The 144,179-nt window shown below is 39.3% G+C and overlaps 2 protein-coding genes and 1 long non-coding RNA gene across 3 annotated transcripts; 2 read left to right on the top strand and 1 right to left on the bottom strand.

Moving 5' to 3' along the window:
- Positions 1-53,450: 53,450 nt before the first annotated feature.
- LOC134373293 (uncharacterized) lies at positions 53,451-57,723 on the bottom strand. The gene is made up of 3 exons (XR_010022957.1): positions 57,351-57,723; positions 54,800-54,883; positions 53,451-53,560 (listed from the first exon to the last, which is right to left on the bottom strand). It is a non-coding gene; the product is annotated as an uncharacterized LOC134373293 (long non-coding RNA).
- A 109-nt stretch (positions 57,724-57,832) lies between these two features.
- Positions 57,833-69,071, top strand: LOC134373891 (thyroid receptor-interacting protein 11-like). Its single transcript, XM_063091937.1, has 3 exons — positions 57,833-58,376; positions 61,907-61,965; positions 68,770-69,071. Exons 1-3 carry the CDS (start codon positions 58,238-58,240, stop codon positions 68,950-68,952), a joined length of 381 nt encoding a protein of 126 aa, XP_062948007.1. The 5' UTR covers positions 57,833-58,237; the 3' UTR covers positions 68,953-69,071.
- Positions 69,072-71,302: 2,231 nt separating this feature from the next.
- LOC134372808 (thyroid receptor-interacting protein 11-like) lies at positions 71,303-105,090 on the top strand. The gene is made up of 11 exons (XM_063090173.1): positions 71,303-71,577; positions 73,520-73,588; positions 78,423-78,616; positions 81,958-82,121; positions 83,211-83,314; positions 87,552-87,651; positions 99,608-99,689; positions 100,590-100,704; positions 101,137-101,253; positions 102,414-102,558; positions 104,882-105,090. Exons 1-11 carry the CDS (start codon positions 71,473-71,475, stop codon positions 105,088-105,090), a joined length of 1,404 nt encoding a protein of 467 aa, XP_062946243.1. The 5' UTR covers positions 71,303-71,472.
- Positions 105,091-144,179: the final 39,089 nt, after the last annotated feature.

Genomic DNA, 144,179 nt, shown 5'->3' with positions numbered 1-144,179 from the left:
TCTGTTCTAGGTCTCTCTTCTTGGCTTGTGAACATCCATCTTCTCCCTATGTCTCTTCATATAGTCTTCCCTCTGTGCGCATCTCTCTGTGTCCAAGTTTCCTTTTTTAATAAATTCACCAATCATACTGGATTAGATCGCACCCTAATCACCTCATCTTAACTTGATTAACTCTGTGAAGACCGAATCTCCATTGTCCCATTCTTACGTGCTAGAGGTTAGGGCTTCAACACATTTGTGGGCGTGAGCGGGCACAATTTAACATTGGACAGTCTTTCTGTATAATTGGAAGCACCCATATGAAGGGTTATATAAACCACACAGAGATGCTGTTAAAAAAAAATCCCATAATGCTGAAAATTAGCTCACTGTTGAGATCAACAACTCCTTCACCTCCAACCCCCAAACTACAAAAAAAAAGTTAATAAATAAAGTACTCCATCCCCCAAATGCCTAATTATACTCTAAAGCAGCCCAACCCTGCCTGCTGAACTTCCTCACTCCTGATGGCTCAATGACCTTTTCTTTCTTACTCCTACTTTATTGGTTCTAATTTCTCTAAATCAGGCCTATGAACTTAAACAGGAGGGCTTGATTATTATTAGGTAAACCCAACCAATGAGCAATGCTTTCCTAATAGTGGTCAGTAAATCAGGCACAAATTGCACTGTGCAGCCCATGAAGCCAGAAAGAAAGCAGGCCCACCCCAAGGATTCCAGTTCCGCAGGGTTCCCACAGAGAACAGCTGGCATATCACATCTGGGCCAAGAGGCAAGGGCCAAGCTGAGAGGTGAGCCAAGGTCCAATGGTCAGAGAAATACACCGATAAATGATAGGAGTAGAATTGTCTGGTCAATTAGGAGTATATGTAGTTCCAACAGGTAACATCAAGCAGTTTTGCAATCTGTAGTACCTGCTCACACTGCCATCAGCAGCATCTGAGAGTCCTAGTTTGAGCTATGAATCGAGATACAGGTTCCCCTCAGCATTTCAGTGTGTAAACCAGGGGTCCACACATAGGGTCAGAGAAACTTGCAATGGGTCAATCGACTCCATATGTATCTATTTTCTGACCAACCTGCTATTCCCTACTACAAGAAGGATGGATAGACAGAAGAGAGTTAGTTGGATGTGCTAATGGGAAAGCACAAGCTAAGAAAACAATAAATGGATACAAAGTGGACTCTGCAGCTGGCCAGCCTGTAGGACCTGGCTAATGGGCTTAAGGGCCAGAAAGGCTGATCTGGGGTCACCTGGATGCTGTACACAAATACTGGTACCTTTGGATGCCACCTTCTGGGGAAGTCCTACAGAGCCAAATATTTCTCAGGAGTCCTTCTACTTCATCAGTCCTCAGTCATTTAGCAGCAGGCTACAAGTGCATGTGTTTGGAAATATCACAGCCCCACAGGGAAAATGCTAGGGAAATACTAACAGTGCTCTTGAATCTCTGTGGCAACCAGCATATCAGCACACACGGGGGAATATGTGTCTTTCAGATCTATTACAATATCAAATACAAGATAAAAAGCAAGACCAAACCCACTAGTCTGTCCTTGCTGAACCCTCAAAGACCACTCATACGACACCAAAAATGCTAGAATTTCCTAAAAAGCAGGGCAGCAAGAGAACACACTTAATAGCATATTGCTTAATGGTATAAAGAGTAATAACAGAAGAAAACACTGACTGTGGTCTAACACTCTTCACGTATGCCACCCTTTACCCTCCAAAATGGCATTTGGAATTGAGCAGAGCTAGTTTTACCATTATCAAGCCACCTTTGTCTGGCTACTGCCAAGCTACAACTAAGGTCTCAAATCCTTTTCACAGTGCCAATTGTCTAGCTCTTAATCCTGTTCGTGACGCCAATTGTAAAGCTAGGCGACCACACCAGTTGTCAGGCTCTTATACTAACTGCTGGTAATCCCACTCCGACTGGGCCGATGGTTGAGCTAGGGCTGGGTCTGGAGCTCCCAGACCCCTTAAGCCCATTCACAGACTGGGTCACAAACCCTTCACACACCAGGCTGGGTCACCAGACCCCTCCATGCCAGGCAGGGTCACCAGACCCCTTCACGCAGGTCTATAAGCTAGGCAACCAGCCACACGGTCCTTGGAAGCTGCAGGTCTGGAAACACATGGCCGCACAGGGTGGGCGCCCAAGGCAGTAAACACCAGCCAAAGCAGTACTGCTTTGCAGGTGCACCTACTCCGCCCACACATACAAGGTTACCGAATGACCCTGAACCAGCTCCAAGGAGAGGGGAGCTTGATCAATTATTCCATTTTCCCAACAACCTTCATTTGACAAAAAGGCTGCTTCCTGATCAAAATAAATCATAAAATAGAATTACAGATTTCATAAAATTGAGAAATTTCAATTATTAAAGAAATGTTAGATTGCTAATTTATTTTTTCTGATTTATTTTTAAAATCAAAATGAGAGATTGAATAAAGGAATGTGAGCATGCACCTGACCACAGAGTTTTCTTGTATATGGGCCATAATAAGAATACTTTGAAATTTCACAAGCTCTTTCCAGAAATTCAGGGTGTTTACCTTAGATTGGACCAAGACCTATGAATACAAGTCCAATTTTAAAAAAGAGAGACTTTTGACCTTTTAGAGGGGTGATAAAAGTCTGCCTTGCTGTATGTTCCAGATGCCTTCAACAGAGACAACTTACGCTGATGAGAGATGATTTTCAGGCAGCATTCATTTAAAAACTGTCTGGCTTTCAAAAATCTGCATTTCTATTTTGAGACTAGGAAAAGTGCTTTTATCAAAATTTTCAAGTGTTTCAATGTGAGTTCAAGTTCAGGTGAAGAATTAGTTTGAGGGAGCAGATAAGTTTCAGCTGTATGTGTACTGGTTCTTACAACCTGTTAAGAAAGAATTACAGGCAGACAGAGATACAGAGTCATCTACAAGATACATCTGCAATATCAGAGTCATCTACAAAACGTGCATGGGTATTACATGGGTATCCAGAGCTGGCCTAAAAGGGACTCTCCCGGTTGGCTTGCACTGTAGAAATATCCATAGCTTTGGGCTCTATTGCAGTCCTCTCATTAGAATTATTTACTGCTGCAGTCAGCAAGGCTTGTATTACCAGAAGCACAATTCAATCACTGAATACAAATGAGCAGCCTTCTGTCCAAGGGCCAGAGGGGAAGCCCTCTTCCCCATTTATAGAGGAGCAGAGTCACAGACAGGGCTGAAGTTTTGACGTTCAGTTTTGATGTATGTTCCACAATTCAGGAAAATGGATTGACCTAACCATCCTTGTCACATTCTGGTGACCATCAATGCCAAACATATCTGGCAACAACAGCTGTCATAATGATCAGACACCCCACTATTAAAGAAAAAAAAAGTTCATCTTGTTGTGCATGGGTCAACCCAAGACCATTCCAGCTATTATTTCCTCATTATTGTCTATGTCTAAGATTAACTTTGTAGCTAAACAAAACCAGCAGGGCAATTACATTTCAAAAGTCTCTTAAAATCTAAACTCCATAGTAACCCTACACATCCTGCTACTGACCTCCCGAGGAGGAAACTGGCATCCTCTGCTTGTGGAGGAAGCGCAGGAGGCCCTGGGTCACACGCTGACATTGCATTCTGTTTGTGTGCAAAATGGTCCCCTTTTTCATTATTTTGTTATTGACACCAGTAAGAAGTGATTTCATTGACCTCAAAGTGAAGTCACCAGAACTGCCTTTTTAAGAGAAAAAGATTACTTAAAATACGTTGAAATTATGGTCAGTTAAGAGATGCCTGGCATATTGTTGATTGCCAGCAACTCTTTTCTCAGCCTGTGGCCTAACGTCCTGTTAAAAGTTTCATCAAGATGTTTGCCAGAATGTTCCATGTGTTTGAAATATTTATCTTCAGAGAGTTTTTTAAAACTCCTCTGTGAAAGTCAAATAAAAATACAGAGACAAGTCTCTAAGAAAAATGCTGTATTTCGGAAAACAGGATTGCGCTCTAGGGCATATGCCCAGACAGGGTGGTCTCTGGTATGTCCAGAGAGCCAAGAAGGGGTTGGGAGTTTTATTAGAGAGAAAAATGCTATGTATTATTTTGAAAGAAATCTCACTGGCACGAGTGACGTTTTGGGGAGTTGGCAGGCTGTGATTCATGAGTGATGGCGGTAGATCAAACTAGTCTTAGAGTCCTGGCAGGTCGTGTCAGCAGCTATGAGGTCAAGCTAGTCTTCCAGTTACAGCAGGCTGCTTCAACAACTGGGCTTGTAGAAACTTCTCAGAGCAGGTGCTATGTGCCTGTGGGAAAAATAGGATAATTTACTCAGGCTCCCTCAGCTCAGGTCTCCTTGGGGGTCAAGCAGCACATTCTTAATTCTTTGTAAACAAGTTGTGTGTGGGTTGAGTTAGTGCACATGTGCACCCATGTATCTTTTTAGTTAATTGTGTGTTCTTCAGTTTGTGAAGCACAAGCTGGCTGGCAGAGCTTGCCTCTAAAAGTAGAGCATGTTTGCTCTGCTGGCAGGTGCTCAGTTTTTCTTTGGAGTTTGCCCCTAGCAGTTGAGTTTCTGAGTTTCTCTTTGGACTGCCTAGGTATTAGACTTGTGAGAGCTGAGTAAAGATTATTCCTACTTCGACCAAGGCTCCAAAGACCTTTGTGCTGGTTACCCAGCTCATAGGCCTGTGTGTGAAGGGTTTGTGAACGGGCTTGAGGGGTCTGTGAGCTCCACACCCAGCCCTAGCTCTACAGTGCCCCACTGCTTTTTCCCTCTGGCCCCTCGACTGGGTATGACAAGAATGACCCAATTTTTATAACCAACTTTCATCCCCTTATCTCCTCAGCCTGAAGAAAATGGAATTAAAGGGATTGTCCTTAAAATGAGATCTAATATTCTATGTACCTCTTTTTTTAAGGCCACAAACATTAGCATTATGTTCAGAGGGCTGACTTTTACTCCTACATCTGACAACAACTTTTTAAGAGTGTTAGGTAAGCTACTCTCTTCATATATGAAATCAGATCACAAAAAAGGTAGAAAAACTGCCCCAGACATCCATAAAAAGAAGGTATTTGTGACTACTCCTTTTTTAGAATGAATAAATTAAGTCAGTGCAAATAGGTACAGAGTTTCTTTTCAGGATGATGAAAATGTTTTAAAATTGTGTGTTCACAATTCTGTGAATATGCTAAAAACCACTGGATTGTACACTTTAAAAGAATTGGATGGTATGTGAATTACATCTCATAAAACTGTAATATTAACAAAAATAAGTCACAGTGATGGTTTAATTAATATAATTATTTTTGAGAGTTAAGCAATACTAACAAACCACTTTCATAACAGTGCTACAGTAAAAAATATTCCATAATATTACTAGTTTGGGAAGGAAATATTTGAAAGGATAATAAACAGCTGTTTGACTACCTCAGCAATAATCTTCTAAAAATGTTCCACTGAATCCACTAAAATAAAAAAATATTTTTCAATAAATACAGAAATAACCTGGGGGACAGGGGAAGAAGACACAACAATTACAATTCCTCGAAGTTGATACGACAAGCGAACAGAAAAGAGATGGTTGGGAGGGAGGGGGGAGAGGCAGGAGGGAGGGGGGTTTTGGTAATGGGCCACAATAATCAACCACATTGTATATTGACAAAATAAAATAAAATTAAAAAAAAAATAATAAAATGTTCTGTTTGTACATGATTAGGTAACACTATGTTATTATTGTTGTGATTTTATTTAACCAAATTTACATGCTTATTATGTAGATAATCTCAGTGGGAAAAAGAGCCTTTGTGTTAACCAGGTCAGACTCTGTCCATGAGACCCGGGAGGGTGAAAGAGCATCAGTGCCTCCTGGGGGGAAAGCGGTCACTGCACATTGTGTATCTCACTGCTCCACCAGCACTGAGACTTGAAACATGATCTTGAACTGCTGCACTGAATCCATTATGTGGCAGGTGAGACAGTAAACTTGCCCACCCCTTTAAAAAAGGCATAAAAAAATCCTAAAAGGTTACCATATCTTTGACCATGTCGCTCCACTTGTAACCATAGCAAAAATGTTTTTACAGTATCACTTTCTAGTAATAGACGTTAGAAAACGACCTAGGTAGGAATGTATTTATAGATATGTATTTGGGAAAATTATGAAAAATCCACTTTATGGTGTATTAGGAAGCTATTATTATTTTTTCATTATGTTAAAAGAAAAAAGATATAATCCCAAACTTTGAAAAGATATAATGTGATGCTTTTAAAGATATGCCCACAAATTCTTTGATATTCTTTGATTTCTTCCTTTTAAGAAATGGAGCTTAATTCCTTTCCTCTTGAGTGTTGGTGGAACTTTGTGACTTTCTTCTATTGAACAGCACATGACAGAAATGATGAAATGTCAGTTCTAAGACTGACTCCCATCACTCACTCTGCAGGTAACCAGCTGCCAAAGAGAAGCCACCTGCCGTGTTGTGAGGACACTCAGGCAGCTTACAGAGAGGCCCGCGTGGTGAGGACTCGAGGCCAGCCAGCCCCCTCGGGAGTGAGCTTGGACACAGGTGTCTGAGGCTGCTGACAGCCAAGCGAGCCATCCTGGAAGTGGCTCCTTCCCGGCTGTGCCTTGAGATGCCGACAGCCCTGGCCACCAGCCGCCGGCAACCTCAGGAGACAGCCTGAGTCAGAACCACCCAGTTAAACCACTCTGGGATTCTTGATCCAGAGAAACTGAAATCCTCGTCTGTTGCTTTAGACCACTAAATTTAGAATAATCTCTTACACAGCAGTAGATAACTAATACCTTTAGTAGAGAAAAGAGCTACAGGAAAATATTCCAAAATGCTAACTGAGGTTAACTAGGAAGATAACAAAGCATTTCTCCTCCTTTTGACTCTCTTTTCAATTCATCTATAATTAAAGGTGTTAATTACAACCTGCTTGAAAAATACTTTAGTTCCTTTATTACACAAACAGTGATTTAACTTTTTCTCAAACCCTTAGTGTCTGAAGGATATTAACATTGTCCTTGTTAAGAGATCCATACAAAGTGGGGGAGGGGAGTGGCTCTTTTCCTTTAAGACCTGGTTGCTCAAAACACAAGCAGCGGTGCATATGCTGTTAGGTACTGCTCCTTTTTAAAGATGCTACTGGGTCAGCAATAGCAAGGCAATTACTGAATGTTCTCCCGGCCATTTTGAAGTTTATCCTATTGCATTCATATTCTGTTTCCCAGCAGTTTTTGACAAATGCTACTCATTTGTAAGAAGGCCATTTACAAATAGCAGCTTTGTAATATTGGGTACTTACTGTCCCTGTACTTGTTTCCTCATGTGAAAAATGGTGCTAATCATACCTTTTTCTTAGAGTAGTTATGAGAATTAAATAAAATACAACGTGCAAACCATCTCATACAGGGCCTGACCCATAAGGGCTTTGCAGAGTTAGTTATTATTACTGTAAACATTAACACAACTATAAACTATAGGCACATCTGAGCAGTTAGTTTGATGGGTAAGCTGTGGGCTAAGGAATCATAGCTAGTTCTGTAATGACAGGCCCAACCAAGCATGTTCACTGAGTTAGCAGATACCACAGTCTTTATCTCAATTCCTGTTTAATAAAAGATTGTTCTGCTGGCTTGCTTCTAGAGTAAATTGTCATTGCTGGAAAATGGTTGCATGAACCCAAAGTTTGTGCCATTTCCATTTGCTTTGATAGGATTTTTTTTTAAATCCACAAATTATGGATGTTTATTTTGTTCCTATCTAAAATCCATCTCTGAACTCAGGAGGGTGTGTGATTTGAGCCCTTCTAAAAGCCAAGAAGCACGATCGATCAGGCACCCATTGTGCAGTCAAGAAGTAATTGGATGAATACTGCTGATGATTAACCTGAGCTTACAGGCCACATGAGCTAATTATTCTTAAGCAGCAATTTGCATTCAATCACAGTGTGAATCATTTCACTCCAAAGGTGGTATGTGCTAATAATAGGGCTTTTATCCCAATTCATCTTTCAGAGCAAAGGACCTTTTCAGTTTTTAATTCAAGACATAAAAAATGTGAAAGTGTGTGAACCCGGCTAAAGCCAGGAGCACATATTTTCAAGGAATCAGCTGATGCTCTTCTTACTCATGGGATCATACCTCTTTGGCTACACAGAGTGGACTAACCATAATCTGCACGGTGTTACCAGGAGGATGGGCTGCAGTTTCCACTAGGGCATAACTAAGAAAGACATTCCACATACAAAGCAGCATTGGAAGCTCACCAATACCTTTGAAGAGCTGTGCCTTCTGCTCCCAGACAACTGGTGATCTGAGCCCAGGGGAAGTTCAGTTTTGACACTCCCCAATAAATGATAATGAAAATAAATCTAAACTTCTAAACAAAAGTAAACATTAATTTTGGAAGTATAAGCAAATGAGCTGCTCATTAACAGACAGTACTAACACCACCAGAGTTAAGCAATTCAACTCATTGACTAGACTTAGCTCTAAGCAAAACAGAGGACAAGACAACATACTAGAAAGAAAAATTGCTTAATGGGTCAGGCAACTCAGGTTCTAGTCCTGTTTCTATCATTTACTAGCTGCATGGGTAGCCTATTCCCTTACCAACTCTGCTAGAAATTGGTTAAATGGGACCAAATTTGTGACCATTTCCATTTGTCTTGATAGAAATTCTTTTTTTAGTCCTCTAATTTTGGAGGCTTATTTGTTCCTTAGTATGGTGTGACTGTAGCTTTTGATTTCCTTCTATGTAAAATGAAGAGGTGGATTAGTTCAGTGATACAGTTAAGAATATCAGTCAGAATTTCCTGAAAATATTGTCAAATTCTCAAGTCAGACTTTATTTTGGATAACATGATCTAGCACTTCTGGGACTGTGGTCAGGGCACTTGTTTCTGAAAACTCTCTCCAGGTGATTCTGTTACACATTAAGGAAGAAAAATAGGATGAGCTCTGAGATGTTCTTTTTTTATTATCTTACATTATCAATATACAATGCAGTTGATTTTTGTATCCCTTTACCAATTCCTCCTTTGCACCCTTCTTCTCCCCCCCATTGCCATCAACATCATAGCTGTTCACTTGTTTTAACAAGTTCAAGGAATTGTGATTGCTGTCTTCTTCCCCCTCCTCCTACCCCCCATTTATTTGTTTGTATATTTATTTTTAGCTCCCACAAATAAACGAGAACATGCAGTATTTCTCTTTCTGTGCCTGTTATTTCACTTAACATAATTATCTCTAAGTCCATCCTTGTTGCTGTGAATGGTTGTATTTCATTCTTTTTTATAGCAGAGTAGAATTCCATTGTGTAGATACACCACATTTTCCTTATCCATTCATCCTATGATGGACCTTTGGGCTGGTTCCAACTCTTGGCTATTGTACCTATGTACTACAATAAACATGGGAGTGAAGGTATCCCTATGACTTGATGATTTCCATTCCTCTAGGTATATACCCAGCAGTGGAATAGCTGGGTCATATGGTAGATCTACCTGTAATTGTTTGAGGAACCTCCACACCATTTTCCATAAAGGCTGCACCATTTTGCAGTCCCACCAACAGTGAAGGAGGGTTTTCTCTACAACCTCGTTGGCATTTATCATTCCTAGTCTTTTGGATATCAGCCATTCTCACTGGAGTGAGATGGTTTCTCAAAGTGGTTTTGACTTGCATTTCCCAAATGCTGAGTGATGTTGAGCATTTTTTTCACGTGTCTGCTGGCCATTCATATATCTTCCTTTGAGAAATGCCTATTCAGCTCCTTTGCCCATTTTTTAATTGGGTTACTTGCTTTTTTACGATTAAGTTGTTTGAGTTCCTTGTATATCCTGGATATTAATCCTTTGTCAGATATATATTTTGCAAATATGGTTTTTGTCTTTGATTTTATTGATGTTGTGTATCACATTTATTGATTTGCATATATTGAACCAACCTTGCATCTCTGGAATGAATCCCACTTGATCATGGTGTATAATCTTATGTATGTGTTATTATATTCTATTAGCTAGTATTTTATTGAGGATTTTTGCATCTATATTCATCAAGGATATTGGCCTGCAGGGTTTTTTTTTTTGTTGTTGTATCTTTGTCTGATTTTGGTATCAGGGTGGTATTGTCTCAGAGAATGACTTTGGGAGAATGGCCTCTTTTTCAGTTTTTTGGAACAGTTTGTAGAGAATTGGTATTAATTCTTCTTCGAAGGTTTGGTAGAATTCTACAGTTAAGCTATCCAGTCCTGAGATTTTCTTTGTTGGGACCCTTCTGATAACAGCTTCAATCTCTTTGTTATTGGTCTGTTCAGGTTTTCTATGTCTTCTTGGCTCAGTCTTGGTATTTTGTGTGTGTACAGAAATTTACCCATTTCCTCCAGATTTTCAAATTTGTTGGCATATAGTTGTTCATAGTAGTCTCTAATGATGTCTTGTATTTCTGAGGTATTGGTTGTAATATCACCTTTTTCATTTCTAATTTTTGTTATTTGGGTCTTCTCTCTTCTTTTTTTAGTTAGCCTTGCCTTGGTTTGTCAATTTTATTTATCTTTTCAAAAAACCATCTTTCTGATTCATTGATCTTTTGTATCATTTTTTGGGTTTCAATTTCATTAAGTTCTGCTCTGATGTTAATTATTTCTTTCCATCTGCTAACTTTGGGTTTGGATTGTTCTTGTTTTTCTAGATCTTTAAGGTGAAGTGTTAGGTTGTTTTCTTGCCATCTTTCCATTCTTCAGAAGTAAGCATTTAATGCAATAAATTTCCCCCTTGGTACTACTTTTGTATATCCCACAGGGTTTAGTATGATGTATCACTATTTTCATTAGTCTCAAGAAATTTTTTGATTTCCTGTTTAATTTCTTCTTGGACCAAAATGTCATTAAGTAGAATGCTGTTTAATTTCCATGTGTTTGTATAGTTTCCAGAGTTTCATTTGGTATTGATTTCTAATTTTAATCCATTGTGGTCTGAAAAAATACATGGAATAATTCCAATTTTTTGATTTTGTTGAGACTTGATTTGTGACCTAACATCCTGGAGAATGTTCCATGTGCTGATGAGAAGAATGAATATTCTGAGGTTGTTGGATGAAATGTTCTGTAGATATCTGCTAAGTCCAATTGATCTAAAGTGTTGTTTATATCTTGTGTTTCTCTGTTGATTCTTTGCCTAGATGATCTTTCCAATGTTGAGAGTGAGGTTTTCAGGTCCCCTGCTATTATGGTATTAGAGTCTATCTCTTTCTTTAGGCCTAATAAGTGTTTGCTTTATAAATCTGGCTGTTCTGATGTTGGGTGCATATATATTTAAGATTGTTATGTCTTCTTGTTGGATAGATTCTTTTATCATTACATAGAGCCTTCTTTATCTCTTTTTATGGTTTTTGGTTTAAAGTCTATCTTATCTGATATAAGAATAGCTACATCAGCTTGTTTTTCATTTCTGTTTGCATGGTATATCTTTTTCCATCCTTTCAGTCTTGGTCTATGTGTATCTTTACCTGTGAGGTGAGTCTCTTGAAAGCAGCATATTGTTGGATCCATCTTTTTAACCCAATCAGTCAGTCTGTATCTTTTGAAAATGGAATTTAATTCTTTTACATTAAGAGTTATCATTCACAGATGTTGATTTACTCCTGGCATTTTACTGATTTTGTTTGTATGTTTTAAATATCTTTTGTTTCTTTCTGATTTACTTTTTGTCTTCTGTGTTTGTTGGTTTCTTGAAATGGTAGATATACTTTTTTTTCTTTTTATTGTTAATATTTTATATTACTGCTGGGATTTGTTATTTCTTGAGTATTCATGGTGGTGTTGGTTGTTTTTCAGGTATCAGACTCAGTAGTCCCTTGAAAATTTCTTGTAAGGCTGATCATGTGGTAGTGAACTCCCACAGTTTTTGTTTGTCTGAAAAATATACTATTTGTCCTTCATTTGGAAGGATAGCCTTGCTGGGTAAAGTATTCTTGGCTGGCAGTTTTTGTCTCTTCTGGCTTTTAGGGTTTCCAATGAAAAGTCTGATGTTAGTCTGATAGGGGCTCCCTTATAGGTGACTTGATGCTTCTATCTTGGCAGCTTTTAAGATTCTCTCTTTGTCTTTGAGTTTTGTCAATTTGACTATAGCATGTCTTAGAGAGGACCTTTTTGGGTTGAATATATTTGGGGATCTTTGAGCCTCCTGAATCTGAAAATCTGTGTCTTTCCCTATACCTGGGAAGTTTTCTGCTATTATTTTATGGAACATGTTTTCAAAGCTGTTTCCTTTTTCCTCCCATGCTGGAATACCCATCATTCGGATATTTGAGTGCTTAAGGTTGTCTGTTATCTCTCTTAGACTTTCTTCAATTATTTAAATTCTTTCCTTTTTTCTTTTTTTTTTGGTCTGCCTGTGTTAATTCAAACAGCTCACCTTCAAGGTCAGAAATTCTCTCGTTTGCTTGTTCTAGCTGCTGGTTAAACTCTCTGTAGTGTTTTTTATTTCATTGAATGAATCCTTCAGCTCTATAAGCTCTGCTACAATCTTTTTCAAGGCATTGATTTCTTTGTACATTTCCTCTTTCAGGTCCTCTATACTTTTTCTCATTTTGTTGTGTTGTCTAACTCAGTCTTCTTACATCTCATTTAGTTTCCTTAGAATTGTTGCTTGAAATTCCTTGTCAGTCATTTCAAGGACTTCCTGTTCTATAGGATTTAGAACTAAAGAGTTATTATTTTCCTTTGGTTTTTCTTATTTCTGGTATCTCTCCATTGGCATTTAGCTACTGTGGCAGAGGATTTCACAGTCCACTCGTTCCACCCTGGTGTCTGGCCTGGATCCCACAGGGGCTGCCAATTCAGCACTGCTGCCTTGAGGCCTGGGGGTTGGTGGGTCAGCCTCTTGGGGACTTGCCTCGGTTGGGTTCCATAGCACAGCAGCAGTGGTTGCCCTGCCAGTTTGGTGCTGCTGCCTCCCTCGGGGCTGGTGGGTTGGGAGGTCAGGCCAATTGGGGGTGTTGGGGACTTGCCTGGGCTGGGCCTAATGGCACAGCAGCAGCAGAAGCTGTCCTGCCAGTTCAGCACTGCTGCCTCTAGGGATGTTCTGATGGTAGATTTTATGTGTCAACTTGACTGGCCACAGGGTGCCCAGATTAAACACTGTTTGTGGATATGTCCGTGAGGGTGTGCCCTACAAAGATCAGCATTTGACTCTGTGGACTGAGTCAAAAAGGTCTACTCTCATCCAGTGCAAGGCAGGCACCATCCAATCGACTGAGGCTCGAGTAGAACAAAAGGCAGAGGAAGAAAGAATTCACCCCTTTTTTCTTGCCTCACTGCTGAAGCTGGGACATCTCATGTCATCTCTGGCCCTTGGACTGGGACTTATACCATTGGTTCCCCTGGTTCTTAGGCCTTCGGACTAAGACTGAATTACACCCCAGGTTTCCTGGGTCTCCAACTTGCGGATGGCAGATCATGGGACTTCTTAGCCTCTTAATCATGTGAGCCAATTCCTCACAATAAATCTTTTACATATACCTCAATGACTTCTTCCAAGGTTGGTCCTGGAGTTCATATCAGGATGAACTTCACCAGTCATAGAGAAGGCAGCTTTCTCACAGCAGGGTCAGGGAGGTGTCTGGCAATACCCTGAAAATAAGTCTCAATGAAAACAAATTTGTGTCATGGACTAGTTCTTTTTTTGGGTGTAGGTGTGCATGCACAGAGATGCTAGGCGAAACTGCTTCATTTCGCAACATCATTCTGATGCTCAGCTACTGGTCAGTTATAAAATATAATGTCATAGTCCACTGCAGTTAGGGACCTAGACCCAGATGATGAAGAAATGTGAACAATCACTGTGCATCTGAACATTACTGGAGCTATTTCTTTTTGTCAGTGGTACAGCCCTCTGAGTTATCCCTATTTAACAGGCAAAGAAAGGGGTGAGGAAATAATTGTGCCATTTAACCAAGGTAAATAGCTAAAAACAAAGAACAGGGACATGAAAGGCTGAACTATGCTCTCCTTGTCAATGCAAAAGATCTGCATAGGGGAAGAAAAGTGAATGACTGACCAACAAAGCCTGGGGCACTCACAGTTCACTTTTAAGACATCAGTCTTACTCATTTTCATTTAAAATACATTTTAATGAATTTCATTCTGTTGAATTAATATTAACTAAGCACTTACCCATAAGGAAGAGACCTGAGCCTCACAAGTAATCAAACTTGGGGAGGCTATTACATTTGAAAATTACCACAGCATTCATTCAGGAACACAGAAAGGCATATGACATTGAAACCCTATAAAAGGGTCCTAACCAGGGTGGACCCTGTGGGTGTGTGAGGTGATTGGTCACACAGGGCACTGCACTTGGAAGGTCCCACTCTGGGTTTAATGCTCCAGTGTCACTATCTTGAAATTCTTAACAGTTTTTTTAGCATGAGGTGCTGCATTTTCATTTTGTACTGGTCCCCACAAGTTATGTAACCAGTCCTACTTATAGCAATTGCTCAAAGAAATAAAATGCTGAAGATATATTCCCCTAGGTGAGATTTCAACAGAGTACACAAGTTTTGTTTCCGGGAGAGGGGCTGATCTTGTCACTCTAGCAGGTTACAGGGCTAGGGTGAGTGCTCAGTCAGCCTAGGAACCCAGAGCTGAGAGGGAAGGTGACTTCCTGAGACATGAAGAACCAGCCACTGGCTTTAGAACGTGACACTGGCTGCTGCTAGAGGGGAACCTGCAACTGTTCCTACCCCAGATGGCACTGGGCAAAGAACCACAGCACAGTCAGACAGGGACAATCATCTTCTTGGCCAGACTAACTCCACTTAGTAGCAGCAGCAAGCTTGCCTCTGTCCATCCCTCTCTATCAAGCCCCTACAGCCCCAGGGTGCCGACCACAGGTGGTTCGTGAAGGGGAGAGGAGAACAGAGACAGACGAGGATGCTGGAAGCCCCACCTCAGAGCCAGGATTCTGGAAAAGTCTCATCTCATTCTTACAGGGAGTTGATTGATGGATATTAGAAAACTGGCTCCCGAGAGAACCCAGGCCTCGAGAGGAAGGTTGGAGGGCAGAAGCATTGCAGCAAGAAAGAGCAAGAATGAGAAAGTCACACGCTCCGGGGACAGTGGGGCAGGAGGACTGGGCAATCCCAGAAAGAAGCCACGAAAGAGCACAGCCCTGGGAGGTGCCGCACCTCATGGCCTACCGTCTCAGCGGGCTCGGACGCAGGAGCTGTGGGCCCAACACAACGCCCTGTGACTGCTATTGAAAGTGTCCTTGAGTGGCCCAAAGGAGCAGCCCATTTCTGTACAGTTGAGCAAGAGGCCACTGCATCGTTTTCTGAGGTTCCTCAGTAGGGTTGCCAGATAAAATAAGGACACCAAGTCAAATTTTAATTTTACATAAGAAATGAATTTTTATAGTATAAGTGTGTCCCATGCAATATTTAGGACTCATCTCTACTAAAAAAATGATTTGTTATTTATCTGAAATTCAAATTTAACTGGGCATCCTTATTTTTAATTTAACTGGGCACCCTCTTACTCAGCTTCTGTATTGTCACTTGCTATATCTGGCGGCTTCTCAGGAGAAGGACCCCAGCTTGGCCCTCGACTCTAACCTCCTACTGGCCTATCACATTCTTCAAATCAGAGAACAGACGAGCTCTGGTGTAGCAGGATGTCGACAAGCCTCTTGGATTCCGGCAGGTGAGAAATACATACACATCCTCCCTCACCTCAGTAATTTTTACTCCCACAGTGTCCAGCACACCCCCCCACTCTGAACTGCTACCTGCCCTCCTTGCTTCTCTCCCACGGAGGACTGAAACCACCTGCCATGGCTGGGGCCGTCCCGAGTTACAGCAAGCCACCAGCTACTGCATTCATCGTCCTTTTATTCATTTCTTCAACAGCAGGAGTGGAGACAGGTACAGACAAGACAGACATGATCCCAGCTCACACAGAGCATAAAATGTAGTTGGGGGAGAAGTCAAATGAATAAATAAAACAAGATATTTTCTAAAAGGGTGAGTGGTGCAGAAAATAAAGCTGCAGGATGCAATACAGTGATGGGGAGAGGCAGGGTTGGCTAAGAGAAGGGGCCACTTTAAACCCTGGTGTTCAGGAGGACATCCTCAGCATGTGGCAAGGAGAAGCCTAATTATAAGAATCAAATATATGAACAGATCTGAGGCAGAGAGGACCATAGTGTAAAGACGCTGGAGCAGGGGCAATCTTAGTTATGTCCCAGGGAAGAAAGAACAGTGTGGCTGGAGGAGGGAGAGAAGGGAGCCGAGTTATGGACATAGGAAGAGGCCAGATAAAATGGGGTTTTGGGCACCCAGGACATGCTAAACGACTATCTTCCTGTACTTGAAAAGACCATGTCCCAGAGAATCCTTTCCCTACTCCTTTTGCAAGAGACCAAATAAGTCACAACGATAAAGTGCTGAGCACATTGCTCCGTAGGAAAGTGAAGCAGCAGGTGATATCGAGGTGGTGATCGGCACCCCAGCTGCTGTGATCCCAGCTCACTCTCACAGCACCTGCTTCCTGCCAGGCATGATCCCAGCCACTTAACAGGTACAACCTCACTAATTCTTTCAACAGCCCTAAGAGATTTACGTTGGTTTCCCATTTTAGAGATGCAAGCACTGAGTCTACAAGAGGTTAAATACAAACCAAGACCACACAGCCCTCCAAATAGCAGAATCCAAGCTAACCCATGCAGGTGTGTAACTACAAAGCTATGCAATGACCTTTCTGTCCAGCCACACGCTTTGAACCCACTCCTACAGATCCCTCTCCCTCCCCCATTATTAACTATCAAGTCCACCTCCCTACATGGGGCCTCTGGCCACATACTAGCAATCACTGGGTTCCCTTCCCCACCCCAGCCCTGGCCTTCGTGTCTTTTCAGATACAAGTGCCTTAAAGCATCCAAAGAGTTGTTGGAGATAAAACAATGATTTTCAAACTGCTTTCCCTAACCCTTTCAGTACCCAAAATGAATCAAAAATTTAATACAATTCATGATGTAATTCTCAGAAGATGTAGTTCTTCCTTAGCATTCACCACCTACTAAGTGTACCATTTATCTATGAATTAGTTTGCCTTGATGAGGGACCTTAACTCCCTCACCACTGTGGATCCCCACCAGAGTGTGCTTCTTAGAGATTGACAGAAGAAATACCTGTGGTCTATCTCTTGAACACTCACCATTCATAAAAAGGGAATCACAGCACCTGTCTTGTCCATTTGACCAGATAATCAAGATTGTAGAAGCTGGATGGCTTTGTAGACTCTAAAACTTTGTAAAAAAAACAATCAAGTGATATCAGATAAGTCATGCAAAACTATTACCCAATGGCAAATACCTCCCTGATTTAAAGCCATGATCCAGAGGTAAAAACCAGAAGAACATTGATTCACAGCTGTGGTTTCCAGTCCATTGTTAAAACAGGTGCTTTAAGAATCAAGCAGAAGCATGTGAGCAATTGTGAGCAGCTGGGTAAATGGATTATTTGCTTAAAACCGATATATTAAGGACCCTGTACAATGTTTTAAAAACAAACAAAAAATGTTCTTCTTATGTGATGACTTGTTTGCCTAGTCCGGAAGCATCTGGTTGTAAGGAGTAGAAAGAGGAACACGTTGGGAAGATATGGAGGAATTTTGCAGACCCAGCCCCAGGAAGCGCAAATAGGCTTCGTGAGATACGCAAGGTCATCGGACCGAGATCTCCATCTACTTTTCCTTGGGGCCACTTGGCCTTTCTTGTCCATCTGTTTCCTTAACTTACAGTGCTCCCTTCCTCTTCTTTGTCTCCTAACTGACTCCTCTTTTGGATATCAGCTGCCTTTCAGAGCAATTGTCCATGATGCCCAGGAAGACACCACGCCCCTGTCATATGTTCTCATGGTGCCCTATGCTCTGCCTTCTTACATGTATGTTTCCATGATTGTTCATGTTTGTCTCCCCCACTAGACTAGCCTTGATGGGGGATCTCTGCTCCCTCAGTGCTCACCGCTGCAGTCCCAACCTGAGGACCCTTCCTGGAGATTGATGGAAGAAATACCTGTCAACTCCTGAAGGCTCAGCATCCTCCATATGAGGCGCTACCTTACCAGGTGCTTAGGGTGGGGAATAAAGCAGATCAGCTCCCAGTGGGGATACACACATGTCATAGGTGGGGATGCAGGAGCCTCGTGCTAAGACAGGAGTCCTTGTTCTCATCACAATAGTCCCATTTGCTTGGTGCCTTTGCATCCTAAAGTTTGGCAGCTGCAGTCTGACAGAAAGGATAGTTAGTTCTTGGAACCAGCACATGTGGGTTCGTGTCCTTGTTCTGCCACTTCCTGGCTCAGTGATGACATCCAAGTCTCTTGAATGCTCTGAGCCCTCATTGTCACTTAAATATAATAATACAAGCTGCTCTTGGTATACATTACATCTAATCTTACAAAAACTCTGATGGGTGTTATGGTGCCCCCATTTGGAAGATTAACAAACTCAGTCTCTAATAGGTGAAGTAACATGCTGAGGGTCACATATGTTAAAGGTCAATGAGCCAAGTTTCAAGTTAGGATCAGCATTCCTCCAGAGTCCAACCTCTTTCTAGGAAATTCCTTCTCCTTTATAAAGCCTCCACTGCCCTGTTCTCTGATAAACATCAGCACACATGGGGTGGAGGAGAAACAGCAGTAAATGAAGCTGGAGCCCTCTGGGGCCAGGCCCTGTGAAGCCCCTCCCCAGGTAGGGGCCTGCATGTGGCCCTCCTGACACGCAGAGAGTCTGTGCTTTCTTACTTCAGACTCCCGGGCCTTTATGCATGTTCATCTGCAAGGTACACGAACACCCTTGTGCACACACAGCCGGGCTGGAGGACAGCCGCAGGACCCGGTGCAATTGAGACAGCAGTCAGTACCTCTAACGTGCCAGCCTGCGTTGTGGCACCTGTGCCCGACCCATAAATTGCTCTGCCTCTAGTCCCACTTCATTTAGAATTCATTCTGTCTCTCTTTCCAGGAAAGATGAACCAATAGCTGCCCTTGAGAGCTGTTTCCTCCAGCGTCATTCCTTCCATCCACCCGGCTCCTCTTTCTTTGGGGATTTGAGCGATGTAGTGTTAGTACTATCAGTTTCGGTCAGTCCTTCCAGGGGAGTCTATAGGGACTGGGGAGGCAGCTAAGCCAAGAGCCCTTAACCGTTTGTGCACTGTGCAAGCCAGAGAGGGGAAGGGGAATAAGGACATAGAGAGTAAAGGTTTAAAAAGAAAAAATTCTAGTACAGAATCTACAGAAAGTAGACAAGACTGAGAATGGACAGCAACTTGGAGTATCCAACCAACTTAGAGAAGACCCTGCACCATTGCTGGGTCCAGTGGGCAGCTGCCCAAACACAAAAAGCCAATGCACCCAGCAAATCATCTGCCAGTCAAGGAGGGAATCTATCCCTGTGCACCTCTATGTAGCTCACTTTGGCAATTTCATTGTGGATAGTCCTCAGAGGAAATCTAGGCCCATTTGAATTGTAGAAAAAATTCCTACTCCATGGGATACCAGGCAGGGGGTGGGGAAGGTGGACTGGAGTTTTCTGAGAGTTGAGGGAAGTGAGTGGCATTTGACAAGCATGTTCTCACCATAACCCTGAGAGGTAAATACAATGATCCCCATTTTTCAAATGAGTAACCTGGGGCTCTTGGAGTTGCAGCAATGTGGCAAAGGCCATGCAATTCAGATGTGTAGAAGCTAGGATTAGAAGATAAATGAGGCCAGTGGTTCTCAAGGGGGCAATTTTGCCCCCTGCCCCGGCTTTGGCAATTTCTGGAGACATTTTTGCTGTCATGGCTGGGGTGCCACTATTTGTGTCCAGTGGACAGAGGCCAGAGATGCTGTTAAATATACTACAACACACAGGAAAACCCCCATGACAAAGAGTTATTCCGTGCCACATTCACATGTAAATAGTGTAGTGGTTGAGAGAGTCTGGGTTAGACTGATCCTGAGCCTGTGAGGCTGTGAGGATTGGGGAGGTAAGCAAGGGGAGAGTACAAATTACTGTTAAAATTCCATGTGATGTCAAAGCCTCTACAAAAAAACTCTTGGAGGTGATAAATGTCTTCAGCACAGTAGCAGGATACAAAATCAACACACAAAAATCAGTAGCATTTCTATTCTCCAATAGTGAACATGCAGAAAGAGAAATCAAGAAAGCCTGCCCATTTACAATAGCCACCAAAAAAATAAAATACTTAGGAATTGAGTTAACCAAGGAGGTGAAAAATCTCTATAATGAGAACTACAAACCACTGCTGAGAGAAATTAGAGAGGATACAAGAAGATGGAAAGATATCCCATGCTCTCGGATTGGAAGAATCAACATAGTGAAAATGTCCATACTACCCAAAGTGATATACAAATTTAATGCAATCCCCATCAAAATTCTAATTACATTTTTCTCAGAAATGGAAAGAACTATCCAGACATTTATATGGAATAACAAAAGACCACGCATAGCTAAAGCAATGCTGAGCAAAAAAAATAAAGCTGGAGGCATAACACTACCTGACTTTAAACTATACTACAAAGCTATAATAACCAAAACAGTATGGTACTGGCATAAAAACAGACACACTGATCAATGGAATACAATAGAGAATCCAGAAATCAACCCACACACCTACAACTATCTGATCTTTGACAAAGGCACCAAGCCTATACACTGGGGAAGAGACTGCCTCTTTAGCAAATGGTGCTGGAAGAACTGGATATCAATATGCAGGAGAATGAAACTAGACCCACACCTTTCACCATACACTAAAGTCAACTCAAAATGGATTAAAGAATTAAATATAAACCCTGAAACAATAAAACTTCTTAAAGAAAACAAGGGAGAGACACTTCAGGAAATAGGACTGGACAGAGACGTCATGAATACGACCCCAAAAGCACAGGCAACCAAAGGAAAAATAAACAAATGGGATTATATCAAACTAAAAAGCTTCTGCACAGCAAAAGAAACAATTAACAGAATTAAAAGACAACCAAGAGAGCAAGAGAAAATATTTGCAAAATATACATCTGACAAAGGATTAATATCCAGAATATACAAGGAACTCAAACAACTTTACAAGAAGAAAACAAGCAACCCAATTAAAAAATGGGCAAAAGAGCTAAATAGGTATTTCTCTAAGGAAGATGTACAAATGGCCAACAGACATATGAAAAAATGCTCAACATCACTCAGCATCCGGGAAATGCAAATAAAAACTACACTGAGATACCATCTCACCCCAGTGAGGATGGCTAAAATCCAAAAGACTCTAAACGATAAATGCTGGCAAGGTTGCAGAGAAAAAGGAACTCTCATACATTGTTGGTGGGACTGCAAAATGGTGCAGCCTCTATGGAAAATGGTATGGAGGTTCCTCAAACAATTGCAGATCTACCATATGACCCAGCCATCCCACTGTTGGGAATATACCCAGAGGAATGGAAATCATCAAGTCGAAGGTATACCTGTTCCCCAATGTTCATCGCAGCATTCTTTACAATAGCCAAGAGGTGGAACCAGCCCAAATGTCCATCATCAGATGAGTGGATACGGAAAATGTGGTATATCTACACAATGGAATACTACTCAGCTATAAAAACAAATGAAATACTGCCATTTGCAACAACATGGATGGACCTTGAGAGAATTATATTAAGTGAAACAAGTCAGGCACAGAAAGAGAAATACCACATGTTCTCACTTATTGGTGGGAGCTAAAAATAAATAAATAAATTCACACACACACACACACACACACACACACACACACACACACATACACACACACAAAAACCGGGGGGGGGGCATATCAACTATAATTCCTTGAAGTTGATACGACAAGCAAACAGAAAGGACATTGTTGGGAGGGAGGGGGGAGAGGGAGGAGGGAGGGAGGTTTCGGTAATGGGCCACAATAATCAACCACATTGTATATCGACAAAATAAAATTAAGAAAAAAAATATAATAACATCTCTATCAAAAAAAAAAAAAATTCCATGTGATGTCTCATAATTTCCAGGCGTGATCAGGGTCTTGGTGCCTACCGAACTGAATGGGGCGTAGGGAGAAGAAAATTTCCAAGCTTTTACAAATGATTCTGATCATTTGGTTAGCCTAGTAGAATCCATGCAGCCACATCCCCAGACATGGCACTGAGATTTCATGAACCAGATTTTCTAAACATGTAGGAAGCATTTTTTAAAATGGTGACTGAAAAAGAAAAGCTCTCTGCAAAGAAAACGCAACATAGTTCAGGTGTGGCAAGGTACACCCAGAACTCTCCAGAAAACATCTAGGCCTCATCAGACCCAGGGACTAGAGGAGCCTGATATTTGCCCAAGTCTTATTCCTGAGCAGGGCACCCCCCGACGTGGGTCTTAGCTACCAGGAGATTTCCTTCTACTCTTGTAGAAAAATGGCAACTTAAAGACCACGGAGAGAAAAATCACCTGGAAACAGATTAGGGCTGGAGATAAGGTCTCCTCAGAGACCTGTCTGGACATGAAAGGGCCTATGTAGTGAGGAGGCAAAGTGGGAAACATAGATCCTAAACCGGATGTGATCTAGTCGTCTCCCCGCCTCAACCCCACCAAGCACCCGGGAAAGTCAAAACTTGGCCCCTGACAACTGGGGCCCTTCCTGCTTGTATTCCATGCAGCTTACCTTAGACCCTGCCATCTGCAGTCCCCCATCCCTGCCTCTGCAGCTCTGACTATGCTATGCCTTCTCTCTGGAAGGTTCCTGGAAGCCACCCCACCCCCAGTTCCTGGCACTGGGCGTTCATTTATTGAAATTCCTACAGCACCAAGCTTTTCCCTAGGCTGTCATGCTAGGTCCAGCTCCCTGCCGGGAGCTTCTGTTGCTCAAGTGCAGAGCATTTCTGCCAGACATTTTGCCACCAGCACTAGTGAACAGCAGAGCTTTTCAGAAAGATGAGAGAATGAAGAAAAGATGGTTGTGAGTTATGGTAAGAGGTGACAGATACCAAATGCTAACTGGATGATTCCTCTAAGTTAAGTCAAGAAGCCTGGGAGTCACAAAACTTAGGTTACCTCACACTTCTGTTATGTTGTGACCTTATTATGCCTGTGACGTAACCTCTCTAGACCTCAGTTTCCTTACCTGTAAAATGGGGGGGATGAAAATACCTGTCTGGTAGGATTATTGTGAGGATCAATAGGATATTGCATGCAAAGCATTTAATTAGCACCTGGGCTAGAGAAAACACTCCATTAAAAAATAAACAAACAAACGAATAAATAAAAGGGCCTCCTTTTTAGGCGAAGATGACATCATGGCCAGTAGCAGGCATTTTACTTTAATTGGACAGTCATGATCAGAGAATTAAACTGAAATATCCAGAACTGTATGGCCCCATGTCCTTTGCAACCAATAGGAAAAGGGTCTGAAACAGGGTTTGGCATGCTGTCTGCAGCCATATAATAAAGTGGTAATAATTGGCCATACGTGTGGCTTAGTTCCTTGCCCTCAATTCCTTAGAAAATCACTAACCAGATAAGGCCAGGTAAACACAAGGTAGACTCCCCCTAGCTCCAGATGCATGGCAGCCACTTCACATTGACTTTGTGTGGCCTCATGCTCCTCTTTCAAGCTGGTGCTGTGCTCCCTCAGGGGGAGGTTTCTGAACCGAGCCTGGAGCCTGGCTACAATATGCCTTCAGTAACCAACCGCACATGGAAGCAAAGAGAAGGTCCCATGCATTTTCTAGCAACTGCAAGCCAAATGGTTGCAACAACTGGTGCAGGTGAGAAGGGCTGCATGCCACAAGAATTGGCATAATCTTCTGTCCAGGGAGAAACAAAACTTTGTGTTTTAAAAAGAGATTACTCTTTTCGCAGGCACTACCAATATCCCCTGAAGGAAGTGATCTCCATCTCTATGGTTGAAGGAATGATTTGATGCAAAACTGCACAGTGCTTGTCATCTGCAGCAGGAAAGCTTCTGCTGGAGTAATGCTGCCCCTTTGCTTCTCCTCTGTCTCTCCCTCCCTCTTTCCTCTCCTCCCAGCCACCTCCCCATACCTTTCTCCAGTCTCCACTGCTGGCATCGCTCCAGGGAAGCCAGGAGCTGTAACCAGGCCTGCTGTGAGATGGTATCAGTGGCCCCTGGTGACTGGCACTTTGACTAAAAGCCTCCTGTCCCTCCTGCACTGTGATTGAGTTTCCTTCTCCTGGCCAGGACCTCCCTCCTTCAAAAAACAGCATCAGGACCAACTGGCCACCCTCAGGCAGCACCTGCTAACGTGAACCAACCTTCTGGTTCAAATTAGGAAATCTCTCCTGGCTGGGTAGACAGCTCTGTTAGCTCTGGGCAGGCTGGGAGCCTTAGCCAGAGGGACCTGTAGGCGATCACATATTCTTGGTCCCTGGAGACTGGGGTTGAAAGGCCCGGGAAAGGAGAAGTTTCAGATGATGCTGACACCTCCATCCATGGAGTCTGACTGTGCTAAAGAAGATCTTGGATGCTGGGGATCTGAATGAAGGCAGGAAGCTGGGCAAACACCAAGCGGTTTTCCTACCCTCAAAGAATGACTAGCAGGATGGCGGAGACCAGGACTGTCAGAAATGTTGGGGCACAAAATGTAGTTTCCTGATTTAAAAAAGAAAAAGATCTCCAGTGTAAGTGAGGACCACCACCCCCGCCCCCACTCCCAAGGCTGACAGTCAGCTGCCAAAGGAACCTTGAGAGAGAGAGAGAGAGCGTGAGCGAGAGAGAGAGGGAGAGAGAGAGAGAGAGAGACGGAGAGAGGGAGAGAGAGAGAGGAGAGAGAGAGAGGAGAGAGAGAGGGAGAGAGAGAGGAGAGAGGAGAGAGAGAGAGAGAGAGGGAACGAGAGAGAGAGAGAGAGAGGGAGAGAGAGGGAGAGAGGGAGAGAGGGAGAGAGCGAGCTGTGCTGGGACAGAACCGAAGCCTCCCGCTTGCAGCCTTTACACAGAAGTCCAGAAAAACTTCAATTTTTTTTTTTTGGTGGCTGGCCAGTATGGGGATCCAAACCCTGGACCTTGGTGTTACAACACAACTCTCTAACTCACCGAGCTAACCAGCCAGCCCTAAACTGTATCTTCTGATGTAAGTGCGTTTAGTACCATTTCTAAGTCCACATATTCCTTATGCCAATCGGCTCCTCAGTCAGCCAACATGGTCACCTTAACAAGGTGACACAGCAGAGCTACAGCACTGCTGTGAGCGACTTCAGCAGGATTCTGCTTCACCAAAGCAGCTCAGATACAATCAGACCTAATTTCAACAGAAAACGTGGCCATTTCATAGACCCAGGTCTTCATTTTACTTCCAAACAATAGTAAACATAGAACTTCCACCTCCAAGGGGAAAAGGCGGGCTGACATTTATGGAGCTGGATGGTACTGAGTACCTGGTCTTTCCCGTGAGTCACCTCAGACAATCCACACATTGCCCACAGGGTGCTTCTCTCTCCCTGTTTACCCAAAAGCCTGAACTTTTGGAAATCCTGGACTTTGCCGGCAGTCTCCCTTCCTCACTACCACACTCAGCAATCACCAAGCCCTGTCACTTGGACCTCCAAATAGTTCTGGATTTTATTCCACCCTGGCTCAGCCATCTAACTTCTACTGATATTTCAAAACAAAGGAGAATTACTGCCAAAATAGAGTCAAACTCTATTTCCTCTCTGCTCCCTCTTTTTGATCTTGTTTCCCTGTTATTCCTATAGTCATACACTATACTTTTCTAAAAAAGTATCTGTCTCTCTAATTGACTGTCAACAGCTTGCAGACCCAACCTATGTCTCATGCCCCAGAGCCTAGCCCTGTGTCCAGCACAGGTGGAATGAATGAGGAAAATATGATTCAAAGAAGTTAACACTTATGTGCACCCAGGATGACCTGCTACAAAGCCACCATGTCATGTCCAGTGTGAGGCCCAGCACAATTCCTGACCTCCCCTTTCCATTGGCTACTGGAGGGAGTTTGTGATTCTGCTGTTCATGTGATATACAAATGTCCTCCAGGGCAGCAAATTTCAACCTCAAGCACGTATTCCCCTAGAAGCTATATAATGTATGGATGGTTCAATTTTATTATACAACTGGTGCTGCAATTCAGCAACTTTATAGATTAGGAATGTTTCCATAGATTATCCTAGAAAGGTAATCATCTTTGTTTCTGAGTTCCAAATGATTAATTCATAGAATTTTAGATCCCAAAATAGTCTCCATGCTTGACATATATTAGCTTATCTACTTTTCATAACAATCCTATGGAGTGGTAAGTATTATTATCATTCCCATTTTAGAGGTGAGAAAATTTTAGAGGTGAAGAAAAAGATTTGAGAAAAAGTCTAATGTAATTCCCTTATTTGGGGATGAGAAAAGCAGGCTCTCCTTTACACTCCATTTACACATAATTCTAACAGATTATATTGTTTCCCCAGTCAAAGCACACAAAAAACAATAAACTCTAAAGAGTCAGGCAAGCTATTATACATTAGCCAACAGCCTAATATATCAGGAGAAGAGCCAAAAAAAAGAATCTATATAATAGCAGGCTAATAATGCACAGTAACCCGGGGACATTCGTGGAAGGGCAAAGACCCTAAAACTTTAATGACTTGGAAATAATCACTATGTTTCAACACAAGCCATTGAGTGATGTCTATTAAAATGACTTTGCATTACCAAGAAAATATTAAATTATGTTATGTTCTATTTAAGAAGGCAGGAATTTACAAAACACATTTAAGGAACATTTCCACCAATAAAGTTTATATCAGAAAGGGTTTTTGCTTTTAGGAGAGTAAATTGGGTTACTAAGTGATGTTCTTAAGTAGAATAGATATCTCAGCAATGTCATATGAAAAAACAAAAACAAACAAAAGTGTTAGTGTATAGATGAGTCTAGGCAACTAGAATTATTGACTATAAAGAAAGTGAAAGAAGTGTTCTTTGGCCTACTGTATTTGGTGAGGTCTAGACCAGGCTAACCTAACTCACCTCCAGCAGTGTCTGTATTTCCTGCTCAGCCTGACACACAAAGCAACCAAGGTTGTCAAACGCAAATTTAAGTTAGTAACATGTGTGTCTGGGGACACCCATGGACCTGGCTGCAAAGCCCTGAGGCTAGGGCAGAGATGTCACCCTTAGAAACAACTTTTCTCCCTACAGGACAATAGTACCTCTGACCTTCTCAGATCAAATCCAGGTTTGATGAATAGAAAGATCAAGAGAGGGAAATATTATAAACATTAGCTTCTTGGGCACTGTTTTCAGAGAGAAAAAGCAGAAACTTGGTTTTCAAAATTCATTCTTTCTGTGATTTTGGAAATGTTCTGAACTAACCAAAGAATGGCAAGCAATTCCTTAGGACACAGAAAGTATAGAAAAATATAAAAGATCAGTATGTGAAATAAACTAAAAAACAACTCACCTGTTAAAACGAGTACCTGGGGAGGAGTTGCACTGATCTACAGCAGAGCACCAACAAAATAAATTCAAACCAACAATTATTATTTGGTCATTTAGTTAGGATTGGCCCCTTGCTAAATTCCATGGGAAAAAGTCACAAAGTCCTCCAAAATACAGCCAGTTCATGCTTTGCATAGTACTGTGTTAAATGAAACTTGTGCTTATTGGAACTGTGCAAAGTGACAACATTATCCTGATATGCACAGGGTTCAGATATCTTGATGCCTGCAAAAGCAAGGACTGCTTGTATTTAATAAAGCATAAGGCCTTATTTAATTCATCATTGTATTAAAATAATAAAATAGTAATAAATAAGTAAGTTTTATCCTAGAAATGCAAGAAAGGCTTAACTTTAGGAACTTTATCAGTGGAACTGTATACATTAACATGATTCAATTTATTAGCATAATAAAGGACAAAAATCATATGATCATCTTAAACTGGTGGAAAAGCATTTGATAAGGTGTAATACCTACTTCTGATTTAAGTATCTTTTAAAACAACTTATGCTTTGAAAACTAGAGACAGAAGAAACTCTTTAAACCTGATTAGGGCATCAACCTATTATTGCAAAATAATTAAACATGTGAACTCTGAATCATTTCTGGATTCAAAATTCTAATAGATGTAAGGTCATGGTCAAGTTTCTTAACCTTTCTGTATTTAGTAAGGTAAAATTTACAGACAGTAAGATTCACCAGTTTTATGTGTATATTTCACCAAGTTTTGACAAATGTGCACAGCTGAGTAACCACAACCACAATCATGAGATAGAATATGTTGATTACCACTAAAACGTTTCATTATGGCCTTTTGCAATTAATCCGCTACTCCCTTTCTTGACTCTTAAAAACTACTAATCTGTTTTCTGTCTCTGTAACTTTGCTTTTGCTAGAATTTCACGTGCAAGAAATTATACGATATATGTTCCTTTGTGTCCATATTCTTTTACTCAGCATAGTGCTTTTGAGATTCATTCTTGTTATTATACATATCGGTGTTTCCTCCTTCCTTCTTATTGATGAGGAGTATTTCATTTAAGGTAAAGCTGCAATATATTCATCTATTCACCCATTATTTGTTTTAGCTATAATGGAAACAGCTGCTATGAACATTTGAGTACAAGTCTTTGTGTAAATAAATGTTTTCATTTATAATGGGTACATAAACTGTTGTCCAAAGTATGTGTACCATTTTGCATTCCCATCAGTCACGTATGAGAATTCCAGTTGCTACACATCCTCATCAACGTTGCTGTAGTCATTTTAATTTCAATCATTCTAATGAATGTGCAATGATATTTCATTATGGTTTGGTTTTGCATTTACGCTTATTGACTGACTATACATGTTTTCTGGTGAAGTGTATATTTAAAACTCTTGTCCATTTTTAAATCAGGTAGTTTGTCTTATTATTATTGAGTGATAAATGTTCTTTATATATTTGAGATACAATTTGTTTGTCAGATATCTGTTTTTCATGCATTGTCTCCCAGTCTGTTGCTTGCCTTTTTGTTTTCTTGACAGTGTTTATTTAGAAAAAAAGTTTTTAATATTTATCAAGTAAAATTTTTTCTTTTTTCTTTTATGGTTCTATGCTTTTTTGTACAAACTATAAAATCTTTGCCTGAGCCAAGGTCACATACAGTCTATTATGTGATTGACTCAGGCTTCTAATTTCTAAAGTGGGAAAAATATCTACTAATAGCTGGGAGGAGATGCCTAGTTCCTGATATTGATGCACTTTTTCTGCAAGTGCTTTAAAGAATTTATGCACACACAAAAACCCCAATCAGCCAACTAAATAAAAACCTTGGAAAAATACACTTTTTACTAGTTTGGTCTCATTCATATACCTATTTGAGACTCTAATAAAACCACTGATGACATTTTTCAAACATACAACAAAATACCAGGATTCATATCCAAATCAAATCAATCTCATTAAGAAAAAAAAGATGGATGTATAAAAAGAGAACACTGTACTAATAGTTATTATGTGTGAGTGTGTGACCCCAGACTCCCTTCAGAAGTTTTGTGATTGAAGCTCACTCATCCTAAGCTGGATGAACATGAGTGGTCTAGAACCAAAGCAGATGGAAGTCTTGCTCTGCAGCTTTCCCACAGTCCTATTCAAGCAGTGTGAACTTGAAAGGAGACACAGACACACATCACACACACACACACACACACACACACACACGCATCAGGGAACAAGAGGAGTGTGGGAAAGACAGAAAGTTACTCACCTTCTGAGATCTTATCAGGCTCTGCCCTGTGGCCTGGGGAGTTGTAGGAGAGGGTTCAATGGAGAAGCTGTGGCCTCATAACTCTGACTGCTACAACGTCCAGACAGGGGAAGGACCTTGTGCAATGTATGCCATGTCACATATTCCCTCTAAACATTCCATTCCTTCCCAAAGTGTCCCAATATGTGTTTTTGAACTTGAGACAGAGTTTAATATTTTTGGCCACTCCCTGTGCAACAATAAAAAGAGGGTAAAAATTAAGTACTACTCATCCACTCTGTTTCCTTTGTCAAGTGGCCAACAGCCATGAGTAGCCTGGACAGAAATGAATTAGTACAAAACTTGGAATTCTCCCACATTCAAAGCTTAATCATTATCCTAGAGTTCTTGTTATGCATATAAGAAAAAAAGGGAGACAAAAAGCACAGATCAAATCTAAGATATGCAGCAAGTTAAAGAAAACATTTGTTTTCCCTTAAATCCTAGAATGATAGTCTTTAAGGCTTACACTGGATATAAATGGATGATCTATTGGAAACATTTCCCTTTTTACCATCTTCTGCCCTGTACTTCCACAGGTCCATTTTATGATAACAGATACATGGATGTGAAATACTGCAAACAAATATGACAAGGTGATACAAGAGAGTAAAACTGAACAGGATACCCACCTGGAAGTGACAGTCATGTTCTTTGATAATATTGCACTGGTCTTGACACTTAACAGTGTTCCCCCACCTTCTCCAAGGTGTGCGAATGGTACAATCATACACGGAGAGGAAAAGACTCATCTACCATTCGTTATGAACTAAGAGAAATGTGAAATGTTAACCAAGAAGACCTTAGGGAAGTTATTTAATTTCTTGGGCTGCATTATCTGATGTCAACTTGTCTAAAACTAGGAACTGTGTTTCTCACATTCTCCTCCTCTGTGGCCGAAGTATGATTCTAGTTTAGAACTGGCCAAAGGAGGAATACAATTGTGTTTTGGAAGAAAGAAACAAAACAGGCACCATTACTGTCAGAGGTTGTAGAGATCAGACATAGCAACAGAAGGACACAGAGATGCCCGATGGCTCCCAGCTGATAATTGCTTTCTTCTACTCTTACCTACTCTTATCTTTCTTCTACTCTTATCTTATCAGCTGCAGCTTCTGAAATTAATAGTTCCAGGGTATCCATCAGGCACTTGGATACAGACTCACAGAGGTGGCAAGTCGTCTTACTGTATAACCCATTATAAGAATACCATGTGCTTTTGGAAATTTCACTATGGGAAGAAGTTTGTCAGATTTCTTGAAATGTAGATGACTCTAAAAACATTCTAATATACCAAACATTTAAGGAAGAAATTATACCAGTACTTCATAATCCCTTCCAGAAAATAGGAGCAGAAGGAACACTTCTTAACTTATTCTATGAAGCCAGAATTACATTATTATCAAAACTAGATAAAGGCCATACAAGAAAGGAAAACTATAGAACAATATCCCACATGAACATAGATTCAAAATCCTCAACAAAATATCCGCAAATAGAATCCAACAATGTATAAAACAAATTATACACTATGACCAAATGGGATTTATTTCAAGTATTCAAAGATGGTTCAACATTGAAAACCTAATTATTGTAACCCATCATATCAACAGGCAAAAGAATAAAAAATTATAAGATTATATCAATAGATGCAAAGAATTTGACATATCCAACACCCAGCCATAATAAAAACTTAGCAAATTAGAATAAAGAGAAATTTTCTCAACTCAGTAAGGAACATCTACAAAAAACCTATAGCTAACATCATATTTAGTAGAGAGAAATAGATACACTTCCTCTAAAATTGGGAGTGAGGCCAGAATCTCCCCTCTCACCACTTCCATTTAGCATCATACAGAAAGTCTTAGCTAGTACAATAAGACAGGAAAAGGAAATTAAAACTGCACATTGTGACGGAAGAAATGCAACTTTATTCACAGATAATGTGATTGTCAGTTTAGAAAATCTCAAATAATTAAGAAGAAGAAAACAACAAAAACTCCTAGAACTAATAAGAAAATATAGAAAGGTCACAGGATTGAAGGCTAATAAAAAAAAAGTAGAATGCATTTAATGAATAATTGGTATGTAAAATTTTTAAAAAATACCATTTAAAATAGCACCCACAATTTTTAAAATTAAAAAAATATATACTTAGTTAAAAGTAGGACCCAGGAATACCAAGATACTTGAATGCTCAGATCCTCCCCTGCTGAGAGCAGAGCTGGTTCCTCTGTCAGTTCTGTAAATGAATGGATTCAAACCTAATAGACCAAATAAAGGGTGGCAAGTCTTAGAGGCTATAATGATGGGGACTTTTCTTTGAGAGAAGGAAAGAAGACTATTAGTAGAGGAAGCTTTGGAGCTTTCATGTATCCATCCAGTGATACTCAGGGTTGCCTCTTTAGCAATGTGTATTGAGATTTACATGAGATTTGGAAAGCTGACCTTGTGCGACTGAGAAATCGATCAGAACTGGGATACATAAACCCACATAATATCTGCTCAGCCAAGTGGCTAAATTACTTCAATAATATTCATCTATCTCTCTGTCTCTACCTCTGTTTCTATCTCTATCTCTATTTATATCTCTGTCTCTATATATGTATCTATTTATTTTTGTACATTTATTACATTTGATTTAGCCATTTTTCTCTTGATGGATTTCTGAGTTATTTTGTGTTTGGGAGAATTGTAAATACAATTGCTAAGAGCAAAAAAAAAAAAAATGATTTCAACAAATCAGAGTAGACTGGAGATTACAGTTCTACTTTAACTCCTATAAATAGGCTCAAATTCCAATAATAGCTTTCCATAATTGTGATTCAGAGCCTACTCAGGGTCTTATTATACAGCTTAGGAACTTGATCATTTTCAATTGACTTACTAGTATCCAGTAAATAAAAAAGATAATTTCTTCTTTGCATTTTTCTTCAACTATTTGTTCAAAAGAAATAAAATTAGCACATGAGAGTATATATAAATATACTTTAAAAATGATTTTCTGATGAGGTACAATGACCATAGTGGTAGATATCACCTCTTGATTCCTGTGAGTGCTATTTTATGGGGTCAATATTGTCCAATAAGGTCAATAGACAATCAATTTGTTCCACTATAGTATATTTCCTGAAACATTTTTCCTGACCTTTTGCTCACCCTCTCATCCCTTCTTAAATGCATAGTTGAATCTTTTCTATTATGCTACTTTGTCTTTTTATCTAGTGCCATTCTTTTATTTGCATATTTCTGAAGACTGTAATTATAGATTATTTTCTTCAAACTGCTCATCTTAAAACCAGAAATTTGTGCCCATATCAAAATTGGACTTGGTGTTTTGAGTTTGCTTTTCATCATACGGACATGGTGTTCTTATTAAATGCCATTCTTTATTTTTCCTCATCAGTCTTATCAGTCTCATTGACTATTAATTTATTCTTCTCAGATTCCAAAGTACTAGACAGATACATAGGAAATTCACATAAACAAATTAGCTTTCTTCTTTACTATAGTACATCTTGATATAGGCCAGTAAGAATGTTCTCCCAATGCCTTCTTGTTTTGATTTGAGTCCACAACACGTGGGAGATTAAAAAAAAGTTGTGTGGCATTTATGTAACTTTTGTTGTCAGCTCAGATGACTGTACCTGGTAGATGTTAGAAAATATTTACTCTTTGAGCATCAATAACAAGGAAGTTGAAGGTTTATTGCAACATTTAAGAAGTATTCTAAGACTACCTGATGCAGATAAAGGATTGGGGAGGCCTAAATGAAGTTATTTATTTTTATAAGCTGTCAGCTTTGGTAATTAATAAAATAAGTTTTTCAGAATATGAGTTAATTTGTATTTTAAAGCATGTTTTCAATTTATAGTCATTTATGTTTCCAATAAAATTTATCAGTAACACAAAGACAGAAACATTCAGGAAGAACATGTACCAATTATTGGAGTGAATCACTGTGTAGTATATGCATGTATTGAAGCAACACACTGTACCCCATGAAAAAAATGTACAAGTAAATGTTAAAATAAAATTTAGAATAAATAAATAAATAAATAAAATAATCTAAAATAGATTGAAGAGATTATTGGAGTCTGGTCAAGGACCTTAAACTTTCTGAGCCTCTGACTCTTAAATGTAAAATTGATATATGGATTAAAATAAATTATTAGTTTTCAAAAAGCTATCTATCATTCTATCAATCAATCTGATCTCTCTTTATATATGCTTTATCTGGCATAGAGTTGAGGCTCTCAATAAATGTAACTATTTGTCATTTAACCAAGAGATAGTTGATTTAGAGGTGGAGCAAAGGATTCGCATAGAAAAACAGACTCACAAGTCATTAAAGTCCTGGTTTACTAAATATGTGAGCAAGAAAAACCTTTAAAACCTCTTTCTCTGCTCAGATATTCCTTCACTCTCATTTCTCCAATTAACTCCTAATTTTTCCATCACATCTTAGGGTCAGAATCATCTCTTCTTTTGATAAGTGTTCCTTAACCACTCCATTTTCAGACAATTGTTCCTTTCTTGATGTTAATTTACGCTTATTTCTTTGTGCTTTTTTATCAGTTTGCATACATAGCACGTTATGGTGAAAAAAAATCTACCTTCTGTGCTAGAAGATAAACCACCTAAACAGCATGTACTTCCTTTTTTCATTAATTAATTCATTCATTCACTTTGATATTTCAATTAAATGGTATTTATTTACAGCTCCTTGGCTTTTTTGGGGGGGGGAGTGGCTGGCTGACATGGGGATCTGAACGCTTGACCTTGATGTTATCAACACTGTGCTCTAACCAACTGAGTAACCAGCTAGCCCTTGGCTTCAGATAGTTTTCTTAGTGTTGGAAATGGAACATAAATCAGACAAGGACACTGACCTCATGAACTTATACAGTAGTGCATTAGAAATATTCAATTGCATAAGGAAGTAGTGATGTCTGAGCTGAGTCTTGGACGATAAATAGGTGTTTGCCTACCTGAGAGAAAAGAAATAGTACTCAAAGAAAGAGCAGCAGGAACAAAAGCACCATGGGATAGAACATCCAGCCTCTCATTTTTGTATCCCTAAAATCATGCACAATGCCTACAATATTGAAGGAGGGGACAAAGGGTACAAAAGTAATTTCTGGCAATGGATATACCCTCAGTATGAATCTGGCCCTCACATCACAGGCAGGAGAGGAGACAATCAGCTTTGTTTCTCATGAATATTCATAATAAATAAGGAAAGAAAGAAAAGTTTCACTCACTCCCATATCCCTTCTATCTGATTTTCCCCATCTCTTGTAGATAACCAGCTTTATTGCTTTCTGATTTATCCTTCCTGTGTTTCATATATGTATGTTTTCTTGTTTCCTCTTCCTCTTCAAATATATGCTCTTTTGTTCTTCAGATAGAATTTATTTAAAAACCCAATAAAATGGAGAAAAAAAGCAAAAAAAAAAAAAAAAGTAACCAATGTAATGAATGAATGAAGGCAAGAATAATTGCTGTAAAAACGCATATCAGAGTGCACAAATTTTGATAAGACCTCAATAAATTAAATAAATTCTACATATCAATTAAAACTAAAGTGAGTCAAGAAACAGCAATTTTTCATTTGGGTATTAAAATTTCCAGCTGGTGAGCTCACAGATGATCCTAGACACTGTTGTAAGGATAGTGACTGTGCTTTCCATTCATCTCAGTCTCTTGGGAGGCATAAACTCTCCTTGCCCTAATGTCTCACTCTAATGGAATTTCCACCCATGAGTTAATAGAACAGGTAAGGAAATGCTAATGTAAAAATATGGGAAATTTTAGATTCTATGGTCCCCAAGATGTTCTCAGCAGTTGACCGGCATAGAATGTCTTTTATTTTTCTCAAGTCCATGTGGTGTCTTTCAACTATTACTGAAGTCGATGTCTTGTGATTTTATACTTTACCACATCCCAAACCCAAACTCCCCCAAACATCTCCCACATCCTTTTTCCACTGTTCACTCCATATTTTCTACCCTCCAAATTTGAATATGCCTTCTAAAGCTATCATAGCAATATTTTAACTATATAAGACTCTATATAATATATTCTATAACATTATATATATGTATATATGTATATATATGCATGTGTGTTTGTGTGTGTGTGTGTGTATAGTATAACTATATGTAATACAGATGGGGTGCTTGTACATTAGGATTTTGGGGAGTGAAACCTTCACAGTTCAGTCCTAAGCAGTTTCAGCCTCATTGGTTGGGTCCAAATCTGCCTATTCCTTACCTCATTCTATTTGTTTATCATGAAGTCCTTGCCACCCATTTATTAGCATACCATATTTGACTCATATTAATAAATATTCTTGAAAATGGAAGGGATTATTCTGAGAATAGTGGTTAAAAATGTGAGCTCATGCTTTTGAATACTGATCCCTTCACTTTGTGAGTGACCACAGGTAAGTTTTATTATCTATAGAGTAGAAACATAGCAGACCCTACCTTATTGGATACTTAAGATTAAATGCAATATTAGATGGAGAGCTATTTCTGGAGAACTTGTTCTAATGCCTCGTGATCACCCTTAAGCTTCCCTAACAACTACCATATAGTGAATGACATCCTCCCTTTCCTTGGAAGAAAATAAATATGACTATAACCATTTGTGACTTTTAACCATTGTTCTTAAGTTATTACAAGATTTTTTTTTTCCTCCGAAAGATGCCATTTCACAAATTGTAACTAATAGCCCCTAGAGCTGTTTTGGAATGCAGTTTGTTTGTTTTGTGTTGTTTTGTTTTGTTTTACTGTAGGAGGGAGATATTTAAATTGAAAATAGCTCACATCCTACACTAATCTTCCTGGGAGTATTATATTTAGTGTGGTTGGATATGTTGAACTGCCTACACCTATGATTCTGGCAAGGGCCAGGGGAACAGAAATATTTTCCCGAACCTATAACACAGGCTTGTTTTTTATTTCACCAAAGAAACCCTTTAAAGGCCCCAAGCTACTAAATGAAAATGCATTCTGGTCTGTTACAGAAACATGTTTTAGGTAAGATGATAATGGCGATGAGGAGGAGGAGGAAGAATAGGAGGATGATAAACGTAACTTCTTGTCCCTTTAATGTCTAAAGAAAAAAAACCGTGGAGTACCTATGAAAAGAAACACCTCAAGACAGATGCATTATTTTTGTATTTAGGGCTATTACCCTCTTACAACATGTACCATTGTTACCCTGTTAGAGGTCACTGAAACCCATTTGCAGGTTGGGGATCCCAAAGAAGATGCTAATTTATAACGAAATTTTCTTTTTTTGGCCACGAGACATCCCATAATTTAATTGCAGCCTGGGTACCTTAACTATAAATCCAGCTGACAAAATGTAACTATAACCACACGGCTAGAATTTATGCTTAAAAAAGTACATACATAATTTCATGAGGACCCTGAAGGCTATTAGAAAAATATTCCAACCTTTCTCTATGATCAGCTGCACTATATACATTTACATTGGAATGTCCTGCAAAATTTAATTCTTCTTCTTTAGCTATATATTTTTTTCTTCTTTTTTCCCTCACCCAGCTTTTATTTATTTATTTTTAATTGGTCCAGGAAAGGTTGGAAGTCACACTAAAGCTTAACATTATTTTACTCAATCATGCAGAGTTAGGGCTGTTTTCACAAGAAAATTTGAAAATAATTCCTCTGTTCCAGCATTTACATAGACTGTGTATGATCCACCACGAAATTGTGCATGGTCCTGGTTCTGGATTTTTTCCTTGGGTCAAGGGATCCCCTCTCCCCTTTATTAGTTTTTTTTTTTTTTAAGAGAGCCTCTACTTTGATTTTTATTCCTGGGAACAGAAAGGCAGTTCCTAGTTAGACTAACATGCTGATTCCTAGATGAACCAAGATTGGATTGGATCAAATAAGTACTCAATAAAAATCTCTTCTTTTCATTTAGTTGATCATTTATATAATCACTTAGACATATACTGAGAACAAATGTATTAGAAATCAAAAAGGGAAAAACGCAGACACATGACCTGCCTTCATAGAGCCTACAATTTATTGGTAGAATCTGATATTAATCAGGTATACTAAACTTTTAAAAAATAAATGGTACACTATATCTAAAAAAAAAAAAACAAAAACCATAGAGTCAACAGTGTGTATTAGGAATCTGATCTGGTCTGCAGGCATCATGAAAGTTTTCCCCAAAGAATTTGAGTTGAGCTGAGATGTGAATGAGTAGGAGCTAGTGGATTCACAAGCATGCCCAGCTTGGAGGAATTAAGGAAGGCCATCCTGATGAAACAGTGGGCAGGAAGAATGCACAAGCAGATGAGGCTGAAGAAGTCCGCAGCATTAGACACATAGGACTTCATGGACCCCATTAAGCATTGTAAGCATTGCTCTAAAGACTAGTGGGGAGTCCTGAAAAGGTTTTAAGGAGGCAAATGTCACAACCATGTTTGCATTTTTTAAAACTGAAGTGTATTGACTATACATTTTTATGGGGTCCAGAGTTATATTTCAGTACATGTAGACATCGTATGATGATCAAATCAGGGTAACTCGCAAATTCATCATTGCAAAACTTAATCATTTCTTTGTGATGGGAACATTTGATCTCTCTTCTAGCCATTTGATAACATGCAATAAATTATTGTTAATTATAGATTCCTAGCTCGATTGTACACCAATAGAACTTATTTTTCCTGTGTAGCTGTAATTTTGTCAAAGCGATATCTGCACTCCCATGTTTATTGCAACTCTATTCACAATAGCCAAAATCAACCTAAGTGTCCATTGATAGATGATTAGATAAAGAAAATATGGTACATATGCACAATGGAATACTACTCAGACATGAAAAAGAATGGAACTTTGCCATTCACAGTACCATGGATGAGCTTGGAAAAAATTATGCTGAGTGAAATAAGCCAGGCACAGAAAGAGAAATATTACCTATTCTCACTCATATGTGGGAGCTAATAAATAAATATGATAATATAATAATAAGTTGAACTGTTACAAAATGTGAATAGAACTGTGATTACTAGGGGTGGAATAGTAGAGGGGGAATAGGGAAGTGAGAGACTGGTAATGGTCACAAAATTACAGCTTTTTTTGCATTTTTAAAACATCACTTTGCCTTTATTATTGAGAATGAATTGATTTAAGAGTGAATCGTGGATAAAGTTAATGCTATTCCAGTAGTGAAGAAAAGAAACGTGAATAAGAGGTGATGGTTATATGCAGTGGTCATGATCCAGTATAGATTCTAGATTTCTCTGGGCTTTAGGGAAGAATTCTCTCTCTCTCTCTCTCATCTCTATTTCTATCTCTGTCTCTTTATCCTTCTTCCCCAGAACATATCTCTTAGAAACTATTGTCCAAGCTCACACTGACTTTCTCTGAAAGGTCTCCTCTTAACGCTACTCACCTACTATCTGTGCCTACAATATAATCTTGCTGGTCACAGTTACTGGATCAGAAGTGGACACTCTCACAAGCTGAACCTGAAAGATTATCATTCTTGACTAATTGAACTCTTGATTCAAAAGCATGAAGTGTCTGGGTTTGGCTAAAACTAAAGTTCTTTTGGACTTTATAGCCAGTCTCTCTGCTTTTATGATATTCTGAATGCTATTCCAAGAGAAGTTTTTGAAAACATCCTAAAACCCTAAAGAGTTTGATATTTATGAAGTGGAAATCGAGTTTGCTAAAAATAGATATTTTGAGTCACACAATATAATTAATTTTAAGGTATTATATCATTTTTTATAAAATAGTTGATGTTCAAGTATCCTATAAATCTTTTTTGTGTATAATTATCTTTGTAACCTTGGCCTTAAATGTATCCCAAAACATTGAGATGATTTCAGACATTTCAGTTCAATATTCCTATCTTCAAATCCTTTGGATTCCAAACTACTTGTGTTTTCTTACACTTTGCTTATACCCATAAACATTTTTGTAAAGTTAATGTTTATATTATTATATAAATTGTAATTTCCAAGATCATATGATACCATAATCTTGGTAAAATTAACACTGGTAAAATTACAATGAAAAAACTAACTAAAGGACATATAAAAAAAGGTGTTAGGAAAGGCCATTTTGTGATCTGAAATTCTAAGTGACTTAATACCCACAACGGGGAGGTGTGTGTTTGTGTGTGAGTAAAATATTCAGGATGGTAATTTATTTTTAGTTTTCAAGTTTCTGCTGAGCTCAGTGGATAGTGTATTCTCATAGTAGGGCAGTGATTTTCAGCTTTTACTTTTTTGTAGCAGCAGTGTCTTTTTCACACAAAATCTTATTTGACCCAGTATTAAAAGGCATAAAGGTGGCTTTGCTTTAGCTTAAGTGAGGTTGGTGTCCCTAAGCCTTGTTTTCTTGACTTTTATCTCATTGAACCTTTGTGTAACCACTAAGTGTCTGAAGAGCCCTTTCAAAGAAACCATTACTGGAAATACAATATTGTTTGGAGTTTGGCTTTCTGATAATTAAGATCTGGTACTTGTCTTTAGCTTTCTCTAAACTTCCAGTGAGGAAGGTAAGAGCCTATTTGCATGCTGCAAATAAAGCCCTATAACTTTCACACATGGCTTTTAGCCTCTCCTTATCTTTCCTTTTTTCTAGACTATCGGTGGAGTCCCACAACAGCTGTGCACTTCTATGTTCCTGGCTGTTGTTTCTCCCATATTTCTCGAATGGCTGAGACATTGCGTCAGGTAGTACATTTGCTTCTGCATATATAATTCAGTACAAGTGAAAGTTTGAGAAATTGGACCACCTGATGCAATGCCTGACTGTGCTCCACCTTTCACCACTGATGAAATTGCCAGCCATGTGATGAGTAATCCATTCACAATACACCATCCTGCTGCCTGCTCTCTCAGACTCTAGCACTTTCCTGGGATTTGTTCTCTCAGGGGCAGAGGTAGTCATGTAGTATATTCATTAGGTACTGCCCTGGGAATCAACACCTGGAGAAGGAAAAAAGAAGGAAATGGGCTTGGAAAGAAGGAAGGTTAGGTTTTCATTCAAGTCCAGCAACAGCCTCAGCCAACTCCACAGGTGGCTCTGGAGAGAAGCTGTCTCACCATAGTTGTTTAGAACTGGCTTGAACTTTCCAGGTCTTGAATTCGAACACAATCACCCATTAGATGTGAGTTGCTTATGGAAAGGTAAGACTATATGTGAGGTGGTTATCTGCAGCTGAAACCCTCTCTTGAAGCAGCGGGTAGACGTAGTCTGTTGCTATGACATCAAGTTCTTCCTTGAAAGAGAAGCTGAATGGCACAAAACCATGCCCACTACTTCACAGCTGGGTCATAACTAAACCTGTCCATAGATGGCACATAGACCCAAACGTTAAAGTATCTCATGAGACTGTGTCAGGCAGGCAGGTTACTCCACTCCCATATCAAAGCTTTACAGCAGTGTCCACTTTTCACTGAGGCAGCTCATGCAGCGTGGGTCACTGGGGATGTTTACTCATTGTGCTTCCTTAGGAAATTTGGCCGTCACAGCTGCCAACCATCTTGAACGTTGCTGTTACTAAACCAGAAGGAAAGAGAGTTCTGAAGATCATCAAACCACAAACTAAATTCTCTGGCCAGCAATTTTCAAATGCCACTTCTGTTTACCAATATCAGTCATATCGAGTCCCATAAGCCAGATAACGAAATCCTACTGTGTGTTCAGAGGAGAATTAGTGGCTCAGAATAAAGCTAATTGACTACCACAGAACATTCCCTCAGGGATCTTCACCTGCGCCTCCAAACTCATGACTTCTTCTTTTTTCTGATTTTCTGTCCTACAGCCAGTTGACTTCCTGTTTCATGCTGTACTGTTTGGTTATTTAATCAGTCAATTAATTAATTAATTATCCTGCACTGATTAAGTATTTTATTTTTTATTTATTATTATCATTATTTTTTAAAATTCTCTTACTTTTATTTTGTTCACATTTTGTGCCTGTTTCTTATGGCATTTTTGTTAGTTTTTCCTAGAAAAATATTCTAGACCACATGCAATTATAATTTGTGATAATATCTAAATTAATAACAAATTATTTTATTCAAGAGTTTAGCTATTCAAATAATTTTCAATTTAACACACATGATGTCAGGCACTTAATATATGGATACATTTTCTTTGGTTACAAAATTCATAACCAAATGAATTTATATCTGAAAAAAACACACTTAAAAATACTTGTTTGGTTTTTTAAAATAATTTTTTATTTTTTGTTTCTCATTATACAATGTAGTTGATTTTCGTGGCCCTTTACCAATTCCTCCCTTTCTCCTTTCCCTTTCCCGCTCTCCCAACCCCATCAACGTCATATCTGTTCTCTATTCTTAACAAGTCCAAGGAATTATTGTTGGTTGATTGTCTCTCTGCATATTTGCTTTCTGTGTTATTCATTTCTGCTCTTACCTTTATTATGTCTTTTCTTTTTACTTTCTTTGGAATCATTTGGTAATTTTTGCTCTTTTATTGAGATGAGAATTTAGATCATTTAATTTCAGCCTTTTTTCCCCTTCTATTGTAAGTGTTTAAGGTACTATATTTCCCTTTAAAAAGAGTGTTATATTTCATCACACAAATCTCAAAATGTAATATTTTAATTTTTATTGAGCTAAGGATATCTTCTAATATTCATTTGATCTCTTCATTAATCAATAAGACAATTGTAAAAGAAAGACAAATAAAAAATGTGTGGGAGTTTCCTTAGTTATTTTTTGTTACATATTGCTAAGTCAAATTTACTGTATTCAGAGAACATATTCTAAATTACTTCAGTCATTAGAATGCATTGAGACTTGCTTTATGACCCAGCATATGCACAATATTGGAAAATATTTTATTTAGTGTACTTAAAAATAAAAGTATATTCTTAGCTGTTTGTCTTATTTCACTCAGGCTGCTGTAACTAAATACCTCAGACTTGGTAGTTTATAAACAACAGGATTTATTGCTCACAGTTCTGCAGACTGGAAAGATCAGGACAGCAGAACATTTGGTGTCTGATGAGGGATCTGTTCTCTCTTCATAGATGGTGCCTTCCTGCTTTGTCCTCACATGATGGAAGAGGCAAAGAAGCTTCCTCAAGCCTATTTTATAAGGTCACTAATCTCATTCGTGAGGGCTACCCCCTCATGCCTTAATCACTCCCCAAAAGTTCCCCCCTGTTAATGCTATCACATTGGAGATTAGCTTTCAACACATGCACTTTGGGGGAAGGGCACAACCATTCCAACCACAGCATTGTTGTTTTGTTCTATCTTTCTCTCTGGCTCTACACACACATACACATGCACATACATCAAATATGTCAGATTTTGTTAATCCAATTTTTCTCCTCTATGCTTATCTTTTGGAAAGGGTTTTCTTTTTCATCACTGACTAAAAATGTGTTAAAATATTTTACTACAATAGCAATTTGCTTACTTTTACTCACAGCTCTACCAACATGTGTTGTAAATAAATTACAGACTGTATTCTTATGAACTCAGAAAATTAGCACTGTATTATATTTCTAGTGTATTTCTCTTTTATCATTACAATCACAATTATATATTAATTTCTTTGTATCTTGTGCTCCTTGCCTTAATGTCTCATTTATTTAATATCAGAATACAAAAAGCACGTTACTTTTTGTTAGAATTTTTATGGTATAACCTTTTCTATCCTTTAATTTTTAACTTTTCTGAATATTTACATTTAAGATATACCTCCTTTAAACAGACTGTTTTTTTTGTCGTTTATTCATTTTAACCAATATGATTCTCTTTGCTTTTAATCAGAGTATGCAGTCATTTTCTTAAATATATTTTTCATAGAGCAGTTTTACTTTCATACAAAGTTGAGTGGAAAATATAGGGTTCCCATACCCCCCCCTACTCAAGCCCCCCACTGTCATTAGCCTGAACCAAAGTGGACTATTTGTTACAATGGGTGAACCAACATTGACACATTATTATGACCAAAAACCAACATGTATATTAGGGTTTACTCTTTGTGTTGTGTGTTTTATTGATTTTGGCAAATTTCTAATATCATGTATCCAACCATAATAGTATCATACAGAGTCATTTCACTGACCTAAAATCCCCTGATCATGACCTATTTATCCCTCTCTCTTCCCATACCACTGGAAACCATTCATCTTACTGTCTCCATGATTTGGACTTTTACAAATCATCATATAGTTGGAATAATACATTAATTAGACATGTTATACTCACTTATTTCACTCAGAAATATGTATTTAAAGTTCTTTCATGTATTTTTATGTCTTGATAGCTCTTTCCTATTTAGTGCTGAATAATATCCATCATAAGGTCTACCACTGTTTGTTTATTCATTCATCTATTGAAGGGCATCTTTCTTGCTTCTGATTTTGGGTAATTATGAACAAAGCTGCTCTAAACATCTGTGTGTGCAGGTTTTTGTGTGGACATACATCTACAGGTCATTCGGGTAAATACCAAGGAGCATGATTGCTGTAATATGGTAAGAGCATGTTGAGTTTTTTAAGAAATTGCCAAACTACCTTCCAAATGGCTGTACCATTTTTAATTCCCTCAAGCAATGAATGGGAGTGCCTGTCGCTCCATATCCTCACCAGCATTTGGTTTTGTCGGTGTTTTTGGATTTTCACCATTCTCATACTGTAAAGGTGCCCCATTATTATTTTAATTTGAAATTCCTGAATGACATTGTAGTATGTTTTCAATGTGGTTATATTTGATGCTGGTTATTGCAAGAACTAGGTTAAAAAAAGTCAAATTTGTATTTTTTTATGTATTGAATCTGAATGTGTTTTATATTTTGTTTCTTGTTTTCTTTATGCCAAAGTATTTTTATCATTATTCCATATCCCTGTCTAGTATATTAGTTTTATATCATTTTACTTTGTTTTAAGTGGTTATCTTAGAAATTAAAACATGCATCTCTTTCACATTCGAATGTAATATAAACTGGTGCATTTACCATGAGCCAAACAAAGCAACAACCATAGAACTCTTTTACCATATTTAACACTTTCCTTTTTTGTTGTTATTTCTGTTACATATTTTGATTTTAGACATATTTTATCTATTGCTCTTAATTCTTTCCAGTGTTTCCAAGATTTCTCTCTCTCTTTCTCTTTCTATCTCTCCCCTCTTTCTCTCTATAAATATACCAATATTTCACCATCATGTTTGAAGATATTTTCTCTGGTACAGAATTCTAGTTTGACACTTATTTTCATTTAGCGTTCTGAAGATGACATCCCATTGTTATTGTCTTCAGCTTTCTTCATATGTGTTGAAAAGGCAGCTATCAGCCTTCTTGCATGCAAAGTGTGCCCTTCCTTCATTTTGACTGCTTTTTACTGAGGTATATTATAGATTTAGATAATGATAGCTGTGTTCTACACTATTTTTTTTTAACATTCTTCCTTTTATCTCTATGTACTTCAGTCTGATTATTTTCAGCAGCATTATTTCCATTTCACTAACTTTTTAAAAAAAAATCTGGTTCCTGTTTGCTATTAAACCCCACATGTTGAGTTATTTCCTTATTCCCCTATTCTTTTTTGTTATTGTTGTTGCTGTTGTTGTTTAATTCCTGGAATTTACATGTTTTCTTTGCAGTTCTTTTAAGAAATTCTTTGGCTCATGTAGTCACTTGATTCATTAAGTACACTTATTTTAAGATCCTATCTGATAGCTTCAATATCTGCATCTTCTTTCAATCTGTTTTTATTTTGTTTTTGTTTGTTTGTTTTTTTAACTTCAATCATATCTCTTATTTCATGATATGCCTAATGATCTTCAGTTGTTGGATTTTTTTCATAAAGTGCTGAACCAATAATCTGGGTCTCTTAATGGTGTGTGTGTGTGTGTGTGTGTGTGTGTGTGTGTGTGTGTGTGTGTTCATCTAGAAAGAATTTATTATACTTCTGGATACTAGATTTGAAAGGCAAATTACCTAATACATTCAACAACAGAGCTTGTTTAAAGTTGGGTTTTAGTCTTTGAGAGTTCTAGTTTAGTTCAGGTTTAATCTTATTGAAAGCCTTTTATCTTTATCTATTTGTTTCTTCTAAGATGGGCCGCAATTTCATTCCTTCACCAGACTTGTTAGGTTGCTGAGTCTGTTCTCAGTTCCTCAGCTTCTTGGATAGACCTTATTCTCCACCTATCACTACCTAGCTGCTAATTTTTACCTGATGTCCTTCAAAGAGAAAAATAACACAAACTATCAGGCTTATTTATTTAGCTCCCTTTCTACTTTGATTTTGGATTCTCAAATTCTAGCAGGCTTTACATATAATTAGATAGATAGATAGATAATGCCATCAAATACTTTTAAAAAATACATTATCTAGTATTCTAATTAGAGAGAAACTAAGTGATGGTAAACAGAAAATTTTTGCTGAGATAATAGGAAACCGAAGTTCAAAATGTCCCTGTTATTTTATGCTTTGAGATCGCATAAAATACAGCTTATGATAAAATATAAAACTCCACAATAGTAGATAAAGAAATCAAAAAATAGAACTCAAGGAATATTGCGACACATATACACACAATAAATGAAAACAAGTCAGCAGAGTAGATAGAAAATATAAATATGGGACCAACTGTCTGAAGCACCTGACCTGTTGGTCTCTGTGTCTTCAAGGAGGCAGAAGGAGGCAGGAAGTTGCATCTGCGAAGTGACTATGATCGAAGCATTAAAAGAATCATTAGGGAAGAGGGCTGAGAAAAACTTCAACAAATGATTTGGTGATAGCTCGCGTAAACCTGCATATCTGCTGAGGCAAGGAAAACAAAACACAGAGAAACTTACTCTTGGTCACCTGACTGTGACCAGGTCAAATTTTTTAGTGGAATCATTATAAAATCAAGTAGCAATCTGAGGACCTGGGATGGAGAAGAAACTACAGAACATCTGATATATAGAAGTGAGACAGAAATGGGAAGGAAAAATCACACGCCCATTCAAAATATGTTTGCAAGTGGAGATTACAAAAGAAAAGCAAGAGATAATTCAAAAGGGAATTAAGTTATTCAGAAATTCATGTAATCAAGTGATAGAAAAAATGATTTTAATATAAATATGCTTACAATCTCAAAAAGATTAAATAAGATATATGATTCATCAAACAAAGAATAAAACATAAAACAGTCAGATAGTAAGAGTTGAAAGACTTGAACAAAAACCAATTAGAAATCCTGCAAATCAAAATTTAGAATCATTGACATTGAATGCTCAGAAGCTAGAAGAATGAATTTCTGACAAGACATACTATTCACTTCTGTATTCTGATATTAGAAGAATTATAAGGAAAAATAAATGTTCAATAAATATTATCTGCATTAATAAATGAAGTGAATATTAAAGAAAATTAATTAAATTCATAAAATAAAGATAATGGAGAAAGTGCACATGGACGAGCAGAAAATGCACATCGCCTAGGACTTCTCCAGTTTTCCAGCAGATTCTTATTCTAAGAGGAAACTTAGATGAAGATTAGTGGGACAAAGCACATCTTGGGGACATGACTGATACTAACCCTCTCCCTACTCCAGTATGCAAATTTCCAAATTCCCCTTGCCCTCAACTATCATCTCTGCATGGCTTAACTCATGATGTGAAGTCTCATCCCTGATGCATCTGAGCTCCTGAAAACCATAATCTTCTCAGGCTAGGGCAGCTGTATTTGTCTATTTATTATCAACTTCCAGTAAGGGAGAACTGAGAGACAGCTAAGCACATTGCTTGGCTGCCAAATACATACCTCCCCTTCCACAGAAGTCCTACATCCTCATGCTGATTATGGCCAATTACTCATGCCAAAATGGGAATTCTACCTTTTTGCTTAGTGGCACCTGGACTCCAGATTTTCCAGAAGCAGAGGCAGCAGCTGTGCTTGTACCTAAATGGGACATGGAGTGTGTTCCCTGCCTTGAGAGCTCTTTCTTGGAGGAATAAAAACCCTAAACCTAAAGAATTCATAGTTTGGGGATGGGAAGGACAAAGTCTCCCAATAGGTCACTGGGAATTGTGGTAAGTAGATGCACTGTGCTTTCAAGCCTTTGTTACCAGATCCATATACATTTTTTTTTTTTTTTGGTTATGAATATTCATGATACAAAGCTGATCGTCACCCCTTGGGCCCAAGATGTGAAGGCCAGATTCATACTCGCAGCAAACCCATTACCACAAGTTGCATTCGTACCCCGTGTCCCCTACCTAGTTAACTCCAACCTCCTTCCTCCCCCCCTTCTCCCCCGACTCCACTTTGTATCCCTAGGTATGTTCCCTCCTTCTGCAAGTCCAATGCACCACTGTGGTCTTTCTTCCCTTCCTTCTTTCTCTCTTGGCTCCCACATAGGAGTGATTACATGATGTACTTATCCATAACTTTTTCTACTGAGGACACAGTGCCAACCAAGTTTGTGTTTCAGCACATACACTTTATCCCTGAGTGTGAGCTGGGGCTTCGGCTGCATTTACAGCAGGTCATTCCAACGCTATTTGATTTGATACTTCTGCTTGGGACAGTGTGTGATACGACCAGTAGATGCCATGGACTTAGTCCCAAATCTCTTTCACTGTGAAGTGGATCCCTCAGTCTGATGTTACTCTGTGTGGAAGATTAAGCACTCTATATATCCCCAGATAAGAAAGCTTGGCTGTGGTTCTTCAGAAAGGAAGAATTAATACATCTCTGAAATAAGTTTCTATTCCTGTGAAAATGAAATGCTGGCTCTCCCAGGAAAAAAGGAAACCCAATGGACTCAAATTGTCACCAAGTGGCTGGTTGGTGGCCTCAAGGACTTGTGCCATGTTGAGAGCTCAGCTGTGGTCTCTGTTGCTGGCGGTTTGGACATTCAGCCTGGAAGGAGCTAGATGAAACTTGTTGAGTGGGATTCCTTGATGTTTGGCTTGGGTGTTGCCTCCATCACCTGCCACCGTGTCTATTTGGAAGTCTCCGTCATATATTCTCTGCCACGTATCCACTCAGTTCATGTGCACATCATGCTCATTCTGTGGTGGTTGGTAATGAAAGCTGGCCAGCATGAACTGCCTGAGTCATTTTTTCTAGTTGGTTGTTTAATGCCTCTTCCTGGTAGATGTTTTCTTGTGGACATTACCGTGTGATAAAAAAATCTTCAAATTTCAAATTCACGTTCATGAGTTCGTGCATAGGCCTCAACTTTAGATCACGTCTTGCTGTTCACTGTTTTGTTATGTTTTGCTATGTTTTTCCTTATAGGATTCTGACCAGAAAACATGTAACAATCACTTCTCATGAGTCCATATGTATTTTTTCTGTGAACTACTTCTACACAAAGTGAATTACTAGGGGAATACACAAAGCAATATAGGTTTATTAGGTATATTTTCTCTTGCCAATGTTTTTGACATCCAGCCCTGGGTTTCATTAAATGGTTCATTGCCAAACATTCCTATTATTCCAGATCCCAGAAGCCAGCCTGGAGGTTCCCCAGAGGCATGCAATTGCAGATGTTATTGACCTTCCTGCAGAACCTCAAGAACCTGCATTGTGATTCTCCCAATAGGGTGATGACACACACTTCTCATTGCATCTCTCCCCTACCACCACTGAAAGCTAAGACCATGGGGTTTAATAAATTGTCCATACAGTGTGGCAAGTCTGCTTGCATGACAGCCCAGACCTGCTACAGAGCCCTTTCCTGCTCTAGGCCCCACTCAAAGCTGGCAGCCTTTCATGTCACCCATGAAAATGGCTGGAACATTATTCCTAAATATGTGTTGCCTCCAAACCTGAATAAACTTACCGAGCATTAAGCTTCCTTAATTGGAATTTAAGATGCAACAATTTTTTTTTTCACTTTGAAAGGGATGTCTCAGCATTGACCTGACCACTGGCCCCTTAAGAACTTTATCGAAGTGGCTGATCACTGAATTTTCATAGGGGTTATTTCCACCCTCTGGAACATATTTCTTGCCAAATCCTAAAGTTTGCAAGCACCTGCTTGTCTGTCCTGCCATATATATAAAAAGTCATTGATGTAATGGATCACTGTGATGTTTTGGGAAATATCCAGAAAGTACAACTATATCCTGTCAGAGAGCAGACGAGTAAGCTTAGCTTTGAGGCAAAACCAGAGGTAAATATCACCCACTGAATATCATGCAAACTGTTTTTGATCGTCATTCTTAATTAGAAGAGAAATGAATGCACCTGCCACATCAGTGGCCATGTACCATTTACCACAGGCCTCGTTAATCTGCCCTAGCAATAATATCACTTTCATCACAGCAGCTGAAATCAGGGTAACCACTGAAAGTTTCCTGTGGTGATCTACAGTCTGTTCAGGATAAATCCAGTTTCTTCAGACCCAAAGCAATGAATTATTTGAAGAAAAGATAGTCACCACCAACCCTGAATCCTTTATATATATTTTAGGAGTGACTAAGCTCCACCATCTCACCAGGATACAATGTTGTATTTTTTTATATTTTCTGTCTTGTTTGGGGGCAGGGCAGTTTTATAGGTTTCCACTTGCCCTTCTCCAATGCAGTAGCTTTTTTCCCACCCATTCTGCACTTTCTTTAGTATTTCAGTTGTGTCTAAAATGTCTCCACTAAAAGATATAAAAGAAGTTTAAACATAATTCATTATATTAGATTACTTGTGATCCACCAAAAGACAGTGGGATGCAAAATTTCCACTAGTAAATTTGTTGCAGATCCATTTATCCTCACTATATGATGTTTTCTACACTATAGCAGGTTTCAGTTAGTTGTACAGCAGCTTAATCACTGATTATGTCCCAGAAATTACCACTGAAGTGATCTGGGGGGATGGAGTTATTTTTGTTATCTGAATAGGAGAGATGAACAGTATTTCTAAAATCAAAGACCACTTAACGTGGTTTTAATTTGATAAAAACTATTTTGAGAAAACTACTTTTGTAGAAACCCCAATTATTTTCTGAGATAACTTTTTGTTTGTTTTCAGACCGTTATTTTCAGAGTATTATAGAAAACCAGAATTTTAACAGCACATTTTAAGATTGTAATTGTCACCACAATCAATTTTAGAATACCTTGTCACCAACACACACACACACACACACACACACACACAACTGTCTGTTTCTATAGATTTGTGTTTTGTGGACATTTCATAAATAGAATCATATGACATGTAGCCTTTTCTTCTAGGCTTATTTTGCTCAGAAGAATGTTTTCAAAGTTTTTCCGTATCATAGCATGTATTAGTATTTTATTCATTTTTATTGCTAAGTAATTATTCCACTGTGTGATAATATTTGGCATCCCTATGAGCAAATGGAAGCAAAAGAGATGGACTATGAGAGCACTGCTTGTTATATATATAATATAATGTTTACTGGGATATACCACATTTTGTTATCTGTTTATCCGTTGATGGACATTTGGGCTTTTTTCCACTTTTTATTTTATTTTGCTACTATAAATAATGCTGCACTCTGATAGCATTTACTCCACAAGTCAAGGGCCAAATGAAGTGGTGACTCCAACTGCCAATTATGCCAATCATATGATAAACTCAAATACATTAGAAATGACCAGAAGATGGACCTGTGGACCCAGGAAACTCATTATAATACGGACTCTGCCAGGACTCCATGTATTACCCGGCCACGGAATGTACACACTTCAATGGAAATAGCAATGTCTACACAGACTGTAGGTCTATTATTCTCAAAATATCTTACATTCCATTTTCCCCAGTATAAAATCATCTGAGAAAATGATTGTAGGTCATTTTCGGGGTCAACTGGAAGAATCTTCACAGTATATACTTTCTATGATGTTGCAGGTCATTCCTCATGGGAACCCAACCACTACTTCAGTCACCTGATTCCAGGTGTGAATACCAGCTCAGGTATGGGATTCAGGTAATAAATCTTTACTCTTTATTAGGGTAACTTCCCTTAGCCTCTTTGTCTTCCATTCTTCCATATTTATAAATAATATAACTAATGCTACATACTACACATATTAACATTAATATATATGTTACAACATGTATAATAATCAGTGCCCTCATTGTCTGCCTGTGTCTTTTGCCTCTATTTGCTCCTAGGCATGCCGTGTATTATTTTCATCTTTGCAGCTTCCTGCAGACAAACCCCACTTGGCTGCCACTCTGGCTTCCCTGGTTCTAAGCATAATTGTCACACCGGATTTCTAGTGGTTAAATGCTTCAACTTGGCCTCTCTACTTTCATGATCCCAGCTCTGTCACTACCTCTCCTGCCATCAGCTCTGGCCTGCAAAAGAGGCCACCTCTGATAATCTCAGTGACTCTAGTGCCCCTTTAACTAGCACATTCTGGGTGAGCCTTCTGGGCTGTCCTGTGGTAAAGAAAAACAGCATTCAATGGGCTTTCTGTCACTACATAACATATCCACTGGGCATGCCAAGTTTCCTCAGCCATTTAATCCCTTCCTGAACCACCTGCTATGGCAATTAAGAATTTCAACTTCACTCCGCATGGGCCATTGCTTTTCTAGGCTTCAAGGGGCAATTCTAACAGATAGTTTGCACTAAACCCTCAAGTTCTTGCCAGTTTGTTAAGTGAATCTCCCTTCTCCACCTGATATCCTGGCCTCCCATCAAACACAGCAGGGGACCCCAGAGGCTCTCAACTAACTGCACCCTTGCAGCTGAATAGCTGGTTCTCTCTCAAAGGGCCATCCAAGCTGCATACTTCCAAACTGACCCACAACAGTCCACAATTTCCCCAGGGTTGTGAAGCGAGCTCGTGCTTGGTCTTCAGGGAATTTGGCAAAAAATATACAATAGCTAAAGTACAGAAGGATAGATGATGGCATAATCACAGCAAGTAGGTGCAATTGGGGCGTGGGTTGAGGAATTTAATACAAAATGGCCTCAATGCTCAAATGATGGGCAGGTGTAGTTGATGCAGGTTGGGGACATTAAGGGTTGCTGGCACTGATGGCCTGGCAGGAAATAAGTACAGTAGACATCTGTTGGCTGGTGACAAGGACAGAGCCAGTTGTCCCAGTAGTTGTGAGCTCAGGAGCAGGACATCAGCCACAGGTAGAGCTCAGATTCACATTGGAACTGGTGGACAGGTCAGTTCACAGGGCAAAAGGTGGTCTTATCTCAAGAACTGTGAAATGTCTGCAGAAAAGTAGCAAAAGACCAATATAGTCATAAACAGCATAAAAGTTGTAGATGGGTTGGACTAAGAGAGACTCAGCCAGTCCTAGGAACTGCGTGAATGATATTGTCTGTTCCTCTTACTTATGTTACCTAAATTAATTCTTTGGAGAGAATTTTGTTAGCACCAAGGCCAAACATACCTGTAGCATTTCTCAAAGGAGTACAACATTATCTTTATGAGAGATACTCAAGTGAGTTCTTTCTTTCCTCCTTTCTTCTTCCTTTTTTCCCCTCATTCTTTCCTTTCTTCCTTCATTCTTTCTTTTTTTTCCCCTTTATTTCTTCCTTTATGTTTTCTGTAAGTTCCTGGTACATTGGTTTCTTCTCCTATTGAAATATTCTTACTAAAAATAAATGTTTTAGGTAAATATAAAATTCACTGGAAATATTTGGTCTAAGGAACGATCAAAGCATAGTAAAATGCTGCTTTAATTGCTTCATTAAATGTTGTGTATCCACATGATCTGGAAATGCTGCTTCCACTTCTATGCAGCAACGTAACTTCTCCGTAGATCTCCAATCTGTAAGAAATACAAGACCACAGAGTGAGACCAGAAAAAATGCATAAGGAAGTGAAAAAACGACCTACTATCTGCATGCTGTAGAAACTAAACAGGTTCTTAAAGGCAAATTGCTTGATTATACACAATGCAATGAAGAACATGTGGGTATCGCTAGGAGCTGAGTGTGAATTTGGACCCTGCCACCGCCACTGACTCTAGGGAAGTCTTTTAACCTCTGTGAGCCTCCCATTCCACTCGGATGTAAGCTGCATGAGCTAGAGGTTTTTGCCTGCTTTATTCATTGCTACATCCTCTGTGCTGACAACAGCACCTGGTATATAGCAGAGGTTCAATAAACAAAACATCAGTTGTATGAAAAAATGAGTAAGCAAAGTAAGGGACACCTACATTACAGGGTTGTTGGGAGAATTACAAGAGAAGTGTGTAAAGCATCTAGAACATTAGCTCGGACTCAAGCACTCAAAAATTACAAATTATAAGTGACAGCTTATTTTATTTTCAAAACAGATATGAGAGTTCGGATGGCTTCATATCATGCTATGAAAAATAATATATTTTTATGTCTTCAGTCTATAAAGACTCTTACTTACATCACAAACATTTTTAGCCATCTGCTTATCCTCAAGAAAGACTTACCTTCCATGTCAAAGAAAGGTTTCCAAATAAAAGTTAGTTATTAGATGCCTTTTGTTTGTTTGTTTTCTTCTTATTAAAAATGGCACATGACTTCTTTTACCTTTTGGATATTAACTGACTTGCAACAAAGTATTAACAGTTCCATTTCTCCCATACTGTTCATAGCCAAAATAGCTTTAGCTAAATAACCCTAATTTTACAGCAATCGTGCCAGAGACTTAGTGGCAATATGATTTTACAAATAATATACAGGATTTCCTTGCTGAAAAAGCCAATTAGTACTACATCCCTCCCAAGCCAGTAATCACTTAATAAGCATTTCTTCAATGACCAAAATATTATATTTTAAAACATAAAATAATTCTTCTGCAATCTATAATGGTGTTCAGTTTAGTCAATATTCAGTGATAAATTAAATTTTATTAAACTTTCCCTTGAAGTGAAGATATTTGTGTATATAATAATTAAGAGTTTAAAAAAATCATTTCTTTCAGAAAGGTAAGGTTTGAATCTCCTTACTTATCTGCACTTTTCTTTTTTTAAAAACCAAGAAAGAAGAAGAAACATATCAGGTGATAAATTCATAAAAGAAGATAATACCTTATCAGAGACTGTTGCAAAATTAAAATGTGGTTCATACATATGGGGTGCTAATGACGATGCAGTTTGTAACAGTGCCCTTGCCTGTATAAAAAAAGAAAGGAAAAGAAAAACCAGTGGCATATGAGTATATATCAGCACTATAATTTGTGATTTTTTTTGTTGTTGTTGTTAAAAGAATTCCTTACCTAGGAAGGATCTTAATAAACATGACCCTGTGTTAAATATAGATGACATTCCTCATGAAACACTTGTACAATGACGAACTGAAATACAATTAACTATTGATATCTTGCCAAAATTATGTTAATAATAAATGCTTCAAAAGACAGACAATTAAAAATTCAGAGTAGGCTTAAAGTTATTTGAGAAACACTGTTCTCATAAAGTTCATATTTCAATACCACATACAATTTATCATCTTCTCAATGCTAAAGAAAAGTCTTCTTAATCTTGTTTTGGTTGCTATTGATTGATTTAGCAGGCTCTAATGACCTGTTCTCTAATATGATAACAACAAAAAACAACCAAAAAACCCTAATAAATTTCAAAGTCCAAAGCTCTGTGCTGGATGACAGTGAGCAAGTGTTTATTATACTTATAAGCTTTCTGTTCTCTAAAGTACTCAAAACACAAAATTCACATTATTTTTTGTCCCCTATAGGCTCAAAAGATCACCCATTGCAGAGACCACTGAGTGGCATGAGCTGTTCATACACGCATCGTTAAAAACACAAACTCAGCATTACAAGCTGCTGAACAACCCTTCAATTTGTAGCTGAATTCAAAACCTCTATCCATGACACTAAGGACAAATGAGTATAAGTTTTTTTAAATGGAAAATAAAATGATAATTCATATAGGATGACAGATCAGATATTAATTTCTAATAATAAAATTGGGTTAGTATCATAAAACCTTTTATGATACTAACCCATTTCAAATCAATTGTATACTAGAGAATCTACAATAAGTATGAGGGAAGGAAAATCACCAATATGGGAACAGAAAAAATCACAAAAAGCACTTGCTTCATATGAATACAGGCAAAGTCCATGACAGAACAAGTGTCCATTTGAGAATAGTTAAGTTTCTGTTTATAAATTACTAATCCATCTTATTCTTATTTACTTTTGGAGAATTTATGAAATGAAGGCAATATCCAATGATGTTTCTTTTCTTGTCTTTGTTAAAAGTTTATCATTGTATTTAGGAGTCCAGGTTGCAGGTGAATGTCCCGTCATGCTGCTCACCATGCCATGGTAAAGTTACTTAACCTCCCCAAGTCTCATTTCTTCATCTCTGAAGTGGGGATGTAATAATGATTCACCCTTGGTTGCCATTAATATTGTATAAATGTATTTAGCATTTTAAACTTTTTGTTATGTATATAATAATAATACAACTTATTAAGCATCTACCATGTGCTTAATACTATGCTTCTACTATACCAAGTCCCTTACATGCATGATCCAATCCTCACAAAAATACCTTGAGGTCAGTAATATTATTACTGTATTTTAGGTACCATCCATTCATTCCACAAATACTGACTAAGCACCTACCATGTGCCAGGCACTATTGTTGATGCTGAGAATAAAGCAGTTACATGACAGATAGGGTGCCTCCTTTCATGCAGATAACATTTTACATTCTATACATAAATATGAAAATATCTGATAAAGTGATAAGTACTATCACTTTAAAGAAAAGTAGGAGATTTGAGAGTACCCAAGGGCACCTTTAGACTGATGTTTGGATGGCATTTCTAAGGAAGTGGCATTTAAGTTATGACCTGAATGACAAAAAGAAAGTTGTCGTTGCAACATCTGAAGAAAGATCATTCCAAAGGCCCTAAACGAAGACTGAGCACCGTGTGTCTGCCCTGCAGCACAGCAGCTGATGTGTCCGCAAGTCCGAGGGACAGAAGAAGCAGAAAAGACATAGTCTGAGAATGAGACAGACGCCAAATTATCTGGGAGCCTTATACATTTGAAGTTCTGATCTTATTCCATGTGCAAAGAGAAGGTACCAGAGGACTTTAAGCAAAGCAGTAATAAAATAATCAGGTTTTAAAAAAAAAATCCCTTGGGCTGTTCTGAGGACATATTATAGGGAGCACTTACTTGCTGATGTACATGGAAACAAAAAGACCAGCTAGGAGGCTCTTGTAGTAGTTCAGACAAGAGCTGAGAAGGTGGTGGGAGAGGAGATAAGTGGCCAGGCTCGGGATGTGACTTTGAGGTAGGACTGACAGGGCTTGCTGCATATGATGGGGGGGGGGGGGGGGTGTTAGGGGAAGCAGAAGGAAAACAGAGGATTCAAAGATGGCTCCTAGGATTTTGGCTTGAGCAGCTGGATGGGGGATGGGGGACGGTGAATGGTGAAACAGTTCACTAGACAGGGATGACCAGGGAGGCGCAGATCTGTCCTAATAACATCAAATGTTACAGAGGAATATAGCAGAGGAATTTCTGCTATCTTGGGTAATTAGTAGAAAGTGTTGTTTCCTGCCTTGACACTTTTATAGCTTTGTATTCTCAGCTCCTACCTTAGTGCCCGGCACAGAGCAGCCCTTCAGAGGTTGGATGATCGACACAGTAATTTGCGATGAGTTCTCCGAAGCCGTTTCCAGCGCAGCACAACGTCCTCGGCCAGGTCTCCTGCACCGCGCCTTCGCGGTGTAGTCCGAATTATAACAGTTTTCTACAACACGGTCCAGGTCCTCAGAGCCCCCGGGCAGGCCGGCTTGGGGGGACCCCACCAAGGGCGGGCTCCGCCTCGAAACGCAGCTGCAGCAGGCCGAGAGCGCCGCGCTGCCACGGGTCCTTCGGACTGTTCCTCCCGCGGCCAAAGCCAGCCGGCTCCGTGGAGGTTGACCTGGCCCTGGGCTGCAGGCTGCCGGCCCGCCAGCTCACGCGAGGTCCTCCGCGATCCCAGCCTCCCCTGCGCCAAGGACACGTCTGGCGGCTGCGCAGGACCCTTCTACCCCACCGCGGGAGCCTCTCTCTGCTCCACAGCCGCTTTCAGAGCGAGTGTCATGGCGGCCGGCGTCGACTTGGCAGGAATTGCCCACGGAACTGGGGAAACTCACCAAAGCGGAGGAAGCAGTGACCCAGTCCGGACGGTGGGAAGTCGTGGGAATGAGTCGAGGCCCCGCGTGGGTGACGGTGTCACTAGAGGCGGGCTCCTGGTAAAGTTCCAGGCCAGGCCTCTGCGTTTCCAGGCAGAACCCGGCCCTTGGTGGGAGCCGCCCCCCCCCCCCCCCCGCGCGAAGCCGGCGTTGCCAGGGAACCCCGCCTTGTGCCGTGGAATTCCGACTGTTTGGATGTGGGCTAGTCCCGTGAAGGCCGACGTTCGAGGACATTTGGCGGGGTTGTCCGACGGCGCTGGACGCTTTTCTCGGAGCTGACGGCGTCGTTCTCTAAACCCGCAGCGATGTCGTCCTGGCTTGGGGGCCTCGGCGCCGGCGTGGGCCAGTCTCTGGGTCGAGCGTGGGGTAGCCTGGCTTCCCTTAGCGGCCAGATTTCAGATTTGACAAAAGAGATGTTGATGGAGGCCTCGGAGGAAGTGGAAGGTAAGAGCTGGAGCAGGGGAGGGAGGGCTTTCCTGGGACCCTGGGAACGTCCCTCAGCAGACGGGGACAGGTCGCAGACGAGTCCCACCCCGTCCTTTTTATTAACACTCCTCCTTTTGACTCTTCCCGGTTGATTTTCTGGGATGAATGACCCCTGGGGTCTGCGGGAGGCGTCTGGTTCTCGTCCTTTTGACTACTCTGGAAATCTCAGAGTGAAACTGCTGCGAGGTGGAGTAGAGTTTATTTTTCTTTGGTTCGTTCACACCCACCCCTTATTTTGCCCTCATTTTGGGGGCGGATCTGAATTTTGAGCATCTTCATTTTGTCACAGTTATAAGAACTGTATATGATAAGTCGTCACTTTTTTTGTTTTCTTCTATTTTTGTAACAATAGAAATAACTGGTAATGCAAACATTTGGTAACTCTTGCTCTTTCTGTCTTGCGTATATTATTTGTTAGTGAGACATAGCTGTTTTTCCGTTCAGTTATATTTTTACTTACTGTGTTGATACATTGTACAGTTCCAGCTGAAAATGTGTTTTGTGTGAAATTGCCTATTTCTCCCATATTTCGACAGTAGAACAGGGAAGACAGCCCATTCTTTGGGAATCCTTAGCAACCTTCACTCGTTTTTGAAGTCTTCGTCTTACTTTGCTAATGAGTAGTGACCCAGAGTTACGTGGCGATCAGTGGTTAAGTTAATTACTATTTTGATTTCTTGGTATTTCTTTAAGCAAGATATTTCTTGGATCAAAAGAGTTTTTGAAATTTCAGTCTAGATCTGCCTCCAGGGTGATAATGGGCTGGTCTTCTGGATGAGAGCGGTTCCTTTGACAGTTTTATTTCTTATAAATTAATAAATTAGAATTCTGGTTGTTGTTGTTTTTTAAATCCTGATTTAACTGAGCCTTCATATTTATTTGGTTGAAATAGAGAAAGATAGTTTGATAGAAAGGTGGTGTTTATATTTAGAATTTCTGTGGGGTCTATTTAGAAGGAAGGAATACAAGGGAGCTGCCAAAATCCTTCTTACAGCTTGGGGTTCCCCTTGGCGGGGTGCATGACATGGGACAGGTTTGGGGATGGGCATGAAAGGGCTTCTTTCTGTGTCCCAGAAAGGATCTTGGGACCTTGAGGGCAGTCAGAAGCAGAGAAAGGCCAGATAACAATGGGAAATGACTAATCTTTCCTTATATCCTAGATAGGGGGACACAGTTGACTATTTTGACCCGAACCAGAAAACATGCATCCGCAACCTGGATGTCTTGCAGGTTTAAAGTGGGATTAATTTTGTTCTTCACAGCAAATGTGCTCCTGTATTCTCAGTCTTAGTGATTTCCATATTTCATACCCAATTTTCTAAACTAGGCATATTTATGTCTTTGTCTCTTTCTTTTTCATCTCCTATGTCCAGTTGGTCACCAAATCTTGTTCATCCTATGCCAGATTGTCCTTTCCTTTATTACTCCTACTTCTTTAGTTCAGTCCCCATAATCTCTCCCAGGGACTTTTTCTCTTTCATGTCCTGTCACCCATTTCTCCCTACTCCAGTTCATTTTCTGTTGTATTCCCAGTTAATTTTCTACACTTGATCTTAGCCAAAAGGCCGAGAAGCGATTCCCAGTTAATTTTCTAAAAATAAATGTGCTTAAAAATTTCTTGATCATGTTACTTGCAGGATAAATTCCAAACCTCTTAGTTTTGGGAGGCCAAGGACCTATCTTATCTATTTTCTGCCTACCTTTTCTAGTTCCCATACCAATGGCCATGCATCTGCATATTTGCATACACATGCATGCTTGTACCCAGACTTCTACCACAAGGAACTTTGTCAGGTGTGTACACAACTCTGAACCTCTATGTGGAAAGCCCTTCCTTCTCTACTTCCTCCTTCACCTGCCTGTGCCTGGAAAACAATTTTCCTGTATGACCCTGCTCACATGTCCGGTACTTAGTGAAACCTTTCTGACTCCCACTTAGGTTGAGTCGATTGCCAGTGATGTGTTCTAACAGAACTTTGTGGATCTCTCCCTGATAGCACTTACCATATTGAGTTATAATTTATCTCTTTCCTGATGTCCAGGGTGGGGACTGTATGTTTTTGGTCTTTATAGTAACAGTGTGTTGCATCTTCCTTGGTACATAGTAGGTGCTCAATAAAAATTTTGCGAGTGGGTGAATCTTCAAAGTTGCTTAATGCTTTTATTCTTTTCCCTTTGTATTACTGTAGGGATTGCCTACCACCTAATTTATTGATTTTGTAAATTATTTAAAAAGAGTCAGATCTTTTATTAATTCAGCATATGTCTATTGAGTGTTTACCCTGTGCCAGTTATGAACAAGAAAACAGTCCTAAAATAGCACTGTTGGTACAACTTGAAAATCATCCATATTTACAAATACCAGTAGGTTGCTATTCTACCAAACACTCTACTGATTTATTCAAGGTTAGGAGCTTGGACTTTTAAATCAGATAGGCATGGGTTGAAATTCCACTTCCATGCCTTGCAAGTTGTGGGATCTTTGGCAAATTATTAAATACTTCTAAAAAACACAGTTTCTTTCTCATTGAGGAAATCAGAATTTTTTTGTTTGCATATATCTCCCCTTTACTTAAAAAAGACCAGGATTTTTTTTTTTGGGGGGGATAGGGAGTGGGAGGCCACTTAAATAATTTAAATCCCTCTTTGAAACAATTGCTGCTTTTAAAAATTACCTTTCTAAACAGATTAGGTTATACTTTGTCTTCTTCAGGGTAGCAATTAGACAGCCAGAGTTTCAAACAAGATGTATAAACAACCAGAGAAGCAACCCTACCTGTGATTTTCAGAACAAGGGTGTGTTTGTCAGTATAATTTATTGCATGCTGCTTGTATTTTCTTTTGACTTAAACTATAGTTCAGAGAAGTTATTTTTATAATATTAAAGTGCTGTGAGTAATGAAAAAACACTAATACCTAGAAAAAAATAACTCTGTGGGTGATAATTTTCTGACAGCATCATTGGTGCTATTTTGGCACTACTGGGCTCTGACTCCACTTTTAAATGCAAATGTATAAAACCAGACTGAGCTCATTATTATTTTTAGTAAGTTATATCTATGTTACTTTAAATAAGCATTCTTTTAGTGAATTTTCATTGTTTGTTTACAGGTCATTAATTATTTGATAGTATTAGAAGCAGAAGTTAGAAATAAGGCCTTCAGTCCCAGTTAAATGAGTTTCATCTAAAATGACAGGGTAAGTCAACAGAGAGAGTGTCAGTTTTCAAAACTTAATGAGCACTTCAAGGGAGTAAAGGTAGACATCCTAAGGTATAGGACAGAGGCAAAATAATGACTTATATGATAATGAACAACATTAACAGCAATGGAAAGTTCTGATGAAAATCAAGTGGTATACGTCTGAATTTGCTCTCATATCTGCCTACTATTCTGTTTAAACCCAGTGAAATATATTTTCCTTAAAATGCTTGTTTATACTTCATGTGTTGATCAGATATTCAGTATATACTATTTCTTTTGTAACAGAATTACCTAATTCTAGGAGAACGGAAATTGAAGCCATTCATGCAGTCTTAAAATCAGAGGTAAGGATAATTAAAGACCGATTAAACTTAGATTTTTCTTTCCTTTTTTTCTTTTCTTTTCTTTTTTTTTTTTGTGATTGGCCAGTAAGGGGATCCGAACCCGTGACCTTGGTGTTATCAACACCTTGCTCTAACCAGCTGAGCTAGCCAGCCAGCCCAGATTTTTCTTTTTGGAAGCTATGAGAGTTATTCAAACTTTATTTCAGTCCTCTCATTTTAAATGCACTCCCTTCCACTTTTTATCTCTTCTTCTTTATCTCTGTTTTATCTCAGCCTCCTTTAGATGAAGAATATATTTACACGTTACTGCAGTTTGCTATTCTTTAATATTTCCATATCTATTTCTATATGCTAGAAGTAGGAAAACTGCCAAATGTAGAAATGACTGTTACAAAAATCTATCATTATCAAGGATTTACTGTGTTCTAAGAGTGTGTTAAATTGCAGTAGTACATTTATTTAAGTGTAATATGAAGACTGTAATTCTGTTTAATTTACAGCTTTTTAATTCCCAAACATTAAAATAACAATAATATTTGGATACAAAGTAGTTAAGAAGATAGGTATAGCAAATTAATTTTACCATTTTATTCATTATTGGTCAAGTGTCTAGTCGTGACTAGTTCTGGACATTGTACTTAATAGTGATGAGAAAAGCTTGGAAAAGAGTTCAAAGGAAAGCCATAGAGAAAATGAAAGGATTTAAAAGTAGTTTCTAGGGCCGGCCCCCTGGCTCACTCGGGTGAGTGCGGCGCTCGGGAGCGCCAAAGCCGCGGGTTCAGATCCAATATAGGGATGGCCGGTGCGCTCACTGGCTGAGCGTGGTGCAGACAACATCATGTAGAGGGTTGCAATCCCCTTACTGGTTAAAAAAAAAAAAAAAAGTAGGTTCTATTGTAAAGGACTAAAGAAACCCAACTATTAACCTTGAGATAAGAACAGTGAGAGAACACTTCATAATTGTGTTTCAGCAAAAGATATTCTTAGAGGACTGTGTTAAGCATGTTTTCCTCTTAACTAAGCCCATAAAAAGAGAACATTGAATTTAGATATAAGAAAATATTTACTGACTAGCATTGTTGAACTCTGGTCTAGATTATCCAGGTCGGATTGTGGAATTTGAAAGTAGAGGGACCTCTCAGGAAGAACTACAGTGGTATTCTGCTTCAGTACAAGATGGCAGTTTGGTGGCACTTAGAGATCTTAGCTAATACCTTAGTAATTACCTAATAAGTAAAGTAGGTGTGTTCCAGTGACAAACAGTTTCTTTGTACGGCCGAGATATGAAATTGTTCCCACAGTTCCTAAAGAAATCCTGAGAAAGCACTCATTGGCACAGATCCACCCAGAAAAATTAAAGGGCAGAGGTGTGTGTGGTAGCATTAGCTTTGGTTAATTCACCAGTGTACATTTCGAGAAAATAAATAAGGTTAACCTGCTCAATGAATGTCTGCTTTGTATTGAGCTTGAGAAGGGAGATATAAGTCTTCTGTCCTTCTGTTGATCTCAGTTCTTTTAATGCCTCTCATAGAGTTATCATTGGACTATAGTAAGTATGATTCTAGTGTTTAGAAATATTTGTTTTTGATAAAACACCTCCAAATGCAAGCTAACTTTCTCATTTGGTGTTTATTCAAAGTATCATAAGCTACTCAAATACTAGAGGAAAAGAGACGATTGGGCTTCCCAAGGACTTATTTTCTAAGATAATTTTGACTATACATAATTTTCACCTTATGTGCTCACTTCATACCCTAACCCTGTATGTGACTGTGCAGTATATCTGTTCAAGACTTACTGCTGTAAGAGGATAAGTTGTAGATATGGCTGAATATTTTATTTAGTAAGTTTTCATACAGACAAAGGGCAGTGTTTTTTCAGAGGTTTTCCAAAGGAAATTAGATTTGCTTATAGATGTTAATATGTGTAGCTGACTGAATTAGTTAGGATTCTTTAGTTCCAAGTAATAGTAACCAGCATAAGCTAATTTAACTTTCTGTATACGAAGAAAAACAGTCATCACATTTACTGTCTTGGTCCAATAGACTATTTTAATCTCTTTATATTAAGTCATTTTACAAATAACTTACAGAAGTATGAATAAAGTAATGGTGAAAAACTTTATTAGAAATTTTAATAATAATTTAAGTATAGCAAATCCAAATTTTTATTTCATATTTTTCTGGTTTTGAAACATAAACACACAAAATAGGCAGTGTTCTTTGAATTCAGTTAACTGCTTATTAACTCTTTTTTTGTTTTTTAAAATTAAATTTTTTATTGAAACATATTGATGGCACATGTTAATAACTCTTAAGCTTAAATGAGAATGTTTCTATCTATCTTGTAAATACTGGTTCCAGATTTTAATTACTCCCCTAGTAGATTTTAGGTTATCATTCCTTCTAATTCTTTTTTTTTTGACTGGTAAGGGAATCGCAGCTCTCGGCACGGTGTGGTGTGCACCACGCTCAGCCAGTGAGTGCACTGGCCATCCCTATATTGGATCTGAACCCGCGGCCTCAGCGCTACCAGCGCCGCACTCTCCCGAGTGAGCCACGGGGCTGCCCCCTTTAAAAAAAATTTTTTTTGATCATTACTTCTAATTCTTGACTTGTGTCATTAAAACTGACAGTTTTGAAAACTTTAATGGCTCATGGTTTTTTAAAAATTTAATCATAATTGATTATACATATTTTGGGGATTCTGTGTTGATCAAATCAATATTACTAGTATGTGTATTGTTACAAATTGTGCTTATTCTTTATGCCTCTTGTCCAATCTCTCCCTAACCTCCCTCCCTTCTCCCTCCCACCACTGATAACCCTAGATTTCTTCTCTCCCTCTGAAAGAATAATGGTTACTGAGTTGATTTGCTGCTTAGATGATCTGTCCAATGCTGACAGGTGTGTTCAGGTCCCTCAGTATTATCATAGAGCAGATGCTTCTTCTGTCACTCTGGAATGGGCTTTGTGGAGAGAGACATCCTCTTCTTCTTTTTTTTTTTTTGGTCTCTGCTGGTGACTCTCCTTGTGTCAGTGCACTCCAGTGGCTGGTGGACCATCTATGTGGTGGTTATGGCATCTAGCCACTTTTGCAGCAACTGTGGTAGCTGTGGTGGGCCACCCACATGGAGGTGATGTTTCTGGTGTGTTCCTTGGCACTGGTGGTGTGCCTGGTTGTGGACAGTGGTCTGGTCTCTGGCTCCATGCCCCAGGTCCTCTGATGGCCCGAAGGCGCTGGTGGTGTTCCTGGGCCGGAACTAATTTTTTGTCCTTTGCTTCTAAAATGGGCCAACTTCCTGTGGGAACCAGTACTTGAGCTGTGTTGTTGCACTAAATTGCTGCTTTGCTGCTGTTTCCCTAGGGAAGGCTTTTTGGGCAGCTCAGGGTTTAATGGTTGACCTTATAGGTACTTCTGGCTCTCCAGAGACCCAGTGCACCTGGATTGCATAGAAGGTCTGATCTGGGCCTGAATCTTGTCATCAAACTGCACCCCATGCAATTCTGCATTCCTGACCAGTCTCCTCTGAGTGGTCCTGTGCTGACTGGGGGTCTGATTGGCTGTCCTTGCTGTGTCCCAGTTTTTTCCTGGTGGGCCCATCCCCCCCACCCACACTTCATGTGTGATGGGTCCTGCACGGGTCCCATGCGATGACTTACTGGCCTCTTAACGGCTCCCCTTTTTCAGCTGTTCTGACTCTTTGCTCCTGTGTGGTTTTACGGGAATCCTATTAGCAGTCTTGCTGTCCTGGGGGCCACCTAGGCCCTCTTCTCCTCTGCCACCTCTAAGCAACTCCATCTGAAGGGCAAAGCTGTGGGTTCTACCAGCTCCTGCTCCATGTGCTCAGCAGTTCCAGCCTTTAAGGCTGCCGTGGCCCAAAATCCTCCAAGCAGTTTTTTCTTTCTCTCATTGTGGCTTCTCCCACTTCATGAACTCCGTAGGTCTCTCCTCCTCTTCCCCTGAGCTCCAGTGGCCCCAGCTTGGCTGTTGTTGCATTTTTATAGTTGTAGATTGGTTGATTTGTGGGAGAGAGTCCTCATGATTTTGTTGATCAGACAATGGCTGTCATCTTTGCTCCATAGTTACAAAGTATTTTTATTCTTATATTTATAAATATCAATTAGAGTGATCAATCCATTGAGTTATTTTCATTTCTGTATCATCTGTTTCCTCCTAGTCATCTTTGTATACACAGCGGCCTTCAGCATTTGTCCATGAATGAACTGAATCAAGTAAATGTTGGAGTACAAATGTTATACTTAATGAAAGAATACTGTCACATATTCATTTAGCAAAATGGGACGGTTCAGGTCCTTGTCATAAAGTATTGCAGAATAAAATACTTTCTTATTGAATAGCTAATGTGAAAATCATATTTCCTTTTTGTTCTTAGAAATATATTGTTCATTCATCAGTTCTTGAGTTTGAGAAAATTTCATTTTGATATTGCCATCTAGAGACTTGTTTGAGATTTTGCCTCTGTAGTCAGTTTCACCATTAGACTCTAGAGTGCTGCTTTCTGTCTCTTTGCATTCATCTTCAGAGTTGTCTAGTGATTGCGAAATGTTTTCCTCTGTCAGTTCATTTTTCTTTGTCAAAAAATGAAAAATTCTGAATTTTCAACTGGGTTCAGTGAAAGCCAAAAAAAAAAACCTCCAAAGATATCTCAAAACTGCTGTTTACTTTTATAAAGATGATGTCATACTTAGGGCAATGCGAACAGAAAACTGGTTATTTCACTATTACGTGATTCTTCTAGGTGATTCCGTAAGTCTTCTATTTTCTTATTATTTTAGTCTTTTCCAGCATAGTTGGGAATAGTTGATAAGTAATGGTAAAATAAATCCTAGGATAATAAAATAGCAAAATGTTTCAGGATACAGAAAAAACAAGATCATTACAATCCCATGGATTATTCTTAGATTTATGAAAGGATCCAACATACCATTATGGTAATTGCAAGGTGGAATGAATTTTATTCTATTTTCAAAAGTAGGTAAATTTTTTGTTTGTTGGAAGACCTTTAAGAAAGAGTAATAGTCATTAATATCAATTCTTACAATTAGGACTGCTTTAAAAAGAAAATAAAGTTGGTACTAGTGGACCATGATAGTTTACCAAGTATTAAGCAGGATGAAATATTTTAAGAATATAAGTGTCTCTGGACTCCAAGAGCAGAAATGTAGGCACACTTTAGGAAGGGGCTGCAACTAGAAATGGAGGCCATCAGGAGTCTTTTTTCTCATTTATATTCTTCTCTGCTCTTCATCATGTGTATTTATTCTTTTTTCCTTTCAGTCCAGCCTCCTCTGCTACGTATTCCATGTGATAGAAAATATGACCCAGACAACTCTTAATATATTACAGGTTCAGCCCGATAAGGAGAATCTGTCCTTTTTGTGTTTTCTCAACCTTTCTGACTCTCATATGGCTAGGGAGATGAGGGCAGACAACCAAGTAGGTATTAACCAAATTCAAAGTTCTAGTTATTAGTCACAGTTAAATAACCTCAGGGGTTTTTTGTGTTAAAAAGCCTAAAGTGGACTTTTATAGCCAGGTTTTGGCTTCAGTATATTGTGTTATTCATTTATGTATGTTTTTCATATTAACAGCTCTCAGAAAATCATGCAAAAGCAGCCAATAGAATAGAAGGTAATTAGTTGTGTGACCGTTGGTCCTGTTTCTTACTACTACTTTTTCAAGATAACTGAGGTCTGTGTTAGATTTCTGGGGCTAGAGTCCCAAACTAAGGTTTGTGGATGTTGTAATTATTCCTTTGATTCACTCCATTCGTTTTCTCTGGGAATTCATGAAATATTCCTAGACCGTAGTTTTCATGGCTGCTGACATCAGAAGTTCCTAGAATCCAAGAAAAAAACAGATGACATCCCAAAAGTGAAAAATTCATCATCTTCTGGTAGCTTCTTGCCCACTGTCAGTCTCCTTTTTCTCAGTCATCATTGTTAAACTGTGTAGATATATTAGTAGAATGCTTAGTAAATTATCTGTAATAACTTTAAAATTCTTTTTTGCAGAGAGTTTTAATGTCTATTTCTCTTTTCCCATTATATTCTTATTATGTTCATATTATGTTCATGACAAGGAGTGATAATAGGTTAAGATAATATTTATGTACATAATATTTGAGTAATTTTTTCATGTTTTCCAACATCTTAAAACAAAAGACTATGTATAATGTCTAGAGTCACTGAATTGTTATTATTATTTTTTCTTTTTTTTCTGAGTTATTATATTTAGACTGTTTTGTATAGTTTTAACAGTAGTTTTTCAACAATCCCAGTAGTGATTTTCAGATTGGATTTTTCAGAGGTGCCTCAGGGGGTCTGGGGAACAAGGCAAGTAAGTAATGTGAGGCTTTAGCCTCCTACCTGTAATTCAGCCAGAAATCTTTTTTAAAAATATGCCTTAAAAAAGTTCTGCTGCTTGGGGAGAAAACAGAAGCTCAAACAGGTAATCTATTCATTCATTTACTAGACATGTATTATATGCTAGACATTGGGTATAGAAAGATGGGAGAAACATCAATCAGCGGCTTTTCTTAGCAGAAAATCAAACTCAGCAAAATGTTAGTTTTCCCCCTTTGGTTTAGAATTAGGCATATTCTGTATAAACATGCTCATGCATTTGTGTAATTTGAAAGTATATTTTAAAGGCCTTAATTCTGTCTGAGACCTTTTATATTTTTACATTATTTTTTCTATGAAGCAATATTTTTTTCATAATGCCATGCACATAACTTACAGTCTTCTTGTCGAAAATACTTTTTTCTTTGCTTTCTAGAATGAAAGTATGAAAAAACTTTGTACCAATCTGGAGGAGAAGCAAGAAGCCTCAGAGCTTCAAATAAAGCAGCAATCTACAAATTACCGAAATCAACTACAACAGAAAGAGGCAAAGATTTTTACAGTTACTTCATATTCATTTTACTGTAATGTATTTAGGAAGGTTTTTAAGAGTTTATAATATAAATCAAGCTATCTTGATCCATAAAAAATTGAAAGGGTGTTGAATTTAATAATTCCCGACTCATTTTGATAACACTAATTTAACAAGAACTTTCTAAGCTTTCAACTAAGTTTATATTATATAAACTGACCTTTGTGGACTTTAATTTCTACTTTCCAAAAGAAGGAAGGTATTTATGTAAAATGTCTTCAGGCATGTGTTGCTTGTAATTTCTGATTTTATGAAACTTTAATTTGTCATATTTTCTTAAGTTGTTTTAAATCAGTGTGGTTATTCCTAATGACTTTTTAAAATGCTTTTGATTACAAGTGTTATTATTTGTTGTATTGGCATGTGTTTGATATTCCATGGAAAAAGAATATGAAATATAATTATACTGTTTTATAAATGTTTTTGTTTTCTTTTAATTTGATTGAAATGGTTGTTTTGAGAAATATAATTATACTGTTTTATAAATGTTTTTGTTTTCTTTTAATTTGATTGAAATGGTTGTTTTGAAATTGGCTTATCTTTTCTTTGCACTTCTGGTACTAGATATTGTATGATATAACCACTGTTATCCAGAATTCTTAAAATGTAGGCTGTATCCCCAAGTGTCATGCTGTTATTGAATTCTCTTTAGTGTTTAGTACATAAGTGGAGTCCACTAAATACTTATACTTGTACTGAATTTAACCATTTTATTAGCCAGGTCATTTGGGTGTTTTTCAGTTTGTTGATTTAAATGTTCATGTCTACCATAACTTCGTATTTAGGTGTTTTCAATTTAGATATATTGATTTCTAGTACCTTCAGTGGCATGCTAAGGTTAAAAATAAAAGTATACCACATTAAAGATAAATATAAAATTTAAAATAGAGCTTAATTTTTTAATCTATTGGGAATTTGATAATTTCATAATGCAATAAAGATAAATTACTTCAAAAATAAAATGAATACGGAAAATCAAAGTTACAGGTTCAAATTAAAATTACAAGCCCACTTACTGCCAAATTGCTTTAAAACTCTTTAAACCCTACTCATTGATTTTTGTACTTATGGACTGGTAGCAGACATTCATGGCATCAGTCCATGGACCACACTTTGAGTAGCACTGACTTATAGACATTACGATAGAATAGTAGTTCCTACCCAGGGCTTTACAGCTGAACCATTAGTGACACTTAAAAATACACATGCTTATGCCCCCCAGGAGATGCAGATTTAGTGTACTGGGAAGGGGCCCTGGTATTGGTAATTTTCAAAAGCTCCATAGATGATTCTGTTGCTTACCCCAAAGTTGAAAACACTGCTGTGGGAAATTTTGGCTTTTTATTTTCTACTTAACTATTGATGTTAAGCATTCAAGTTTGCAAATGTGTCTTTGTTATTAAAGCTTGCACTGTGTGACTCTACAATTTGATATAAATGTCTGTTGTATAAGGACAACTTTTTGTGTTAATGCTACATATAAAAAAATTGTGTATTTCAGTACTTTTTACTAGGATGAAAGCTAATATGTGACTGTATAAAACTGCTCTTTTCTGAATCTATTTGCTGCCCTCATTGTGATGTTCATATTCCCCCAAAATCCAATTTATTTCATATCATTTTTGAAAAGATGAATGAAATTTGTGTAGTACTCTAAATCTCCCTTAGGGAACGGTCTCTAATATGAAAAACCTGTTTGTTATGACATATGACATAAATGTGTTTGGTTTTTGTTTATTTAATTGCTTAACTTTACTCATGTAGAAATACTGTTACTTGTTGGCTGTTTTTTTAGTATCACATTTTCCTTAGTTGTGGCAGAGTGTCTTTTGGACTAGTTTGAGTTCTTCATAAAAGGCTTATAACAGTTCTCTCTAAATTACTCACTTGTGTTTTTAGTAATCTTTCATTCCGAATGGATGTGGCATTATGGTAGATTCTGTGTTCATAATTTCTTTGAGGCTGTGACTTGGTGTCCAATACATAAACTGACACAGGTTTCATTTTCTTATCATTTTAAGGTTTGATAATCACAAACAGAACCCTAAGAAATCGCCTATAGTACCCCATACATAGACGATAGCAAACCCATGTTTAACTGAGAAGTTCATTGCTTTAGTTAACATGTGAGTGAAATTCTGATCTTATACCATTTGAAACATTAACTGTGATTTCACTCTGGTGATCATGTTTGTTTTTTAAATAACCATGTTATGGATAGGATGTTATAGAAGATGTGGGTTCAGTTAACAGAGTACCATTATATGATAATCTTAAACAAATTATTATGCCTTTTAATATTATTAACTTATAAAAAGGTTAATATGGTTATTTTAAAGTACTTTCTCTAAAACATGGATTATAAATATATAGATCAAAATCAGCCATCATAAAGCAAGACAGATTGCGCTACAGGATCAGTTGCTGAAACTGCAGTCAGCCACTCCGTCAGTACATTCAGGAGCTGGTGGTATACCAGCAACCACTGCATCTTCTTCATTCAGCTGTGGGATCAGTCATCATGCCCCAGCTTTCCGTGATGATGACATGAACTTTGGAGATGTTATTTCATTACAACAAGAAATAAACAGATTGTCAAATGAAGTTTCAAGACTCGAGTCTGAAGTTGGCCATTGGAGGCATATTGCTCAGGTAGCTAAAATTTTCATGAGTTTTTGAAAATAGTGAGTAAAAATACTGATGTTACATGAATAGATATATAGAGAGCTCTTGGTATTAGAAAGTACTGTGGGCTAGGAAATAGAAAATCTGTACTCTAATTCTGCCAATGACTTTCTTTCTAAGTGATTTTAGTCAGGTCGTCTTTCTCTTTCAGCCTTAGTTTTCCCTTCTGAACAATGTTTGGAAACAATTTTTCAAAAAGAATTTAAAGAAACAGATCCATTTTTAAAAAATAAAAAGTTTCAAGTCCAGGACTCAAAAGAGATAAAAATTGAATTGCTGTTGATTGAACCAGCACCTTTTCCACTGGAGTCCCTGAAGGCTTCTCTGGTGGAAACATCAGGAGTCCGAAGCACCGTGTTTGATACTGCTTGCTTAGATGATGTCTTAGGTTTCTTTTAGCTCTAGGTATGTGTAAAGTGAAATCTGATAATTGGATTATAAAATAAGTTAAACTATTTTGTGTTGTTTCTCATGCATTAGAAATCAATTCCTTGCTATTTTGTGCTGCAAACTTTCTCCCAAGGAACACTATTTTTCTTACATATTAGAGGTTAATGGAGTTTGTCAGTAGACATGAGACCTGGAATAAACTGGAGCACTGTTCATTTGGATTTAAGTTCATCAGTGTAGAAAAAAACAAAGTATTTAAATAGACTATTTTTCTATCTTTTTGTGAATTTAATCTAGTTATGTAAAGGAGAAATCATCCCAATTAAAATGATCTGTTTCCCAAGTTGCTAGACAGTCCCAGTACCCAAAATAAACCTTAGAAAGGCTGATTTGTTTGTCCATCTTATCTCCAAAAAGTAGTAGTTCTTAAACTTTGTGTCTGTAAGAATATCCTGGGGAACTTGATATTGTTGATTCTCTGGCCTGTCTTCAGAGATTTTGATTTAGTAGCCTTGGAAACTCCATTCAAACAAATAAATACCCCAGGTGATTCTGATGATCTGAGGAACACATTTTAAGAAACACTGCTTAGGTAAGATTTCAAAGGGAAGTGATGGTCTATTGTTATGTTCACTTTAGCATATCTTAAATGATTTACTGTATGACTGATCTGTGCTGAAATATAAAGGTGAAAAAAATTGGGACCTTTCAGGACTTAATTTTCTAGCAAGGCATAATAAAAATTATTTGTATTACACTTTATAAGATGCTTCCATATTTATTATCACAAAACATATTATGTTATCCTGATAACTATGTGACAAATTTATTACCTCTATTTTGGAGATAAGGAAACTAAAAGTTAAAGTAATACACCCATTTTCACAGTGATTAAGTTATGATTCTAAATCATCTTTTGACTCCAAAACCTGTGTTCTTTCCATTATACTGTGTTCTTTCTTTCAGCCCTAGAGCAGCTTTTAGTTTATTAACATGCTATATAGTAAATGTTTATGAACATAAATGACCAACATACAGCTTTGAATGAGAAGAATCCAAAAGTTCTTTAATTTACTTGTCATACCAAAAATTATTCTGTCTTGGAGTAGAGATCTTCTGGGTAACATTTAAAAAAAGGTTTTTACTTGGGTCATTATTAGCATTAATATTGGGTAATTTCCATTTTAAAAATTTCCTTTTAAAAAGCTGCTCAATTATCCTCACATTTGCATTCTGTTAAGCTAAATAAAATATTCTTTGATTTTTTCTTCTTAACATTAGCTATTTTATAAAACCGTTGTCTCTCCAATCAGTTAACAAATTCTCAAATATGATACCTTTTATTTATTGTATATTGCTATTGTACTAGGTTCTTTAAAAGGTGCTTGGCATTCATTAATCATAATCTGTCTGAGAAATTACCCTTTTTTGAAAAGTATCTGTTAATAAAGTTAGTTTGCAACTTTCTATTTCAAAAAAATCAGTGTAATTATTTTCTAATTCTCTTTTTCTGAGCTAGACTTCTAAAGCACAAGGAACACATAGCTCTGATCAAAGAGAAATCTTCAAACTGCAAAATGTCATTAAGGTAAGTCAGATTGCTGATTCACAGTTGCTAAAATCTTATTAATCGCATAAGCCTATTGTATTAGTCTGTTTGGTATTGCTATAATAGAATACTTGGAACTGGGTAATTTATAAAGAAAATGAAATTTATTGCTTACAGTTTCTGAGGCTGGGAAGTCCAAAGTCCATCTGATGGTGGCGACAGTGACCCAGGGGTCTCACATTCCAAGATGGTGGAAGCAGAGAGAGCAGAGAGACAGACTCTCCTCTTCTTTTTAAAGCCCTCAGAACCACACCCCTAACCACCATTTTTAATCCATTCCCTCCAGCGTGGTCCTACAATCCAATCACCTCCTCAAGGCTCCACCTTTCTATTACCATAATAGGATTTCCCACCCTCTTAACAGTCACAGTGTGGGCTAAGTTTCTAATACAAAAAACTTGGGGGAGACAATTCAAGCTTCAGGGAGTTTTGGGGGGATGTAATTCAATCCACTGCATTCCACCCCTGGCTCCCCCAAACTCATGTCCTTTTCACATACAAATACATTCATTTCATCCTCAAAGTCTTAACTTGTTTTAACTCAAAAGTCCAAAGTTCAAAGTCCCACCTGTGAAATTCAAAACAAGTTATCTACAATGGTGGGACAAACAAAGGGTACATATTCCCTTTCCAAAAGGGAGAAATAGGCCAAAAGAAAGGTGTGACAGGTCCCAAACAAGTCCGAAACCCAGCAGGGCAGGCATTAAATCTCACAGCTGGTGAACCATGTACCTTGATTCCATGTTCGGTGTCCTCTGCATGCCGGTGTGTGGTTGTGTCCCCAAGTCCTCGGGCAGCTCTGCCCCTATGGCTTTCCTGGTTGCAGGCCACATTTCAGCTCTACCAGGCTGGGGTTCCACTTTGGTAGCTCCACAGGTCTGGGGCCTCATGGTGGTCCCGCTCTCCTGGCTCCAGTAGGCATGGAGCTTTTGGGGTTTTTCTGCTGCAACTCTGACCCCTCATTTCCACTTTGCATTGCTCTAGTAGACTCACTGCAGTGAATCTACCCCTATGACAGATCTCTTCCTGGGGTGCCCAGACTTTTCCATACATCCCCTGAAATTGGGGTGGAGACTCCCAAACCTCCACAGCTCTAGCATTCTACAAGCATGCAGACCTAACACCATGTAGATGCCGCCAAGGTTTCCAGCATGTATCTTCTAAATCTGCAGGTCTAGCTACACCCAGGGCCAATTTAGCGATGGCTGCAGCAGCTGCAGCAACCGCAGCAGCCGGGATGCTGGTGCTGGAAGCCACTTCCCGAGATGGCCCTGGGCAGTGAGCCTCTGGAGGGTGCCTCAGGCCTGGTAGTAGAAGTCTCAGTTATGAAATTATATTTGTTTCTTTTTTAATATTTTGTATTCTCTTTATTTTTCATGACAAGTATGGTATACAAAAATCTCAAAAATCTTTTTTTGTGTGTGTATTTGTCACACACAAAAGGGATCCAAAATCATTTGATTTTGAACATTTATTAGTTAGTTTATATTTCATAAGTCTCTACACTCGACTGTATCTCATAAAACTATCTTTATTAAAACAGAATTCCAAGGTTATTGAAGTTTCAAGATGTAAGATTAAAGGCTATTGACAAAATAAAATGCTAATATTATTCATTGTAAAGAATTGTTTTTACTTCATTGGTAAAATACTTTATTGCTACTTTGTGTCAATTATATTTCTTTTAAGATAATTATTAGTTACATATATTTATTGTGTCAATGAATTGATTTCAGTGTCTAAATTACTGTCAGATACAGAATTTTTAGTTTTTGCTTTTATTATTATTATTTTTAAAAAAATTTTTATTGACTCAAAATTGATTATGCATATTTTGGGGGTTCAGTATTGAGATATGTTGATTAAACCAATATTACTAGCATATATATTGTTACAGATCATAATTATTCTTTATGCCCCTTGTCCAATCTCTCCCCATCCCCCTCTCCCACCCCCTCTGCCCTCTAATTACCGTAGATTTCTTCTCTCCTTCTGAAAGAATAATGCTTACTTTGTTGATTTGTTTCCTAGATGATCTGTCCAGTGCTGACAGGGGTGATCAGGTCCCCCAATATTATCATAGAACAGACGCTTCCTCTGTCAGTCTGGAACGGGCTTTGTGGAGAGAGACATCCTCCTCCTTTCTTTATGTCTGTTGTTGACTCTCCTTGTGTCAGTGCACTCCAGGGGCTGGCGGACCATCTGTGTGTTGGTTGTGGCATCCAGCTGCTTTCACAGTAGCCATGGTTATTTTAGTGGCTGTGGTGGGCCACCCACATGGAGGTGATGTTTTTGGCATGCTCCTTGGTTCTGGCAGTGTGCCTGGTTGTGGGTCGTGTCTGGTCCCCGTCTTCATGCCTTGGGTCCCTGTCTCCATGCCTCAGGTCCCTGGGTGGGCCCCGAGGCACTGGCACAGTGTGCCTGGTTGTGGGAGGGGGTCCGGTCCCCAACTCCATACCCCGGGTCACTGGGTGGGCTCCAAGGCGCTGGCACTGTATGCCTGGTTATGGGCAGGGTGTCCGGTCTTCTTCCCCATGCCTCAGGTACCTGACTGGGCCCCAAGGTGTTGGCGGCATGCCTGGATATGGGAGTGCGGTCCAGTTCCTGGCTCCAAGCAGCGGGTTCCCAGGTGGGCCCCAAGGTGCTGGCTGTGTGAGTGGGTGTGAGTGGTGGTCCTGTCTCCATCTCCATGCCTCATGTCCCCAGGCAGGCCCCAATGCACTGGTGGTGTGCCTGGGCCGGAACTAATTTTTTATCCTTTGCTTACTTCTAAAATGGGGGAACTTCCTGTGGGAACCAGTACTTGAACTCTGTGGTTGAGCTAAATTGTTGCTTTGCTGCTGTTTCCCTAGGGAAGGCTTTTTGTGCAGCTCAGGGTTTAATGGTTGACCTTACAGGTACTTGCAGCTCTCCAGAGACCCAGTGCACCTGGGTTGTGTAGAAACTCTGACCTGGGCCTGAGTTTTTTCATCAAACTGCACCCCCTGCAATTCTGCATTCCCGACCGGTCTCCTCTGAGTGGTCCTGCGCTGATTGGGGGCTGATTGGCTGTCCATGTGTCCCAGTGTTCTCCTGGTGGGCCTGTGTCTCCCCCACCACCCATGCTTCAAACACTTCCCATGGGACAGGCTGTGTACCGGTCCCTCATGATGACTCACTGGCCTCTGAATGGCTCCCGTTTTTCAGCTGTTCAAGCTCCTCACTCCTGTGTGGGTCCACAGGAACCCTATTAATGGTCTTGCTGTCCTGGGGGCCACCAAGGCCCCCTTTTCCCCTGCCACCTCCAAGTAACTCCATCTGAAGGGCACAACTGTGGCTTCTGCTGGCTCCAGGTATCATTTGAAATTCATGACTCTACTTTGGCAATGAAGGGTTATCTTTTTTCTGCTGTCATTAATATATTGTACTGTTGTGGAATAAATTTTCATTATTGTCTAGCCAGATATCTTTCCAAAGTTGCTTTCATTAAGTTGTTGCCAAAATATTCTTTTAAAATAGACTGTACATATGAAATGATTTCCTCTTTATCTTTTTTTAGCTACTGGACACTTATTTTCTTGAACAACAGTTGTGGGTGCCTGATGAATGGACATCATTGTGTGCATACGCACCTGTGTGCGTGCACACACGCACACACCCCACACACATACATTTTATTGGTGATTTGGAGGTTCATGAACACTTTGTTGTATGGGCAAATTTGAAGAGATTTTTGTCTTTTGAGTTCCTTTTGAAACATTTCTAGTAAACATTTTCTTTTATAATAGATTTATAGAAAAGTTGCAAAGATAGTGGAGAGAGTTCTATACCTCACACCCAGTTTTATTTATTGTTCACATCTTTACTATAATACATTTGTCACAGCTCATGAACCAATATTGAGGCATTACTACTAACATTTAGACTTTATTCAAATTCCTTAATTTTTACCAATTGTCCTTTTCTTGTTCAAGGGGCCCTCCAGGATAGCACATTATATTTAGAGGTCATGTCTCCTTAGGCTTGTATAGACTGTGACAGTTTCTTAGACTTTCCTTGTTTTTGATGACCTTGACATAGTTAACTACATTTTAAAATTAATTATTTAATGAAGAAAATGTCATTTTTAAAGTGAATTTTTCTTTAAAGCTAAAGTTTTTTCTTTCTAAAGTGCAAGACTGAGGAGTTAAATCAGCTTTTAAATGCAGTTAAGTCAATGCAGGAGAAGACAGTTACATTTCAACGGGAGAGAGACCAAGTCATGTTGTCCCTGAAACAGAAACAAATGGAAAACAATACCCTTCAGAATGAGGTATACTTTCACTTTAAGGAAACAGTGAATCAAATAATAAGCTTAATAACTATTAAGTAAGAAAACTGGAAAGTTTTCAATTCAAATGAATTTATCTCTTAGGTGATTTTTCTTAGTCTTTCTCTGATATGCTATAGTAGGACTTTCATCTCCCAGGGTGCTTTATCGTTTAGGTTTCAAAAATGAAAACCATGGCATATCTTGGATATAAGAAAAAATTTTTACCCATAAAATATGAAAAAAATGAGATACACCGAAAAAGTGGTCTGTCACAAAGAACCCAGTACTTTTGTATAGTTCCAGTTTCCAGGGAATGAGATTGTACAAAGTAAAGCTTCTAGATGAATATTCAAGATGATTTCAGGAGAATTTTTCCTAGAATAAATATATCTTGCAGTATGAGCAGTTAGAATACAATTAATACATTTCAACAGTGGGAAAAAGATTTGATAACATAGAGGCTTGTAGTGGGGCGAAAGGAACATTTTGTAGAAGAAAAATAAAGAAATGTCTTTTACCTAGGTTCAACATTTACGTAACACAGAATTAAGGTTAAACCAGGAGCTAGAGAGATTGCGTAAGCATCTTTTAGAATCAGAAGATTCTTATACTTGTGAAGCTTTGGCTGCTGAAGACAGAGAGGCTAAACTAAAAAAGAAAGTCACAGAATTGGAGGAAAAGCTAGTTTCATCCACTAATGCAATGGAAAATGCAAGGTAAGTTTTTCATTAACTTTAACTGAAAACTTCTTGAGTGTCAGACTCAGTAAGCATTTTTCGTGTTAGCTCATTCTCACAAAATTCATTATCTCCTTTTTGCAGATAAAGATACAGGATAAAGAGATTTAGTAACCTGCCCAAAGTCAGGCACACAGAATTTATGTGTGGGTTTCGCACTCAAGTCTGAGACTCTGAATCTGGCTTTCAAACTCTTAATCTTAACCATCACCCTAGGCAATTGCCTCTTATCATTTTAGGGATATAGTCTGCAATTCTGGCTGATTTAATTAGCTCTGTTCAGCTCCCAAAGAACTAATTTAATTTATGTGAGTTTATTTTTCATCAAGTGGTCTAAGGTTGAAGTTGGTGTAGATATTAGAGTAAAGGAAGTAGCAAGGTGAAGGACCTAGGTCAGTATGAAGAATTAGCTCTTGGTTTATTAGGACTTTTAATTGGCCAGGTTCCTGCTCGGTCCCTGCTTATCTTTTTAAAAATTTTATTTTTCTCAATAAAATGTTAGAAAATGTTTTTTCTTTTCTTTTCTTTTCTTTTTTTATTACAAAAACGTTATATTTTCCACTTCAGGAGAATCATTCAAACCAAAAAAAACAGAAGGCAGAGTCTCACCCCCCCCCCCCAGTGATAATCTTTTTTTGTACCCTTTTATGCTTTTATATTTGTTTATATATATATATATATAATCTTTTTAAAAGCAAAATTGAGATCATACTATTCATACAGGTTTTGTAACCTGTTTTTATCACTTAATAATATATGAGTATCAGTACACATTCAGGCATATGTTTCTGCAATATTATTTTATGATTAGCCATTACTTGGATTTGCCATAATTTCTTTAACCCAACCATTTATTATTGGATGTTTCAAATGTTTCAGCTTTTCAAAATTACTAAGAGTGCTGTTGTGATATCCCAAGACATATATGTTTTGTGTTGATGACAGATTATTTCCATAGTGTAAATTTTGAGAAATGGAACTTCTGGGTCAAGGGGCATGTTAAAACTTTTGAGATTGTACTGCAAAATTATTTTCCAGAAAAGATGTGTCTGTTTATATTTCCATTTGCGGTACGTGCATCTTTTTATTTCTTTTTACTATGTATGGTGCTGATGGAGATATAAGAAGATAGTAGACACTATCTGTCCGCAAAGATATTATAGGCCAGTGAGACAATATTTCTGAGGGTGACCCCTTCTCCTCCCTTTGCATGGAGTGTTAGTGTACCTTCAGATTCTCAAGGGAAACTTGTTTAAAATGGGAATTAAAATGAGTGATCATTTTTGTATGTGTTTCACTCAGGCAGACATGCCAGAACATCCTCAGATTATGTCCTTATACATTGTAATCCTTCCTTGCAATTTTCAGGCCCTTATTTTCTCAAATTAAAATAGTTTTTAGTCTCTGCCCCTTTTATTTACACTTTGTAATAGTTTCCAGAATAACCTTCCTTAAGTAGAGCTGTGATCTTGTTCCTCATTTTTTAAAAACCAGTTTTGACTCCCATGATTTGGTTCCATGCTACCTACTACCATAGCCTTATTTCATGCTATCATCTGTGTCCAGCTGAACTGTATTACTCAGTTTTCTCAGACCTACTATCTTCCTATTTCTTTTTCTTATACTTTATCTTTTCATATTCTTTCTTCTGCCTGAAGAATGGACCTATCCCTGACAGTTTTTCTGTGAATCCACCTGTTCTTCAAATTCCATTTTCTTCATGAAGGGTACTTTATTTAGCACCCCCCTCCTCATGTGCAGAACTAACACTGGTGTGATGTTTTTCCTTTGAACTTGTATAACACTTTGAGTCTTTGCCAGATTACATATATTTTACTTTAGGGTACAGGTAATTGTTGACCTGTCTTATACTGTCTCCCACCCAATGAAATGTAAGGTCATGGGGAGTAGGAATGATGCCATTCATTTTGTACCCTTCCCATAGCATATATTACACATAGTTTAATAGATTTTCAGTAAATATTTGTTGTATGAGTAACTCAGTCTACAAACCCTAACTTTACAATAGTGTGACCTGGTATTTCTTAACTTTGAATGCCGCCATAACTAATTTCATCCTTAAAATCACTCTTCCAGTATTAGCTAACCAGCGAAGCTGAATAAATTCCAGGGACATTGAGAGCAGAGGTCTTCTTACTATCAATTTACTGCTCTTTGCACAAGAGGGTGCTATTGGGTAAAGTCTCTTCAAAGTGAGATGATCTCGAATAAATATTTAACTAGATATTAAAAACCCAGAAAGATTATTGCAGTATTTTGGATATAATCATTATACATTGAGGAAGTACACCAATGACATAAGCCTAGATAGGTGCTATATAAATCTCCTAGGGATCCCTGAATTATTATTTTGGGACAGGACTAGATATTATTGTATTTAATGTAGGTAGAAAGAAAGATGATAGTAAAAGATAATTAACTGATAATCAGAGCAGTTAGTTCATCAGTTGGATAGCCTTTGGAAATTGTGAGTTCACCATGATTGCAAGCGTCAAAAGCAAGGGGGTGTCATAGAATCTCTTCTTTGTTAGGTTAGAAGCTGGATAAAATGACTTTGAAGGTTCCTTATGACTTAAAATTCTCAGATAAATTACATCTTAGAGATTTAACCTGGAGACATGAAAATTGCAGACTACTTATAAATTTTTCTTTTGCTGACATTTCTTGTTTAGCCTAATTCTTAGTCTTTAAAAAGAGTCATTTGTTCAAAGTCACTTTTACAGGAAGGATCATTGAGTTAATAAAAATGTAAGGAGAACAGAGGAACTATTCAAGTTTCTTTGAAATCTAACTTGAATTTAATGCAATAAAATGTCGGAAAGGTCCAATTCATAGAGACAAAGTCGAATGGTGCTTGTGAGAGGAAGGGGGAGTTGTTATTTAATGAATACCGGGGCTGGCTGGTTAGCTCAGCTGGTTAGAGCGCAGCCTTGTAACACCAAGATCAAGGGTTCAGATCCCTCTACCAGTCAGGTGCCCAAAAAAAAAAAAAAAAAATTGAGTATGGAGTTTCAGTTTGGGAAGATGAAAAAAAGTTCTGGAGATGGATGGCGGTGGTGGTTGCACAACATTGTGATTATACTTAGTGCCACTGAACAGGACATGTAAAAATGGTTACAATGGTAAATTTTAATGTGTATGTTACCAGAATAACAAAATGTGGGGAAGATGTTTCATCTTGTTAAAGTACCTAAATACTTTGAAATCTACCCCGAATTTAGTGCAATAAGACTTAGGGAAGGTGATTCTTCTGGTTAAAGTAATAGAAGCAGTTTGATTTTTATTCTTTTTGTTTGAAGCCATCAAGCCAGTGTGCAGGTACAGTCATTACAGGAGCAATTGAATGTAGTCTCCAAGCAAAGGGATGAAACTGCACTGCAGCTTTTGGTCTCCCAGGAACAAGTAAAGCGGTATACTCTATCACTAGCCAACCTGCAGATGGTACTAGAGCATTTCCAAGAAGGTAAGTTGTATGGTCGGTTTTTCAGTGAAGAAAAATTGTAGTTGTTGGTAATTTTCCCCTATTGGAGTGCCATTTTAGATTAAACATGGGTAAATCTTAAAAAGGTTTCCCACTTGTAGGGGCAAAATGTAAGTAGCCATCATCAACTATTTAGACTCCTTTACAACTAAGACTAGAGAACATTAACTATATTCAGTAGTTATTAAAAATTTGATTTAGTATTATATTACCAGTTAAGGTGAGAGTTGAAGTATAAAGGCAACACGCGGTAGGATGATCAAGTGATAAAGGGAGAATACAAAGGAAGAGAGAGATACACACATGGAAAAGGTGATTAGGTTTTAAGATATTGGTTGGAGGTCGAACCCACTTCAGAGTGTTAATCATTAGTAATTACCATCCTTTGATATATTTATAAACTTGTTATTAGCTATTCATCTATACTTTGAGGTGACTATATCTTCTAGTCCAAATGGGAAGTACTTTTCTGGAGACACAGTAACAGTGAGCAGAGCCGTTTTATCCTGAGAACCAAATAATGTTTTTTTCACATTCACTCATACTCAGATTTATGGTAATGTTTTAGTTTCACCCATCCTTTTGTTTTTTCATACATCAGGAACTACTGACAGTGAATTAACTGCTAGGTGGGGTGTGGTTAGGGGATATGAGGATAAGGAAGTAACTTTAAATTTGTACCTGCGTGTCCCTTCAGGGTTATGCATGTGGTTGAAATCATGAATTTTGAATATAAGGTTTTTAGATTTTTGTAATGTAATAGAATTACAAGAGCAGGCATGTATACAAACTAGTATGGTACTGAGGCCAGAGAGAAAAAAAATTGCCAAGGGGGAAATACTTGAGTAGAGTTATGAAAGGAGAGAAGAATCTGCAGGATAAACAACATGGAAAAGGGTTTGTGCAGAGCAAACAGTGATCTCATTACTTAACATTATCACTAAGGCATATATAATTTTCTCACTGAGACATTTGAACTATTTTTGTTGAATTATTAAAATTTCAAGTGGTTTAAAATTCTAGTTTTATCACACAATTGCAAAATACTAATGTAACTTTCTTGATCTTCAGAGGAGAAAGCTATGTATTCTGCTGAACTAGAAAAGCAAAAACAGCTTATGGCAGAGTGGAAGGAAAAGGCAGAAAATCTGGAAGGAAAAGTGGTGTCATTACAGGTATGTCAAAATAGTTTTCTCTTGTAAATTTTATTATTCATGAAATAATTACCTTGTAGAATCTTTGTCTTGGAACTAATCTTCAAAGCTATTCATTTAGTAAATGATGTTCAAGTGGCTACTCTGTATCTGATCCTCTGCTGGGGCATAACAGTAAACTATATACTCGGGATTTCCCTTGGGTCACTGACTTATAGTATAGAGTAGACACACACAGCAAATGTGAGAAGATAGGATATTTTAATTTTTTAGCACACGTGGGTGTTTTAGAGATCTCTAGGGGAAAAAAACCAAATTAATCTATGATTTTAACTTTATAATTTTCTAACAAAATATACTGGTTACTATATTTCACACAGATTAAAATAATGTGTATGATCCCATTAGATCTTTTTCTTTTGTAGGTCATCCTTTAAAATATTTTTTATTTATTATTCTATATTTCATACAAACAAAAATCATGAGGTATAAATAAAATGAATCACTAAGAAAAAATACAACACCAAAGTGACATGCTTTTAGATTTAGGAGATACTTTTCTAAGTCTTAAGTAGATTTTAGCAAAAGCTAGTGAAAAATAATGAAATTCACTTACCTGGAATTAGTGGTGAATATGCTATACAGGAACATTAATGTTCCAAGTAAGAGTAGATATATTTCCTACAAAGTTTTAAGACTTTTATTAAATATTAAGTGGCTGCAAAAAAAATTAGGTAATATGTATAAAATATATCAGCAATACAGCAAATACACACATAGTCACCACCCCATATAAGAAATAGAATGTCATCCTTTGAAGCCCTTATGCACCCTTCCACATCTTGTCTCCTTCCTACCACCTTGTTGATAACTACTATACTAATATTTTGTGTTTAAAACTCCCTTGTTTTTCTTTATGGTTTTATCACATAGGTTTTCATCTCCAAATGATGTTGTTTGGTTTTGCATATTTTTGAAGTCTTTATAAATGAAAGTTGAACTGTATGTAAATCAAATAATTCTTCTGAGACTTGCTTCTTCAGCTATGTTACTGTGTGTAGACGGTTCATTATTTTTACTGCATGAATATATAATTTATTTACCCATTTTATTAATAATGGACATTTCAGATGTCTTCTATACAAACAATGTGGTTATGTACTTCCTTGTTTATATATCCTGGTGCACACATAGAAGAGTTTCTTTCACATGTGTATCTTGATTGAAATTGCTGAGTTTCCAGGCCTATAAGAGTACTTCAAAAAGTTCATGGAAAAATAGAATTAAAAGATAATATGAATCTTTTTCATAAGCTTTTTGAAGTACCCGCATATGTGGGCAGCCTCAGCTTTATTAGATCATGGCAAATTGTTTTTTAAAGCAATTGTGGTAATTTACTTCTACCAGCAATGTGTAAGAGTTCTTATTCTACCTCCTTGCAAACATTTGGTGTTATCTGACATCATGTTTTTGCCAGTCTGATGGGTTGGAAGGTGTCTTTGTTTTGTGCTGCTATAACAGAATACCACAAACTGGATAATTTATAATGAACAGGAATTTATTGGCTCACAATTCTGGAGGCTGAGAAGTCCAAACTTGAGGGGCCGGTATCTCACCAAGGCCTTCCTGCCATCTCATCCCATGGTGGGAGGGCAAAGAGAGGCAAGAGGAAGAGCAAGAGGTGGCCAAACTCATCTTTATAAGGAATCCACTCCCATGATAAGGAACCTGCTTCCACAATAATGGCGTTAATTCATTCATGACGGCAGTGCCCTCATGAACCAAATATCTCCCATTAGGCCCCACCTCCCAACACCACTGTATTAGGTATCAAGTTTCCAACACATGAACTTTGAGGGGACACATTCAAACAATAGCAGAAGTACTATCTTCTAGTGGTTTTAATTTGCATTTCCCTGATTACTTTTAATATTTTTATTGATCACTTATGCTTGCTTTCTTGTCAGTTCATTAATACATTTAAGAAGATATATTTTATCCAACACTTAGTTATTTCCAGTGAGTCCAGAGTATCTAATCTGTCAAACTGCTAGGATGGAAGTTCAGATCTATTAAAACTAGGTTTTTTTTGTCTTTTTAAAAAAATTTAAAATGTGATATGCATTTAGAAAAAGAACAAAATAAATCAGAAGTAACTAAGAGAACTAATAAAGATAAAAGCTGAAATTATTGAAATAGAAACCAAACAAATGGGAGAAAGAAAAATGAAGTATAAATGCTGATTTTTGAAAAAGTCTTAGTGTAAAAAGTCTTAGTGTAGTTTTAAGCTTTCATAATTTTGTAAGTATAAATGCTACAGGGTTAAAAAAGTAATTTGGAAGTTTATTTAAATTTCATTCATATTAAGTTTAGTTTTGTGGATTTTGAATAATAATTTTTTTTTAGAATTTTTTGTTTCAGTCTCCTTGTGTATTAGTCAGGGTTCAGTCCCTAGAAGCAGAACTGGTAGGATGTGTATGTGTGCGTGACATATGCATATATAGACAAATTTGTATATATGATATGTATGATTACACACATACACAATTTATTATAAAGAATTGGCTACACGATTGTGGGGGCTGGCAAAGCAAGTCTGAAATTTGTAGGCTGGCAGTCCTGATGGGAAGACTACATCAAAGGTGGAATGGAACTCACAGGCATGGGCCAAAGATATTGTCCATAGGCAGTGAAGAAAGGAAAATCACAAGCAGGATGGAACTCCATAGGCACAGGTGGAAGCTGCTGTCCAGAGAAGGAATTTTTCTCTTTTGGGGGGAAGCCTAATTCCTGCTTTTAAGGACTTTGAACTGGTTTAATCAGGCCAACCCATATTATTCAGTATAATGTGCCTTCCTTAAATTCAGCTGATTAAGGGCTTTGATTGCATTTTCAAAATGTCTTCACAGCAACATCTGGATTATGTTTGAATAACTGAGGACTGTAGCCTGTTCAGGATGACACATCAAAAAAGCTGTCACAGTGATTGAAGATGACAAAACTTGACCTGAAACTTACATGGATGAATACTCGTAAACAACCAAGAAAATTATGAGAAAGAACAACAGTGAGGAGGGACTGGCCTATTAGATACTAAAATAGAGCCATAAGTCAATACAATATTGACTAGATTAGTGGAACAGAAGCAGAGTCCAGAAATAGACTGCAGAATATACTTGAGAATTTAAAACTAAATCCTAAACTAAACTAATTTTAATTTAATGAGAAATAGGATAGATTGTCTAATAAATGAGGTTAGCACAACTGGCTGTCCATATGAAAGAAAATTAAATTCAGTCCCATCTCACACCATATGCAAAAATAAATTCCAGTTGTATTAGAATGAGGATTCTCAACTGGGAATGGTACTGAATACCTGGGGATATTTTTGGTTTTTACAGTGATTAGATGGCTTTCCCGCTATTTAGTGGGCCAGGAATGTCAAAAGCACTCCCATTGAGAAACACTCTGTTAAAGATTTAAATATAAAAACCAAAATATCTTGCAATAAAACCTAGAAGACTACATGTACAGTCTAGGGGCAAGGAGGATCCTAACCAAGACTAAAACTCAAGAAGCTGTAAAAGCAAAGTAGGACATGCTTGACTATGTACAACTTAAAAATTTACATGGCAAAAGACATCATAGAGTCATTAGATAAATGGCATATGTGGTAAATGGTATTTGTGTAGCACAGATGACAAAGAGTTTACATCTACCGTACAAGGTGCTCTTACAAATTGACAAGAAAGAAGCAGCTCATTAGAAACAAGAGCAATGTATGCAAAGAGGTTTGCACAGAAGAGCAGACCCAACTATCCTGTAAACATGAAAAAAAATGCCCAAATTCAGTAACAGGAAATAAAATTTAAAGTAACAAAATCACAGTGAAATATCACTTTATTAGACTTGCAAAAATTAAAAAGGGCAAGAACATTTGTTGCTATATTTCTTGACTTTTTGTGTCCATTTTTTGAAGTTTTATTTCTTATTGTCATTTTTTTTATTTCCATCATCATGTTGTCTTTTAATAGCATTCTCTCTTTTTATTTAGTTCCTCTGAAAGAGGCAATGTTTTATTGTGAAAGAGTGTGGGGGTCTATCTTTGGTACTTAGTAGTTGCATAAACTTGCCCAAGGTCACAGAGGAGCAATTTCATCAGCTAAAATGTAAAGGGTTGACTCTAAGATGTCTCTCAGTTCTAGAGTTTGTGAAACTGTTTTTGCATACTGCTTTTTAATAACTTTTTTTCCCTCAGGAACATTTGGATGAAACAAATGCTGTGTTGGATTCAGCATCAAGACTTACAGAACAGTTAGACCTAAAGGAAGAACAAATTGAAGAACTTAAAAAACAGAGTAGGTTTTTTTCTTTTCCTTCCCTCACCCTACAATACCAATCAGATGTGGTCTTCCACCATGCACTGGCACGGTTGAGTGAGACCAACTTCATGTGTGTGTGACTTTCATTTCTATCTCCCATGACTGGTTAGCTTCAACTTAAGTATGATCCTGGTGAAACCAGAGTCATTACGTTGTCCCTAGCTGTGCAGTTAGTTTTTCTGGATGTTGAGGCAATGCTGTTGTGTTGGTTGTCACGCTGTTGACCACTAAGAAGTGGGTTGATTTTTTTCCTCTTTTTTTTATTGAATCATAATTGATTATACATATTTTGGGGGCTCAGTGTTGACACATGTTGATCAAATAAATATTACTAGTATGTATATTGTTACAAATTGTACTTATTTTTTTTATTTTTTATTTTTTTTTCTGTTTGTGACTGGCCGTACCGCAGGCTGCCAGTGAGTGCACCGGCCATCCTTATATAGGATCCAAACCCGTGGCGGGAGCACTACTGTGCTCCCAGCGCCACACTCTCCCGAGTGCACCATGGGGTCAGCCCACAAATTGTACTTATTTTTTACGACCCTTGTCCAATCTCTCCCTATCCCCCTATCCCTCCACTCTCCCACCACTTATAACCCTAGATTTCTTCTCTCCCTCTGAAAGAGTAATGGTTACTCTGTTGATTTGCTGCCTAGATGATCTGTCTAATGCTGACAGGTGTGTTCAGTTCCCCCAATATTATCATAGAGCAGATGCTTCTTCTGTCGCTCTGGAATGGGCTTTGTGGAGAGAGACATCCTCTTCTTTGGTCTCTGCTGGTGACTCTCCTTGTGTCAATGCACTCCTGTGGCTGGTGGACCACCTGCATGGTGGTTGTAATGTCTAGCCACTTTCATGGCAACTGTGGTTACTGTGGTAGCTGTGGTGGGCCACCCAAACGGAGGTGATGTTTTTGGCATTCTCCTTGGCACTGGTGGTGTGCCTGGTTGTGTGAGGGGGAGGTCTTGTCCCTGGCTCCATGCGTCGGGCCCTCCCAGTGGGCCCCGAGGCACTGGCAGTGTACGTGGTTGTGAGGGGGGGTCTGGTCCCCAGCTTCATGCCTCAGGGCCTGGGGTAGGCCCTGTGGCACTGGCAGTGTGCCTGGTTGTGGGCAGGGGGGCTCCATGCCTTGGGCCCCTGGGCAGACCAAGGGGGTTAATTTGACTGATTGACTTTTTATGGTTCTGACTTCTCCCTGATCAATTCATATGCATTCTACCCTAAAGCTGTCTGATATGTTAGGGCAATATTTTCAAGTAAAAAAGTAACTTTTTATGGAATAAATGTCTGAGTATAACTAGATATTTATGACTGTAGATAGTGCTTTACACACAGCCATTCATCGTGGTTTTTTTTCTTTCTTGGTAGCTGGCTGGTACGGGGATCCAAACCCTTTACCTTGATGTTATAACACTGTGCTCTAACCAACTGAGCTAAGTGGTTAGCCCTTATTTTTTGAGGCTTGTAAGGGAGCTCATAATCGCTGTCAATTCCCTAAGGTGAGTCCTGTGGTTAGGATAATCAATTGGGCCTCAGATAATCAGGTTGTTGATAGTGCTTTGTTGAAACTAATAGCTGACAAAATGGTATTTCCTCATTTAATCTCTGATTTAGAGGTAACCAGGAAGTTGAAGCTATTCTAGGGTTGCATTTAGTAGGTAACGATTCAAGGTTATCAGAAGGGTGATAGTGGAGCCTGGAAATACATCAGTTTTAGGTGTCTAGGTTAGACACAGCAGTAACAAGGCATGTAATTAGGGAATTACATAACACCTAACATAAAATAGAAATAAGAAATAGGCAAAAATAGGAGATGGTACAGCAGATATGCTGTCAAACAACAGAAACATTGGCTTAGACACTAAGAAGGCAAGCAGGCAAGAACCACTGAAGCATGGATACTAAAGGACAAGCCAAAGTAAGTTGGCCTAAATCCAACAGGAGACAGTAGATGGGAGATTTTTAGGAATAGAAAAAATGATAAGATAGATGTGAGATAGTTGTACTCAAAATAAACTTGATTCTGAGGCAAAGAACTGCCCAACTGAAAGTCCTCTACTTTTAGTTGACTTGGCCAGCCTGGAAGAACTCTAAATCCAGTAGAGGGTTGGGATATGGGCAGCAAGGAAATAATTATATATTGAATATCTATTATGGACATTTGATATAACATATACTTTATTATTTAGTCTTCTTATTTTATTTATTTTCATGAGCAACTCTACAGTAGGGGGTATTAATTCCATTTGATAAGTTATATAAACTCTGATCTTTCTGCCCATGGCCAAAGTTTATGATCTTTCCATGTTACTGTATTCCTGTCAGGAAAATCATTATTTATAGTCTGACTTATATTTTGTACTATATGTCTCCATCTCCCTTGAGGATATGGTAGTATCCTCTGTATTGTGCCCTAAATGTTGAAATGATTGCCTTTACCAAGACACAGTATTTATTGGGAAAAAAGTCTAGTTAGATTGAAGGCCAATGCAACTACAGCATTATCTGGAAGGCAAATGGGCAACCCAGAGGAGACACACTGGGCAGCCAAATAGTTACCTGAAGAATTGGTATTGTAGAATTGGGCTCGACTAGTGGAGGTGAAAAGGCAGTGTTTGGAACCAACTCGTCAGCCTGTGACAACTCAATGCTGTATTTCATGTTTCTATAATATCTAAGGCCACCTCTTTAGACATCTCCCTGAGACGTTGCCAGTAGATGACAAAAAATTCTGTGACTTATTGTAGTTGATAAATATTATGAGAGTCTTTTCAGTATTTAGTATTTGTTTAAGCACCCATTTAAACCCTTAGTAGTAAAATATTTTCAGATTTTTTTTGATTATATCTGGTAAGGCTTAGGTGGCCTAGGTTCCTATTCATGTTAAAAATTACAATTAATATTCCTTGTAAACATATAGGAACTTTGGGCTCATTTTGTTGAATCGATATTAGTTATAGAAAAAGCTCTGTTGAATTAAGCTTGTACAGCTTGCATTTGGAAGGCTAGGCAAGAGGCCAGTGTTCCACAGACAGGAAGGGTAGTAAAGAAACAGTTGGTTCTCTTATGTCTTTAAGTTATTCTTGCCATTTACAGCTCTCCCTCCCAGTCTGTTTTCTCATATTACATAAGTGCTTAATATTGCTGTTATATCTCTAAACACAAATGTGATTTTATTTTCTCAAAGCTCCACTCTTGATTTGATAACATAAACAAAACGTTGATTGGCTTGCTTTTTTCAAAAGAATCACTGTATATTTTCTTTCATAGATCATTAAGTCCTTTAAATGTTGATCGATGTTGTAGTACTGTACTTTATTTTTAACACAAAACTTGGCCGTACAGTAAAAATATTTGCCTAGAGAAACAATTTTGAAAAAGACAGATTGGCTTTTGTTGCAAGGAAGTATATAGACTTGAACTGTAGAGGCGAAGTATTGTTTTATTTCTAAGCATCTGTAGACTAATGATTAGTTGATATGCAGTTTCAGCTTTTAAACAATATTAGGAAACCTAACTTGAACAAAAAGGTGTTTTATTCAAAATGATTGATTATGTTATTGCTACCAGAGATGAAATGATTAATTCTGGTGAGACATATGAAAGCTTTTACATGTTACACCAATATTAAACCAGTAGATTGTTAATTTCAATCATTTTTAGATTATGTTGTTAGTGCCATGGTTATGAACTGTGGATGTTTACAGGTCTTGTATGAAAAGTATGAAGATAGATGCCTTATCAGTCATTAAGTACTTAGTGAGAAGCAACTGCTTGGCTTTGTGTTAGGTGCTGTGTCAGATATTAGACAGGATCCCTTTTTCAAGTAGCTTAGCTAAGGAAGTGACATCCAGCATAGATACACCATAGGTTAGTAATTTAAGACAGTGGTCATACAACAGTACATATTTAGTTCCTTCAGAGTCTTGTTAAGGGTCATGCGGCATTCCATGGAGGAAAGGAACTTGAGTAGAACTTTGAAGCAGTAGTAGGATTTCATCTAGTAAGTGGAAGGACTGTTTAAAACATCTCTCTCTCTGCCTGGGACAGTAACGGTGAAAAGAATCCCTAAGATCCTACAGGAGAGCTGCCCAGTTACCTCAGTTGGTCAGAGCAGGTGTTAGAAGACCAGAGTCAAAGTTTGGATGCATATACAGGCCAGCCACTAAAAAGACAAAAAAAAAAAAAAAAAAAACATTTTATGGGTACTACTTTAATAAATGATGTTGGCTGGTAGAAGAATTACTGCTATCCTTCCTTTTAAAAATTATCCTCTCAATATTTTATCTAAAAGTGTTCTTCAGTATATGGTCAGCCTTTCTTTTCTTTGGGTTCCACATCTGTAGATTCAACCAACTGCAGATTGAAAGAAAAAAAAATTTTTTTTTAAATTGCTTCTCTACTGAACATGTACGAGCTTTTCCTTGTCATTACTCCTTAAACAATACAGTATAACAACTATTTATATAGTATTTGCCTTGCTTAAGCTATTATAAATAATCTAGAGATGATTTAAAGTATACTGGAGGATGTGCATAGGTTATACTTAAAAACTATGACATTTTATACCAGGGACTTGAGCATCTGTGGATTTTGGTATCTACTGGAGGTCCTGGAACCAACCTCTGTCCCCCCATAGCATGGATGACTATAGTTCCAAAAACTTATTTTACATGCCAATCTATATCGTATTGGTTTTTTCACACTTTATATGCTAGTCTATGAAGCAGATCGGGCAGTGTCTTTCATTATTCTGAGTTGATCAGAGTGCACAATTTCTATGGAATTGCTCTTAATGAGAAAATATTTACATTTGTCTGAACTTAGACTATAGCAGAACATTAAAAGATGTGTTATCTTGCCATATTTGTGGTCAAATCTGATATTTTCCTTCTTTCACTTTTGTTCTCTGTCATCATCCTTGAGATAAATTCCTGCTTAAATGAAAAGGATTGGATAAATTGAAATAGAAAGCATAAGATGGTTCTTGTTTTTATAACTATTATTCAAAAGGGTGATGATATACTAATAACAATTTTTTAAAAAAACAACAGAAAACAAAAGGGTGGTGAATTTTATGGTACTCAGAGAAAAATACGTTTTCATAAGCAACACCAGTTTAGTTGTAGCATTGGAAAAATCTTTTGGTCTATCTGCCAGTTTATACCTGTATGTAAAAGGGCCCCCTAACTGATTTTTTTTTTTAAGATTTAGTTGCCACTTTTAAAAAAGTCTTCTATGAGTTGACAGTGGAAAATTTCCCTAGAATATTTGTTTTTAAGAACATCTAGAAGAATGTATAAAATGAGTCCCAGTAAAACCTACTGTAATATGAAGCATAAAAATGTGTTTTAAAACTACAATTATAAAAGAAGCTTAAAGTGTTTTCCGTGGAACTACCTTTCTGGTTGTGGATGGTAGAGCTTTTTATTTTAAATAAAGACATTCTGTTTTCCAGGATATGATTTATACAAGGAAACATATAATGTCCTGTTGAACATGGGCCAAATACATTCCCAGACGCTTTGTTACCCAAATCTTTTGAGGGATTTCTTTATAGATGTTTTTGGCACAAGTGGTGATTTTAGAGGAAACATATAAGAGGTACCAGATGCAGTTTTCTGAATTGCCATAAATGATTAAAAATTTATTTGTGATGGGCCGGCCCGTGGCTCACTCGGGAGAGTGCGGTGCTGATAACACCAAGGCCCCGGGTTTGGATCCCATATACGGATGGCCGGTTTGCTCACTGGCTGAGCGTGGTGCTGACAACACCAAGTCAAGGGTTAAGATCCCCTTACCGGTCATCTTTTGAAAAAAAAAATTTATTTGTGATGATATAAACATCTGGGTATACTAGACAATGCCAAAATTTGAATTAAGAAAAAAGTTTGTATCAGATGAATAATTAAGTCCTTTTCAACTTAATAGTTATATTTTTTAATGTGTTTCATTAATAACTAAACTGAGTTATGTTTTAGAAATTGCAGTTATTTTTAAATAATTCTTCTAGATATAAAGGAAGATAAATTATGTAGAGATAAGAACATTTTGAGTTTATGTATTTTATGTACTTTCTTTCATTTCTTTATGTATGGATGAGTAATTCAGAACATAAATTATATATTCTTTTTGTCCTGTGTTTTGTTCTTCCCATTCTCCCTTCCCAGGGAAAATTAATCATTATTTTGTCTATTTATCAAATATTCCTTGTTTATCTGCTGCGTATTGAGCACTACAATAGGCACTGGAAATACAAAGACAGGGGACCAGAGTGCTACTTTCGGGAGGTTACAGGTAGTCAGGAAGGGGATAGGACATGTAATCAAATACACACAACAAATTTCGCAAGGCAAGAGCTATGTGTTCTCCTTGGTGATGGTGGCATGGAAGGGTAGAAAAGCCTAGTGAAGGGTATACTTGACCTCACTTGAATGATGAGTAGGGACGGCTAAGCATGCAGGGAGTTGGGGAGAAGCATTGTAGACAAAGGAAGAAATTCATATGAAACTGTGTGGCATAATTTGGAATCTGGCTGGAGATACGGTTGACTGGTATTGACCGAAGGGTGGTGTGTGTGTGCACGTGCAGGTGTGTGTATGTGGTGGGGTGAGGTGGTATGGCATGTTGGTGTGGGCTGCTGAGAAGGTAGAGGTGGAACTGTGTTGCTGTATAGAGAAATGAAACTCTTAAGTATGGATCACAAACACAAGTTGTAAACTGGTGCCAAAATGATAATATAAAAGAGCAAATGAGACCTGTGGTGAATTGAAGAGTGTTTCTTATGGGGGCGGCAGATTCTCAGTTCCACCTAACTGTTGCTGTGCAGGAATGTAGGTCCAGAGTTGCCAAATCTTTAGATCTTCCAAGAGACACTGGAAATCTGGATTTTTATGTGAAATACCCCTATTTTTTAGTATGACACCTAATTTAAGTTTTTGTAAAAACCCTGTGTTCGCTGAACAAAACTTCTTTAGGCTGGTTGTCATCCATGCTGATTTGCAGTAGAGAGCTTTCAGAAATGAGTTGAAGTTCAGGCTGCAGCTTAGAAAACCTTTTATCATTAGTGTCCTTTCAAAGTAGTGATTATATTCCATTAGCGGAAACGTTCCTGCAGTGATTTTAACTTTCACTGAAAAATTCTATCCTTTCTTTTGGGATGTGGCTGGTCTGTATAAACCTTTAAAAGGAAATATATAACTTTACTCATAATATTTACTTTCTTTAAGAAATTTTCTGTTTCTGTATGGAAAAACATAGCACACATTATCTGAATTCATAATAAAGGGTTGAGGGAAGAGAATGGAGAAGGAAAATACATTTGATTCAGTTACATTTAAAATATTTATATAAAATCTCTTTCAAGTACACATAGTAACTCCAATTAACTGTACAAATAATTCAGTAGACCTCAACCTATTTCATTTTAATCACAGATTATGATCTACTGGAATTCAAATTGAGGTTATACTATATTAATGAAATTCTTTTTCTGTGAGTTCATTGCCAGGAAGTACAGTTTTAAAGGTTATTTTTCACACAGCAATTAATAATTATGATTATGGGACAAGAAAGCATTCACCAAGTGCTCTAGGCCTTAAAATGCTGTCTCAGATATGGTTGAAAAGAATTCAGTTAAAAGACAAAGCAGATGGTAGTATATCTTACGTTCAAATTGTAAGTAGATATATCTTTTACCAAAATTATTTGGTGTTAAAGTAAAAGTGATCTTCTATAAGTTGAAATTCTGTGATAAAAAGACCATTAATTTCTAGCTTTTGCTTTGGTTATATTTAATTAATTGAAAAGGCTTAATTTCCTATTATTAGGTTTACTATTGTATCAGGTTTAAATTTATTTAGAAGGTAGCCAATGCAAATAAGACACCAGACCCAATTTATTTACCTATATTTATAAATCAAATTTCTAACATTTTTTTCTTCCTTTGATTGACTCCTTTGCCTTGGTTCTTAAAAATGACAAATGTGCAAAATGGAAGGGAAAAATCACAAAATATTAACATTAACCAAAGTGATATGTATGATTGGTACTGATGAGGGCCAGATTAAACAATGAACTCTTCAGCTCTTTTAAGAAATGAGATGAATGAGTACTAATGCTTTACATAGCACTTTACTATTTAGAAAAGCACATTTAAAATTCTTTGAGATGATCATGCTTGCTTTATAAAATAGGCAACAAAATCTGGCCCCCGTCATAGGACCATGATTCACATCCAGGTCTTCTGACACTCAAGTTCTGTGCTCCGTTAACTTTTTTCCCAGTCAGGTGACTGTTCAATAAACCTGATCTGGGTCTTCTCCATGGGAGCTTAGTCATGAAGTAACCAAATAACTTTGTAAGGGGATGACTAATTTTAAGATGTTCTTTGCATACAGCATTATAGTGTATCATCATTAATCACAAATGAAATGTAAAACTATAGTGTGCTCATTTGTTGCAGTCAACTACATTTTATATTCAATTTTTATTTTAAGTCAAGTGATGAAGACCATGGCACCATCCCTAGGTATATCAGAGGAGAGGCTCTAATATGTCAGGTTTTACTGTATCATACATTCAAAGTAACTCTTTTTCTCCAAGCTAGACTAAATCTCAATTGCTTTGAAATGGTTAATTTTAAACTGTCCTCTGACGTTTTTTTTTTTTTTTTTTCCTTTACTTCCAGAGAATTACTTTGGCATGTGAGATGATTTCACAGGAATATTGTATTTGGCTTAAAACCCATTTCTAAATAACCATATTTTGCATTCCCATATAAATACAATTCTGATTTCACATTGTGGTTTGAATTAGTCATCAGTTTTTGTAGAGAAGTGTTCAGAATCTCTGATGGGTGGAGAATAAGGGTGTCTAGAGAAAAGAGGAGCCTGTAGGGACCTTTGAAGTGGGTGTTTTGACTTTCTTTTCTTTTCCAAACCTCTTGTAGTTAATACCATCCTTCCAGCCCCTTCCCCTAAATTCTGAGGTTTTTTCCCCTAGGCTCAAATGTCAGAATACATTTAAACTACCACTTGAATTTGAAACAGCTCTTTGCATTCTGGATATTGTGATAGTGAGTTTAAGAACTTATAACCATGTCACTTTGGCCTTGAGCATGTTTCAACTCTTCCTTCCTGAATACAGAAATTTTAATCAAAATTGTCCCAACCATAATCAGTTTTCATCAAGAAAATATTTTTGGTTTGAATTTTAGGACAGTTTGATTTCTTCATCAGTTTTTCATACAGCAAAGTTAAAAAATTTTAAACTTATTTTACTAAAATCATCTTTAACAGAATCAACTCTTTACTTTTTGAATTTTACTCTGAAAATGTCTATTTATCAGACAGTGATAAATGACTATTTAATAGACAGACTGTCTATTCAGTTTTTTCTTTTTTTCTTTTTTTTAAGTTAGAGACAGTACAGCGTAGTGTTATATCCTGGTTATGTTTTAGACTGTACAGTCCAAAAGAAATACTGTGAGCCACATGCAGCTTTAAATTTTTTAGTGGCCACATTAAAAAACAGTGAAAAGATACGTGAAATTAATTTTTTAATATATTTTATATAAACCAATATATCCATATTATCATTTTGACATGTAATCAGTATAACGATTATCAATTTAGAGGAAAATAGATAGGAGAAGGGAAATCTCAGAAAAAGGGAAGGGGCGGGTAAGAAAGTTTGACCTCTGTTTCTCTGCTACCTTCTATAACCTCGTGGCGTGGTGAGGATGGAAGAGAAGACAATGCCCATCTTTACTCTGGCTCCTACTTTGGCTTGTGAGTGAGATGGTTAAGTAAGAACAGTGACAAGATTAAGGTATTTGCTGTTCTCCCTCTGAGTAGTCGAGAGTTCTGTTTACATTAAGAATGTAGTGCTAGAAAAGGGCTAAATAGCACCATGTGCTCATAACTCATAATATACTTGTGCACCTTAAGAATCTAAAATGTTTTACTAACCCAGAGTTTAACAATAGTCCTGTTCATATTCGCTCTCACGCACTCATGCTCGTGCTCGTGCTCACTCTCTCTCTCTCTCTCTCTCTCTCTCTCTCTCTCTGTTGTCCAAGTTTAAATTCCTTAGTGGAAAGACAGGAAAGGAAAAGTTTGTAGTAGATTTTCCAAACACTAACCTTGCTTTTATAATATGGTTATGGCAACCGTCTCTTTTTTGGTAAAGTTAGCCTATTATATGAATGACATTTTACAATTTAGAGTTTTGCTATTTAGAAAAACCACAAGCCATTGAAAACAGTTAAACTAGATATTTTATATATGCATTTAGTACTCTAAGTCAGAATTTTAGGCACTGTATGGAAGCATTGTACAGGACAGAATGAAAACATAAAACAGACAGACCTGGCCTAATCTGGAAGGCTCAGAAAAAACTTTTGTGAGGAAGTGAGTTGGGAACTGAAACATGAAGGGTGAGTAAGAGTTAATAGGCAATATTGATGGAAACGAGCTTTCCAGGCACAAGAAAAAACATTTGCAGAGGGAATTGAGAGTCCAGAAATATATCATACATTAATGTTCAACTGATTTTTGACAAGGTTACCAAATGAAAAATTTTCCACCCTATAGTGCTGGAACAACCAGACATCCACAAGCAAAAGAATGAAGTTGGAACCCTACCTCAAACCATGCATAAAAATTAACTCAAATTGGGCCATAGAACTAAATTTTAGAGTTAAAACTCTTGGAAGAAAACATAGGAGTAAATCCTTGAGATGTTGATTAAGGTAATAGTTTCTTAGATATGACACCAAAAACACAAGCAACAAAGGAAAAAATAAATTGGACTTCATCAAAATTAAAAACTTTGGTCCTTCAAAAGATACCATCAAGAAAGTGAAATGACAGCCCCCAGAATGGGGGGAAAATGTTTTAAGCCATATACCTGATAAAGGAACTTGCGTCCAGCTACTGCTAGGAAAATGCAGCATTAAATAAAGAGTAGGTTTGTGAAAAGAGGTCAAAGTCTAGTGTTTGGAAGTGAATGTTTCTGATTTGAAAAGTAGAACTCTTACAAAATGATCGCCTCCTTATTTCTTTCAGAATAAAAATTTGTAATCTAGCTTAAAATTAGTAAGCATCTCTTTCAGCTCAAACTGTCCATTTCTGAGATAAGGTGTAAACTCCATCTTTGAGTGAGCATTCCTTAGTCCAGGAATCCTTGGCCCTGAGGCATGGTTGAATTTATGAACAAGGCATCTCTTGTTTTAATTCTAGACTTTGCTTTTAATACTGCTCAAATTCCAAGTATTCTACCAAGATTTTACAAATTTTGCTTCCTTTTTAAATGAGAATTTTAAAATAAAATAGCCCAAGCATCCTTCTGAATCAGTCATAAGCTACAGTAACTTGGTTAGTATTTTAGAATCAATGATCTGAATTGTATTTTGCAATTTCCTTACTCCAGAATACTTTGCCCTATCAGCTGCATCCTGAACCATGGTCTTAGTTGTGTTAGACATTCCTCTTAGCTCACCAAAAACTGAGTCCAAGCCAGGAAAATAGAAAAAGAAAAATCTAAAATTGTCTTTTCCATTTCCTACCATTAAATAAGTGGCTCTGGAAATGTTTCTTGCATGGAAGCAATGGTGAAAATCTCTTTTTTGCTATTAAGTTACTAAAGAGGATGAAAACATTTTTTTGTTTTTAAATTTTCTGTTAAAGAATTGATTACCTTATTGGGGTAACCCAAGTGAATTAATGAGTACTCTGGCTTCTAGATGATTTCTATATCAGAGAGCCTAGTTCCCTGTTCCAAAGAAGAGATGGAAATAATTGAATATTCCCAATTAGAAGTGCATATATTCAAAGTTCATAGAAAAGATCTCATAAATCTCATTATATGTTCATCCAGACTGTTTTAATCAGCTAAAGGCTATCTTTACTCACATATTTTAAAACAGATGAGCTCCAACAAGCAATGCTGGATGATGTACAAAAGAAATTTGCGAACTTAGTAAACAGTGCAGAAGGAAAAGTGGACAGGTATGCTTTTGCCTTTTAACTTTTGTATATTTTATGGAGATTGCTTTTATGGTAAAAACAACTTCTACTTGTAGATGTTTATATGTAATTCAATTTTTTAAGAGCTTTTTATTTTTCTTATATATTGAGGAGATATAGGTAATTTTAATGAGGGGTCAGTAGAATAAGTTATATTCTTTTGTTTTTTAAAGTCAGTTTTTTTCAACTTGTTTTCTTAAAACCACATGGAAGAGTTAAAACATCACCCCAATATGAAGACTTAGAAAATAAAAAGTTTATTTTTACCGTTCTTTTTTGTTCCCCGCTGTTCTTAAATAAATGTATGTTGTTTAAATGTATTAGCACTGGGCCGGCCTGTGGCTCACTTGGGAGAGCGTGGTGCTGACAACACCAAGTCAAAGGTTAAGATCCCCTTACCGGTCATCTTAAAAAAAATATATATTAGCTCTGAAACCTAGGTATATATGCAATAATATCAACTGTTTTTAAAATTTAGATATTAGCAAATTTCTAATAAATGTGAATGGGAAAATGTAAGCATGATGGTTAAGCACAAGAACAATTTGTCACCATTTAAATGTCTGCTTTTGGTGAACATCAGCCCAATTAGGCAGTGACAATTTCTAATGAGGCACCACCTTAGTCAGTGTTGGGGTGAAGAAAGTGGGTGGCTAATAAATGATGTTTTAAAAGGTCTACATTTTGGGTTGTTTGAAATATTCTTCATTAGACTTGTCAAGACATTTTTAAAAGTTACTTTAAAATATTTTGTTGTTTAGTCTTTTTATAATCAAACATTTAATTGTTTAAGAATAATGAAATATTTATATGTTTAGTGTTTAGTGTTTGGGGACACTCAATGTTAAGTTGCTTGAGCTGTGTCTGCCTTCATTTTCATAGAGTCCTAATGAGAAACCTCTTTGTTGGACATTTCCACACACCAAAAAATCAGCGTCATGAAGTGTTAAGACTGATGGGAAGCATCCTGGGTATCGAAAGGGAGGAAATGGAGCAGGTAACTAGACAGTGAAAGCCATTCAGAAAACATTTATAACTAAAATAGTGGTATCAAATTGTATCCTTTTAATATGTATAACTTTTAGTGAATGTAATTATCTCAATAATGTGGAAATGGAATCATTTTACAGTACATTGAACAAATGGATTTGTTTAATTTATGTATTAGTTTAAATGTTCTGTAACTTATAAACTACTTCTCATATCAGGATATCAGGATGCTAAAATTTTGAGATATGGCAATTCCTAAAACTTTTATTTGAGATCATCCCAGGAATGCCATTTTATTGTATTTGTGGTCTCTATCAGTAGGAAACATTTTCTAGGAATTGGTCTTGAAAACCATACTATATGAAATTACATATAAGTGCTTCTTGTTTTTTCTTTTCTTGTATTGATAATATTTTTCTGTTTTAAAATAATCTTGTAGTTGTTTCATGAAGATCAGGGTGGTGTGACCAGGTGGATGACTGGGTGGCTTGGAGGAGGATCAAAAAGTGTCCCCAACACACCTTTGAGACCAAATCAGCAATCTGTGCTTAATAGTGTAAGAACCGATTTTATTCTTGCTGAATATGAATGGTGAAATGATTGTATGTTTCACTCATTTGCAAATAATCAGATTTCTTTTTCAGGTTATTTTATACAACCCTTTTTATTTTGGAGTTGTGAAAACAGAAGAGAGAGGTGATTAGCTTAAGGATAACAAGACAGTTTTAATAATTTTATTGCATATAGGTTTTATTTTAACTTCTTCTATGGTACTTTTATTTTTCAAAGTATTAACTGTTCTTTTCTTTATGCTTGATTATGCTGCCATTGGCAGTCTTGCTACTAAATCATAAGATTCTTGAAAATATAGGCTTTATTTTGCTCATGTATATATGTTGCAAAGTGAGCCAGTGAACACCTGCCATGTACCAGAGTATTCCAAGCATTGTGGATGCAGCTGCAAACCAGATAGACAAGGTGCCTGCCCTTAACAAACTTACATTCTGGTAGGAGGAAGCAATTAGTAAACATGAAAACACTGTGTGTGGTATGGGGTAGGCTTTAGATGAATATGAATTGAATTGAGTTGTACTGTGAGTTAGAATGTGGAGTTTCTTTTATTTTTTCAATAAAGAGGACGTTAAGGATAGGTGACTTACCCAGAATTGGTTAAAGATCAAACACTGTTTTACTTAGATAGCATAAAATTTAGTTTAAAGGATAGGTCTACACTATATTATTTTAATCCGATAATGTTACTGGTGATCTTTTGCTGTATTCATTGATTGGGCCTTACTTCAGAAAATCGTGTTTAATGCTTGTTTTTCTTCAATATAATTTTTCACATCTATATTAACAGTTATTAAAATAATAAGACTTGGTGTTTTAAGTGCCATTGATGGCAAGAAATGTGTTATCAGTTGACTAATTCTGACTATAAAATGTTTGAAACTGGCCAACTGCCAAAAAAAGATGTTTGAAATGAGTGTTGTCTTCAGAGAGTATTGATTAAATTGTTAAATTTTTGTAATGATAACTGTGTAACTAAAGTGCTGGCATTTTCAATTGTTCATAAAGCTGATTTGTAAAAAAGAAAAAGTTTCAAATGGCATGATTAGTTTTTAATATTTAATTACAAGAGCTGAATATACTTTCTTAATTGTAGTGAATACAATTTTATTATCCGGTCTAATATAACCAAATATTTTACCTTAGTCTTTTTCAGAACTTTTTGTTAAATTTCTGGAAACAGAGTCTCGTCCATCTGTTCTACCACCAAAGTTTTCTGTACTTGATATAAAACCTTTAGATTCACCAGGAAAGAGAAAACTAGATACAAATATACCAGAAAGTTTTAGAGGTAAATCCAAATATTTATTTTTCTACGATTATAAAAATTGAAAGTTTAATTTATGATTATGCTTTATAGTGATATTAACTAAATTTTACTGTTTTTGAAAATGTGTAATGACTATTCAAAATTCCAATAAGCCATCAGATTTTTGGCTTTATATATTCTTGTGGCAATCTGATATTTAATTGGCTTAGATTAATTTAAACAGTGTGAAATACTTTCCCTTTGTATATCAGAGTAATTCTTTTCTCTCTGCATGAGCCACTTTGAATTATTCTTCTGAAAGTTATGGTGAACTGGTTAAACCTTTGCTTGGTCCTGTTTTCCTTTTTCACTAATGGTGCTTATTACTAATCAGAGCTAGATGTATAGTTTATAGTTAGAGAAGGGTTTTCCCCCCTTCTCTAATCTAAGTTTTACACTCAGTAACCAAACCCTGGCATGTTAATAATGCCAGTCTGATAAACTGACTTAGACTTCAAAGAATGTTATGAAGTGCCCTCATACTGTATGTTGAAAGGTCTTCCTGAAGCAAATGGTTGGTGGTTGTAGACACGTATACATATTTTTCTATCCCACTAGGTTGTGAGGGTCTTATTTATATTCACATTGCCTATATTGGCATGCAGTAAAATGTCTTGAGTTGAAATTGTATTATAATCCATTAAACTGTAAGCACATTCTTTATTGAAATCTCTCTTTTTTCCTGAAATCTTTGTATTTTATTATAGACTAACATGTTTGCTAGTTGGACTTTAAAGGAATATGTGATTATATACTTGAGTTTTTTATCACATTCCAGATTCTCAAATTTGGATAAAACATTAAAGAATTTATACTGTTGAAATTTTAAAAACTTCCTTAGTTATTCAGACAAATGTTTCTATTTTTCTGAACTCCTATAGAAAAAGAAAGTGGTAAAATTTATCTATTAGATAAAAGTTTTATGTACTAAATTTAGTGAAAAGTTGTAACTTTATCGAAGAGATATGGACTATACTGAAAGCATTTTTTCTTCTTACACTAGGCTGTAGCGTCTTGAAGCAGACTCCCAAATTCATTATGGCAGAGTTGTCTTCTCCTCCCTTTCCTTTCTCTTTCTTACTCTCTCCCCTTTCTTTTATCAAGTTCTATGCTCAGCTTGATTTGTATTGATCAGAGACAAAAGCCAGTGATGATCTCAGTTGATAGAGGGTTTGCATGAAAAAAGCAAGCTTAATCTTTAATCCTGGATTTGGAAGTGTGCCAGAGCTTCTACTAGGTATCACCAGAAGCTTTCCCAGAGTTAGGAAAGTTGTCATTCACAGGAAAATACAGCTTGGGAACTCAGGGGTGCTCAGTAATGAGGAGATTTGATGAATTTTCCATGCTTTCTTTGTTCTGGGAGGCTTCTTTTATTTGAGTTTCCCATTGCTGAAGTGGGCACCTTCAAAGAGTTGCTTGTCTCTTATCCATGAACTTGTTAGTGGTCTTGGGTAATAAAGTAGGATTCTATCCACTAAGACTTTAGGTCATAAACTAAGTACTTATTCCAAGAAAAAGGAACTGTATTAGCTCAACTTTTTAGAGAAATAATCTGATTGAGAATTGTTTTCAAACCTCTGAATGCCTAAAAGAGGATCAGGTAAGGTATCCATATATTAAGTTCTCAAGTTCTTCATTTTTCTGCTGAGTAAGTAGCTTTCCGTGCAGCATAGATAAGACCTTTTAAAAGCTGTTATTGTAGTAAATGAGGTCTATCAGTTATACAACTGGTATTTAAATATAAAACAGTATTAATGTGTTCAGTAAAATATTAAATATGCATGGAAATACTCTTCTCTCCCTTTTTCTTTCTCCCATTTCTTTCACTTGTTTCTTGTCCTATTTTACCCTTCTATATTTCATAGACCCTGCGTGTGGGATCCAGAGTCCAGCAGTATATGAGTTAAAATTATTTGGGGGCAAATCTGGGAACCTAAAACACATGTCAAGCATTGTTTTTATCAGAAAATGTTTTGAATTATCATGGCTGAACTTTAATCAGATTTTAATAATATAAATTAGTATTTGTGTTTTGGAATTGAGGCCTATTTGTACTTTCATTTTGAATAATTAAAAAGTAGTCCAAAAAATGTGCTAAATACCAGCATTATTACTAGCCAGGTAGAATTTTAAATTTGATAGTAGTGGTCAATTGGTTATTCATATATGTCTATATTAGTCAGTTTAACAATATAGGAATAACTTTCTTTATGCTATTACTTATAATCACAGGGTTTTTTCAATTTGACTTAATTGTGAAGGGTAGAGACTAAATAATCCATATTTTATCATTTTTATACAACAGAATCCAGGTCTGGTAGAAGAACAGATATGAAACCATTCTTGGCTTCCCGCTCTGCAGCTGTGCCTCTCATTAACCCAGCTGGACTTGGACCTGGTGGGCCCGGGCATCTTCTTTTGAAACCCATCTCAGATGTTTTGCCCACATTTACACCTTTGCCAGTGTCACCTGAAAACAGTGCTGGAGTTGTGTTGAAAAGTCTTTTAAAGTAATAGATGGTTCTCAAACCAGAGATGATATAGCACTTTAAAAAAAACCCATGAACACTATGTGTATATACTTTATCACAAAGTGGCCTTTTGGAAAAAGTCATGTATTTGTTTATAGTTGTGTTTTCTCTAAATTTAATAAAAATGCTTTTAGAAATTACAGGTGTCAGAGGAGCAAGTGTTTGCTATATAATTTGCTTTCTTCTTTCTCTGATTTGACCTAATTTAACCTGGAAACATTTGATTTATCTTTTATCTCAATTTACAAAAATAAAAAGACAAAAATACTAGAAGCTGTATATCAGCTTTTTATTTCCTTTTTTGATTTTCAAGTTCATTTAAGCTAGAGACACGTGGTTTATCTTATAAATAATCAAGAAATGTACTCCAAAAAAGGAGAAAAATATACTAATAGTGGCTTCTCTGCATAGTGCAGAAAATTGATCTGAGTTATGTATTAATCATTTTTAGAGGACTTTGTGCAGACAGGTCAAGGACAAGGTTGTCCCTGGGAGGTCATAGGTGCCCTGAGATGGAATGTGTATTTGGTTCTATGCAATTTTATCATGTATGTAGATTCATTTACCACCACCACAGTCAGGATACAGAATACTTCCAGCATAAGGACCCCTAGTGCGGCCCTTTTATAATCGTAACCACCTTTCTCCCTACCGCCTGCCTTAATCCCTGACAACCACTAACTTTCTCCATCTCTATCATTTTGTATTTCAAGAATGTTGTATGAATGGAATCATACAGTATGTAACCTCTTGAGATCAGCCTTTTTTCACTCAGCATAATTCCCTTGAGATCCGTCCCGGATCCCTTGAATTGTTGCATGTATCAGTACTTTGTTCCTTTTTAGAGCTGAGTACATAATATGTGGATATGTCATTTCATCTTAAGAGCTAAGTAATCTATTTAAAAGTATCTTAAAACTAAATGTTTCCTCACACAAGCACGACTTTCATGTAAGTGTTCAATTGGACAGTTGCATCTACATAACTTTAATTAGCAATATCGCTAAACATGCCACCTCCTGCCTCTGTCTGAGGTGTTGGTACAGTAGGCCAGGAGTCTTCTGTTCCAATCCCGGTGGTCACTGAGGGCAGTGCAATCACCTCGACAGCACCAGCACCCAGTGTCTGGAACTTAAGAATCAGAGAGTATTTCTTTAATTTTTATAAACCCATCATAAAAAATCCTGACTTGAAACTAACTTGTATCAGGATGTTCATATTTGTTTTAGTTATTGACGCTGTACATTTACAAAGACATTTCTTGCAAATTTTGTAAATTTTGATATGCCTTTAAAATATAAACATTTGTAGAGCAAGGAAAGGTGAAAATGAGACCAATCCAAATATGTAAATAGGCCTGGCTCTGGCCAGAGCTAAATTTGGTTGTTTGGAAATTTTGCTGTGATTAACTGTATACTTTCTAATGTACTTGGAAGACTGGAAGTCTTATTTATGTATTGATGGATAAAACTTGTTTTTCTGAAAAATTAAGTGAGATAATGCTGCTTCAGAATGTCACCTGTCTCCTTAGCTAATTTTTTTCTATTGCCATTATTTAGTGCACTTTAAAGGAAGTTGTCATAGGAGTTCTATATTAGAACTGTCAAACTGCCTCCTGTCAGTTTTAGCCATAATTATCTCTCTATGACATTACTATTAGGTTTTTATAAGCTCCTTACAAAGATACTTTCACTGTCTCTCCTAAATTGTTTCCTACTTGCCATTGAAGTTTCATTTTAGTGTGGAGCAACCGAGATACTAGTTTTTAAGTTAAAAAAACAAAAAACAAAAACGTGGTTTTTCATTTGAAGAAATAGAACATGCAAAAAGTTTTCTTTTTCACTTTGAAAAGCTGCATGGTGGATATTTAAGTAGTACATCATCATATTTGAAATCCTTTTTGTGCTATTTTGTTGATTTTCTTCCCTACCACAACAGCCTGTCCTCCCTCACCTGTAGTTTAACATAAGTTTGAAGGCTGTTGTGGGTGGATTGCATATCTAATATCAGAGTGTGATATTACATGGCTGCTATTTAAATGAGTACGTGACCTTTTCCTAAAGCTGGAGTACCTAATGTTTTCATTGTACCATTGAAACTGTAGCTGACTGGTATGTATACTAAGTGTTCCTTGATCTAAACCAGACATAACTCATCAACTTTTCTGAAACTAAGTTGTGTCAGAGATGAACCTTCTGCTCAAGGAATCGTCTTAGTAACCAATGATGAAGTATATAATTCTAATGTTAGCAATAATACATTGCTAACAGTATGTTTACTGTAATATTTTAACTACACTAATTTTGCTGTTTATTTCTCTATAAACTTAGTAGAACTTGTAGTTGAATTCCGTCTTAGCTGCCACAGTTTTTCACAACATTCCTAATGGTTTTCAACTTCTGTACTATAGTAGAAAATTCATTCAGCTATTGAATTTGAATTTAGTATAATACTGTATCATATGGTTGTTTGAGTTTTAGTTCCTGCCATTCTTGATTTAGAAAAAAAGAAAGGAAAGAAAACAAAACTAGTTGACAAAACCATTGAAAAGAAGGATTGGCTTTCTTGCAACTGGCCAATTAAAACATTAACTATCCCTCCAAATAAAGCCTTCAGTTTCTTTTACCTTTTTAATTGAAAGGGACAAAAGACTTATAAAAATGCTTATTTAACTGCTGGGTGGGGAGAAAATAAGCTATGTCTTCAGGGACAGGGGAGCATAAGACTTAGTGCTATTATGCATCAAACTTTAAAGCATTTGAATTTGATTCTTAAAGCTAATGAAGTGTTTAATGTATTAAAGTATTTAAAATGTCTTCCCTCAACAAAAATATGTCTTTAATTTTGTAAATATCAAGTGTAGGTGGAAAAAAATGATGCATTTAATGTTCTGACATTTGTGATTATTTGCCAGTCTTTACTTTTTAACTTATTAAGGTTTCTCTATTTAAAATTGAAAAATTGTCTTTTGATTTTTAGGGAAATATCTAGATGTTAGAAATGTCCAACCCAACCTTAATATTAGGTTGCATTTTAGAGTGCTAAAGTCATTGCATTTTTGAATTTCTCAGGAGCACTGCAAAGCAAAAAAAAAAAAAAAAAAAAAAAAACTCCAAATAAAAATGATATATGTAAGTTGGCAATGTCTTTATACACAATATATATATATATTTTAGCTAGCAAACAGCTGCTGACTTTTTCTTTAGAAGGGGCAGAAATGACTTACATATGTTGTTTATAGTAGCAGTAGATGAACTACTGAAGCTAATGTATTTAAGTGTTCACTGGACATCTGCTGTTAGAGTACTATTTGAACCTTGAAAATTTTAAGTATATACAATTTAAAAGATGATCAAGGTTATGTATGAAAAGAGGATCTAAGAGGTTTTAGCTGGCCCTTTTTCCTTTTACATTAGAGGTGGTATTATGCATCACTGGCTTCTTGGTCTTTCAGCAGGATAATCAGTATGTCTGTTTTTTCTTGGATGTGGAACTTAAATATTTTTAACCATTCATATGATGGCAGTATTGTAAAGAACATGAGTTTTAAAGTTGACAACTGGATTGGAGAACTGATGTTGATCCTTTCTGTGTGAACTTTCACAAATTTACTTTGACTATGGGCCTCATTTTTCTCATGTCTGAAATGAGGTAACACCCACCTAGTAAACCTCTTAGGATTGTAAGGATCAAATGATACACTGATTCATAATACACATTAAATGGATAAATGTGCCACTTGTGGAAATGCTTTCTAAAGTCCATAGGTCTATACAGATGTTAGAAATTGTGATTATTACTGCAAAAGAGTGGATAAGATTGTCAGGGGTGGGGATGTTACTGAAGCCAAGTGTTATTTCCAAAAGATAAGGAGAGGTCAAAAGCATGGAGTGCTTGGTGCTGAGAGGGCTGGCGAGATAAGTTTTAAGAAGACTTGGATTGAGGGACCAGAAGGTGGTTGTTGGCTTGGATTACAGCAGTGTTGGTGGCATGGTAGGAGCAAAAGGCCATACTGTTGAGGGCAAGTGGACATAGCGATGCTGCTGAGAAACCAGAGTGCAGAGGGGAAGGAGGGCGTGACAGGAGAGGAAAGGGAGGTGGAGGGAGAGTTTCTTTAAGCTGAGAGACTTGAGCATGTGTGCTTGCTTATGGAAAGGACACAGTTGAGAGGTTGAAGGGAGCAGAGAGAGAAGAGTTACCGAGAAGGGGGAACAGATAGGATCAGAGCACAGGTGGAATGATTGTCCTTAGATAGAAAGGACTCTCGTTGGGGCAGGAGCTGTGGAAGAGGGGGAGATGGCAGCTGGATTTGGGTGGAGGGAAGTTGGAATTTTCCTGACTGAGGTTGGAGGGGCACTTAAATGCTAAAAATGAGTGGGAAAGGGTCTGATGCTTGAGAAATTCACAGTCAAATGAGAGAGACAGACACGTGTCCAGATTACTGAAGTGTAAGAAGTGCTCGTGGGGGCACATGCCAAGTCTAGGTGGCCCTGACTTGGACCTCGTGGACAGATGGGAGGAGGGGCAGTGGTTGTTCAACCTGTCTTGAAGGAAGTAACGTTTGGGCACTTCTGAAGGACACAAGCTAGGAAATTAAATGTCAGATAACAGTTAAAAAGTTCTTGCCCTAACCAATTCAAGTGGAATATAAAACGTTATTAACTTGAACCTTGTCTTTCTGTCCTTGGCACTTAGGTTATGTGAATAATGATAAAGCTGAGGGTTTTATAGCATGTTATTTTCATAATTTAGTATATCCAGTAAATTAATAATCCATTATCATTGCAACAATATTTGTCTTGGAGACAAAGAAACATTCGAAAATGTTAGTAAATGGATCACTTAAGGCAAATATTTCAACTTGTAGTTTTTTGCCTTAGCTCCAGAAATAGAATCTTGCTAATAGATCTTTTAGCCCTTCTGGGGTTAAGAAATTAATAATTTGCACTGTAATGATATTTTAACTGTGACCATTTTCAGCTGTTTTGCAAGAGTAATCTTTTCAGCTCTAACATTCTCTGACTCTAGTGAACTATTTTTGACCCTCAGAAATTAAATTTCAATGACTTGAAAATATTTTACTGTGTACTTAATGTAAGTAAGAGTTTGGTATAGTTGTTTCCTACATATCCTTGGGTTTTCTTAAAAATGTAACATACATTATTCCTTTTTGCAAAATATAAGGCATTTAGAAGTTGAAGGATATTATATTGTGTGTTTTCCTGTCACGGTGGGTCAAGCCCTTCTTGATCGCTGTGTAAATGGGTTTGTATTCTGAACCGCATACATTCCCAAAGGGCAAGGTCCACCCCCACTCCCTCACCACCATAGTCAAGGGAGACATGATTTCTTTTAAAGAGAAACAAAGTAATATAAATTTGCTTCAGGTTTCCTCTGTAGCTCCTTCTATTTATGTATAAAGAACAGTGGTGTCATCTGTGCATTAACACATAAATCCCTTTTCTAAAGGTATATTCAGGAACTCTGAATAAAAAGGGAGTGGTAGTGAGAAAGTTACAAGTTGTAGACTAATGAGGTAATTTTTTTATTTTTGAAAATTTATATGAAATGTTTAGCCTTTGAAAAATTTTTGAATCACTTAAAAGTCTTCTCCCTAAAGCATTTCCATGCCACATGGAAACTTGCTGCTAGGGTAGTCTTAGATACAAACATCCCACCTATATTGCTCTCTTTAAGGTTGTGCTTGGCAACTTGGTAGCTCCTGTGTTGAAAAATACAATGACAGTAAAAATAAACTTCCCATAGAATTGCTACTTGAAAAATTAAAACTTCACTTTTTCTAAGTCATTTCTATTTTTTTCCCCTTCAGACATCAATTTTACTTGCTGAAAAGTAATTTTACCCCTGCTGTCATCCTTTAATTTGTGTGTGTACTTGTGTGTGTCAAATACTTAAAACATTAAGGAGGAGATAATTGGATATTAGGAAGGACATCTGACTATGGTGGTGGGAAGAGGTCAGCCAAGCCTCCTTGCAAAAAACAAGTATAAAATTAAAATGATCAAAAATAACCATTTGGGGGGCTCTCGAAATTGACCAAAGGCAGACAAGAAATGGAGAATTTTTTATTTTTGAAAATCTCCTGTTGCTTCAGTAAGAACCATTGGAGTGTGTGGCCTTCCAACCTGGGGCTTCCCTCGCAGCCTCCTGGTATTTCTAGCATTGAGCTGATCACGAAAGCCTGCAGCTTTGTTGCCTGAGGGGGTGAACTCAAGGGTGGGGGATGAGGGCTGTGCAAAAACCCATGACTTTGTCAATTAAAAGTGGCAAACTTTGAAGGAGACAAATGGAAAAAACTCTGCTTTTCTATTCTGAGGTTGCGATTCCAGACAGGGCAAGTGGCGGACTAGCAGAGATTTAATGCTGACACCCGGGAACTTAGAGCATCATGAAAGGGCCCTGGCTGATGGGAAACCACTCATTCTCTGGGGAGACCTTGGGGAGACCTGAGAGAGCTCGATGGGAAGAAAAAGCTTAGGCCAACATGAGGCTGGCCTTTGAGTGAGCTGTTTATCCCACCCACAGATGGCGATAGATGGAAGCCCCAAGGGGTCAAGTCATTTAGCAAGCACAGCATCTGCTGACCACTAAGCTTTGCAGGAGCCACCTGGGAAGCCAGACTGAAACATAAAAATAAGAGTGGAAAACAGCAGACACATCAGCAAACACACCCTCCCGTTGGAGAGACATATTCCACAGTTTAAATCCAGTATAATCCAAATTGCCCAGTTTGTAATGCAAAGAAATGTAATCAGTATCAGTAATGCAAAGAAAAAAGAGTGGCCCGTACTCAGGGAAAAAAGCAGTCAAAAGAAACTATGGCCCTTCTAGCCCTAGAGGAGGTAGCAGTTTCCTGAAGTAGCGTATCTCTGGGTTGCCTCAACATTACATTTAGTTTTTTAGCTCTTTCAACACTATGTTACTAGATCCCTGTATTAAATTCTTATCTGTCAAACTACCTGGTTTGGACTATTTTTTTTCCTGGATAGGCTTTTTTTCCCCCTTGTAATTCTTTATACCCTCTTTTTTTTTTTTTTTACATTTATGTTATTGATTTTTTTTCTCACGAATCTTCCTCTATTCTTCATGTTTCTTGCAAACTGGTAGTCAAGTCAGATCTGGAGCCACACTGGGCCATATGAGAGCCCCCAGCCACATGTGACTATTTAAATATAAGCTTATTTAAATTTAAAGAAAAATTTAAAATTCAGTTCCTCTGTAGCGCTAACCACATTCCAAGTGCACAGTACTCCCACGTGGCTAGCTGCTGCCACCCTGGACAGCACAGATCTATAGAATATTTCCATCACAGCAGAAAGTTTTGTTGGACATTGCTGCTCTAGAACTTTGATTAATAAGATTCAGGTTCAGTAGTTTCAGGCAAGAATACTTAATAGCTGGGAGAACTTAATACTGGCTTAAAAATCATTCACACCTTCTGAGAAAGTCACAATTTCTCATCAGAATCACCTGAGGTGTTTGTTAAAGTGCAGATTCCTTGGTCCCCACCCCTAGAACCACTGGATCAAAATCTCTGGAGGTAGGGCCTGTCATATGAGTTTAACACGCATCTCAGATGATTCTGTTGCACACACATTTGAAACCATGGTAAGCTCTTACATGCTTGTGTTCTAACTGTAAAAGCAGAACTAGTAAGGAAGGAGCTACTAAGCCCAATTGAAATAAATGGCTTGAGGTGGCTGAAGGTTGGTAGAATAAACTAGAGAAGAGCTGATATATTTTAAAGAGAGTTTGACCATGTACGACTGTCTTAAAACTTGTTTACTACGGGCAGCTCATGCAGGCCTGTGATGGCTTTCACCAGCCCACTAAAAATGAGGAAAATAAGCGCAGTCATGTTTCATAAGACCAAGAATTCAAGCGATCAGATTCTACATTTGGTGTTAACAATACTTTTCTTTTTTATGAAATATGATAGTTGTAAACATTTAAAATTTTTATTTGGCAAAATTAAAGGCAGCCTAATATTGTTCCCTCCATTTATTTGAGGTGGTTGATTTTACTGGTCTGATAAATTCAAGAATCTTATGGTCTGTTTTCTGTGGATTGCAAATAGGACATGAAGTGATTTGAACATCATACTGTTTTACAGTTATATTAAATATATTAGGTTTGTCCCAAACCTCGATCCAAATTGTCAGAAAACAAAGAGACAAGAAAAAAACAGAGATGGCAAATTGAAGAAAGCCATCAGTTATTCCTCGAGTGTGACTCTGCGGCTCCATAGCAGAGAATCTCTATTTATTGTAGAGACCCCATATTTTGCACATGGATGTATGTGAAAACCACAGTCTGAACAATTCATGAGAAAAGCACAGGTGTTTTTATATGCTGGATTGCCTGGAAATTCCAGGTATGTGTGGAAAATCCTCACATCCTCAAGTTAATTATACTACAGGACACTTAAAGACCACTAGTAGCTCCCTCTTCTAGTGGGACATCCATCTCCTGCTCTCAGACATCAGAGCTCCAGATTATTGGGCCTCCAGACTCTGGAACTTTCTCCAGCAGCCCTGAGGTTTCTCAGGCCTTTGGACTCAGACTGAATTACACATCGGCTTTCTTGGCAGACTGTGGATCGTGGGACTTAGCTCAATAACCACAGGAGCCAATTCCCACATTAAATCCTCTCATATATCTATACATATCCTATTGGTTCTGTTTCTCTGGAGAACACTGGCCAATACACATTCATAAATTGCATTTGTTACAGAGGAAACAGATAACGAGCAACCCAGGATTGAGGATGGACAGAAGGGATGTGGTAGAAAGACAGAAGAATGTGGAGGGACCCTGGTGTGAGAGATGTTACAGCTTTGGACCATGTGGCCCTGGACAGGAATCCAGAAGACATAGGAGACAACAGCAAATCAGCAGTGCCCTTGAGGACTCAGGATGGTACAGGGGCCTCTTTTCTTCAGGTGTGACAACTACTTCAAAGGGAGCTTCAGAGGGGGAGCAAGTGACTTTGCCAGGTCAAGAAATGTAAAATGGACACTCTGCACTGCAGAAAGCCCTTTTTAAAAGAGAAGAAACATCATGGCATCATTGAGAGCCAGGAGAACTAGATTCACAGCCCACTTCTGCCACTTGCTTGCTCCTTGACCTTGGTCAAGTTGGAACACATTTCCTCATCTGTGAAATGAAAGAATCGTGCCCACCCTGGAAGATCACAATTAGAGCTCATGAAGGACTTTGTAAAATGCTCTACAAATATTAACATTTTACTCAAGAAAATTGTATTACACATTAGATGGAATAAGGAGGGAGAACAGCAATGATACAGGTTTTTGTTTATTGCTTAGAGTGTAATGCAAATATAATACAGTTCATTATATGTCATGCTTATGACCATTTCAATAAAAACTTTTGCCAAACATCTATATTAAACAAACCTATTATGAGTATAATATTTTATCTATGGGAAAGTTAGACTTGATTTGCCTAAAGTCAGTTTTTTTCTACAGATGTATTATTTATTTATTTCTGATATTATACTTTTTTTGTAGGAATAATATATACATATGGTTCAAAAACTAGAAACTTAAAAAGATGTGGAACAGAAAGTATCCTTCCCATCTGTGCCCCGCAATGACCTAGTTTCTATGCCGCCTGCAATGGATAACCTCTGTATGAGTGTCTGAAATACAATTTTGGACGGCCTTTATGCACATTCAAGCTAGAGGTCTCTTTTTCAGTAAAATAGGCTTCTTTTGGTTTACGGTGTAAGGATGGGAGACAGGAGCTAAGTCTTCTAGGTAATGACATAATGTGCCCAGAGTTACATGCTAGTTTGGTGGCAGAGCCAGATTTGGACTAATCTGTTTCCAAAGATGGTATCTGGTCCAGTGTGTCAGAGAGGAGAGGGCTGGAGTTAGATGTCAGAAAAATCAAGTGAGAGACACGATAAGGGAACAGGATGAAGGCAGGCATCGCATATTTTTGCCTGTACCCAGGGAAAGGGTCCCAGCCCAGGAGTGATATGTGCTTACCTGCAAACAGGTGCCTAGCCTCACCCCAAGCCGAGGAAATCTGTGCCTTCAGGTGTCTTGCTCATCTAGGAGTGCAGGGGCTCTCCCCAGTATGTCACTATGGCTCATGACAAAGATCCAAGGTAAGCAAGGCAGAGTGACCCCACAGGCCCATGTTCATTCATTGGAGGGGCAGGAGAGCATATGCTGCCTCAGTGAGAAATTTTTCTCCTGGGTGAAACCCAGCAGCGCGTCTGACCCCTTTCCTCTGCATGGTGTAAGCCTGGAGAAAGGTCAGTAAGTGACCCCCAAACATCAGACTTTCTGGGCCAAGTTTGCATTTTTGAAGAGCCTACCAAGGGGAGGGGCAAATACCCTGAATAGTGCAGAGTGAGCATTCAGACAACCATTTTATCTCTATGCAATGAGCATTTGAAACACCGAGCCAAAGTTGAGTGACCTCTTAGGTCAGTCTTCTGCTAATCAGCTTGTTCTTTGAGATTCTGAGATGATGTAAAATATTTTGTCAGAAAATTCTTGGAACTTGGGGAGATTTGTTTACAAACATTCGGCCAGATATTTTTTCTGGAATACTATATATATATATATATATATTTTAAAATTGTACTGTGAGCTGCTTTATTTCAGTTAATTCAAGGGTTGTCTAAATCGACAACTGTGTAAATAAAGGTTTTGCATAGGTTATTCTTACTGCTGATTCTCAAATATTAATCCAAAGCTTGTTTTCAATGGGCTTTCATATACAAAATGAAAAACAAATTGTCAGTAATAGACCTGCAACATAACCAGCACCATCTTAGACAAGCCCAAGTGCAAAATGGCACCATCCACCTCCTCCCCTCCCCTCCCCCATTCTCTTTTACAAGAAGTCTCATGGTTTCAGAGAAAATGAAACTTGCGGCATTTCCACATGCTCAGAACCCTCCACTCCCATGACCTAACTCAATCCCCACCCCAGAATTACATCACCGAGCTCTTGGAGCCAACATACCTATATAAGCTCTACCACCCCCACACCTGGTGCTGTCCCCTTTTCAGGGCAGCCCTGGGCTGCCTGCCACTCTGAGCACAGCCCAGCAGATTTCTTTCTTTAATAAAGCTTGAATGGGAAAAAAAGACCACAAGTGATGGGGGAAGAAGTCCTAGAGCAAAAGTTAGAGAAACTGGCTCCAGTTCCAATTCTGTCTCTAATTGAATGATTTTGCATAAATTAGCCCTTCTGGGCCTTAGTTTTCACATTTGTAAAGTTAGGCGGTTATAGTAATTGATAAAGTTCAGGACTCAGTCTCCCCGTTCAGGCAACGTCCCTTTTTAACATGCCCAACCCCGCTGGGGACACCTCCTGTGTGCTGCTCCCTTGGCATGAGCATACCTACTGGCACTATTGACCCATCAGTGCCTCGTGGTAGAGAAAGAGAGAAAGGGGCCTGGTCTTTATTGAGGGTCTACTGTGAGTTGGCACCTGCTAGGTGCAATGTAAACCCTATCTCCTTTACAACACTGTGTCACGCTATTATTACCTGCCGGTAATCCTGTTCGTGACACCAATTATAAAGCTACATGACTACACCAGTTGTCAGGATCTTTTACCTGCCCGTAATCCTGCACCATTACTGACTGGGCCAATTGTCCACCTAGGGCTGGGTCAGGAGCTCCCTGACCCCACAAACCCTTCACATGCCAGGCCGGGTCCCCAGACCCCTTACATGCCCGGCTGGGTCACCAGACCCTTTACACGCAGGTCTATGAGCTGGCCTTTGAAGCTGTAGGTTGGAGAGCGTGGCTGTGTATTGCAGCCCCCCGAGGCAGTAACCACCCAAGCGCACTAACTGCACCCACACAACCTGCTCACAAAGAATGCTGCACCACCCCCAACCTGCCCTCAGGCCAGAGGGCCTGATTAAATTGTTCTATTTTCCCAACACTTGTGATATGTTTTTTGTCCCCATTTTACAGCTGAAAACTGAAGCTCAGTGAGATTAGGGTCTCACAGACAGTAAATAATGAAGAACGAATCAAACCCAAGTTGTCCTGACTTCAAAAACCCATACGTTCATCGCTGTACTTAGTAAGTGCTTTAAATACTTGAATAAATGAACAGTGAATAAATGCCTTCATCAAAGAATTCATGAAGCTTTCTGAGGGGCATTCAAACCTTGGATAACTGGGAAGCTGTGTCATGTTCCTGAATAGGAGGCCTCAGTTTGAATGGAATGACAATGCTCCCCAAAAGACTCCAAAAATTAACAGAATTCAAATTAATATCCAATTGGATTATTTTAGAATGTGGTGAAATAATTCTCAAATTTCATTTGGAAGTCTAAATGCTGTAGACAAGCTGGGACATTTTTGAGAAAAAAGTAGTAAGAAATAGGGACATGCCCTATCAGATAGCAACATAAATTTAAAAAGTAACAGTAAATAAAACTGTGGTACTGGCACAGGAACGGGCATTTGATAGAACAATGGGGAACAGACTTAAGTGTATGAGTAGTGTACACACACACATATATATATATATCTCCTTTAAATTAAGTGGAATGAGGGCACTATTTGATTAATGGTATTATTTCAAATGGTAAAAATGAAAATGGCAAAGTACAGTACTAGAATTAAGAATGTGTATTTTTATAGTTTTGTTTAAAATCATCCAGCTAATTTGGGCTAGCCATGGAACTCAGACATACATCTCTTAAAGGACACCCATGAATGTCTCATGTGACTAAGCTGCCTGTCATGCCACTGACTAACCAGACTTTTGGGAGAAGGTTAAGCATCCCCTAAATACAATTCGTTTTTCCAGAAAATACCTTTGGAGCAAAGGGATTTTATGGATTTATTTTTAAAGGTCTCTATCTATTTAACATAAGCCTGACACTGAGGGCAGAAACCATGAAGGATGGGATTAAGACATCTGATATGGGTTGAATGTGTCCCCCAAAGTTTCATGTAGTGGAAACTTAATCCCCACTGTGACAGTGTTAAGAGGATGGGAAATCCTATTATGTTAATTGAAAGGTGGACAGGGACTTTCAAGATGGCGGTGGCTGCGGTGGCTGGCGTGGAGTAGCTGAGGTGGAAAAGGCAGCCACTGGGCCTCAGGCAGCCAGGAAACTTGTGGACCTTCCTCTTGCCATCTCTTAAGGGAGGACCACTGCTGGTGGCCGGTCGTGGGGGGTGACCGCCACTTTGCCCCTGGCAGGAGAGGCTGCCTCACTTACAGGCAACAGCTTTGAAGTGTGGAGCAGGAAAAGAACTGTTTCTTAGCTGCAAAAGCGAGTCTCGAAACAGGGAACACGGCGCCAGGGCTGCTGTGGATGCAGCCAGGATCCCGGAGGCCGGGGCCGCGCTGAAGGCGGCCAGCTGCCCTATTCAGGATTCGAGGTTTCAGGCCGGCATTAAAGAAGATTCCTGGGAGCGCCCGAGCCACACAGCAACTGAACAGCCCGAGGCGGCAGCGCCGAGAACTGGGAAAGGCGGCAAACCAGAGACAGAGCGAGCGCCCGACCCGGCACAACCCTGTGAGTGACCCCTGGACCAGTCCTGTGGGCTGACACCCACCCGACTCCCGCCTGCACCACCAGGCCACTCACCACCCCAGTGCTGCCTCCATTTTCCCAGGTGTGGGCAGCCCCGCCCAGCTCGGCCATCACTGAGCCCTCCCACTTGCTTGGCCCGGCGCGGGGCGTTCCGGAGCCTGCGGGCCGGCCTCCCCTCCCACTCCCTCCGCAGTTCTCTGGTGGGTTGGTGGCGTGGGGCGTCCCTGGCCAGTGTTGGGAGGGCAAGGAAGTACGGGCGGGCCGACTGTCACTCCACCACACCCTGGACTCCGGCCCGGTAAACTTCCTGTTACTGGGAGGCAGATACCATCTCTGCAGCCACCAGTTCAGAAAAAAGCCTAATGAATTTCTGGTTGGGAATAGTGTGGTAGGAGAGTTCCCAGGTCCGCTTGAAACTGCCGGAGCGCTGGCTGCAGATGGGCGCTAGACTCAGTTTATACCGGGGGGATACAAAGGTGAACAAGTCCCGAGAAAGACCTACACAGTGCTACAAAGGCACCCAGAGAGACCGGTCGTCTGTGCCTAGCAGAAACCTGGTAGACTTCATGGGTGAGGCAGTGCCAAGCAGGGTCTTGAAGGCCCAGCTGATAGACGAGGGGTGCAGAAGACACGCCCCAGCCCAGCACAGTGTGCACAGAGTGGGGAGACGTGCGGCCAGGGAGGCGGAGACTCGACAGAAACCACACACCCTGTGGGGTCGCAGCTGCACGATCCAACAGCCTGGGCCAGAGCACACGGAACGGGGAGAAGTCCTGTACAGAAAGTGAAAGCTCAACAGAGATCACACACCCTGTGGTACGTGATCCACCAGCCCAGCAAAGTCCAAGCTGACCAGAAAGGTGGGTCCACGGAGAAGCCCACGACCCGAGGCAACCACACACACACAAGGCACTAGAGGCCAACTGAGCAGCCATGGAAGGAGCCATACGAAATTGGCAACCACAGCAACATCCTAGTTAGTCATTAGTCTCAAACCGGTGGACTGTGAAACCCCCTGCCACAATGAATAAACATCAAAAAAAGACACCAGAAATACAAAAAATCAAGAAACTACACAACCAAAAGTTAATAAATCTCAAACTCTATATCCTATAGAACAAGAAGCCCTTGAAATGACTGACAAGGAATTTCGAGTGATAATTCTAAGGAAACTGAATGAGATACAAGAAAACACAGCTAGACATCATGATGAAATGAGGAAAAGTATACAGGATCTGAAAGAGGAAATGTACAAAGAAATCAATGTCCTGAAAAAAAATGTAGCAGAACTTGCTGAACTGAAGAAGTTATTCAGCGAAATAAAAAACACAACGGAGAGTTGAACCAGCAGGCTTGTCGAAGTTGAAGAGAGAACCTCTGAACTTGAAGATGGGCTGTTTGAAATAACACAAGCAGACACAAAGAAAGAAAAAAGAATCAAGGACATTGAAGAAAATCTGAGAGAGATATCAGACAAGCTTAAGCGCTCAAATATCCGAGTCATGGGTATTCCAGAAGGGGAGGAAAATGGAGATTCCATTGAAAACATATTCAAAAAAATAGTGGCAGAAAACTTCCCAGGTATAGGAAAAGTCACAGATCTTCAGATCCAGGAAGCTCAATGATCTCCAAACGTATTCAACCCAAAAAGGCCATCTCCAAGACATGTCATAGTCAAACTGGCAAAACTCAGAGACAAAGAGAGAATCTTAAAAGCTGCAAGAGAGAAGCCTCAAACCACCTATAAGGGAGCCCCAATCAGGCTAACATCAGATTTTTCATCACAAACCCTAAAAGCTAGAAAGGAATGGGATGATATTTTCAAAATACTAAAAGACAAAGATTGCCAGCCAAGAATACTCTACCCTGCAAGGCTATCCTTCCGAAATGAAGGGCAAGTAGTATATTTCTCAGACAAACAAAAACTGCGGGAGTTCACTACCACACGACCACTCTTACAAGAAATCCTGAAGGGAGTACTGGGTTTGGTTCCTGAAAAATAACTACCACTGCCATAAAAACCCAAGAAAAATCAATACCCACTAGTATAATAAAAATGGCATTCATGAATAGAAAACAAACAAACAAAAATGCTATCTACAACCTAAGGAACCAACAAACACAGAAACCAAACAGTAAATCAGAAAGCAAGGAACAAAAGACACCTAAGACAACCAAACAACCAACAAAATACTAGGAATAAATCAACACCTTTCAATAACAACTCTTAATGTAAAAGGCTTAAATCCCGCAATCAAAAGACACAGACTGGCTGACTGGATCAAAAAGGAGGACCCAACAATATGCTACCTACAAGAGACCCACCTCACCCATAAAGATTCACACAGACTAAGAGTGAAAGGATGGAAAAAGATTTACCATGCAAACAAAAAAGAAAAACGAGCTGGAGTAGCTATTCTTATATCTGATAAAATAGACTTTAAACTAAAAACCATAAAAAGAGACAATGAGGGACACTACTTAATGATAAAAGGACTGATCCATCAAGAAGACATAACAATCATAAATATGTACGCACCCAACAATGTTGGAGCAGCCAGATTTATAAAACAAACCCTATTAGACCTAAAGAAGGAAATAGACACTAATACCATAATAGCAGGGGACCTGAACACCCCACTGTCAATATTAGACAGATCATCTAGGCAAAGAATCAGTAGAGAAACACAAGATCTAAACAAGACTCTAGACCAATTGGACTTGGCAGATATCTACAGAACATTCCACCCAACAACCTCAGAATATTCATTCTTCTCATCAGCACATGGATCATTCTCCAGGATAGATCATATATTAGGTCACAAATCAAGTCTCAATAAATTCAAAAAAATTGGAATTATCCCATGTATCTTCTCAGACCACAATGGATTAAAACTAGACATTAATAACAAATGAAACTCTGGAAACTATACAAACACATGGAAATTAAACAACATTCTACTCAATGACATATGGGTCCAAGAAGAAATCAAGCAGGAAATCAAAAAATTTATTGAAACTAATGAAAACAATGATACATCATACCAAAACCTGTGGGATACTGCAAAAGCAGTATTAAGGGGGAAATTTATTGCATTAAACGCTCACTTCAGAAGAATGGAAAGATGGCAAGTGAACAACCTAACACTTCACCTTAAAGAACTAGAAAAACAAGAACAATCCAAACCTAAAGTTAGCAGACGGAAAGAAATCATTAAGATCAGAGCAGAACTGAATGAAATTGAAAACCAAAAAACAATTCAAAAGATCAATGAATCAAAAAGTTGGTTTTTTGAAAAGATAAATAAAATTGACAAACCATTAGCATGGCTAACAAAAAAAGGAAGAGAGAAGATTCAAATAACAAAAATTAGAAATGAAAAAGGTGATATTACAACTGATTCATCTGAAATACAAGGAATCATTCGAGACTACTATAAACAACTATACGCCAACAAATTTGAAAATCTGGAGGAAATGGATAAATTTCTGGACACACACAAGCTCCCAAAACTGAACCGTGAAGATGTAGAAAATTTGAACAGACCAATAAAAATAAAGGAGATTCAAGCTGTTATCAGAAGGCTCCTAACAAAGAAAAGCCCAGGACCAGATGGATTCACAGCAGAATTTTACCAAACATTCAAAGAGGAATTGACACCAATCATTCACAAACTATTCCAAAAGATTGAAACGGACGCAAATCTCCCAAACTCATTCTATGAAGCAAACATCATCCTGATACCAAAACCAGGTAAAGATATAACCAAAAAAGAAAACTACAGGCCGATATCCTTGATGAATATAGATGAAAAAATCCTCACTAAAATACTAGCAAACAGAATACAGCAACACATATGTAAAATTATTCATCACGATCAAGTGGGATTCATCCCAGGGATGCAAGGTTGGTTCAACATACGCGAATCAATAAATGTGATACACCATATTAATAAAGTCAAACACAAGGACCATATGATCATCTCTGTAGATGCTGAAAAAGCATTTGATAAAGTTCAGCACTAATTCTTGACAAAGACCCTCTATAAGTTAGGTATAGAGGGAAAGTATCTCAACATAATTAAAGCCATATATGCCAAACCCACTGCCAATATCATCCTGAATGGGGAAAAGCTGAAAGCTTTTCCTTTAAGAACAGGAACTAGACAAGGATGCCCACTCTCACCACTCCTATTCAACATAGTGTCGGAAGTACTAGCCAGAGCAATCAGAGAAGAGAAGGAAATAAAGGGCATCCAGATTGGAAAAGATGAAGTCAAACTGTCCCTGTTTGCAGATGACATGATCCTATATATCGAACAGCCTAAAACCTCTACAAAAAAACTGTTGGAATTGATAAATGATTTCCGCACAGTAGCAGGATACAAAATCAACACACAAAAATCAGTAGCATTTCTTTTCTCCAATAGTGAACATGCAGAACGAGAAATCAAGAAAGCCTGCCCATTTACAATAGCCACCAAAAAAATAAAATACTTAGGAATTGAGTTAACCAAGGAGGTGAAAAATCTCTATAATGAGAACTACAAACCACTGCTGAGAGAAATTAGAGAGGATACAAGAAGATGGAAAGATATCCCATGCTCTTGGATTGGAAGAATCAACATAGTGAAAATGTCCATACTACCCAAAGTGATATACAAATTTAATGCAATCCCCATCAAAATTCCAAAGACATTTTTGTCAGAAATGGAAAAAACTATCCAGACATTTATATGGAACAATAAAAGACCACACATAGCCAAAGCAATGCTGAGCAAAAAAAATAAAGCTGGAGGCATAACACTACCTGACTTTAAGCTATACTACAAAGCTATAATAACCAAAACGGTATGGTACTGGCATAAAAACAGACACACTGACCAATGGAATAGAATAGAGAATCCAGAAATCAACCCACACTTACTGCCATCTGATCTTTGACAAAGGCACCGAGCCTATTCACTGGGGAAGGGACTGCCTCTTCAGCAAATGGTGCTGGGATAACTGGATATCCATATGCAGGAGAATGAAACTAGATCCATACCTCTCACCGTATACTAAAATCAACTCAAAATGGATTAAGGATTTAAATATACACCCTGAAACAATAAAACTTCTTAAAGAAAACATAGGAGAATCACTTCAGGAAATAGGACTGGACACAGACTTCATGAATACGACCCCAAAAGCATGGGCAACCAAAGGAAAAATAAACAAATGGGATTATATCAAACTAAAGAGCTTCTGCACAGCAAAAAAAAACAATTAACAGAGTTAAAAGACAACCAACAGAGTGGGAGAAAATATTTGCAAAATATACATCTGATACATCTGACAAAGGATTAATATCCAGAATATACAAGGAACTCAAATAACTTTACAAGAAGAAAACAAGCAACCCAATTAAAAAATGGGCAAAAGAGCTAAGTAGGCATTTCTCTCAGAAAGATATACAAATGGCCAACAGACATATGAAAAACTGCTCACATCACTCAGCATCCGGGAAATGCAAATCAAAACCACACTGAGATACCACCTAACCCCAGTTAGGATGGCTAAAATCCAAAAGACTCTGAACGATAAATGCTGGCGAGGTTGCGGAGAAAAAGGAACTCTCATACATTGTTGGTGGGACTGCAAAATGGTGCAGCCTCTATGGAAAATGGTATGGAGGTTCCTCAAACAACTGCAGATAGATCTACCATAAGACCCAGCTATCCCACTGTTGGGAATATACCCAGAGGAATGGAAATCATCAAGTCGAAGGTATACGTGTTCCCCAATGTTCATCGCAGCACTCTTTACAATAGCCAAGAGTTGGAACCAGCCCAAATGTCCATCATCAGATGAGTGGATACGGAAAATGTGGTACATCTACACAATGGAATACTACTCAGCTATAAAAACGAATGAAATACTGCCATTTGCAACAACATGGATGGACCTCAAGAGAATTATATTAAGTGAAACAAGTCAGGCACAGAAAGAGAAATACCATGTGTTCTCACTTATTGGTGGGAGCTAAAAATTAATATATAAATTCACACACACACACACACACACACACACACACACACACACACACACACACACACACACAAAACCGGGAGGGGGGAAGAAGATATAACATCCACAATTACTAGAAGTTGATACGACAAGCAAACAGAAAGGACATTGTTGGGGGGGAGGGGGGGAGGGAGGAGGGTGGGAGGTTTTGGTGATGGAGAGCAATAATCAGCCACAATGTATATTGAGAAAATAAAATTTAAAAAAAAAAATAATAAATAAATAAATAAATAAATTTTTAAAAAGAAACTATAAGCAATAAATTTCATTTTCCTTATAAATCAAAAAAAAAAAAAGAAAGGTGGAGACTTTAAGAGGTGATTAGATTGTGAGGACTACACGCATTCATGGAGTAATCTCGTGGTTCTGATGCCTTAATAAGGACAGCAAGTGAGGAGTTAGCTCTCTCCTGCTCCTGCCGTGCTTGCCATGTGATACCCTGCATTGCTGCAGAGCCACCACCACCAAGGCCCTCACCAGATGTGTTCCCTGCACTTTGGACTTCCCAGCCTCTGAAACTGTAAGAAATAAATTCTATTTCTTTATAAACTACCCAGTTGTGGGTATTCAATTATAAGTGACAGAAAAGACAAACTGAGGAAAATACGTGCAACATAAATGACAGTGAAGGTATTATGTTCACTACAGAAATAAAGGTGGGCAAAACTAGTAGAGAAGCAATTGATGCTCTCTAGAGTTCCTGGCAGAGGTCGCCTTGTCCTACAATGTCCATTCTCTGCTTCCACAGTAAGAGAACTCCAGAGTTTGAGAGAAGTAGGAGTGGGGTCTCTCAGAACACAGACTACATCTCCCTGCCTTCCTTGCAGCAATGTGTGGCTATCAGCTTCTACCAACAACTTGCTGAATGTGGGCGTGGTGGTGTGGAGCTGTTTTGAACCCTCTAGAGGAGGTCAACATCCTGGATACCTTCAAGGGACAGAGCTTCAATACTGGCCATAGGCCACCCACCTAGGAACTGAAATGTAAGAGCATGTATCATTTTATCATCAGACAGAACCATTGAGCTATTTCTCTTTTGGAAAAAAATCATCGAAACCACCATCACCAAAAACCTCAAACAAAAACCACCACCAGGGTGGAATCTTTCTGACCTTCTTCTTTGTTCACAGGGAGTGAACTAATTACCCTGACTTGGCACCTGGTAAGTCAGGAGAGAAAACGGATTTGGGGAAATATTCCACATGGAGTTGAATGCTTGGGTCTGCAGAACAAAAGAGTAGTTAAAAATGTCAGGAGGGATTTCTAGGGATGGTAAGAATTGTCTGCATAATAGTGGCAGGTGAAGTTACGGGACCAGTGACTATTCCCAGGACAAGAGGCTGGATCTGACTTTGAGGGACCTTTTGGTTGGAGAAAATGTCAGATTTTGCAGGGAAAACCAGGATAACTTAAAGCCATGAGCACAAGAGAGAAGATGGACCATCAGTGTCAAATACTCCAGAGAGACACAGGAACAATTGGGATGGAAAAAAGGATAACGTCTTACATGTATTGCACTTGGCCATGAGATCACTAGGAAACGTGGGGAGCATCATGTTGGGTGAGTGGTGGGGACTTAGCCAGATTTCAAAGGATTAAGGTGGGACTAGGTTACGAGGAAGTGGCTGAGACATGTACTCACGGAGAAGTCTGACCGAGGTGGGGTGAGAGCGGAAGGCTCTGGGGGCATGAGGAACAACAGAAATCCCCCCATCAGTGGGAAGTCCTGCAGGGTGGAGCCAGCTGCCCAGCACTGAACTCATGTGTTGGCTGTCATTTTAGTTTTCTGATGGTTTTGGGCCAAATTTGGATAACATAAGAAGTGAAAGGCTTTACTAGTGCTAAGAAAAGAAGAGAAGGCAATGATGGAAGGGCCCATGGAGTTCTGGAGTGTTCCTGGGGAGGAACTAGCCAGGCGAGCAGGAAGTCAGAGAAAGCAAGGCCTTGCAGACGGGAAGGAACGAGGACTCTGGAATCAGAGGCCTGGTTTGGACTGGAGTTTGGACTGTTTATTATCTGTGTTCCCTGATCCCTCTGGGCCTGTTTCCTCATCTGCAAAATAAGGGTTTCCTATTTTGAGCATTATTGGGGGGGAGGGGTCCAAGGAGAGGATGTGTATACAGTTATCATGATCATAGACATTTAATAATGTCCCTTTCCCTGTTTTGCATTCACTCTGAGAAAGGCATTGCAGTGTACTTACTTGGGAATGGTGGAAAAAAAACCAATTTAATATTAATAGTCAAAATATATCTTTAAATGTATAATTTTGTGAGTTCCCCCACAATTTGACATGTCACTTTAAAAAAAAATTGCCCATTTGTGTTTGAACACTTGGCACAATGAGGAAATTTGGTTTCACCGGAACCATTAAGGTCCCATTCAGCAGATAATAACCTCTTACATTTATGCTATGATTTCATTTTTTGAAGTTTTCTTTTTATAATTTTTTTTTATAGTTTTGATTGTTTTTATTTCTGATGACTGGAGGCAGGGCAGGTGTTGGGATCCCTGTTTTGCAACTGAAAAAGAAAAAACACTTAGAAATGGAAGTGATGATCTCTAAGCCAGCAAAGGTCATTCAGCAGTTCATGCCAAATGAATCGCATCGTCTTTTTTTAAAAATAGACTTGCTAGGTTAGGAAATGCTATAGATAATGTGTGTTTTGGTGTTAGCGGGACATTTGGCAAAGTCACTCACAAAGTCTTCATGGACCAGTGGAGTTGTTTTCATGAACAGGGTGCAGGGGGGAGAATTAGGATCCATGATAGACAGCTACGCACAGGGAAGCAGATTTGGCGTCAGCTCAAGACAGCACTTTCTAACAATTTGAACTGTTCAGCAGTGACATGGACTATTTTGTGAGGGAAGGTGGCACCGGGGTTAGACAATCAATAGTGGCCCCAAAATGTTGAAGAAAGAGTAGGGGTCAATGCCAGCCTGGATAAAGTGCTTCGCTCTGGCCACTGTCCTAGGAACATTTTTATTGATAACTCTAATAATGCCAAAAAAGTCATATTCAGCAGATCCGTAGCTGTCAACGCTGGCAGCGATACTCAGATAACAGATACTTTAGGTAACAGAATGCATGTTGAAAAAGCTCTTGAATAATAGGTAAAAATACAATAGGGACCCATGAGGAGCCTGTTCTAGCAGTCCAGGTAGAAGATGGAGGAGATGGGGTTCAACAGCCCGTGTCCTAGAGATTGCTTTCACTGGGGCAAGATCAGTAGGAACCCAGAGGCTGATGGAGCTGCCAGAGGAGATGGACTGGGCTGCCTCGGGGTCATGTGACACATGAGGACCAGCCGAGAGAGTCAGGACATTCAGCCTGGAGGAGAGTCACCGCGTGGACAAGGGTGGAACTGTTTTCAGAAGAGAGAGCTTGTTATGCAGGAGAGAGAGTAGCCCGTGGCCTCAGGAGGGAGAACCAGGATGCACGAAGGCAGCTACATTCGGGAAGCAGATCTGGGTTCAGCTCAGGTCAGCGCTTCCTCACGGTCTGAGCCGCTCGGCAGCGAGATGGGCTATTTTGTGAGGCTGGGATTTCCTCGTCCATAGCAGTGGACAATTTACTATTTATTAAAGATATTTTGGAGGGGAGTGTGCAGAGGATGGGAATTTGCACACAGTGACAATCATGAGGACAACTAACTTTGATTTCATTCTCATAACAACTCCCAGAGGTACGTATCATTATCCCCATTTTGCAGATGAGAAAACCGAGATGTTGAGAGGTTAAGTGATTTGCCCAAAGTCCACCCAACCGGTCAGCGGCAAACCCAAGACTCAGGCCCAAGTCTTTCACAGCAACCCTAGTTTGCTGCCTTCTTCTAACCCTACAGTCTTCACATGGAAACAGTCCCTGGTCCACGATGGGTCCCTGGGCAGTTTTGCTTTCAAGTCCCTTAGTTTGCTCGTGTAGAAAACAAGCACGTTGGTTTCCTCTCCCTTCCTGTCCTTCGGGAAGGTTGAGGGTATCAGTGAGGTAAATGGACTGAGCCACTGAAAACTCCCCCTACCCCAGCAGATGGCTCTTCATAAATATCATATAATTTTAAATTAAATTAACCTCACATTTTGAATAGATAATACATGTATGTGGAACAAAATTTAAATTATATCAAAAGGTGAGCAGCAAAGAGAAATTTTCCTCTCACTCCTGTTCCCCAGCTACCTACCCGATTTCCTCCCTGGGAATCTGTTGCAAACAGAGTGTTTGTGTCCCCTGACGTTCATATGTTGACATTCTAACCCCCAGTGTGACGGTAGTAGGAGGTGGGGCCTTTGGAAGTGATCAGGTCTTGAGAGTGGAGCTCTCATGAATGGGATTAGTGCCTTTATAAAAGAGACCCCAACTTCCCTCTTTCTGCCATGTGAGGACACAGGAGGAAGGCCATGGATAACCTATAAAGGGCCCTCCCCAGAACCCGACGGTGCTGGCACCCTGTCCTGGCATTTCCAGCCTCCGGAACTATGAGAAATACATGCCCGTTGTTTAAGCCACCCGGTCTGTGATAATGACAGCAGCCCGGACTGACTAAGACAAACAGTGCTGACAGTCTCTGTTGCAACCTTCAAGAGATGTCTTTTCTGTACCACTGCAAGCAAGAACTTGTGCATCTATTTTTTCACAAATAGTGGCATGCTTTACACACAGTTCTATAACTAACTTTTTATACTTATTAATATATTAGGTTGATCTATGTGAAATTACCAATATTCTACTGTTCTGACTTACAAAATATGTTGGACATCTTTCCTTTTTATTGGACATCTTTCTATATCAGTGCATAAGGAGCTGCTTCAGTCTTTTTCTTCTTTTTAATAAAATATAACATACACAGGATTTCACACCCTGAGTGTCCACTCCTCCATGTAACCAGCACCCAGATCAGTCATTAGAATATTACCAACACCCGGAAGGCCCCTTGTGCCCCTCCCAGTCACTACCTGACTTTGAATTTTCTATACATGGAGCCATCCAGCATGCACCCATATGTCTGCCTGGCTTTTTAAATTGGTTGCACAATAGTCTATTTTTGGAAGCTCCTTATTTTATTTAACCCTATCCATCCCCCACTGATGGACCTTAGGGTTGTTTACAAGCTCTTGCTATTACACGCATTGGGAGGGATGACTAACTGTAAATATAACGTATAGTAAGAAATGTTTTTTTATGGAGAATTTCCCACACATACAAAGTAAATAGAGCAGTGTAATGGACATTCAGTTTCAGCAACTGCGGACATTCTGCTGTTCTTGTTTAGCGTATTGTAGAGCAGGATTCCATTTACTTACAAAAGCATGCCTGCGGGAAGTCTAAACATGTAAACTTGAGAGGCTCGGTTGGATCAGTGGGTGGCCGTGTGACCATGGGGAAGTGACCCAACCTCTCTTATCCCCACCTCCCATAAAGTGGAGCTAAAACTCCTGCTGCGTAGAGTTGTGAGGGGCAAGTGCTTTTCGCGTTGCAGGTCGGGCTTTGCGGGGGCCCAAGCGAAGCTGCAGGTGGGAGGGAGCGGCTGGGACTGCGGCCCGTCCGCGTGTGTCTTTTACAGAACAGGGTCTTGGGTAAGATTTCGCTCGGCAGAAGTAAGAAAACGGAATGGTTTGAAACCACCAGTAAGGTCAAGGTAACGGACGTGGCCTAGGGTTTATGGGTTGTCTCCCCAATTCGGCCTTCCCCGGCTGTCCCTCTGTCTTTTCAAGTCACCTTCCTGCTTGTTAAAATCACTTTCGATCCAAGGGACACGTTTTCATGAAAGCGAAGAAAATGCCAGGCAGAATCGGGGGGTGAGGGCGGGAAGCGAGGGGCGCCCTCCCTGAGGTCTGCACTGCCCAGGCCGAGGCTCCAGCTGGCATCGGCGACACCCCCTCCTCCGCTTCCCACCCTGCCGCCCCCCGCCCCTTCTTCGGGAAGATCGGGAGTCTCCCCTGCTCGCCCCAAGCCTCCACCTAATCCAGAGTCAATTCCCAGTGCCTGGAGCTGCGTGCGTCGTGCGTTCAAGTCCCTCCTCCCCAGAGGCCACAGCTTCCCCGGGTGTCCCCACGCCACGCAGCGCGGCCGTGATCCCCCCTCCCCGCCGCAGCCACGCGGCCCGGCCCCGCCCCTCCCGTGGTGGGGGCGGGGCGGGGGGAGTCGAGGGTCGTCGGTCCCCGCCCCCGCCGTCCCCGCGCCCCCCGCACTCGCCCGCCCAGCGCCGCGGGGCCGAGGTGCTCGCAGCCGAGCGCGGCCGGGCAGGGCTGTGCCTCCGCCCCGCGCCGAGCTCCGGGTGCTGGCAGGCGCCCCGAGACTGTCGTGAGGAGTCTGGCCAGTGGGTGAGCGCTGTAATCTGAACCAGCTGTGTCCAGACCGAGCCCCATTTGCATTGTTTAACATACTTAGAAAATGAAGTGTTCATTTCTAACATTCCTCCTGCAATTGGTTTAATGCTGGATTCCTGGAGCGGGCTAAGCAGAACCAGGTGCTCGCTCCGGGGGCTCTCCAGTGGCTCGGAGGACCCAGGCGCTGGCCCCTCGTGCTCCCCGCGCCTCGCTCGGCCCCTCTGGGACGGGAACCTCGGCGCGCCCCGCGGGCCCCGAGGAGGCCGGAGTGCACGGTCGCCCCCAGGGTCCCGCCGGCCACCTCTTCGTCTTTTCCGCCTTTGCGTCTCCTCCTCGCGCATCTCGGACATGCCAGGATTAAAAAGGTGGGTTCTCGGCGCCGGACTCGCTCTCTGCAGGCTCTGGAAAGCTTCCTCCGGACCTGATGGGTGGAAAATGGCTCTGGCTGCGATTCAGCCTGTGTCAGGGTATTGGAAAGGTATCAGCTCGTGATGCAATGATGTTGTTAATTATAAAAAGCTGCGCCTCTGTGATTTCCATCTTGAAGCCTTCTTCTGGGAGTGGGTATTTTCTAACAGTTTCCGAAGCCAGCATCCCGGAGAGGGCTGCAAGAGTCCCAGCGCTTTATTCCTCTTTCTTTGGGGAAAGGGGAGAGACTTTGTGCGCCGTTTTGAAATGTATATTTGTATGTTTCTTTAAAATTTGGGAGACCAATTACTAGTGCATTAGCAATTATTTTGCTGTATCTGCTGTTGGACAAGCGACCCGGCTGGCTGAACCTCGCGGGGCTGGATTTGCTCTATGTCTGTGTGGGATTCACAAAGGGCATGGGACCCAGAAGTTTCAAGCCAATGAAAAGCGAGGACTGCAGACAGAGATACATGTAAGCAAATATTTTGCTATTCTTTAAGGAAATTGCAATTCCAGTCCAGTAATCCTTAAACCTTGAAGAGCTTTATCTAGATGACATCTGCACAGTCAGTCCTTATCCAACAAACTCTTGAGAACATAGCTGCTTTAAACAGATTAACCTGTGTTTGTGTGTGTGTGCACGCGTGCGTGCTGAAATTTAAGCTGTAATAATGTCATCCTGGATTGGGGACCAGCACTTCTCTGACAGACTGTCGTGATGTTTGGTTGGTTTTTCTGGCTTTCCTCATATTTTAGGATGGTACACAAAATGAGTGGACCCACCTGCCTTAGGAAGTTCCCAGGAGAAGTTATGAGCATCAAATCCCCTCCCCCACCCACAGTATTCCTATAGTTAGCTCATTTTTGGAGTTTTCTAGGGTTTTCCATGATAAGGTGCAGTTATTGGTGATGCTGTGAGAGCACCAGTGCTTGGATATTATTTCATTTTAGGAAAACCCTCTTTATTAGCCTGGAACCTATTTGCCTCCCAGGACTCTTGGCTCTTCTTGGAGTCTGGGCTTGAGGCTTGACCCATCCTGGGGCTGCCTCTAGCCAAAGGGAATGGGGGAGTGGGGAATAGGGGGAGAAATGGGGTTAGCACGCCTTTTCCACCAGCTCTTGAAGTCCATTGCATGCAGTCAGCCTGTTCTGTCTCCAACATAAACAAGACAGGGTTTTATAACCAACTGAAAGGAAACTTCATGTGGAGAAACAGGAAAACATTGAAATTCATAATATACAGGCTGGAAAATAAATTTGTTATTGTTCTTTCATTCCTTCCAGATATAAATCTGGCCATTGCAAATATCAAAAAGCCCTGGGATTTGGCTCTGCACTTTATAAGGTCAGAGCTGTCTCCAATATTCTAGACCCTGGCTCATGCAGGCGCTTAGATGAAATGAAAACTCAGGACGCTCAGGGTCTTTATTTTTTGGATTGGGGAATAGACAAAGTGGGCTTGCATCTCCCAGCACCACATCAAGGATCTGTCCTCTCTGTATGTCACCTTCACTCCGGGCCCTGCAATATCCAGAGCTGCTGATTGAGACGAGACATGTGTCACAGATGTGACTGAGCTTTGTAATCTACCAAAGGCTCTTTTTATAAAGGGAGGGGTTATGAAGTGGAGGTGCACGTGGGCGGAAACAGGCCACTGAATTCAACCAGGTGCCCAGCTCCGCTGCTCTATTGGAGAATCCTTCAAGATCACCTCTTTCAGGAAGTCTTCCCTGACCTTCCTGTCCCTACCCCCAGCCTGGCTATCATGGCACCCACAAAGGGTATTTCTATCAGTGCCCTTACCAAAGTGTATAGGCATTATTGATTCATGTGGCTCCCCAGCCAGCTCTCAAGGGTAGTGACTGGGTCATAGATTTGTAGCTCTTCTGCCTTGTGTCCACCCCTGCATGCAGTAGTTGCTTGGAGTAAATCGCTGTTGAGCTGAATGACAGTGACAGCACTAACTAAAGCTCGGTGTTTGCGTAGATTTTGTATTTTTTCCATCTGAACCACTTTCAAGTGTCCAGTTCAGCACGTTAAGTACATTCGAACTGCTGTGCAACCCATCTCCAGAGCTCTTTTCGTCTTGCAAAACTGAAACTCTGTACCCATGAAACAACTGTTCCCCATTTTCCCCTCCCCTCAACCTGTGGCAACCACCATTCTACTTTCTGTCTCTGATTTTGACCACGTTAAGTACCTCGTGGAAGTGAAATCATATAATATTTGTCGTTTTTGTAAGTGCTTACTTGATTAACATAATGTCCTGAAAGTTCATCCATGTCGTAACATGTGTCAGAATTTCCTTCTTTTTAAAGATGAATATTCCCTTGTATATACATACTTGTGTCACATTTTGTTTATCCATTCATAAGTCAATTGATGGATTGTATCCATCTTTTGACTATTGTGAATAATGCTGCTCTGAGCGCAGGCATACAAATATGTGTTCTGGTTCCTGCTTTCAATTCTGTGGGTGTCTCCCTACAAGTAGAATAGCTGGATTATAAGGTAATTATTTTATCGGTGGGGGAGAGGAGGAGAACATAAGATGATTCTGTGCTTGATTTTGGGGGAACTGCCATACTGTTTTCCAGAGCGGCTGCAAGTACATTTTTACTTTCCCACCAGCAGTGCACAGTGGCTCCAGTTTCTCCACATCCCCCTCAACACTTCTTTTCTTTTCTTTTAAAATAGCTATCCTATGGCTAAAATCCAAAAGACTCTGAACGATAAATGCTGGCGAGGTTGCAGAGAAAAAGGAACTCTCATACATTGTTGGTGGGACTGCAAAATGGTGCAGCCTCTATGGAAAATGGTATGGCGGTTCCTCAAACAACTGCAGATAGATCTACCATACGACCCAGCTATCCCACTGTTGGGAATATACCCAGAGGAATGGAAATCATCAAGTCGAAGGTATACCTGTTCCCCAATGTTCATCGCAGCACTCTTTACAATAGCCAAGAGATGGAACCAGCCCAAATGTCCATCATCGGATGAGTGGATACAGAAAATGTGGTACATCTACACAATGGAATACTACTCAGCTATAAAAACGAATGAAATACTGCCATTTGCAACAACATGGATGGACCTCGAGAGAATTATATTAAGTGAAACAAGTCAGGCACAGAAAGAGAAATACCACATGTTCTCACTTATTGGTGGGAGCTAAAAATTAATATATAAATTCACACACACACACACACACACACACACACAAAACCGGGGGGGGGGGGGAGAAGATATAACAACCACAATTACTTGAAGTTGATACGACAAGCAAACAGAAAGGACATTGTTGGGGGGGGAGGGAGAAGGGAGGGAGGTTTTGGTGATGGGGTGCAATAATCAGCCACAATGTATATCGACAAAATAAAATTAAAAAAAATAAAATAAAATAAAATAAAATAGCTATCCTAATGTGTGAAGTGGTGTAGATTTTGTATGTTTAAAGCATATTGCTGACCATGATTTTATTGGACAAAAGCTTGCAAGGGTTGAATGGCAGAATCACAGGCTCAGAGAGGTTTAGTGGCTTTGAATGGCAGAGCTGGCCTGACCCACTGTTTCTTGATTCCTCTTCCTAAGTTTTCCTGCTTTTTCTTTTTCTCTGGGCTGCACAGGTTTCCTGTGTCCTTTCCTCCATCAGGGCCTGCTGGTGGCAGTTCTGCAGGCCACACGCTCATCAAGCCTGGGGGGGGACTGAGCTGTCTGTGCTCATCCATTGGCTGGGAAGTCAAAGTGCCTCACGTTCCCAGTATCCTTTCCTTTGTCCTTTGAGGACATGATGGTTTATTCACTCTATGATCATTTCACAGTGAAGATGTTCAAAACTCAGGCAAATCTTGCATGAGGAGTAAAGGCCAAGGCAATTGGTCAATACATTATTAATACTGCAATGGTGGGTTTTAACCTTTTTTTTTTGAAGTGGCAAATGCTTTATTAAAAAGTGATCTAACACGTTATCCCTATGTATGCAGCAAGTAGAAGAGGAGTGATTGTGTTTGGGATGGTTGGGGTATCTGGAATCCCCCTTTGTTTATCCAGAGTATGCCCCATCGCCCCCATGCAAGCACATGGTGAAGTCACCATTACAGATGCGCATTCCCCCCAGATCTGAATGTCTCTTGGGCATTGACCTGCGACTTCTCACCTCCACAGGGTATTCACCGTTGCCATTCTGGCTCTCTGTCTTCCAAGTCCTGGGAATGCACAGGTAAGAGTTTTGTTTTTTAAAAAATTATCTAGAAGCATGTTAAAAACCAGGGTGAGGGAGTCCAGCCCATGTATTTTAGAGTTTTGGAACTGTGGAGGTGGGAGAGGCGTTACAGTTTACTAATCTGAGCTCCAAATTGTATAGAGGTACAGCTGAGAATTGGAGAGATTAAAGGCTCAGAGAAGTTGAGACTTGGCCCAGGTGACATAATTTATAAGGGGCGGGGCTGGGACCGGAACTCAGTGTCCTGGTTCACAGTCCAAGATTCTTTTAATTAGATCCTGCTGCCTCATTTGTATCCCTCTGGGGGCCTTGATTTATCTGAAATGTTAAAAAGCAAAATGTACTCTAGTGTTTCTGGGCGATAGTGTCCCTGTGATATCTGCATGTGGCCCCATGGGTCTGTGTGTATCTCCACATACACGCCCCCCACTGCAGGAGGTAGGGAAAGGAGTGGGGGATCCCCAAACATTCCAACATGCAGTGCTGGGGATTTCAGCTCCAAACCTGGGAGGGGTGGGCCAGGGTGGGATTTTCCCTGGGCCAAGACCCCCTGGAGGTGTGTGAAGGGGGCTTGTGAGATTGGGCTTAGGGCTCAGGGCTAAGAGAAGCCTGCAGCATCCTGGCCTCTGTAAAGTGGCAAGAGAGATGGACCAATGTCCATCAGCTCTTGAGAGACATGGGCAGATACCTTCTACAAGCTCAGGTGGCCTCTCTGTGTCTCTAGCTCAGGAAAGAAATGAGAGAAGCCCCACCTCTGAGCAGGGTGGGGGGACTGCAGGCAGGTAGGGCAATATTTTTCCCTTCATATTAAGAGTTTTGAAATGTATTCAGACCATTGGGCATGGGAAGGATCTTGGGAAGTAACAGAGAATTTTAGATCTTGAAGAGAACTTGGAGTCTTCTAATCCAGCCTCGTGGTGTGAGGACACCTAGTCCCAGAGAGGGCAAACAGGATCGTGTTTACTGCACTTAGGTGGTTTATATATGTTAACACATGTAGTCCTTAAAACCACTTAGAAGTAAGTGCTGTCATCCCCCTTTTACAGATGGGGAAACTGAGGCATGGAAAAATTATGCAGTGAGTAGGGGCTAGAGTGAGAATTGGAAGGAAGGCAGTCCAATGGACTTGAACCCATGCTGGCACTTAGTTGGGGAACCCAGGTCTTCTGGTATGCCAAGCTTTATGGCACTGCCTCCTGGCTCTTCTGCCTCGTTCCCTTTGCCCTAAGGCCCTGGGACATCCCAGGGGTGCAGGCCACATCTGTCATCTCCACAAATCAACCCAGAGCTCAGGGAAGCCCAATCCCTGAAGCTGTGGGGAAGGCTAGGAATGGGAGCAGCCACAGTCAAGAACACACCTTGGCTCATCCTATAAAATGTCAGGCCCCAGGGTCTTCCTTATGCGTCCGTAGGTCGTCCACTGTATTAGTCCATTTCTGCTGCTCATAGCAAAATACCCAGAACTGGGTGATTTATAAGAAAATGAAATGTATTGCTTACAGTTTCAGAGGCTGGCAAGTCCCAAGTCCAGGGAACACATTTGGTGAAGGCCTTGGTGGTGGTGACAGTGACTCAGGAGTCTCACTTGGCAGGAGTGGCGGAGCAGAGAGAGACAACTTCTCATGTGCTCTTCTTTTAAAGCCCCGAGAACCATGCCCCCAACCGCCATTTTTAATCCATTCCCTACTGCACAACCCTACAGTCTAATCCCCTCTTCAAGGCCCCACCTTCCAATGACCCTAATAGGATTTCCCACCCTCAACATTTACATTGGGGACTAAGTTTTGGGGGGACATTCAACCCAAGGCGTCCACCTTCAAGACATTTTTTTAAAGTGCATAAAATTGTAGTTCAAGTTGTGTGTAAAACCTACAAGCCCCTGGGACTGTTGAAGTAGATCTCTTTCTGGAAGCATCTTTGTGTGATTGTCTTGCTGAGGCTGAAATGGAGGAATTTTCCCCATTCTACTTTTCTTAGAAAACTGACTGCATCTGCTCTGTACCTTTTATTTTATGATCAGACTTTAGGATCAGGTAGAGGATTTCATGGGGGACAAAGAACTCATATCGAGTGCTGGGAAGGTGAGGTTAAATAGCACCTAAACAGTCATCACCCTTAAAACAGTTCTCACCCATTCCCAGAAAGGGGAGGAACACAGAGCATGCTATTTTGGGCACATCAGATGTGATTATTATTGTGCTTCATAACTAGAGCCCTAAGAAGCCAGATAACCATCTGCTAAACATGGGGGTTATGAAGCAATGGTGTGGGGAGGTTAAAAAGTAATGCTTAGTATAAAATGATTATGAGAAGATCTTTGAAAAAGAGAACAAATAGGGGTTACAGTGCAGGTGCTGGTATTATGGATGCCTTCTTTCTTCACTCTATTTCCCAAACTTTCTGCAATGCAGCTGTAGTATTTTTCTAGTAAAAAAGAATTAAGTGGAATGACCTTGCCTCTTTCTTCTCCCCTTTGCTGCAGCCACAGTGCACTAATGGCTTTGACCTGGACCGCTCGTCAGGACAGTGCTTAGGTATGAGCCACTGCGGATCCTTTGCTGGGGTGGGACATTCAGTGACAGCCATTTGCAGGGCCATTTCTTTCTCGACTGTTGTTCAACATTGTCAAATCTACCTTGGCCTGGCCCATGGAAGAACACAGTGATGGAAGTCAGTGGGGCCTTTCCGTCGATCACCTTCTCTGTGCTCGGCACTGGCTAAGCATTGTGAGGCCTCTAAGAGTGGATCCCTGTCTTTGTGCTTTCCTTCTGTGTTAGTTTCCTAGGGCTGCCATAACAAATTACCACAAATTTATTACCTCTCGGTTCTGTGGGCCAGAAGTCTGACACGGGCTGTACCAGGCTAAAATCAAGGTGTCGGCAGGGCTGTGTTCCTTTCTGGAGGCTCCAGGGGAGCTTCTGTGTGCTTGCTCATGTGGATTGTTGCCAGATTCCCTTCCTTGTGGTCGTGGGACTGAGGTCCCCGTTTCCTTGCTGGCTGTCAGCTGATGGCTCTTCCCAGCTTCTAGCAGCCTCCCTCATTCCTTAGCTGGCGGCCCCATCCTCCATCCTGGAAGCCAACACTGTGAGCCAGGTGCTTCTCTGACCAATTCTTCTGCCTCCTCTTCAACTTTTAAGGACTCGTGTGATTATGCTGGTCTCCCCTAGATAGTCCAGGATGAGCTCCCATCTCAAGGTCAGCTGACTAGCAACCTGCATTCCATCTGCTGCCTTAATTCTGCTTTGCCATGAATCCTGCCCTATTCACAGGTTCCGAGGACTAGGAAGAGGACATTTTGGTGGCCTTCTCTTAGCACGCCATCTAGTCAGAGAGATACTTAGACGTAGTGAACTTTGTGACAGGATGATGGGATAAAGTCATTGCCAAGTGGAGATGAAAGCAGTGGACTCTGTGAAAGCAGAGAGAGCGATGCCTTGTTTCTGGGCCAATAAAGAAAGTGTTGCTAGAGGTCACGTGGGAATTGGGCATCCCTGAGCAATGGCTTTGCAGGTAGAAGGAAGAGCATTAGCAAAGACTGGGATGGAAAGGACGTTCAGAGTACAGGATGCTTTGTTGTGGGAGGAGCGTAGGGCGTATGAAGAGAACAAGGCAGCCCCTCTTGCCCCACCGTGGGGAAGTATTCAGTTTTTTAATATTTGATGTAGGCCAGATCATTGTCTTCCCTGAGCTCACATCAGCTGCAGACCAGAGGGGCAGTAGATGAAAGAATGAGAGGTGAGGAGTGAAATCCTGCCCTGAGGAATCCATCTGGGGGTCACACTCTGATTCCAGGACGTGCTGGGGGACAGAGAGAGGAGCAGCCGCCTTCTTTTCTGTCCCACCAGTTTGAACGATGACTTCAGGCTTCAGGCTGGAGAACAGGCTGTTGCATCTGCGCCTCCGCATTCCGCCTTCTCGAGGCGGGAGTTGGCGTGAGTTTCTCGGATGAGATGGTGGCCGCGCTGTCAGGATTCAGCCGTCACTTCCCAGCCTCTGGTCCCACAGAGAGCGGACTCCCAGGCCGGTGAGGGGCTGACTGTATTAGGAATCGGGTCTGCTTCTCGCTAGAGCCGGAGTCCAGACCTCCCTGTCCCCACGCTAGCAAGGCTGGTTTTCTAGAAAGCCCCCCGCCACCAGGCAGAACAAGCAGAGCCTGGGCTGGAAATGGGCCCTGTTTGCTGGCTCAGTGTGAGCTGACTTTAAAGTAAGACTCTGCTTTCTTGACAAGGAGCTAGCTCTTGGCCAAGCCTTGTCTGCTGGATGCACAGGGATCTTTCTCCCCTGCCCAGCTATTATTTCAAATAGAAGTGGGAACAGTTCTCAGGGCCATCCCGGTGTCTTCAGAGTGTAGTATGTGCACACAAGAGTGCCTGACATGCTTTTAGGTGGTACGCCTACAGTAAACACTCCTTATTTTAATAGCTATACATTTATTTTTACTGTTACCTTCTACTTATGCTAACTAAGAGTGTTTTTCATTTGCTGTAATCGTGTGTGATTTAAAAAATACATTTATTTAAGGGTTTCAAATTTAAAGAAAAGTATTAAGCAATGATAGTACAGGTTTTTGTGGCTATGGTCAAAATCGAGATGGTGGTATTTGAATGGCTGATGTTTGGGTGACATTAGTCACTTTGCTTCAGTTCTGCCCACATTGGGGAGTACCTGCCCATGTGGAGCCAGGGACTGTCCTAGGTGTTTGGGAGCAGATGCTGTGTGTTTTGGGGTTCTTCTTGCTGCTCCTGATACAAAGCTCGGCTTAACTATGCACCAGGCACAGTGTGGATGAGGGGCCACTAATGCTCCTCCTTTCTGTGGCCCTTCCAGATATTGACGAGTGCCGGTCCATCCCTGAGGCCTGCTGAGGAGACATGATGTGTGTTAACCAAAACGGTGGCTATTTATGCATCCCCAGAACAAACCCGGTGTATCGAGGGCCCTCCCTACTCGAACCCCTACTCAGGTCCATATCCAGCAGCGGCCCCACCGCTCTCAGCTCCCAACTACGCCACGATCTCGAGGCCACTCATATGCCGCTTTGGATACCAGATGGTTGAGGGCAGCCGGTGTGTGGGTGAGTAGTCAGTGCCCTTCGCTTCCTCTGCACCGTGTGCGGTGAGGGCGCCCTCTGCATCCACCATGTACACCCCAGAGGGGTTGTTAGCTACCATGCACCGCAGTAGTAAAACAATAGCTTCCTTTCTGCATACTTATCTCACCTGCAGGAGCCTGCGTCTCTGTGTCCCCTCCCTCCTGGGGAGTGTAGTTTGCTGTTTCTTTCATTGTTTCTTCTTTATTTCTCTCTATCTACCTTCCATATAGTTAAAGGCCAAGCTCATATTTTGTCAATTAAATAACACGTGCATCTGCTGGAGCTTAGTAAGTGAATCCCAGAGAGACGATCTAGAAAGGGCCAGAGCTTTGACGTCAACACCCCTGACCCTTGAATGTGCTCCTGCAGTAGAAGAGGCCTTGAGGGCCAAGGCCAACTGTTCTGGAAAGAAAGTAGGTTCCTTGGGGGGGAACCAATGTTCTTTTGGCCAAAAGGAGCCTCTGAGGGGAACTCATAGCAAGAGTAGACCTCCAGGAGGAAGTGGACACCATATACCGTGAGCCCCAAAGGAATTGGCGGGGTTGTGACCAGTGCCCTAGAGAGCTCTGGGTTCTGTTGGCTAGTGTGAGAGTTACCCGGGATCTTCCCTGTTCCCTTTGGCTGTGGTTGGACGAAACCCTTGTAAGTCTCTCCAGCTTGGGGAGGTGGTCTAATATGAAGGCTCCAAACCTTTTTGATCACGCACCCCATCTGCAAAATCTTTTTGAGCCTGGACAGCCGTTGTATGTGTGTTTATAAATTACATACCTATCCTGTTATGCTAATATGGTTTGAGGAGTATAACACACACATAAGAAATAGAAAATTTTAAAGGATGTGATAAAAATAAATATGAACTGAAGTTCTCCTATTTCGTTCCTGCACTCCAAAATTTGGGAGACCATTGGTCCACTTGGTGAGATTTTTGTTGGTCCTATTTCAGGGCTCTGGACTATTGAGCAGTAACCAACTGTTAGAAAGACTGTGTTGGGTATTTTATAAGGTCTTCTACATGTTCACTCAAATGAATGTGTATTTCCATTCAAATACATGTAAATAATATGCAAACAAATGTCCTTCAGACCTACAAGGGAAAATTGGATACACCTGAACCCAAACTTCTGCATTCTTGCTGGTCTCAAGGGGCGTGGTCCGTGTGTGTGTGTGTGTGTGTGTGTGTGTGTGTGTGTGTGTGTGTGTGTGTGTGTGTGTGTGAGAGAGAGAGAGAGGGGGACAGAGACGGAGAAAGAGGTGGGGGAGCGCTGGTCGATATGTACCTTGACTACAGATGAGTGTGCAAACGAAAAGAGTGCAGGACCCAACCACGCCATATGCTCCTCCAGCTTGTGGAGAAGATAGTGACGTATTTCCGTATAACAAGCAGCAGAACAATAGATCATTGTACCTGGAAGGGACTTTTTAACAGTCTTTAACTTCAGCCTCTTCATTTTGCGTAGGGCTCCAACAAGCCAGGGAATTGCAGTAGAAGGATGTGAGTCCAGCTCCCCAGACTAGCAGACTGTGATTTTACCAGAAGGGAGAGGTCAAAAAAAATGTTCCAAAAAAAATGCAGAGATAGAGAGGTGAGGGTGGAGAGGGCAGAGTTATGCTCTTCCAGGATGTCACGTGGGGCCGGATAAGCCGAGTGACCAACCTCTACATGTGCACATCTTGAGATGAGGAGGCGGTGAAGTGACACTTTCAGCGTTTTGGGGACGGAGCCTCGGGTGGGTAGCAGTGGTGTACACAGCTCTAGCTGGTGTCTTGGGCAATCCCACTGGCCCCTTTTGTAGAACAGCTGGGAACTGCCATGGGGCTCTCACTGGAGTGTCCCCCTCCCTCCCACGGACATCTTTCCTGGGCCCTACTGCCCTTGGCAGTGAGGACACGGCTGGGAAACCTATTCATCCCCTGATCCCTGTGACATCATGCCATTTATGGCTCTGAACATGTCACACGGGAGATGCAGAGCCTTTATAGTGGCCCTTTTGTAAGAAGAATACAGTCTAGGAACCCTGGCGAGGACTGGCACCAGGCCCATCCATTTCCAAAAATTCAGCATTATGCATTCATGGGTCCTGAGTCCTTTCCGACTTCCGTTCACTCCACCCCATGGTTTCCTGATTCACAGAGGGCTTGCTGAGGTCCCTCTGGGCATTGTGAGAGGTGGCTGCAGAGGGGAGCAAGAGAAGGGTTAGGGAAGGGAGGCTCTTCCTACTCACTGTTCCTTCCAGGAACAGGGACAGGACAGAGGTGGGCCTAAGAAGCAAGGCACCGAGGTGGCAGGAGAGGAGGAAGGAAATGAGGAGGTGCGTGTGGAGTGGTCCCTTCCCAGAGAATGGGAATGTAGATGTTTCCCAAGCATGGCTCTGAGCCCGTGGAGGAGGCATCACAGCAGCCATGTGTAAGTGGGGAGATTGGGAAACATTTCGGAAACGTTGGTGTTCTAGAAGAAGAGGACAGCATCTCCAAAGGAGTCTTTTCCTCCTCCTCAAAATAAAAAATAATAAGCAACAGTCTTCACAGTAGCAGCAGTAACAATAGCAAACGCTCGTACACCGCTTGTGTGCTGGGACACTTACACGAATTCATGCACTCGATCCTCAAACAACCCTGTGCGGTAGAACTATCATGATTTCCACAAGGAAACCGAGCACAGAGAAGTTAAGAAACCCGATCCACGTCACACAGGACAGAATGTGAAACCATTCAGGCTCTGGGTGAGGAAACCGAGGCTCGGTGAGGAAACTGAGGCTCGGTGAGGAAACTGAGGCTCGGTGATGTAAAGGGTTGTGCAGGGGCTCTCAGAGAGTTAGTACTGGAGCCAGGATTAAAAACGAGGTCCTTCTCTTGCTCTTTTTTATTAATGCAGTTTTTTGTTCTGTAAAATTTTGAATCTAGACCAAAGTAGAGAGAACCCAGTGAACCCTCACCTACTTATCCCCAGCTTTGGGAGCCATCGGCACAGACACCGTCGCGTCGTTTCTTCCCCCTCCACTTGGTGCGTTCATTTAAAGCAAATCACAGACATGCTATGATTTCATCTTCGAATACTTCGGGTAGTTTACATTTCCCTGATTGTCTCATCAGTGCCTTTTTTCCTGTTATTTCGCTCAAATTATATGCAAACAAGGTTTACAGATTGCATCGGTTGACAAGTCTGTTAAATATCCTACCTTTTTTGTTTCCTTTGCCACTTACTTGTGGGAGAGGCTGCATTGTTTATCCTGAAGAATGTCTTACGTTTGGGATTTGCTGTTTGCACTCTCGTAGTGGTGTTTAACATATTCCTTCTTCCCTGTGTTTTTCTGTAAACTGATAATAGGTCTAGAGACTTGACTAATTTGGGTGTAATTTTGGGGGCAAACCACCTC

Source organism: Cynocephalus volans, chromosome 3 (genome assembly GCF_027409185.1).
Source record: "Cynocephalus volans isolate mCynVol1 chromosome 3, mCynVol1.pri, whole genome shotgun sequence".
Lineage (NCBI taxonomy): Eukaryota > Metazoa > Chordata > Mammalia > Dermoptera > Cynocephalidae > Cynocephalus > Cynocephalus volans.
This window is presented reverse-complemented; position numbering and strand designations above follow the sequence as displayed.

Coding starts and splice junctions, on each gene's coding strand:
- LOC134373891 (XM_063091937.1), top strand. CDS start 58,238: ATGTCGTCCTGGCTTGGGGGCCTCGGCGCCGGCGTGGGCCAGTCTCTG. Junction 58,377..61,906: donor GGCCTCGGAGGAAGTGGAAG/GTAAGAGCTGGA, acceptor CTTTTGTAACAG/AATTACCTAATTCTAGGAGA. Junction 61,966..68,769: donor ATGCAGTCTTAAAATCAGAG/GTAAGGATAATT, acceptor TTTGCTTTCTAG/AATGAAAGTATGAAAAAACT.
- LOC134372808 (XM_063090173.1), top strand. CDS start 71,473: ATGAACTTTGGAGATGTTATTTCATTACAACAAGAAATAAACAGATTG. Junction 71,578..73,519: donor ATTGGAGGCATATTGCTCAG/GTAGCTAAAATT, acceptor TTTCTGAGCTAG/ACTTCTAAAGCACAAGGAAC. Junction 87,652..99,607: donor TGAAGAACTTAAAAAACAGA/GTAGGTTTTTTT, acceptor ATTTTAAAACAG/ATGAGCTCCAACAAGCAATG.